The sequence below is a fragment of the Haliotis cracherodii genome, unplaced genomic scaffold, assembly GCF_022045235.1.
Source record: "Haliotis cracherodii isolate W230 unplaced genomic scaffold, xgHalCrac1.p SCAF_12, whole genome shotgun sequence".
Lineage (NCBI taxonomy): Eukaryota > Metazoa > Mollusca > Gastropoda > Lepetellida > Haliotidae > Haliotis > Haliotis cracherodii.
Window position 1 is genome coordinate 22,235,263 of NW_027266267.1, and position 131,847 is coordinate 22,367,109.

Sequence of the window (131,847 nt, forward strand, 5' to 3'; positions counted from 1 at the left end):
TAAGTTATTTGTTGAGGTCCAGCTGAGTGTCCCTCGATGTGCCTGAAATTGCCCGTAATACATTCAGGTCTTTTTAACATCTATATATTTGCACCAAGTGAGGTGTTGAGCAAGGATCACCCAAAGAAATATTTGATTTGTTTGCCTTTTATGGAAACACGGGGTGTCACAGCATCTTCCCCCCCCCCCCCCCCCCCCCCCGCGTTTGAATAGAACCCCCACAGTGTTTTCACTGGAAAGGGTAAACCCCCATTTATTGCACCATTAATCTACTCCGTCCAGGGATTTGTGAAATATCTCTGTGCTTTACCCATATTGCTCCGTCATCAGCTAACTCAGAAATTTGGGTAGGAAAGTTGACATGATCAAAAAGATCATTGATCATGATGTTAAAACAGAGTTGGGCTTATAATGCTGCCTTGTGGCGTTCCATTGTCCAGTGACATAGGATCAGATTGATTTGAATATAAACAACAGGATTATGGCTGATTGGGTCTTCACATACCCCCGGCATACCATCAACTCATCAAAGACCCCAATCAGCCATAACCCTATTGTTTATATTACTGGCTTCGCCGTTAATTGTCTTTACTACTCTTTTGTGTACGTAACTTGCTCCTTCACTCAGTATAACCACATCTGATATCTACTCTAATGTAATAAATATTGCCTCCTACCTGTATATATGCTTGTCAACCATACTCTGTACATCACTTGCTTGATAACGGCGTAGAACCTAAACCGAAACGTCGCTCTTAATTGTAATAAAGTTGTTCATCCATAAATCATATCCTTACTTACTACTAGACCCGTGAAGATCCGGGGTAGAATAGGTCTTCAGCAACCCATGCTTGCCGGAAAAGGCGACTATGCTTGTCGCAAGAGCCGACTAACGGGACGGTTGGTCAGGCTCGCTGACTTGGTTGATGCACGTCATCATATCCCAATTGCGTGGATCGATGCTCATGATACTAATCATTGGAATGTCTGGTCCAGAATCGATTATTTACATGTAGCTGGAATATTGCTGAGTGCGGCGTTAAACAACAAACAAACCAAACTTACTACTACAGGTAATATACTTTTCTATTCCTAAGATGGGCTTACACTGTTTATGTAAAATATATATGATGATTCTCTTAATTCTGTATACCACAGTAGTAGTTAAGTACTTCGGTCTAGAACCACTCAGGATTCTGGAACCACTCAGGATTCTGGAACCAAGATGGCGGCACATCCGTTTCCGGTCACGTGACCTGCGCAGTGCATGATGGGACTCTGCGCGTGCGCATCCAAGATGGCGTCGCTTCCGTTTCCGGTGGCGTGCGCCTCCAAGAGGGCGTCGCTTCCGTGTCCGGTGGCGTGCGCCTCCAAGAGGGCGTCGCTTCCGTGTCCGGAGGCGCGCGCCTCCAAGAGGGTGGCGCTTCCGTGTCCGGTGGCGCGCGCCTCCAGGGGTGGCGGTGGTGGAGGGAGGGAGGGAGGGTGGTGGTGGTGAAGGGAGGGAGGGAGGGAGGAAAGGAGGAGGAGACGGGTTCATGGTGTGGGTGGGTGGGTGGGAGGGTCGTCAAAGCAAAGGAGGAAAGTTGTCTTTCGGGAGAGATGGGTGGCCCTGAAAAGGGCCGTTTTGATGTTTACATGCATGTGCACGCCAACGTGCAAAGGCACGGGTGGACTTTCATTTGACGTCTGACAGGACACCTACTGGTGTGCGTTAACCGACGCACGTAGGTGTCCTTCAGCACAGTGCCGCAGTACACACATTCGAAAGTCCCATCCCGTGCCCTTGTGCCAAGGGCGTACACAGGCAGGCCCCCTTGGCATCTGTCGCATTGCCATGCTGGAGACCATGGTGGTGGTGGTGATGCTTCTTTCCACCCGGGCAAAGGTTGTTTCACTGTGGCGATTTCTAAATCCCAGTTTTCAGACTTGATGTTGTTGCTGTTGCTGTTGCTGCTGCTCATCATGATGAATCAATTTTACAAGTGACACTGACCCACTCGAATCCACTCTTGTTTTATAGGAGAGGTACTGACACCCACCCTCCTGGTTGGTTCGCCAGGCCGCAGCTCCGATTGGTTCGTTCCGGGGCCTATTCAGCACCTCGGTTTTCCAAAACGGACCGACCCCTGTGTTTCTTTTCCACAGGAAATGGATTTTACCATGGGAGAGAAAGCACAACCCCGGTTCGGCCAATCAGAGCCCGCCATGGCCCGAGCGCGGCTTCTGATTGGTCGATAACCCAGGCTTCGGATTGGTCCGATTTCGATCCGGTTTTTTTTCTTCTTGGGTAGCCTTGGTATTTTTTTTGAGATAGACGGTCGTCTGAATGCTAAAGGAAGGTGGACCTTCATAGGTAGACATGAACGTGGGAATGCCTACGTGATGTACGTGTGTGTCACTCCCATGCCAATCGGAATGTCAATCGGAATGTCATGTGGGTTCTTTGTTTTGGATTGTTGTTTGGGTTGGTAAAGCAAAGGAGGAAAGTTGTCTTTTGGGTGAGATGGGTGGCCCTGAAAAGGGCCGTATTAACAGGAACTTGAACGGGAACTTGAACGGGAACGCAGGACACGCGAAACGTCCTTCTAGGCAGTCGGCTCTGCTACGTCATTCGTGTACCTCTGTTTCTCTTCGCAGAGATAGTGTAGTTGTAGTTGCTTCTGGTGTTTCACCAGCCCGGTTAGCTTGAGGTAATCGCAGTCTGGGGACCACTTGTGATGTGCCGCCCAAGGATTGTCGTGGGGTGCCCATTGTCTCAGCCGCACACCACATTGGAAACAGCACACACCATCGGCACCCTGAGTGTAGACAAAGCCCGCATGAGCCATCTCTTCAGCAGTCTGATACATTTGCGTGGGCCACGTCTCAAACGAAGCGAGCCTTCTTTCAAAGCGCAGATAATAGTGCGATGGCGTTTGACTGAGCAGTGACACCGCCTCCTCGGCATGACTCTTACTCCAACATCCACGAGTATCTGTACCATCCATTCCCACATCTTCGCCACGCGTCGTCGTCGTCGTACCACTCTTCTTTGTTTCAGCCATTCTTGATTTTATCACATCAATTTTACAAGTGACACTGACCCATTCGAATCCACTCTTGTTTTATGGGGGAAGAACCGGATCGAAATGGGCTGCTTCCTGGTTGGTCCAAAACGCAACGCACCGATTGGTTCGTTTCGGGGCCTGGCCTGCACCTCGGTTTTCCAAAACGACACGACCCCTGTGTTTCTTTTCCATAGGAAATGGATTTTACCATGGGAGAGAAAGCACAACTCGGGTCGGGTGCTGTGTTCTGATTGGTCGAGGCTGTCTTCTGATTGGTCGACGATTTCCAGGCTTCGGATTGGTCCGATTTCGATCCTGTTTTGGGGAAGGGTTGTCCATCCATCAGACGTTCAGACCCTCTTAGAGTACAGGCGTTCATCAGACACACATCGCTATCATGACGAGCAACCAAAGTACGCCCTATCGTTTGGAGAGGAAAGATACCACCCGCTCCAGACGGTTAAGAACTGCTAATCATACCTATCGTTTGACTTTCAACCCAGACTACTTGGACACCGTACCACCGGAACGCGTCCCCCTGGAACTGCCAGCTTTATTTGACAGGGTGATCGATGACTTTTATGAACAGATGTCAGGTCAGAAGGGAGATCGTATTGGTCTAGGTATCGATCATCCCGCTTTGAACACCCCCATACGGATTCCCTTTCGACGTTTTGAAGATCTCCATGGGCCAGATATTTTGCAGGCCGTGGAAAAAGTCCAACAGTCCAACAAAGACCTGAACATCGATGCCACCATGGATGTGACTTTAGTACACGTCGCAGATCCCGACAGGTTAGGATCGGGCAGTGGTGCTCCCCGGCTGAAAAACGTGATTGGACTCGAAGCTTTTTTAACACGCAAAAAGTGCATCGTACGGATCAAGAACGAAGATCAATCCTGTTTGGCACGGGCCCTGGTGGTGGCACAGCATTATGCCCACAAACCCCATCCTCTGACCCCAGCATGGAAAGCCCAGTTAGTGAGACTGACGAGAACGAATCGCGTCGACGTTCAAGGCCTACGGGCACGGGCCTTGTTTCGACGCCTTGGCCTGCCTGAAGGTCCCTGTCGGGGGCTGGACGACCTCGCACGCGTGGGACGGGCCTTGGCCCTCCTGCATTATCAACTGAAAGTCTACAGTCAAGAGGTGGGTCAGAGACTGTTGTACAAGTGTGATGAGGCTCCACCTCACGCCACGGTGCTGCATCTATACCATCATGATCAGCACTACGATGTCATCACTTCCATGTCCGCTTTTTACGGGTCTGTCCATTACTGCGAACGCTGCGACAAACGTTACGACCATCCCGAAACCCATCCCTGCACCAAGGAATACCGCTGTCACCGCTGCTTCTACTCTAGCTATTGCGGACCCCAGGAAGAGCTTGGGATCCCTTGCTTGACATGTCAAGGTTGGTTCCCCAATCCAACGTGTTACACCCGACATCTCCAGTCACCGTCAGAGGGAAAACCCAGCGCCTGTCAATCGAATCACAGGTGCCCGAACTGTTTTCAGCTGGTCCGCGTCTTGGAGACCCCCATGGTTCACCACAAGTGCTTCGACGAAGAACATCCCTGCTTGGTGTGCCGAGAACCCATGACCCCAGACCATCGCTGTTACATGACGCCTCTCCGTGAAGAAAACGAGGTGGAGGAGGAGGAGGGGGAGGGGGAGGGGGGAGAGGAAACGGAGAAGGAGGGGGAAGAGGAACAACATCACGTACGAGACGACGTCCAATACGTCTTCTACGATTTTGAATGCATGCAAGACACGGGGGAACACATTCCAAATTTGTGCGTGGTGCAACTAGGATGTGGACGATGCATCAGTGAAGTGAGCAAGAACTTGTGCGAACACTGCCCATGGAGAGAAGAAGGGTATGGTCCCAGCCGTGAGATCGTGTTTCGAGGGCCCACCACGCGACATGATGTGTGTGTGTGGTTGACCACGTTGTGTGAAATACCCAAGAAGAAGCCCAACCCGGAGGAAGAGGAGGTCAGCACACGCAAGGGGACAACAGCCCCCCTGGGGAAAAAAAGAAAACGGGATGGCACCCCCTCAAGAAAGGACGCTACCAAACGTCAACGGCATGCATCACCCCAGCAGGAGGCGGAGGAGACGGAAGAGGTGGAGGAGGTGGAAGAGGTCATGGAAGTGGAGAAAACAAAGAAGCCAAAGAACAAGAACACCTCCTGCCATACAGTCCCGAAGGAGGATCGCATTTATGTGATGGCCCACAATGCATGATCCTATGATTTACACTTAATCCTGAAGGGCCTGTCCCCCCTCCTGGTGACACTCCCCACCAAGATTCGACATGGCCAACAAATTTTGCAGATGACCCTGGGACGGCTGTGTTTCGAAGACAGCTTAAATTTCATCCCTTACCCCCTGAAAGCCTTTCCCAAGAGCTTTGGGCTGAAAGAAATGAAGAAAGGGTACTTTCCACACTTTTTCAATACGAGAGTCAATCAGACCTACAGAGGTCCCTATCCACCAGCCGTCACGTACGATCCCGATGGCATGTCTCCCGCGGAACGCTCAGCCTTCCTCCAGTGGCATACCCAAAAAGTGCAAGAAGGAGCCTTGTTCGACTTACAAGAAGAACTTTTAGCTTACTGCCAGAGCGATGTGGACATTTTGAGACGGGGATGCGCCGACTTCCGACAGAACGCCATCCACTCGGTGGGCATGGATCCCTTTGTGGAAGTGATGACAGCTGCTGCGTTCACCATGAAATCCTTCCGAAAACACGACCTGAAACCCAATACCATCGCCATTCTTCCACCTCAAGGCTACCAACCCAAGAGAAACTATTCCCAGGCCTGTATGCACTGGCTCCACTCTCTGATGGAAAGGGACCCCCATCTGCACCTCCAGCACGCCAGGAATGGCGGTGAAAAAGAGTTCACCTGTGGAGAGGGCCAACATCGGTACAGCGTGGATGGGTACGATCCAGCGACAGGCACCGTCTACGAATTCCTGGGCTGTTTCTGGCATGGGTGCAAGACCTGTCACAAGACCCGACGTGGAGAACCGCATCCCGTCCTGGGCACGTCGTTGGGAGCCCGTTACACCGACACCCACTACCGCTTGAGTCTCTTGAGTCAACACCCTGAGGTGAAATGGGTCGTCGCCCTGTGGGAGCACGAATTTACGAAAATGCAACGGGAGGACTCCGCTCTACGTGCTTTCTTGCAGGGACCCCACTGTCGTCACGTCCCCGGGCCGCTCAACCCTCGCGACGCCTTCTATGGAGGACGTACCAATGCCACGCGATTATGCTACGAAGCCCAAGAAGGTGAAACCATCAAGTACATCGATATTTGTTCCCTTTATCCCTACATTTGTAAGACCGGAGCGTTTCCCACGGGACACCCGACCCTTCTCCATCAACCCCCTGTGGACACGTTGTTTGAACTGAAAGGCCTGATCCAATGCCGTGTCCTACCCCCGAAACGACTCTACCATCCGCTACTGCCTTACAGATCGGGTGGCAAACTGCTCTGTCCTTTGTGCCGTACGTGTGCCGATACCCGGTCAGACTCCCCCTGCGAGCACACGGACGAAGAGAGGTCATGGGTGGGGACGTACGCCACCGTAGAACTCCAGGAAGCCGTGAAGAAGTATGACTACCGGGTGCTTCAGATCTACGACGTTTGGCATTTTGACACCTTTGCACAGCATGACCCCGACACCCAGCAAGTGGGACTCTTTGACACTTACATCGATCGACATTTCAAGGAGAAGCTCGAAGCCAGCGGATACCCCGAAGGATGTACGGATCACGACGCTTACATCCAGGAGATCTACGACAAAGAAGGCATTCGGTTGGACAAGGACCGCATCGAAAAAAATCCAGGACGCCGCACGATTGCCAAGATGCAACTGAATTCGCTCTGGGGCAAGTTTGGGCAACGGGTAGACTACAGTCAGAACGTCTATATGAACGATCCTGCACAGTACTTTGCCTTGTGGAGGGATGACCGCAATACCATCGAGGATGTGACCGTTGTCAACGAACACATGGTGGAAGTGACCTATACCCAGCAGAAAGAATTCCAAACCCCTCATTCTCATTTCAATGTCGCCATCGCTGCTTGGGTCACCGCCCAAGCACGTCTCAAGCTGTACGAGACCCTTGCCCTGGTGGGCCGCAGGGTCTTGTACTTTGACACGGACAGCGTCATTTACATTCATCGACCCCACGACGCGAATCCAGAGCTGGGTCATTCGTTGGGTGAGTTTACGGATGAACTGGACGGAAACACCATCAAGACGTTTGTGTCAGGAGGTCCCAAAAACTATGGCTATGAGTTAATGAACCCCAGACCCGATGGAACGCGCACGACCTGCAAAGTGCGAGGGTTCACTTTGAATTACCGAAACCAACGCCATCTCAACTTTGACACCATGAAAGGACTGATACTGGGACAACGGTCTGGGAAAGAGGAGGAAGAGAAAATCAGTTTGGATTACCCTCATCAGATCATTCGAAAAGGACCTCGGCACGAAAACGCACTCGTGACCCGTCCCACCCGAAAAGACTAACGTACCGTGTACGACAAGCGACGTGTCGTCTACGACGAAACCACAGGCCTACCTGTAGACACGCTCCCCTTTGGGTACAGAGACGACTTTCTATAATTTTTTGCATGACAAGGGGATCGAAACTGAATCGACATGAACCCCTTACAGAAAAAAAAAACGGATCGAAATCGGACCAATCCGAAGCCTGGGTTGTCGACCAATCAGAGACCGTGCTCGAGCCATGGTGGGCTCTGATTGGTCGAACCGAGGTTGTGCTTTCTCTCTCACGCTACAAGCCTAACCCTATGGAAAAGAAACACAAGGGTCGGTCCAGTTTGGAAAAATGGAGACTCAGACCAGACACCGGAACGGACCAATCAGAAAGCAGGACCTCCGTGGCTTTTAATATGCCCGATGCTCTCCGGTCATCACTTTTCACTGAACGGACCAAGCAACCACATCGACCCCCTCTGATTGATGTTCCTCACGTTGTGTTGGTTGTTGGCGTTTTATCTGGAAGAAACACGTGTTTGGAGAGAGTACCATCAAGTGTTGACACACCTCCGTGAAGACTTGGAAAGAAACAACAACGAACAGAACATCCGGACAACATCATGTCGAAACGATTGAATGACAAGACACGAAGCGACATGAGTGGCCAAGGAAGCAGTGGAGATGGGAACGGTGACATGACTGCTGAACTGTGGGGTGAAGTGTACGACTTGCTGTGTTTAAAGATGAAGACCGACGACGCGTACGCCAAGTTACGTGCGAAGGGCGACAACCTGATGTGCGAACAGATACGTTCAAAGATGAGGAAGCTGACTGAACCCGAGAAAGGCACATCGAAGAAGACGATAAAGAAGATCCAGAAGAAAAAGACAAGCAAGCCCACAGTCGTTGTGATCCCCACAGCAGCAGCAACACCCACCACCACCACCACCACAGCAGCAACAGCAACAACGGCTGCAGCGACCACAGACATCGAAACGATGGGGACATCCTTTTTGAAACCTGCAACGCCTGCAAAAAGACGATCACGGAAGAAATTATCTCTGAAGATCTCTCCTCAAGAACAGCTGTAAGTACCCTTGCTCTTCTTTGTCTCAGTCATTCTTGATGTGATTCATATTCATGACCTATTCCTATGATAAATGGACTCTGTCCTATGATTGACAGGACCCCTGATGTCAGTTCAGCCCAGGGCGTGCTAGAACAGTGGTGGGAACAAACCCCTCGGGAGCCCACCTATTCACCGAATGCCCCTGCTGTGACGATGGCGACGGGTGACCGTGAGGATCATGAAGCGCTCAAGCTGGCCACTCTCCCTTCCATGGATCTGGACACGCTCCCCCTGCTTGAGGCTTCTTGGTCACCAACATCCCCGGAAGATGTTCATGTCTACTCCTCAGGTACGCCCCTGGTTTGCGACGATAATGAAGATGATGATGATGTTGATGACAACGACGTTGACCTGGATCCTTATGGAGAAGCTCAACTCACTCCCCTACAACGCGGATGTCATATTTGCTGACACAACAACATGTTAAGATACATCAGTTGCAACAGCGGGCAAGTGATGTGTCATACCTGTGGTCTGGAGCTCATAGACTGTACTTGTAGTATGTTGACCTATGACCGCATAATGACACATGATGACATGCCTATCACATCTGCTGAGGATCACATCTTATGGTGATCCTCCTCTTCACTCGAAGAACTTGTCAACACGTAAGCTGCAACCGTGATCAAGTGATGTGTCATGTCTGTTTCAGGGAGACCATAGACTGTACGTGTTGAACGGATGGACCTCTCACAGGGTTGAGGGAGGACCACCTCTTATGGGCTTGAAGATGGAAGAGGAAAACGTTGTCGCGTTATTGTTGTTGTTGTTGTTGTGGTTGTTGTAGGGACATGCAAAGCACTCCCTCCTCCATTGACTTTTCGTATTTCCATTGTATCTGGTTGTGATTGGTTTTTTTCATGATTAAACAGTGATTGATTGAACTGACTCTTTGTGTCTTGATTGATCTCAACTCCAATAGAGTGCCGAACCGAGGGTAGAGGTTGAGTTGAGATGTCGTTGACGTTGTCTGTCCGTCTGTCTGTGCATCTGTCATGTCAGTGCACACCCAAGTGTAAAATTAAAATAAAAAATAGATAAAAGAGAAAGGCCATGCTTGAAAGATCAGCTGCCTGGTGTCGGTCATTCCAGTACGCATCGATCCCCACACCCCCTCCCCGTGTACCATGTCATGTCATGGATCGTGTCACGAATCATGCCATGTGTCCGTCAACCCAAACACAGGATGACGTCACGTGATGAGGTGGAGGAGGTGGAAGCTAAGGTCATGACCTTCCGTGGAAGGGAGTAGGGTGGAGAGTTTCATAAAAGCAGGCGAACCCTCAGACCTTCTTTCAGTGAAGTCACCGTCATCATGGAGCAAAGACGTTCTATGAATGCCATGTCATCCTCCCGAGATGTCGTCACCGATTCCGAGTGGGTGTCTGAAAAGGCGAGAGAACAAGAAGCGAGAAAACGTTCCCTCTTTAGGGACGACACGTGGCGACTCAGTGACATTCTGGAGGGACCTTTTCCTTCTTACACCCTGTGTCATCCTTCTCATCCTCACTATGATTCATTTCAAGAACGTCTGAGATCTTTTAAAACGTGGCCTCAACAGATGACCCAGACCCCGTATGACATGGCCATGGCTGGCTATTTCTATCCAGGACAAGGTGACTGTGTGACCTGTTATTGCTGCGGTGTGGCACTCCGCCAATGGGAAGCCACAGACCAACCCTGGAAAGAACATCTGAAGCACGCCAAAGTGCCCTGCGAATACTTGTGTGTGTTTTGTCCTGATGGAGAAGTGAACGAAAAATACAGACGTTTGGTGTCCCAAGAAGCACGGAAGAGAAGAGTCGAGTGTCTTGTTCACCCCAAGTGACAACGTTTCTTTTTTCAAAGTGTACAGACGTTCATACCCCCAGTGTTCACAAAAGTCACAGGGACGGCCCCCTCATCCTGTGACTTTTTGTTTTGTGGTGTTGGTTCATGTGAGCGAGGGGATTAAATTTTTTTTAAAAACTCATAGTCGTGTTCTGTGGTCTGTAGGATGAAGAAAAACAAAACAGGATCGAAATGCACACCCCGATAAAAAAAAAAAAACCGGATCGAAATCGGACCAATCCGAAGCCTGGGTTGTCGACCAATCAGAGACCGTGCTCGGGTCATGCGGGACTCTGAATGGTCGAACCGGGGTTGTGCTTTCTCTCCCATGGTAAAATCCATTTCCTATGGAAAAGAAACACAGGGGTCGGTCCGTTTTGGAAAACCGAGGTGCAGACCAGGCCCCGAAACGAACCAATCGGGGGCGCGGCCTGGGGACCCAATCAGGAGGGTGGGTGTCAGTGACTCTCCTATAAAAAACAAAACAAGAGCGAAGCCACTCACACACACACACACACTGCATTCTATGAAATCCATCATGCCAGCTCGATACAGTTGTATGAAGTGCCAGACCGACAGTCACAGTTACCTGTACTGCCCTGAAGTGACATGCCTCGAGTGTGGCACTCAAGGTCACCGTCACTATGTCTGTCCGAAGATGAACAGTCAAGAGAAGCAGGAGAATCGGAACCTGGGTCCCTGTTACAACTGTGAAGCCATGGGTCATTTCGCTGCAGATTGCCCAGAACCCAGTCGAAAGAAGACTTCCCATCGCCTGGACCACTGTTACAACTGTCAAGCCCTGGGTCATTTCGCTGCAGATTGCCCAGAACCCAGTCGAAAGAAAACGTCAGCAACACCGTCCACGTCGACACCCGTGACACCCGTGGCACCCGTGACACCCGTGACACAAGTGGTTCATCTCATCGAAGACGTGCACGTCGATGTCCTCGACCTAAAAGAATGCCTCGCACAACTCCGGGCGGACATCACACCTCTTGTAGAGAAAAGAAAACGGGTCAGAAGCCTCTCAAGAAAGCACGCTTCAAAGCGCCGACGACACCTTCAGTCCGAGGATGAGATGGAAGTAGAGGATGAAGAAGAGAGATCATCTGAACAAAGTGACTAACGCATGGGGCCATGCTACCCCACTGTTTTTTACCAGTGTCCCATCGTTTGCAGTTTTTCCAGTGTTCCAGTGTTCCAGTGTTCCTGACGTTTCCTGTCGTTTCCAGTTTCCAGTTTGTTTTCCAACGGCCCTTTTCAGGGCCACCCATCTCTCCCGAAAGACAACTTTCCTCCTTTGCTTTGACGACCCTCCCACCCACCCACCCACACCATGAACCCGTCTCCTCCTCCTTTCCTCCCTCCCTTCACCACCACCACCCTCCCTCCCTCCCTCCACCACCGCCACCCCTGGAGGCGCGCGCCACCGGACACGGAAGCGCCACCCTCTTGGAGGCGCGCGCCTCCGGACACGGAAGCGACGCCCTCTTGGAGGCGCGCGCCTCCGGACACGGAAGCGACGCCCTCTTGGAGGCGCACGCCACCGGACACGGAAGCGACGCCCTCTTGGAGGCGCACGCCACCGGAAACGGAAGCGACGCCATCTTGGATGCGCACGCGCAGAGTCCCATCATGCACTGCGCAGGTCACGTGACCGGAAACGGATGTGCCGCCATCTTGGTTCCAGAATCCTGAGTGGTTCCAGAATCCTGAGTGGTTCTAGACCGAAGTACTTAACTACTCACAGTGTTATATTATTATCGTTTAGACGCTGCCTTAGTACTTTACAAACGTAGAATGGGGCTATTGTAGTGGCAATACATTATCTAATTACAGTAAACTACGTTTATAACGAACACGCTTATAACGAACTGACTGATATAACGAATTTTTTTGGTCCCGGCCATTTGCTGTATGTATCCTGTATATATGCATATGGCGAACTGTGGTTATAACAAACTAAAATTAGTGGTCCCTTTGAGATCGTTATAACCGTAGTTTACTGTAACAAGGGGCGGCCGGGTAGCCTAGTGGTTAAAGCGTTCGCTCGTCACGCCGAAGACCCGGGTTCGATTCCCGACATGGGTACAATGTGTGAAGCCCATTTCTGGTGTCCTCCCGCTGTGATATTGCTGGAATATTGCAAGAGGCGGAAAATCAAAAACTCACTCATGTACATTTTCAAGATCTCGTGTATACATTCCTAAAATGCTGACATGTAATTTGTGAATTCTGGTGGGGCGATACATTAAAATCCAATTTAGTAAACATTATAAATCTAGCCATCCCCACGCAGACAAACAAGCATGGAATTCTCCGATCGTTTTTCGTAATTGTATTTGAAATAGTGTGTGTGTGTGTGTGTGTGTGGTGTGGTGTGGTGTGGTGTGGTGTGGTGTGGTGTGGTGTGTGTGTGTGTGTGTGTGTGTGTGCTGGTACTAGTCCGGACTGATGCCGATTTATAGTGCTAGCTCACTGAGATACCATGCCGCAGTTTAACATGAATACCCCACACAGACACAGTATACTTTCTATGTCGACAAAAGGCTTTATAGATCATAACTATCAGTTTAAACTATTATATGATCGCTTCGCATAGCATCGGTGTTTTGATTGCATAGTGTTACTTTGATTTATACTGTATTCTTCTTAGCATAATAGATCGAAATTTTTTTTAAAACTTGAAGCAAGTTTTGTGCCTTGTGAAACTGTTTGGCATGTAGATAAGGAAATATAAAACGAAATTTTGTAGTTACAGAAGTAAAAATACCAATACAATCGTCACACTTCAGACGTACAAACCACGCCAAGCTCAGCACAAACCATTTTCTACACTTTCAAGTGATTATAATGGAGGTGGCACGCCAGTCTGCTACACCCTAAGCACAATAGACCATAATATGATTAATATCTACTCACAAACCATGCAAAGCGCCAGGAAATATACCAGACGCCTCAGTCACTTGTCAACATTGCAAGAGTACGTAATCCGCTAATTCAAGTCAAGTTTATTCTCAAGAAAAAAACCCAGAGTGGAGTACAAATTGAAACTCAGCAAATTCCAGTAGTGTCACACTCCACTATAGCAGTCTTATTTGTCACTTGCTAATATCATTGCTCGACTCCACAAGTATCTCCCTTTACAAATACACGTAAAGAAAAAACGATTTTTGGATATCTAATCTATACAATATTGTTTAGGCTTTGGATATCTTATCTATACAAAATTGTTTGCTCATCTATACAATAAATATACAAGATTGTACAGCTAGATCTTTTTCCAGTGTTTTAACCATAAGCCACAACTACCGTGACAAACCATTCCTTGTAAGAGACGACTAAATGGAAAATGTAAGATCGGTGACATGATTGATATCGTGTCAACGTGTGGCGTGGATCAATCACTGGCTTGTCTGGTCCGGATCTGATTATCATTAAGGGCTGCCGTCTATACACGCGGCGTTAAACAGAGAGAAAACACCAAACAAAAGAAATGTTTATTTCGAGTAGCTTGATGCAATTACGGCAACACGATTTGGAATTTTCAAAGTTTGTTGTTCACGTTAATGACAAGAATGGCAACTCGACATCACGCACCCGACATTCGTAAATTATGAATTCAAATACACCGTGCACTCCAGACAATGTGAGGTAATTTGATCAAATAGATCAGTATATGCTTGTCAGATTCGTGTCGTGCTTGAAAACACAACATGGAAAATTACAGTGTGGTATTTTCGTCTACTGTTCATGACCGATGCTTGCACTTTTTTACGTTTTGTTTTGTTTGGTAGTTGTTTGACGCCGCACTCGGCAATATATCAGCTATATGGCGGCGATATGTGAATAATGGAGTCTGGACCTGACAATCCAGTGATTGACATCATGAGCATCGATCGTTGTTTGTTTTTTGTTTAACGCCGCATTCAAAATGTCAAAATGGACAGCAATCTTCAATGAAATTACATAAATGTGTTTTCTCGTTGCTTAACGCCGCACTCGGCAATATTCCAGTGATATGGCGGCGGTCTGTAAATAATCGAGTATGGACCAGACAATCCAGTGATTGACATCATGAGCATTGATTCATGCAATTGAGATACGATGACATGCACCAACCAAGTCAGCGAGTCTGACCACCGGATCCCGTTAGTCGCCTCTTACAACAAGCATAGTCGCCTTTTACGGCAAGCATGGGTTGCTGAAGACCTATTCTACCCCAGATCTTCACGGGTGCGGTCTGAAATGAATCTCGACCAGACAATCCAGTGACTGATATTGTGAGCAACGATTGTACCGTCGGGGTACAATGACAATCAACTAAGTCATTGAGGCTGACCACCCGATCCATCCGGTTTCAAGATACAAAGTTGAAATTTCAAGATGATTATCTTGAAATTTCAAGTTAGTATGTGTCTTGAAATTTCAAGTTAGTATCGTGAAATTTCACGATAATAGGTTTAAATTTCAAGATACTTAGTATAAATTTCAAGATGATAAGTTGATATTTCAAGTTGTCGTCTTGAAATTTCGAGATGATTATCTTGAAATTTCAACTTATAATCGTGAAATTTCAACATATAACATCTTGAAATTTCATGTTAGTGTCTTGAAATTTCAATAAATTAAAAAAACAACCCAAACAAATGGCCCTAAAAGGCTTCCGTAATTATGGCAATATGTGATCGTTTAAAACATCGTGAAAAATCTATATTCTCATTTCGACATTACAAAGTACATCGCTTTCAGGGTTGAGTTGTGTTAATTGTAGTAATTAATACAGATAGCGCACAGAAACTCGTATTTGGTCCGTAGATAAAAATTTATACCTCTTTACTTACATGTTGGGATATATTTTTATTTACTGACGAGTAATGTAACGAGTTCCTGTGAGACAGCGCCATGCACAGGGAGACATTCAAATTCACACTCGTACGTTAGTTTACATAACATGACACTTATCTTCCTATAGATTTCTTTTCTCTGACGAGCTATTTGGCTTTCCAAATTTAATTCAGTTTGTTGTCTATCTTTATTGTAATAGCAACGAGTTTCAAAACAATAAACTTTCATATATAACTAATGAACTTCAATATTAAATATCGTGCTAATACCTAATTAAAGACAATGAAACAACGAAGCCTGACGTTTCTCAGGTCACACATATTTTATTCATATTAATCTTTCACAAGGGATGTGTCAGCCAGGTTAGAATAAATCTTCAGACACCCGTACTGGTAAGAGGCGACTAACGGGATCGATACAATGTGTGTGTGCTCATAAACTATTGACTACCTTGCCCTTTAGCTGAGACTGATATTAAAACGAATGAGTCAAATAACCATCCATTGATATATATTTAATTTCTTCGCAGCATGTGACATACGTGAAGGTCCGGGAAGGAGCAGGTCTTCAGCAACACGTGCTTGCCGTAAATGGCGACTGTGCTTGCCGTAAAAGGCGACTATGCTTGTCGTAAGAGGCGATTAACGGGATTTGGTGGTCAGGATCGCTGACTTGGTTGATGCATGTTATCATATCCCAATTGCGTGGATCGATGCTCATGATATTAATCATTGGACTGTCTGGTCCAGACTCGATTATTTACAGGCGACCGTCATATAGCTGGAATATTGCTGAGTGCGACGTTAAACAACAAACAAATAAACAAACAAACATAGTTCAGCTTTGATCTACTGGACCTCGTTCCACAACGCAATCCTGGAGCTACGACTGTCCCAGCACAGGAACTCGTTATTGGTCAGTAAATAAAAATATATACCCCCTATTTGTAAGTAGAGAAAAGGAGCGTCACTCGCCATCTTGCCGGTTTGTTTACATTCGATATCCAAGGCGATTTGTTTATTATACGCTCATTGACAAGCGCATTTCTGGCCGTAGATTGATCGATATCACATTTCTACACATGTACAAGTCATCGACATTCGATCAATGTCCCTTACTTACCGAAATATCGACAGTTTATTGCGCCAGCTTGGAAAATGTTACCAACCCCGAGCGGAAGTAGATGTCAAACGCGGGCAGATTCGAGCGAGCCACCTGATTGGCTGACCTAGCTACTTACGTCAAGTCAGCGTGAAAACAACAGCACATGGGCAACCCACGTGGGTTTGACAGAAGAACAAGTGTTCGCATGGAATTTGATCAAAGATTGACACAACACTCTTATCATTGGCCAGGCTGGTTCTCATCAAGGAAATTACGGAGAGATTGGGGAGAAATGGAAAACTGGTGTCTGTTACTGCTATAGCACTGGTATGGCTTCTAAACAGCTTGAGGGGAGAACTCTTCATGATGGGGCTGGGCTGAGTCGTGGAAGACACAGATATCCTGACTTATATAAGATAGTTCTTAGTGATGAAAAGAAGAATGTCTACAGGAGGAGTAAGGAGACTGATGTGCTGATCGTTGATGAGATAAGCATGATCAGTAGAAACATAGTTGAAAGGTAAATATGACATGTATTATATGTATATACTCCAAACTTAACCATCTTCACAGTTCCATCTCAAATCATAATATTAATAGAGTTAAAATCTAGACATGTAATCCTCAACATACCATAACAAGGGTATTTTTTAACTTTTCTTTAACTGGACATGTAATCCTTAACCATGTTAACATACCATAACACGGGCATATTTTTAACATGTTAATATGTAGGAATCATTCTCATGAATATGGCAAGTCACAATATTAATATACTTATTATAGTAGCTAAGACAATGTTTTTTTCAAGTGTGTCATTACACTTTAAATACTGTTACTTATTTTTACTTATCTCCTCAAGACCCATGCCCAAATAGTTATATTCTTTTGGAATATTCAATACATGCCTATTCCCACGGTTCCTATTATTTTCTTACATATGCTCACAGGAACTCGTTATTGGTCAGTAAATAAAAATATATACCCCTTATAAGTAACTTGTAAGTAGAGAAAAGGAGCGTTACTCGCCATCTTGCCGGTTTGATTACATTCGATATCCAAGGCGATTCTTTTATTCTACGCTCATTGACAAGCGCATTTCTGGCCGTAGATTGATCGATAACACATTAAATTTTCTACACATGTACAAGTCATCGACATTCGATCAATGTCACTTCCTTACCGAAATATCGACAGTTTATTGCGCTAGCTTGGAAAATGTTACCAACCCCGAGCGGAAGTAGATGTCAAACGCGGGCAGAATCGATGCCGGGTAACAACAAGTACAATCTTTTAGCGTCTTTAGGTATGACGCGGCAGGGAATCGAACCCCGGACCTTCCGCTCTACCACTAGACCACAGGAGCGGTCTCCATAGCCCGTGGGAACTACCGCCACACAATCTCGGCCATCTGTTAGAAATTCCAGAATATCGTTTTCAAATCCTAGTCTGGAATAGAAGTCTCCCGCCGTGATATTGCTGGAATATTGCTAAAAGCTGCGTAAAACCATACTCACTCACTCACTGTTGGTTTGGGACAGGGAGTCTGCTATAACATTGGAGACGTCTGGGATGTTGCGGTCGTAGACATGGATGTTGAGAGAGTCGGATTTTGTTGAGTCGGATGAGTTGGAACTCGACAGCGATCGAGAGGTGCGACATCGACTTCGTGGATCCCATTCGGTTTATGTACCACACTACTGCAGTGTTGTCCGACTGTATCATGTGGTGAGAGGAGTGTAGGAACTCTGGCCAATATTCTCTAGGTTCAAACGATATGTCCACACACAGCGGCAATTAGAAAGAGAATGAGTTGGTAGAGAGACGCATGGAAGGTTACTGTGCACGAGAGCACGTAATTGACCTAGTTGTTGGTCTGCTGCCAGTGTCTCATAAATTTATGATGAATTGTTGTTAAACATAATAGGAGCATGTGCACATAATCTTGAAGTACCCACAGTTTGATGACGTCAAATTTAAGAAAGCATGACAAATTCAAATTATACACAGGTGAGTGTGTTCAAAGATGGATTTTATGTGGACAAATAAGGGTTTGTAAGGTTGGTTGGTTGTTTAACTCCGCACTCAGCAATATTCCAGCTATACGACAACAGCGGTCTGTAAAATAATCAAGGGCAGGACCAGACAATCCAGTGATTGACATCATGAGCATCGATCCGAGCAATTGGGATCGATGACACCTATCAACCAAGTCAGCGAGCCTGACCACCCGATGCCTTAGTCACCTTTTACGACAAGCATAGTCGCCTTTTACGGCAAGTATGGGTTGCTGAAGACCTATTATACCCCGGAATCTTCACGGGTCGGTTTGTAAGGTGATCGGATACAGTGAGTGAGTGAGTGAGTGCGTGAATATGGTTTTAAGCCGCTTTTAGCAATATTCCTGCAATATCACGGCGGGGGACACCAGAAATGTTCTTCACACATTGTACCCATGTCGGGAATCGAACCCAGGTCTTCGGCGTGACGAGCGAACGCTTTAACCACTAGGCTACCCGACCGCCCCTAATCGGATACAGGTTTGTAAGGTACTTGGTGCATGAAGACATAAATATTAGGTTAAATTTTTCAATAAATGGTTGCACTTGTGCATGTTTTATACAGCTAAATTGAGCCCCGGTAAATTGTTAACTGTCAGGATTACATCTGAACTAAAACATACCTGAGGTTATATAAGACATTGTTACTAATCAATGTTTAGGGTGGAGAGATTTATTTTCCTATGAAGAACAATGAACAAAGAGTCTATTTCTCAATTATATTGAAATACAACAACTATCAATAGATATACAAATCTCAACAGGAAACCCCAAGCCTCAAGCTCATTACGCTCACAATTAAATATAATATTCAGGAGTCTAAATTCAATATGAAATGGCTAGTTCATTCTCTGGAGTCTTGAGACAAACAAAATCCAGTTCAGATCTTGAGTCCTCCCCTTCAGGTCAAGGGAGGTAAGTCTGGTGTGAATTAGCCAAGGGAGGTAACTCATGTCTACCTCTGCACCTGCAGCTGGACCAGTCTTGTGACCATGACCTTCCATCTGTCCTGCCAATCCTTGTACGTGTTATTATCAACCTTCGCCCAAGGGACACAACTCTGCGCTGGCTGATCCCACCTGCAGGGGAAAGAAGCAAATAGGTCTTTGGAAGGCATTGAAAGATAGTGATACACATAAGGAAGAGAACATATGGATGTCAATTTCTTTATTATGAGGAACAAAATGTTTCGGAGTATATGCTTACTCCTTCACCTGAAAGGAGTTAGCATATACTCCAAAACGTTGTGATCCTCATAATAAAGAAGTTGACATCCATATATTCTCTTCCTTAAGAAACAAATAGATAATCTCAACAAATCCTACAGTTGTCGAGTGTCTTGAGTGAAAAGATTACAGCTAAACAGCTTCAGTGGCAGAGGGACTAGTGGTGTCATTCAATTGCAAAACAATTTCCTTGATGCAAAATCTCCTTGAGATTGCTTGAACTCACTCAAGTAATTTATGTCCTGTGTCGCCTGAAAATATCACTCGGGGGCAGTACTGGATTTTAAGCTGAATGGACCTGTACACAAGACCCAAGTAAATAAAGACTTCATATGCTCAAGAATTAATTTCAGGTGAAATAGATGTGTGTGACAAAAAGATCTGTCTTGCAAATCGGACTCTCTGTTTGGAAAAAAATATAACACTGTTATATCTGTACATGCTGGACGGACAACTTGTATTTCTTAAAACTAATTGTTGCCGGTCATACAGATAGGTGGATTCTTCAATAAATAATGGGGCGGTCGGGGAGCCTAGTGGTTAAAGCGTTCGCTCGTCACGCCAAAGACCCGGGTTCGATTCCCGATATGGGTACAATGTGTGAAGCCCATTTCTTGTGTCCCCGGACGTGATATTGCTGGAATATTGCTAAAAGCGGCGTAAAACCATACTCACTCACTCACTCACTCACTCAAAAAATAATGACAAAGTACACACCAGTCTTGTAGAGCCGCGTGTGCCTCGACAGAGTCTCCGAGTCCGTTCCCGGCAAGGGCCAGCCTCTTGTTGAGAACAGGAAGTAAACGCTCCACCTGCTTCCTGTCCTGCTCAGTGACAGCTGATCTCAGCTCTGGAAGAGGAAAGGGTACAGTGAGTCAGTTTAGTTTAACGATGCTTCGAAGAGGATATCAGTTATGGTGTGCGAGTGGGTGTGGGTGTGGGTGTGGGTGTGGGTGTGTACACACTAGTCCTGACAAACTTTGAAACATGATTGGTGTGACTGGGCGTGTGGGTACACACTACAGTCCGTTTGACTCCAAATGCGAATGATGAATTGCAAAATAACTCGAAATCCAGAAAAGTTTATGATACATCAATACGGTACTTGACCATGAATACCCTGTACCCAACAAAATCTGAATTTTGTTCATTTTAAGACCCATGACGGACGAAGTTCTTTAAGAAACTATCATGTAATTTTGTATAGAAATGTGTACATGACACGTAGGGGGGATAACATTTGGTTCACTCACAAAAGATTCAGTTTAGTAGAGAAGAGTGAGTGAGTGAGTTGGGTTTAACGCCACTTTTAACAGTATTCCAGTTATATCACGGCATGTCAGCTTAATGTCGGAGGAAAGCCCGGAGTGATGCAGGTCTCAGACGTTTACCACCTTGGTGAATCCCACGAGCACGGGTATGCTGCTGACAAACCTAGAAACATAATCGGGGCGAACCCAATCTCATTAAAATCAGACCTTAGTTCTCGCTACCACTAAACAAAGATCTGAGGACATCCCATTAGGAGTCACATCAGAACGACCTTTCATCCGACCAATCCGAGCATTGCTTACCAGATCATGAAAGTGGCAGTCAGAATGTGATTTCTAATCATGCAACCTCGATAACTTTAAAACGGGGTATTCCAAACGATAGTTAAGGGCTTAACGACTAAATCTATACAATCTAGACCATATATTAGCCATTCGAGAAAGTTTTTTTTGTTCAGGTTTCAATTTTTTAAGCGAGAATTTGTCAAAATATGTTTCGAAGCGTAGTCGCCAGTTTGAAATTAGTACCGTAAAGAACGAGAAAGCTGCCTTCTGATTGGCTAATGTTGACTTCTTGTCAGTAATTCTATTGGTCGGTCAGAGTTTGTGAAAGGTCGATCTGAAGTGACCCGTAATGGGATGTCCTCAGATCTTAGTTTAGCGGCAACGAGAACTTGGATCTGACTTTAATGAGATTGGGGCGAACAGTGATTCGAACCCACGGTCATAGGTTTCTGTCGTGCCCAAGGTTTCTCTGCACAGTGAATCACGGCGCCTTAGACGACCCGTGCCCCCTCAGTTCAGAAGAACAGAATGCTCAGCCAAAGAAGGGAAACGCCTCAGTGCACCAAATTATACAACAAGAATGTATTAGTCACTCAAATATTAGTGCAGAGCTCACACAACAGAGCAGAACCCATCACAACAGTGCAGAGTGTTGGGTGTAACATAATGATCAGTGATTGGATCATTGTCTCATAACAATGACATACTATTGGCCAAAAGTGCTTGCTGCATGCATGGCCCAAGGTCAGAATCCTAAACCACACCCAACAAAATGTAAAAACAAACAAAAACACTTCAGCACTTAATTCTTAAAAAGACGAAGACTGGCTTCACTCTCTCTTACTATTTTCTCCAGGTACTAAGAATTGTGAGTGTGTGAGTGAGTATGGTTTTACGCCGCTTTTAGCAATATTCCAGCAGTATCACCGCGGGGGACACCAGGAATGGGCTTCACACATTGCACCCATGTCGGGAATCGAACCTGGGTCTTCGGCGTGACGAGCGAACGCTTTAACCACTAGGCTACCAGACCGCCCCTCAAGTACTAAGAAGCAATGAATGAACCTAAATAAGAAATTAGAACAGTTGAAAACTTGAGAAAAAGGGCAAGACCGTTTGAGTTTGATTATGGAAAATAGTGGCATATTGTCTTTAAATATGTCAGGGGGTTAAAAGTTCAATATATACTTTACATATTCAAACCTCAAGGAACCCGGGGTCCCTTATAATTATTAAAACTGCTATGCAATTTCACTGAAGACGATCATTTTCTTATTACAAATACAGGTGTGGTTATCAGAAGAAGGGTTAATGCAGTGCAAACAAAAGTTAAACTTTCAAACAGCAGATACAAAAAAATTACCATTAACTTTGGGTAGAATTATAGCTGAAAACACATAACAGCTGAAATCACTGGTTGATCTGCCTGGTGCCAGACATCAGGACAAAGCATGCCACTAATAATACACAATCTACAAGGATTTGTTTGTTTGTTTGTTGTTGGACCAGACAATCCAGTGATTCACATCCTGAGTATCAATCCACATAATAGGTATACGATGACATGCATCAACCAAGTCAGTTTGCCTGACCACGTGATCCCGTTAGTCGCCTCTTACGACAAGCACAGTCGCCTCTTACGGCAAGCATGGGTTGCTCAAGACCTATTCTACCCCGGATCTCCACAAGTCTGTGACAATGCATTTGTATATCATATTGCTATTATCTTCTTTGCAAACTATGAAACCAACTGAACCATTTGTTGCAACTAGACAATCAGCATGAATAAACTGTTACACTGCTTTGAGAAAATTATTGGAAGTATTGATCTATATCGTTACCTAAGCACCTTCCCAGCATGTGACACCTTTGTTACGCTCCTGATATCATCTCTGTCACCTTAAGCACCTTCCCAGCACGTGACACCTTTGTTACCCTCCTGATATCATCTCTGTCACCTCAAGCACCATCTCAGGATGTGACACCTTCGTTACCTTCCTGCTATCACCACAAGCAGCTTCACAGGATGTGACACCTTCGTTACCCTCCTGATATCATCTCTGTCACCTCAAGCACCATCTCAGGATGTGACACCTTCGTTACCTTCCTGCTATCATCTCTGTCACCTCAAGCAACTTCACAGGATGTGACACCTTCGTTACCCTCCTGATATCATCTCTGTCACCTCAAGCACCATCTCAGGATGTGACACCTTCGTTACCCTCCTGATATCATCTCTGTCACCTCAAGCACCTTCCCAGGATGTGACACCTTTGTTACTCTCCTGATATCATCTCTGTCACCTCAAGCACAATCTCAGGATGTGACACCTTTGTTACCCTTCTGATATCATCTCTGTCACCTTAAGCACCTTCCCAGCACGTGACACCTTTGTTACCCTCCTGATATCATCTCTGTCACCTCAAGCACCATCTCAGGATGTGACACCTTCGTTACCTTCCTGCTATCACCACAAGCAGCTTCACAGGATGTGACACCTTCGTTACCCTCCTGATATCATCTCTGTCACCTCAAGCACCATCTCAGGATGTGACACCTTCGTTACCTTCCTGCTATCATCTCTGTCACCTCAAGCAACTTCACAGGATGTGACACCTTCGTTACCCTCCTGATATCATCTCTGTCACCTCAAGCACCATCTCAGGATGTGACACCTTCGTTACCCTCCTGATATCATCTCTGTCACCTCAAGCACCTTCCCAGGATGTGACACCTTTGTTACTCTCCTGATATCATCTCTGTCACCTCAAGCACAATCTCAGGATGTGACACCTTCGTTACCCTTCTGATATCATCTCTGTCACCTCAAGCACCATCTCAGGATGTGACACCTTCGTTACACTCCTGATATCATCTCTGTCACCTCAAGCACCTTCCCAGCATGTGACACCTTCGTCACCCTCCTGATATCATCTCTGTCACCTCAAGCACAATCTCAGGATGTGACACCTTCGTTACACTCCTGATATCATCTCTGTCACCTCAAGCACCTTCCCAGCATGTGACACCTTCGTTACCCTCCTGATATCATCTCTGTCACCTCAAGCACCATCCCAGCATGTGACACCTTCGTTACCCTCCTGATATCATCTCTGTCACCTCAAGCACCTTCCCAGCATGTGACACCTTCGTCACCCTCCTGATATCATCTCTGTCACCTCAAGCACAATCTCAGGATGTGACACCTTCGTTACACTCCTGATATCATCTCTGTCACCTCAAGCACCTTCCCAGCATGTGACACCTTCGTTACCCTCCTGATATCATCTCTGTCACCTCAAGCACCATCCCAGCATGTGACACCTTCGTTACCCTTCTGATATCATCTCTGTCACCTCAAGCACAATCTCAGGATGTGACACCTTGGTTACCCTCCTGATATCATCTCTGTCATCACAAGCAACTTCACAGGGTGTGACACCTTCGTTACTCTCCTGCTATCATCTCTGTCACCTCAAGCACCATCTCAGGATGTGACACCTTCGTTACCCTCCTGATATCATCTCTGTCATCACAAGCAACTTCACAGGGTGTGACACCTTCGTTACTCTCCTGCTATCATCTCTGTCATCACAAGCACCTTCCCAGTGTGTGAGACCTTTGTTACCCTCCCCATATAATCACTATCACCACAAGCACTTTCCCAGAGTGCACATGGCGATAACAAGAATCTTGAAAAACAACAATTTTCCAATATCCATATATTTACCTGCAATATCCTCGAGTACGTTGTCGTGATTGTGCCTGGACTTCCGGTCAGCCTGCTCCAGAGACTGGGTGATCTGCTCACTCAGCTTCATCTCTTGCATCACCTCCATACACCACGGCAATACACACTCAGGGGCCTGAACACAAACACAGAATACACACTCCGGGGCCTGAACACAAACACAGAATACACACTACAGGGCCTGAACACAAACACAGAATACACACTACAGGGCCTGAACACAAACACAGAATACACACTCCGGGGCCTGAACACAAACACAGAATACACACTACAGGGCCTGAACACAAACACCACGGCAATACACACTCCGGGGCCTGAACACAAACACAGAATACACACTCCGGGGCCTGAACACAAACACCACGGCAATACACACTCCGGGGCCTGAACACAAACGCAGAATACACACTACGGGGCCTCAACACAAACACAGGATACACACTCCAGGGCCTGAACACAAACACAGAATACACACTCCAGGGCCTGAACACAAACACAGAATACACACTACAGGGCCTGAACAACAAACACCACGGCAATACACACTCCGGGGCCTGAACACAAACACAGAATACACACTACAGGGCCTGAACACAAACACAGAATACACACTACAGGGCCTGAACAACAAACATCATGGCAATACACACTCCAGGGCCTGAACACAAACACAGAATACACACTACAGGGCCTGAACAACAAACACAACGGCAATACACACTCCGGGGCCTGAACACAAACACAGAATACACACTCCGGGGCCTGAACACAAACACAGAATACACACTCCGGGGCCTGAACAGAAACACAGAATACACACTACAGGGCCTGAACACAAACACAGAATACACACTACAGGGCCTGAACAACAAACATCATGGCAATACACACTCCGGGGCCTGAACACCAACACAGAATACACACTACAGGGCCTGAACACAAACACAGAATACACACTCCAGGGCCTGAACACAAACACAGAATACACACTACAGGGCCTGAACAACAAACACAACGGCAATACACACTCCGGGGCCTGAACACAAACACAGAATACACACTCCGGGGCCTGAACACAAACACAGAATACACACTACAGGGCCTGAACACAAACACAGAATACACACTACAGGGCCTGAACAACAAACATCATGGCAATACACACTCCGGGGCCTGAACACCAACACAGAATACACACTCCGGGGCCTGAACACAAACACCACGGCAATACACACTCCGGGGCCTGAACACAAACACAGAATACACACTCCGGGGCCTGAACACAAACACCACGGCAATACACACTCCGGGGCCTGAACACAAACACAGAATACACACTCCGGGGCCTGAACACAAACACAGGATACACACTCCGGGGCCTGAACACAAACACAGAATACACACTCCGGGGCCTGAACACAAACACAGAATACACACTACAGGGCCTGAACAACAAACATCATGGCAATACACACTCCGGGGCCTGAACACAAACACAGAATACAAACTCCGGGGCCTGAACACAAACACAGAATACACACTACAGGGCCTGAACAACAAACATCATGGCAATACACACTCCAGGGCCTGAACACAAACACAGAATACACACTCCGGGGCCTGAACACAAACACAGAATACACACTCCGGGGCCTGAACACAAACACAGAATACACACTACAGGGCCTGAACAACAAACATCATGGCAATACACACTCCGGGGCCTGAACACAAACACAGAATACACACTCCGGGGCCTGAACACAAACACAGAATACACACTCCGGGGCCTGAACACAAACACAGAATACACACTACAGGGCCTGAACACAAACACAGAATACACACTACAGGGCCTGAACAACAAACATCATGGCAATACACACTCCGGGGCCTGAACACCAACACAGAATACACACTACAGGGCCTGAACACAAACACAGAATACACACTCCAGGGCCTGAACACAAACACAGAATACACACTACAGGGCCTGAACAACAAACACCACGGCAATACACACTCCGGGGCCTGAACACAAACACAGAATACACACTCCAGGGCCTGAACACAAACACCATGGCGATACACACTCTGGGGCCTGAACACAAACACAAAATACACACTCCGGGGCCTGAACAACAAACATCATGGCAATACACACTCCGGGGCCTGAACACAAACACAGAATACACACTACAGGGCCTGAACACAAACACAGAATACACACTACAGGGCCTGAACAACAAACACCACGGCAATACACACTCCGGGGTCTGAACACAAACACAGAATACACACTACAGGGCCTGAACAACAAACACCATGGCAATACACACTCCAGGGCCTGAACACAAACACAGAATACACACTCCAGGGCCTGAACACAAAAACCATGGCGATACACACTCTGGGGCCTGAACACAAACACAAAATACACACTCTGGGGCCTGAACAACAAACATCATGGCAATACACACTCCAGGGCCTGAACACAAACACAGAATACACACTACAGGGCCTGAACACAAACACAGAATACACACTACAGGGCCTGAACAACAAACACCATGGCAATACACACTCTGGGGCCTGAACACAAACACAGAATACACACTACAGGGCCTGAACAACAAACACCACGGCAATACACACTCCGGGGCCTGAACACAAACACAGAATACACACTACAGGGCCTGAACAACAAACACCATGGCAATACACACTACGGGGCCTGAACACAAACACAGAATACACACTACGGGGCCTCAAGACAAACGCAGAATACACACTCCGGGGCCTGAACACAAACACAGAATACACACTACGGGGCCTCAAGACAAACGCAGAATACACACTACAGGGCCTGAACAACAAACACCATGGCAATACACACTCTGGGGCCTGAACACAAACACAGAATACACACTACAGGGCCTGAACACAAACACAGAATACACACTCCGGGGCCTGAACACAAACACAGAATACACACTTGGGGGCTTGAACACAAACACAGAATACATACTCCGGGGCTGAACACAAATGCAGAATACACACTCTAGGGCCTGAACAAAAACACAGGATACACACTCCGAGGCCTGAACACAAACACAGAATACACACTCTGGGGCCTGAACAAAAACACAGGATACACACTCCGGGGCCTGAACACAAACACAGGATACACACTCCGGGGCCTCAACACAAACACAGAATACACACTCCGGGGCCTGAACACAAACACAGAATACACACTCGGGGGCCTGAACACAAACACAGAATACACACTCCAGGGCCTGAACACAAACACCATGGCGATACACACTCCGGGGCCTGAACACAAACACAGAATACACACTCCGGGGCCTGAACACAAACACAGAATACACACTCGGGGACCTGAACACAAACACAGAATACACACTCCGGGGCCTGAACAAAAACACAGGATACACACTCCGGGGCCTGAACACAAACACAGAATACACACTCCGGGGCCTGAACACAAACACAGAATACACACTCGGGGGCCTGAACACAAACACAGAATACACACTCCGGGGCCTGAACACAAACACAGAATACACACTACAGGGCCTGAACACAAACACCACGGCAATACACACTCCGGGGCCTGAACACAAACACAGAATACACACTCCGGGGCCTGAACACAAACACCACGGCAATACACACTCCGGGGCCTGAACACAAACGCAGAATACACACTACGGGGCCTCAACACAAACACAGGATATACACTCCAGGGCCTGAACACAAACACAGAATACACACTCCAGGGCCTGAACACAAACACAGAATACACACTACAGGGCCTGAACAACAAACACCACGGCAATACACACTCCGGGGCCTGAACACAAACACAGGATACACACTCCGGGGCCTGAACACAAACACAGAATACACACTCCGGGGCCTGAACACAAACACAGAATACACACTACAGGGCCTGAACAACAAACATCATGGCAATACACACTCCGGGGCCTGAACACAAACACAGAATACAAACTCCGGGGCCTGAACACAAACACAGAATACACACTACAGGGCCTGAACAACAAACATCATGGCAATACACACTCCAGGGCCTGAACACAAACACAGAATACACACTCCGGGGCCTGAACACAAACACAGAATACACACTCCGGGGCCTGAACACAAACACAGAATACACACTACAGGGCCTGAACAACAAACATCATGGCAATACACACTCCGGGGCCTGAACACAAACACAGAATACACACTCCGGGGCCTGAACACAAACACAGAATACACACTCCGGGGCCTGAACACAAACACAGAATACACACTACAGGGCCTGAACACAAACACAGAATACACACTACAGGGCCTGAACAACAAACATCATGGCAATACACACTCCGGGGCCTGAACACCAACACAGAATACACACTACAGGGCCTGAACACAAACACAGAATACACACTCCAGGGCCTGAACACAAACACAGAATACACACTACAGGGCCTGAACAACAAACACCACGGCAATACACACTCCGGGGCCTGAACACAAACACAGAATACACACTCCAGGGCCTGAACACAAACACCATGGCGATACACACTCTGGGGCCTGAACACAAACACAAAATACACACTCCGGGGCCTGAACAACAAACATCATGGCAATACACACTCCGGGGCCTGAACACAAACACAGAATACACACTACAGGGCCTGAACACAAACACAGAATACACACTACAGGGCCTGAACAACAAACACCACGGCAATACACACTCCGGGGTCTGAACACAAACACAGAATACACACTACAGGGCCTGAACAACAAACACCATGGCAATACACACTCCAGGGCCTGAACACAAACACAGAATACACACTCCAGGGCCTGAACACAAAAACCATGGCGATACACACTCTGGGGCCTGAACACAAACACAAAATACACACTCTGGGGCCTGAACAACAAACATCATGGCAATACACACTCCAGGGCCTGAACACAAACACAGAATACACACTACAGGGCCTGAACACAAACACAGAATACACACTACAGGGCCTGAACAACAAACACCATGGCAATACACACTCTGGGGCCTGAACACAAACACAGAATACACACTACAGGGCCTGAACAACAAACACCACGGCAATACACACTCCGGGGCCTGAACACAAACACAGAATACACACTACAGGGCCTGAACAACAAACACCATGGCAATACACACTACGGGGCCTGAACACAAACACAGAATACACACTACGGGGCCTCAAGACAAACGCAGAATACACACTCCGGGGCCTGAACACAAACACAGAATACACACTACGGGGCCTCAAGACAAACGCAGAATACACACTACAGGGCCTGAACAACAAACACCATGGCAATACACACTCTGGGGCCTGAACACAAACACAGAATACACACTACAGGGCCTGAACACAAACACAGAATACACACTCCGGGGCCTGAACACAAACACAGAATACACACTTGGGGGCTTGAACACAAACACAGAATACATACTCCGGGGCTGAACACAAATGCAGAATACACACTCTAGGGCCTGAACAAAAACACAGGATACACACTCCGAGGCCTGAACACAAACACAGAATACACACTCTGGGGCCTGAACAAAAACACAGGATACACACTCCGGGGCCTGAACACAAACACAGGATACACACTCCGGGGCCTCAACACAAACACAGAATACACACTCCGGGGCCTGAACACAAACACAGAATACACACTCGGGGGCCTGAACACAAACACAGAATACACACTCCAGGGCCTGAACACAAACACCATGGCGATACACACTCCGGGGCCTGAACACAAACACAGAATACACACTCCGGGGCCTGAACACAAACACAGAATACACACTCGGGGACCTGAACACAAACACAGAATACACACTCCGGGGCCTGAACAAAAACACAGGATACACACTCCGGGGCCTGAACACAAACACAGAATACACACTCCGGGGCCTGAACACAAACACAGAATACACACTCGGGGGCCTGAACACAAACACAGAATACACACTCCGGGGCCTGAACACAAACGCAGAATACACACTACGGGGCCTGAACACAAACACAGGATACACACTCCGGGGCCTCAACACAAACACAGAATACACACTCCGGGCCCTGAACACAAACACAGAATACACACTCCGGGTCCTGAACACAAACACAGAATACATACTCTGGGGCCTGAACACAAACACAGAATACACATTCCGGGGCCTGAACACAAACACAGAATACACACTCCGGGGCCTGAACAACAAACAAAGAATACACACTCCGGGGCCTGAACACAAACACAGAATACACACTCCTGGGCCTGAAGACAAACACAGAATACACATTCAGGGGCCTGAGCACAAACACAGAATACACATTCCGGGGCCTCAACACAAACGCAGAATACACACTACGGGGCCTCAACACAAACGCAGAATACACACTCCGGGGCCTCAACACAAACACAGAATACACACTCCGGGGCCTCAACACAAACACAGAATACACGCTCCTGGGCCTGAACACAAACACAGAATACACACTCCGGGGCCTGAACACAAACACAGAATACACACTCCGGGGCCTCAACACAAACAGGGCAATAAGTCAAGATAAAAGCCTGTGAAGTCCCAACTTTTAACATGGTCACATCACCATTGATCATAACCTTTTAACTGTCAGAAAAGAGTGACCAACCTTGTAGCTAGGGAAGTGTATGGCATCCAGCGTCTTGTGGAGGGCAGGTCGGACCGATGCAACTGATGGGTGGTTCGTCTGATGAACCGACAGGTTGAGGAGACCAACCTTGGTAGCCCTGAAACATGGAGAACAGCAATCGAGTGAGTGAGTGAACTTGTGAATTTGTGAGTGAATGAACTTAACATTGCTCTTGGTGTTTCTCTTTCTTATAATTGAGCTTGGAGATGGTTGGTTGTTTTGTTGTTTATTAGCAATATTCCAGACGGTGGTCTGTAAATAATCGAGTCGGGACCAGACAATCAAGTGATTGATATCATGAGCATCAATCCACACAATTGGGGTCGATGACATGCATCAACCAAGTCAGCGAGCCTGACCACTCGATCCCGTTAGTCGCCTTTTACGACAAGCATAGTTGCCTTTGATGGCAAGCATGGGTTGCTGAAGAGACTTCATTGCCAGCACAAATCAAACAGAACAGTCTAAGGTCGGATCATCAGCAAGAGCTGTAGATAAGCTGTGTATTTGCTTAAAATATGCTTTAAATAAACTGAATAAACGCATACAAATCAAATTCATAGCGTATAAAATATGCAATAAAAAGTATAAAAACACTATTGAAATAAAACTAATGCATAGATAAACTGTTAGATAAAACGGGTGAGTATCAGCTGATTGCGAAATTCATTTACCGACAGTTACAAATGTAAAGAAACACTTGGGTAAAAAAAATTGAATACCCACAAATAATTGTGGATACCCAATAAAATAAAAAAAAAACATAGGTCAAATATCAAAAGTTTATCTAGAGCTCTGATCAGCTAAAATGTTGTATTATTACGAGATCTATACCAGCGACGTTATCTTTCAACGTTGAATTCAGATAATTTAGATTAAGTGAGTAATAAATAAATAACTAAACTTGTCCCAGTTATCATGGTTATGTACAGTTTTTACGACAAGTTTCACTTGTTAGATATGTTTTAAAATACATCAACACGTTTCCTGTCCACATCACAATGCCATACATATTACATGCTTCCATTTCTATATTCCCAACCCCAAATTAGACAAGTCACCATGGCAACTGATCCATGCCCAATCTTACCCATCCAGGTACACATGTAACAGGTAGGGGAGTGACAGCATGCTGAATCTGTCCATCTCTGAGGCCACGCCTCCTTCCAGCTGATTGGTCAGTGCCCTGGTGTCGGCCAGATGAGTGGACAAGGACTTCTGTATGTACTGTTGAATCTGGGGGGACAAATACTGAGTGAGTGAGTGAGAGTGTGAAGTGTGAGTGAGTGAGTGAGTGAGTGAGAGAGTGAAGTGAGTGAGTGAGTAAAGAGTGAAGTGAGTGAGTGAGTAAAGAGTGAAGTGAGTAAAGAGTGAAGTGAGTGAGTAAAGATTGAAGTGAGTAAAGAGTGAAGTGAGGGAGTAAAGAGTGAAGTGAGTAAAGAGTGAAGTGAGTGAGTAAAGAGTGAAGTGAGTGTGTAAAGAGTGAAGTGAGTGAGTAAAGAGTGAAGTGAGAGTGAAGTGAGTGAGTAAAGAGTGAAGTGAGTAAAGAGTGAAGTGAGTGAGTAAAGAGTGAAGTGAGTGTGTAAAGAGTGAAGTTAGAGTGAAGTGAGTGAGTAAAGAGTGAAGTGAGTAAAGAGTGAAGTGAGTAAAGAGTGAAGTGAGTGAGTAAAGAGTGAAGTGAGTGTGTAAAGAGTGAAGTGAGTGAGTAAAGAGTGAAGTGAGTAAAGAGTGAAGTGAGTGAGTAAAGAGTGAAGTGAGTGTGTAAAGAGTGAAGTGAGTGAGTAAAGAGTGAAGTGAGAGTGAAGTGAGTGAGTAAAGAGTGAAGTGAGTAAAGAGTGAAGTGAGTGAGTAAAGAGTGAAGTGAGTGTGTAAAGAGTGAAGTTAGAGTGAAGTGAGTGAGTAAAGAGTGAAGTGAGTAAAGAGTGAAGTGAGTAAAGAGTGAAGTGAGTGAGTAAAGAGTGAAGTGAGTGAGTAAAGAGTGAAGTGAGTGAGTAAAGAGTGAAGTGAGTAAAGAGTGAAGTGAGTGAGTAAAGATTGAAGTGAGTGAGTGAGTAAAGAGTGAAGTGAGTAAAGAGTGAAGTGAGTGAGTAAAGATTGAAGTGAGTAAAGAGTGAAGTGAGGGAGTAAAGAGTGAAGTGAGTAAAGAGTGAAGTGAGTGAGTAAAGAGTGAAGTGAGTGTGTAAAGAGTGAAGTGAGTGAGTAAAGAGTGAAGTGAGAGTGAAGTGAGTGAGTAAAGAGTGAAGTGAGTAAAGAGTGAAGTGAGTGAGTAAAGAGTGAAGTGAGTGTGTAAAGAGTGAAGTTAGAGTGAAGTGAGTGAGTAAAGAGTGAAGTGAGTAAAGAGTGAAGTGAGTAAAGAGTGAAGTGAGTGAGTAAAGAGTGAAGTGAGTGAGTAAAGAGTGAAGTGAGTGAGTAAAGAGTGAAGTGAGTAAAGAGTGAAGTGAGTGAGTAAAGAGTGAAGTGAGTGTGTAAAGAGTGAAGTGAGTAAAGAGAGAAGTGAGTGAGTAAAGAGTGAAGTGAGTGAGTAAAGAGTGAAGTGAGTAAAGAGAGAAGTGAGTGAGTAAAGAGTGAAGTGAGTGTGTAAAGAGTGAAGTGAGAGTGAAGTGAGTGAGTAAAGAGTGAAGTGAGTAAAGAGTGAAGTGAGTGAGTAAAGAGTGAAGTGAGAGTGAAGTGAGTGAGTAAAGAGTGAAGTGAGTGAGTAAAGTGTGAAGTGAGTGAGTAAAGAGTGAAGTGAGTGAGTAAAGAGTGAAGTGAGAGTGAAATGAGTGAGTAAAGAGTGAAGTGAGTGAGTGAGTAAGAGTTAGTGAGCGAGCAAGCTAGCGATCAATTAAGAGAGTGAGTGAGTGAGTAAAGAGTGAAGTGAGTGAGTGAGTAAGAGTTAGTGAGCGAGCAAGCTAGTGATCAATTAAGAGAGTGAGTGAGTGAGTAAGAGAGTGAAGTGAGTGAGTGAGTAAGAGTTAGTGAGCGAGCAAGCTAGCGATCAATTAAGAGAGTGAGTGAGTGAGTAAGAGAGTGAAGTGAGTGAGTGAGTAAGAGTTAGTGAGCAAGCAAGCTAGCGATCAATTAAGAGAGTGAGTGAGTGAGTAAGAGAGTGAAGTGAGTGAGTGAGTAAGAGTTAGTGAGCGAGCAAGCTAGCGATCAATTAAGAGAGTGAGTGAGTGAGTAAAGAGTGAAGTGAGTGAGTGAGTAAGAGTTAGTGAGCGAGCAAGCTAGCGATCAATTAAGAGAGTGAGTGAGTAAGAGAGTGAAGTGAGTGAGTGAGTAAGAGTTAGTGAGCAAGCAAGCTAGCGATCAATTAAGAGAGTGAGTGAGTGAGTAAGAGAGTGAAGTGAGTGAGTGAGTAAGAGTTAGTGAGCAAGCAAGCTAGCGATCAATTAAGAGAGTGAGTGAGTGAGTAAGAGAGTGAAGTGAGTGAGTGAGTAAGAGTTAGTGAGCAAGCAAGCTAGCGATCAATTAAGAGAGTGAGTGAGTGAGTAAGAGAGTGAAGTGAGTGAGTGAGTAAGAGTTAGTGAGCAAGCAAGCTAGCGATCAATTAAGAGAGTGAGTGAGTGAGTAAGAGAGTGAAGTGAGTGAGTGAGTAAGAGTTAGTGAGCAAGCAAGCTAGCGATCAATTAAGAGAGTGAGTGAGTGAGTAAGAGAGTGAAGTGAGTGAGTGAGTAAGAGTTAGTGAGCAAGCAAGCTAGCGATCAATTAAGAGAGTGAGTGAGTGAGTAAGAGAGTGAAGTGAGTGAGTGAGAGAAACAACCAATTCACAAAGTCTGACGACTGATGTGAACAGCTGGAGGAAGTAAAGGGAAGTTGATGGAAGTTAAAGTCGGTAGGGATAAGATAGTGTTGGCATGTGATGATGACTGCGTACCTCAGCCTGCTGAGCAGTCAGTCGAGACTGAGCGTTGAGGTTCTGCTTGCTCAAAACTCTAATCAGGTTCTGCTTGGAGTCCTGGAATAGATATATTCAGAGTGAGAAATCTTTGACTGATGTCAATGAATGTAGTTTTATGCCACAGTTTTCCAATTTTATCATGAAAACTTAGATCATGCAAAACAGTGACTAATATTGTCAAATCTGTTTGACAACAGTGGTGTCTTTGACAAGCAAGAGAAATAAAACAAGGAAGTTTTCAAAGCAAAATTTTCTAAACATTTTTCAAATTTGCTGTACAGTGAAGCATATAATCACCATATCCTCACATTAAACCTAGCCTACCTAGATATCTCCATGGGGAGACAAGCATAGCTTAAATGGGAGTCGGTCCTGCCCCTGTCCTGGGCCTCTGGTCACCCAGCAGTGAGTGGGTACTTGGTAGAATAAGATGGTAATGTGTAGGGCTGGGATGCGTAACTCGGGTACTTGGGTACTGGGGTACTCGGGTCAGGTGGGTCCTGAGTAGGACTCGTGTACCCACAGGACTACCCGGACCCGTGGTTAGTCACGTGATATATTGTTTAATGACAAAAATTATCTAAAACTAAAACAAATATTCCCATTTCTTTCTGACAATGCATCCATTCCTTCTGACTTTTATATGTTTGAATAAAAATAAAACATGCAGTGGCCTTCAGTGTATGCATGACCAGATTGATTTCAAAATCGGACAGTTTGTCTCTATCTCTAAATATCTACAAAGGGTACCAGGTAGGGTCGGGTAATAGGGTGGTGGGTACCCAGGTAGGGTCGGGTAATAGGGTGGTGGGTACCCAGGTAGGGTCGGGTAACAGGGTGGTGGGTACCCAGGTAGGGTCGGGTAATAGGGTGGTGGGTACCCAGGTAGGGTCGGGTAATAGGGTGGTGGGTACCCAGGTAGGGTCGGGTAATAGGGTGGTGGGTACCCAGGTAGGGTCGGGTAACAGGGTGGTGGGTACCCAGGTAGGGTCGGGTAACAGGGTGGTGGGTACCCAGGTAGGGTCGGGTAACAGGGTGGTGGGTACCCAGGTAGTAAATTTGGACTCGTCCCAGCCCTAGTAATGTGGCTGTTGACCGACTAGAGCCTGAGGCACGTTGAGAGGCTGATGCATTGACCAAGGTAATATTGCAGTGCTTTGAGCACCCTTTAGGGAATGGATTTGGTGCATAATAAATATGATGATGATTATTATTGTTATCCATTCAAGAATGTGATACTTGGATCTATTCTGCCCCTGAATCTCCAAGGGGAGACAATCACAGGGTACTGGAAACCATTCGGCAACAGTGAGTGAGTGAGTGAGTTTGGTTTTACACCGCTTTTAGCAATATTCCAGCAATATCACGGCGGAGGACACCAGAAATGGGCTTCACACATTGTACCCATGTCGGGATTCGAACCCGGGTCTTCGGCGTGACGAGCGAACGCTTTAACCACTAGGCTACCCGACCGCCCCCATTCGGCAACAGCTCGGTTCTACTCACTGCTATCTGCTGGAAGTCGTGTATTTTCTTGTACGCCAGGTGCATCTTCTGCCTGGCTTTCTGTGAAGATTCCATGTTCTCCTGGAGTCTGTCCTTGACGTCCAGCAGGGAGTACAGGGTGGCTCGGGCACGCATCACTTCCAGCTCACCGTCGATCACCTTCCTGGAACAACACACTAGCATTTAACTCACAGTCAGTCTCACAGCTCTCTGTACATCGATGCATCTGTGACAAGTGCTTCAGCATGTGCAGTGTCCTGAGCCGGTCTTCAACCAAATTGTGGCTCCAGCTCCCCGCCCTGCATCTTCCTGAGGCAAGGGAATTACTGTAAAACGTGAAATTAATGCATCTTCAAAAGAATGCGACCGCTGGCCCCCAGCCAAAAATGCGACACCCCCTCCTCTCAAGCATCAGTGGATTGATATCTAAACAAAATGTCCTCTGTCAGGTTTAGAATCCTCACCTTAATCCAACCTTACATTAATCCAATCACACACCAAATAGCACCACTTATTAACGCTGAGTAGAGTACTTCAGCTTAAACAATACGTGCGCGCTGGCTTGTGTTGGACTTCGATGCAGTCGCAAAGAGCAAAGACACCATGTTGGGTGGCGTCTGTCTGGACTTGCAGGTGTGATCAGTGATGACATGAGTGAGTAGAACGCTTGTCTTGACCCCAGCAGTGACAATTCACAGGATGTAATAAGTGTTTGAATGACATTGTTTATATACTTGTTACAAGTGCTGCTCAATAAACAGTGATTTGTTGTTTGTTTTCAGCGTATGTCTAAGTTGGTATTCTGCTATCCAAAATGTCTTATTGTTGATATAAATGCGATGTTTAATAATGCGAGCAAAGACCACTCGCATTTTTCGCATTTAATTCACGCTCGCGTTAATATCAGGATTTACAGTAACTGAAAGTCCAGTTTCCACCCTTGCCGAACTTGGCTGGAATTTCTGTGATCGATCGTGGCGCTACCAGTGGCTATGACGAGTTATGTCCTGTCTATGTCCCTCCTATTGAGAAATCACATTCCACTTCTCATGTCACTTGCATTTGCTTCAAACAAAATGGTGGCACCCAGTCAAGATGATCGGATTGATAATCAAGAGCTAAGTTGTAATAATGTGCATCAAATGATGTGAGCACCTTCATTTAAAAACATCTGTTGACGCCGAGCTGGCCGTACAGATGCTTTGCAAATCCTGCAATCGACCGAAACCTGCACAGCAGTTTACGAACCGGATGTCGGGATTTTGATTGGACTATGGATAGACTTGTTAGTCGAGCCTAACTATAACTCCAAAATTCCAGCCTAGTTCAGCGAGGTGGAAACTGGACTTACATAGTCAGTTAACTCCCTTTCCTCGGGAAGATGTCCGTCCTGTGAAAGCATCCTCAGTAATCCAGGGTACATTATGCCCACGATAATTGAAGACATAAACAACGAGAGGGAGTTGAAGGATAAACAATGAGAAGCGCTTATATTTTATATGAGATGTCAACAGTATTTACAGCCTCCTTAAGAATGTTGATAAAATCGACCAGCTTTAATAATATTTACCCGTATCGAAAAATGGTGACTTGGCAATGTTGGACAAGTTCATTTATGAACAGGGGGTTAAGTTTGGTATTTCTTGAATATTCTCACAAACACCAAACCAATTGACAGCCATTATCTGTACATTTTCTCCCATTACAGATTGACAATTCTCACCCACTTTTGGATGCGATCATTTAGCCACTGTGTTCATCTGAGTTGCCCAGCTACATCTAAGGGGAGTAACAATTCACTACCCTCTCGAAAATAGTGCCGTCCAATTTACGCAGTCATCAAATTGCAAGCGTATGTTTGAATCTCCAGAAATGATATCATGACTTTTTATCGTTAAATAAACCATGCCTCACTCGTCATTGTTATTAGCGCTTTTTGGTGTAGCTGACTAAATTTATAAATATATATATATATATATTCGACGTAATAAGCGCCCCACTCTAATAAGCGCCCATGGATTTGCTAATATATTGTCTAGTGAACAATCCCAATAAGCACCCCTTCCGTTTGATTAATGTACACAAGACTTATTTATTTGTGTAAAATATGCAGCTGTGTGCTATATGCACCCTTAATTATGGGCAATTAATTTCTGGAAAAATATATCTGTCGAATATAAACATTTCAGGCTGTCAGCATAAACCACGAAATTTACAATCTTATTCCACCAAAATAATATTCTAACAAGAGCCCCCATTTCAAATTTTGAGAGCGCCCTGGGCGCTTATTACATCAAATACGCTATATACTATCGATAAAAACCCAGAATGGATTAAAACAATTCTTCTGAACGAGAGTTCATTTGATCTGTTTTCATTTTGACGTTTCGCATGAGCATGCCATTAATACATTTCATCCAATCAGAAAACTAATATCAGTGATCTTTGAGCAAGACAACCTCTTCATGAATATTGGTAAAAAACAAGTTGAGCCAAGTACAGTAAGTTGATAGGGTGGCTATTTCTAACATTGTGTCCCAGGAATCACCATGAAACTGTGTTGGTGAGTGGAGCCAGGTTACTGTATTCGAAGTAATAAGCGCCCCGCTCTTATAAGCGCCCATGATATTTGCTAATATATTGGCTAGTATACAATCCCAATTAGCACTTCTTCCGATTGATCAATGTACATAAGACTTATTTATGCGTGTATAATACGCTCTCGTGTGTTATATGCAACCTTAATTATGGGCAATTGAATTCTGGAAAAATATATCTGTCGTGTATAATACACACAGACTTTTCTTTTGTATCATTTCGGGTAATTTTTAATTTATACCAAAATTATATTCTAATAAGAGCCCCAAATTTCTAATTTTGAGAGCGCCCTGGGCGCTCATTACGTCAAATACAGTATTTATTATTATCCAAACAGAGCAGATGCCATACTGACTGTGCTAGCTGCAGCTCCCCGGCGCGGTCGGTGAACGTCCGCGTCAGCAGTTTCCTCAGCTTTTCCTGGAGGTTGCTATATTCTTGCTGTAGTTTGAAGGTCTGGTTGAGAGACTTCTCCGTCATCATGTAGTCATGGAAGTGACTCAGCTGACTCTCCTGGGACACAGACAATGATTGATTGATTGATTGGTTGATTGATTGATTGATTGGTTGATTGGTTGGTTGGTTGGTTGGTTGGTTGATTGATTGATTGATTGATTGATTGATTGATTGATTGATTGATTGATTGATTGGGGTGAGTGAGTGGAGACCAGACCAGACCAGACCATCCAGTGATTGAAAACAACAAATCAACTGTCAACACTACTGTTTGTTTGTTGTTTAATGCTGCACTCAGCAATATTCCAGCCATATGACATGCATCAACCAAGTCAGCGAGCCTGACCACCCGATCCCGTTTGTCGCCTCTTACGACAAGCATAGCTGCCTTTCAAAGCAAGCATGGGTTGCTGAAGACCTATACTAACTTGGATCTTCACGGGTCTCCACAATATCGGGGTACAATGACACGCTTTCAACCAAGTCATCAAATCTGACAACCCGATCCATTAAGTTGCCTCTAACAACAAGCACCATTCTAAGGCCAGGCGTTTTATATTTTTCGGATTATCTTTGAGAAAATGTTAAAATATATATATCAGATTTCCATTTTTTTTCCCCCGCTGATAGCCGCATAGTCAGTTATTTTATTTGTTATCATCACCTTTTAATAAAAAAAAATAGGAATTTATCGTCGTAAACCAGTGAAGAGATGCATTATCAATCTTTGTTGATTATGAAGCCGAACATGAATAGCCTCCCTTGACAATTGTCCGTGTTGTAAGTGGTAGAATTTGTATTGTTACAAGTGGCTTTATTGTCACAAATGGTGGTCTTTTGAGAACAGAATATGTTCACAAAGTATGCCAGAGGCATTCTGCATTAAAAATAAATTCCCTCCTCCAACCCTGGACTTTGGGCTGAAAAATCCGTAATCCTAAAATAAACAAGTGCAAAAGTGAGCGTGGCTCACTAATACCCCCGACCCGCCTAGTGTGTCAGTAGTTACAAATTAAATACCTAGGATAGGGTTAGGGTTTGAAAAATTCATAAAAAAATGGAAAACTAATTAAAACAACTTTTATCTTTTGACTTCACCCCTCCATATGACACAGATTATATGTACTAAGTTTGAGATGAATCCACTCAATAGTTTAAAAGAAATCGCGGGGACAAAGTTTTCGGACAGACAGACGGACGGAACCTTGGTATAACTATATATGTCGGGGGTATAAAGGAATCACTGTATTGTGGCATGCAACCTGTTTGAAGGAAACACAATAATTGAACAATACAGGACCACTCTACTGAGATCCACAAATGTGGGTGTTGACAAACCAAGATTTTGGTTGGTTTGTTGTTTAACGCCGCACTCAGCAATATTCCAGCTTTATGACAATGGTCTGTAAATAATAGAGTCTGGACCAGACAATCCAGTGATTAATATCATGAGCATCGATCCACGCAACTGGGATCGAAGACATTCAACCAAGTCAGCTAGCCTGACCACCCGATCCCATTAGTCGCCTCTTACGACAAGCACAGTCACCTTTTACGGCAAGCATGCGTTGCAGAAGACCAGTTCTACCCCGGATTCAAGAATATAATCAGGGTGAACCTGGAATATGAATGATCACAGCATCCTGGTACGTGCAAAGGACATAACTCTGTTCCCTATGTGTTTTAAGCTTGGTTTAATATCGAGAACTACGCACATACCTCCAACAGCTGGTGGACAGACATCAGCAGTGGTTGCGAAGAGGACATGTCTTTCAGCTGACCTACTTTCTCAAACTTGAACCTGAATCAAACACATTGACATTTACAAGGTTAAACGGTTTTCAAGTTCACCACAACAACTGAAGGTGGTGCAAATTAAACAAGAGCTCGTAGAATTTCATGCATTTTACATGTATAAACAATGATAAAGGAGGTCCTAACATGTTATGATTCGATAGGGATTCACATCTTACTAATACTTATTTACATACCAAATTTAATCATATTTTGTACCAAAATGGTGAGTGAGTTGGGTTTAACGCCACTTTTAACTGTATTCTAGTTATATCACGGCGTACAAGCCTAATGTGGGAGGAAAGCCCGAAGTGATGCAGGTCTCAGATGTTTACCACTTCGGTGAAACCCACGAGCACGGGTATGGTGCTGACAAACCTAGAAACATAATCGGGGCGAACCGGGATTCGAACCCACAATCATAGGTTTCAGGCGTGCCCAAGGGACGCAACTCTGCGAATCGTGGCACCTTAGACGACTGGGCCACCCGTGCCCCCTTATTAAAAAGATATCAGACCGACTGTAAAATCCTGTTTTCTGGTTAGTGAAAGTGTTCGGTTAAGTTGCTTCAACCACTGATCCCTGTCATTCAGTCCCCAGCAAATCTCAGAAATATGGGAAACATTTGGCCAGAACTCACAACATCAACTGCAGTAAAACTTGTCTGGTCTATAATCATATCCAGAATTGACTCTTGTAACCATGGTAACTGCCTCTTTGTGAATGGAACCAAAGAGGTAAGGTGAAATTGGGTCTAGCGTGGTCTAGATTATTGCACTTGTATTCTGACGTGCATGCACTATGTGTGTGTGTGTGTGTGGCTGCTTGTACTATTCCGGCTAATGCCGATTTTATAGAGCTAGCCCACAGAGATACCATGCCGCAGTTTAACACGAATACCCCTTGTTTTAGCTCCTTAATGTCGAGTGCCAGGGAGGGTAACAACAAGTCTTTTGCTATGATGCGCCCCAGGTTCAAACCCCCAGCCTTCCGCTTTCCAGTCAGACGTTCTACCGCTAGACCACGGAGGCGGTCATGTAATCAAAGAGCAGATTAACAGACTTATGGCCATCATGATCGGAGGACATCCAATTAGGGGTCACGTCAGAACGACCTTTCATTGGACCAATCAGAATGTCACATTCCAGTTCATGAAAGTGACAGTCAGAATGTGATTTCTCACCATGCAACCTCAAAAACTTTAACACAGGGTATTCCGAACGATAGCTAGGGGCTTAACGACTGAATCCATACAATCTAGACCATCTATTAGCCATTCTAGAATGTTCTTTTGTTCAGGTTTCAACTTTGTAATCGAGAATTTGTCAAAATATGTTTCAAAGCGTAGTTGCCAATTTGAAATTAGTGCTGATTGGCTAATGTCGACTTCTTGTGGTCATTCCATTGGTCGGTCAAATTTCGCGCAAGGTCGGTCCGACGTGACCCATAATGGGGTGTCCTCAGATCTTTGTTTAGCGGTACACAGAACTAAGATCTTATTTTAAGGAGATTGTCATGATTGCAGCTGCTTGGATAATATTCAGATCTTCCAAGTCTGATCAAGTCTCTCAACGTCTGATGGAGCTCCATTGGCTGCCACTTGCTGCGCGAGTCTTCTGGAAGATTCTCATCAATGCCTACAAGCGTTACAACAACCTTGCACCTGCCTACCTTAGTGAGCTCTAAAAACAACAACAACAACAACTACAACAACAACAACAACAACAATAACATCTCTTCACGGTCGCCATGTTAAAATTATTCTTTCGGAAAAATAACATCCTCGCTGCAGCATCTCTGTGGAACAATCTGCCGGATAATATGAAATCTGCTGCCACTATTTTCACTTTCAAATATCAGTTTAAGACATTTCTGTTTCCACACTACTTACAGTTGCCAAAGCTCACAGAGCATATTTATTTTGTGAATTGCTGTGCTCTATAAATGCATGCATTATTATTATTATTATTTACAGATCAAAATAAATGCAGCAAAGAGGGTTTGGGTGATCCTGGTACAGACAGGCTGGTTAGGCCCGTCATCAGCTACACGCAGCCCAGACAGCGAATGGGACTTCTCCCAGGAAGCAGTGCCTAATCAACCCACCCAGAACCTTTCGGAAAATGTGTATTATTATTATTATTATTATTATCATTATTATTATTATTCAGACAGGCTGGTTAGGCTCATCATCAGCTCAGGGACCTTGCCCCCTCTACAAGCAGCCCAGACGGCGAATGGGAATTCTCCCAGGAAGTGATTCCTAGTCAAACCCACCCAGAACTTTTCGGAAAATGTGTCATCATCATCATCATCATCATCATCATCATCATTCAGCAGCAGCTGCAACCCACCTGAGTTTCTCTGCATCCTGCTTGATGTTGATGGCAAGCGTCTTCTCTCGGAGGGCCAGGGCAGACAGGTTGGTGTTGGTCACCAGACTGCTGACCAGCTGGCCGACGGTCAAGTCCGACAGAGTTGTCTCCACCTGGGTCCACAGCCCTTGCTTTTTCTCATTACTGAAAATCAAGACAAAAATCAAAACACTGCAGACAGAACATAACATGTTTAGCCTGATCAACCCTGACTACAAGTACATCCAATGAGTGAGTGAGTTGGGTTTAACGCCACTTTTAACAGTATTACAATTATATCACGGCGTGTCAGCTTAATGTGGGAGGGAAGCCCGAAGTGATGCAGGTCTCAGACGTTTACCACTTTGGTGAAACCCACTAGCATGGGTATGGTGCTGACAAACCTAGAAACATAAACGGGACGAACCGGGATTCGAACCCACAATCATAGGTTTCTGGCGTGCCCAAGGGACGCAACTCTGCACAGCGAACATTCGATGAAGATGGTGTACACTTACAAGGCTCTCTTGTCCCCAGCAAAGCTGCCCTGGAGAGTCTCATGAAGAAAGGCGCCGATGTTGCCGCAGGTCTCTCGTACTTGCCGCTGCAGTAGTATCACAAATAGGTGAGGTGAAATTGGGTTTAACTTCGTGTCAAGGATTATTACACTTATAAAGAGACGTACATACATGTGTGGCTGCTTGTACTAGTCCGAACTGATGCCGATTTATAGTACTAGCTCACTGAGATACCATGCTGCAGTTTAACATGAATACCCTACTCAGACACAGCATACGGACTCCGAACCGACCAGTTTTACCCCCTTAATGCAGAGTGCCAGACAGGGTAACAACAAGTACCATCTTTTAACGCGGCCAGCAGAGCTACAGATAAGCTGCGTATTTGCATAATATACCCCCCAAAACTATTCAAAACCCAATTACTTTCAATTAACTTGCGTACAACAACACTTGTAATTAATTGGAAAATTCAATTGTTTCAAAACAGCATGTGTAAATACCCAGTGAAGCTTTTTCAGCACGCGTACAACGGAACTAATTTCCAAAACACAATTACATGCTAATTTACTTTCCGAATCAAGCCTATATTTGGACCCGTTATATTACATCTAAAACATTATTTCATTTTTGTAAAATCTTAAAATGCTTACTCATTTTGGGAAAAACTAAATGGAGTGATGAATACGAATAGTGATGAAAATATTGGTTACCCAATGAAAAATGTTTTAACCCAATTTAAAATTTAATTGCTCAAAAAGTAATCTCGAGCTCTGAGCCAGGGATTAGACCTGGGACCTTCCGTTCTCCAGGCGGATGCTCTACCACTAGACCATGGAGGTGGTCAGTCACACAAACACAGAGATGGGAACTACTGGCACACATTTTCCACAAGTCACGTAACCTCAAGGACCAAGAATATGGCATTAGGCTAAATGCATCTATCAGTAGAATAAGGCATGTATCTGTCTGTAGAATATGGCATGTATCTGTCCGTAGAATATGGTATGTATCTGTCCGTAGAATATGGCATGTATCTGTCAGTAGAATATGGTATGTATCTGTCCGTAGAATATGGCATGCATCTGTCAGTAGAATATGGTATGTATCTGTCAGTAGAATATGGCATGTATCTGTCAGTAGAATATGGCATGTATCTGTCAGTAGAATATGGCATGTATCTGTCAGTAGAATATGGCATGTATCTGTCAGTAGAATATGGCATGCATCTGTCAGTAGAATATGGCATGTATCTGTCAGTAGAATATGGCATGTATCTGTCAGTAGAATATGGCATGTATCTGTCAGTAGAATATGGCATGCATCTGTCAGTAGAATATGGCATGCATCTGTCAGTAGAATATGGCATGTATCTGTCAGTAGAATATGGCATGTATCTGTCAGTAGAATATGGCATGTATCTGTCAGTAGAATATGGCATGCATCTGTCAGTAGAATATGGAATGTATCTGTCAGTAGAATATGGCATGTATCTGTCAATAGAATATGGCATGTATCTGTCAGTAGAATATGGCATGTATCTGTCAGTAGAATATGGCATGTATCTGTCAGTAGAATATGGAATGTATCTGTCAGTAGAATATGGCATGCATCTGTCAGTAGAATATGGCATGCATCTGTCAGTAGAATATGGCATGCATCTGTCAGTAGAATATGGCATGTATATGTCAGTAGAATATAGCTTGTAGTATCAATAAGTAGATCATCTCACACAGCTGACAGCCTCAAGTCCACTGTCTCCACCATTGCTGCCTCCAGCCAGGAACACTCCGGATTCACTGAAAAGGGGAAATAACAAGGTCATGTGTCAGTACACAATGTAGGGAATAACAAGGTCATGTGTCTGTAAGGCTGTAGGGAATAACAAGGTCATGTGTCAGTACAGACTGTAGGGAATAACAAGGTCATGTGTCTGTAAGGCTGTAGGGAATAACAAGGTCATGTGTCTGTACAGACTGTAGGGAATAACAAGGTCATGTGTCTGTAAGGCTGTAGGGAATAACAAGGTCATGTGTCAGTACAGACTGTAGGGAATTACAAGGTCATGTGTCTGTAAGGCTGTAGGGAATAACAAGGTCATGTGTCTGTAAGGCTGTAGGGAATAACAAGGTCATGTGTCAGTACAGACTGTAGGGAATAACAAGGTCATGTGTCAGTACAGGCTGTAGGGAATAACAAGGTCATGCGTCAGTACAGACTGTAGGGAATAACAAGGTCATGTGTCAGACTGTAGGGAATAACAAGGTCATGTGTCTGTAAGGCTGTAGGGAATAACAAGGTCATGTGTCAGTACAGACTGTAGGGAATAACAAGGTCATGTGTCAGTACAGACTGTAGGGAATAACAAGTTCATGTGTCAATACAGACTGTAGGGAATAACAAGGTCATGTGTAAGTACACAATGTAGGTAATAACAAGGTCATGTGTCTGTACAGATTGTAGGTAATAACAAGGTCATGTGTCTGTTAGGCTGTAGGGAATAACAAGGTCATGTGTCTGTAAGGCTGTAGGGAATTACAAGGTCATGTGTCAGGCTGTAGGGAATAACAAGGTCATGTGTCTGTAAGGCTGTAGGGAATTACAAGGTCATGTGTCAGGCTGTAGGGAATAACAAGGTCATGTGTCATTACAGACTGTAGGGAATAACAAGGTCATGTGTCAGTACAGACTGTAGGGAATAACAAGGTCATCTGTCAGTACAGACTGTAGGGAATAACAAGGTCATGTGTCAGTACACAATGTAGGGAATAACAAGGTCATGTGTCAGTACAGACTGTTGGGAATAACAAGGTCATGTGTCAGTACACAATGTAGGGAATAACAAGGTCATGTGTCAGTACACAATGTAGGGAATAACAAGGTCATGTGTCAGTACACAATTTAGGGAATAACAAGGTCATCTGTCAGAACACAATGTAGGGAATAACAAGGTCATGTGTCAGTACACAATGTAGGGAATAACAAGGTCATGTGTCAGTACACAATGTAGGGAATAACAAGGTCATGTGTCAGTACACAATGTAGGGAATAACAAGGTCATGTGTCAGTACACAATGTAGGGAATAACAAGGTCATGTGTCTGTAAGGCTGTAGGGAATAACAAGGTCATGTGTCAGTACACAATGTAGGGAATAACAAGGTCATGTGTCAGTACAGACTGTAGGGAATACCAAGGTCATGTGTCTGTACAGGCTGTAGGGAATAACAAGGTCATGTGTCAGTACACAATGTAGGGAATAACAAAGTCATGTGTCTGTAAGGCTGTAGGGAATAACAAGGTCATGGGTCAGTACAGACTGTGCTTAAACTCCCAGTACTCTATTATCTATCAACTACACCCACCTGGACTTGTTCACCAGAGACTGCACCCGGGCCTCCAGTCTGTGTTTGAACTCCTGATACTCTGCTACACCCACCTAGACTTGTTCACCAGAGACTGCACCCGGGCCTCCAGTCTGTGTTTGAACTCCTGATACTCTGCTACACCCACCTAGACTTGTTCACCAGAGACTGCATCCGGGCCTCCAGTCTGTGTTTGAACTCCTGATACTCTGCTACACCCACCTAGACTTGTTCACCAGAGACTGCATCCGGGCCTCCAGTCTGTGTTTAAACTCCTGATACTCTGCTACACCCACCTAGACTTGTTCACCAGAGACTGCACCCGGGCCTCCAGTCTGTGTTTGAACTCCTGATACTCTGCTACACCCACCTAGACTTGTTCACCAGAGACTGCACCCGGGCCTCCAGTCTGTGTTTGAACTCCTGATACTCTGCTACACCCACCTAGACTTGTTCACCTGAGACTGCACACGGGCCTCCAGTCTGTGTTTGAACTCCTGATACTCTGCGACACCCACCTAGACTTGTTCACCAGAGACTGCACCCGGGCCTCCAGTCTGTGTTTGAACTCCTGATACTCTGCTACACCCACCTAGACTTGTTCACCAGAGACTGCACCCGGGCCTCCAGTCTGTGTTTGAACTCCCAGTACTCTATCAGTTACACCCACCTAGACTTGTTCACCAGAGACTGCACCCGGGCCTCCAGTCTGTGTTTGAACTCCTGATACTCAGTTACACCCACCTGGACTTGTTCACCAGAGACTGCACCCGGGCCTCCAGTCTGTGTTTGAACTCCCAGTACTCTATCAGTTACACCCACCTAGACTTGTTCACCGGAGACTGCACCCGGGCCTCCAGTCTGTGTTTGAACTCCTGATACTCTGCTACACCCACCTAGACTTGTTCACCAGAGACTGCACCCGGGCCTCCAGTCTGTGTTTAAACTCCTGATACTCTGCTACACACACCTAGACTTGTTCACCAGAGACTGCACCCGGGCCTCCAGTCTGTGTTTGAACTCCTGATACTCTGCTACACCCACCTAGACTTGTTCACCAGAGACTGCACCCGGGCCTCCAGTCTGTGTTTGAACTCCTGATACTCTGCGACATTCTCCTTCTTGTGTTTGCTGTACACATGGAGCAGCCCAGTCCGCCTCTGCTTGTTCCTCAGGTCTTCACATCCACTGCGGTAGTTCCTTTCTGTTCAACACATCGGGGCTGGACGTTCAGGTGAGGTGAGGTGAAGTGGGGTTTAACGTCGCGTCCAAGATAATTGCACTTATATAGCGACGTGCATGCATGTGTATGTGTATGTGGGTGTGTGTGTGTGTGTGTGTGTGTGTGTGTGTGTGTGTGGCTGCTTGTACTAGTCCGAAAGTGATGCTGATTTATAGTGCTAGCCCACTGAGATACCATGCCGCAGTTTAACATGCATACCCAACTCAGACACAGTATACTGACTCAGAGCCGACCAGTCCTTGATTTAGCCCCTTAATGCCGAGCGCCAGACAGGGTAACAACAAGTACCATCTTTTAACGTCTTTTGGTATGACGCGGTCGGGGATCGAACCCGGACCTTCTGCTCTCCGGGTGGACGCTCTACCACTAGACCACGGAGGGTGTCCTTGACATTCAGGTATGTCAATATGTACAGCATGAAACAGTATCTTTGTTTTGTTTTGTTTGTTTGTTTGTTTGTTGTTTAACGCCGTACACAGCAATATTCCAGCTATATGACGGCAGTCTGTAAATAATCGAGTCTGGACCAGACAATCCAGTGATTGACATCATGAGCATCGATCTACGCAATTGGGATCTACTTATCAAACAAGCAACATTAGCCCAGTGGAGTCATCAAGATAAATGATATGCAGGCAATGGCATTGTTCAAAGTGAATATATATCATGTCCAGATATTATTCACAGAAGGCAAGTCAAAAGAAATCAATTATTTATTTACAGTTAACAGTTGTCACTCATGACTGGTCAACTATTTCTTTCAGTCCTTAATTAAACAAATGGTTGGCTAGTATTGAGTCATGAAGCTGATTACTGTGAACCATACATCCCCAGGGTAACAGGTCTCCTGCACACGAGGTCCCCAGCATAAAAGGTCTCCTGCACACGAGGTCTCCAGCGTAACAGGTCTCCTTCACACAAGGTCTCCAGCATAACAGGTCTCCTGCACACAAGGTCTCCAGTGTAACAGGTCTCCTGCACACGAGGTCCCCAGCATAAGAGGTCTCTTGCACACGAAGTCTCCATGGTAACAGGTCTCCTGCACACGAGGTCCCCAGCACGCATAGCTTACGCCAAAATCGTTAAGATTGGCATCTCTATAATTCCATTGTAGGACATCCACTAGTGTAAAACATCTTGGTCATATTCACAACAGCCTCAACGGTGACATTGACCTTTGACATAATAAATACAATTGAATATTGATGTGGTAGTATTTTTTAAGAAACATGAAAACATAAATTTCAATGCCTGCAGAGAAAAATGTGCCTCAAACACTGACACTAACCATCACACAATTAACCCAGACTCTGACACTAACCATCACACAATTAACCCAGACTCTGACACTAACCATCACACAATTAACATAGACACTGACACTAACCATCACACAATTAACCTCAGACACTGACACTAACCATCACACAATTAACCTCAGACACTGACACTAACCATCACACAATTAACCTCAGACACTGACACTAACCATCACACAATTAACCTCAGACTCTGACACTAACCATCACACAATTAACCTCAGACTCTGACACTAACCATCACACAATTAACCTCAGACTCTGACACTAACCATCACACAATTAACCTCAGACTCTGACACTAACCATCACACATTTAACCTCAGACACTGACACTAACCATCACACAATTAACACAGACACTGACACTAACCATCACACAATTAACCTCAGACACTGACACTAACCATCACACAATTAACCTCAGACTCTGACACTAACCATCACACAATTAACCTCAGACACTGACACTAACCATCACACAATTAACACAGACACTGACACTAACCATCACACAATTAACCTCAGACTCTGACACTAACCATCACACAATTAACCCAGACACTGACACTAACCATCACACAATTAACCCAGACTCTGACACTAACCATCACACAATTAACCTCAGACATTGACACTAACCATCACACAATTAACCTCAGACTCTGACACTAACCATCACACAATTAACCTCAGACACTGACACTAACCATCACACAATTAACACAGACACTGACACTAACCATCACACAATTAACCTCAGACACTGACACTAACCATCACACAATTAACCTCAGACACTGACACTAACCATCACACAATTAACCTCAGACACTGACACTAACCATCACACAATTAACACAGACACTGACACTAACCATCACACAATTAACCTCAGACACTGACACTAACCATCACACAATTAACCTCAGACACTGACACTAACCATCACACAATTAACCTCAGACACTGACACTAACCATCACACAATTAACCTCAGACTCTGACACTAACCATCACACATTTAACCTCAGACACTGACACTAACCATCACACAATTAACACAGACACTGACACTAACCATCACACAATTAACCTCAGACACTGACACTAACCATCACACAATTAACCTCAGACACTGACACTAACCATCACACAATTAACCTCAGACACTGACACTAACCATCACACAATTAACACAGACACTGACACTAACCATCACACAATTAACCTCAGACACTGACACTAACCATCACACAATCAACCTCAGCCACTGACACTAACCATCACACAATTAACCTCAGACTCTGACACTAACCATCACACAATTAACCCAGACACTGACACTAACCATCACACAATTAACCTCAGACACTGACACTAACCATCACACAATTAACCCAGACTCTGACACTAACCATCACACAATTAACCTCAGACACTGACACTAACCATCACACAATTAACCTCAGACTCTGACACTAACCATCACACAATTAACCTCAGACACTGACACTAACCATCACACAATTAACACAGACACTGACATTAACCATCACACAATTAACCTCAGACACTGACACTAACCATCACACAATTAACCTCAGACACTGACACTAACCATCACACAATTAACCTCAGACTCTGACACTAACCATCACACAATTAACCTCAGACACTGACACTAACCATCACACAATTAACACAGACACTGACACTAACCATCACACAATTAACCTCAAACACTGACACTAACCATCACACAATTAACCCAGACTCTGACCTTTGACAAAACTATTCTTAAGGCAAGTTCCCATCCAAGAGAAGTTACTTACCAAGTTTTATGCAAATAACCTTGCAGAATGTGTAACCCCAGATTTTTCTATCTCATGACCCTGACCTTTGAACCTTTCATGGCTTGTGCCAAAAGAACTCCCCAGGGTCATATAAAAGAGGCCAATGGAGTGAGTGAGTGAGTGAGTGAGTGAGTGAGTGAGTGTGGTTTTATGCCGCTTTTGGCAATATTCCAGCAATATCACGATGGAAGACACCAGAAATGGGCTTCACACATTGTATCCATGTCGGGAATTGAACCCGGGTCTTCGGCGTGACGAACGCTTTAACCACTAGGCTACCCGACCACCCCTAGAAGCCAATGGAAAAGTAAGACCTAATGTAAATTATCTTTAAATAATCCTTATAACAATCACAAGCATGGGTCATACTACAACAAAGAAGTCCCCCTTTCACAGGGCTGCTAATCATGCTGATGCCAATTTAACCCTAAATCTATTTTCATTTCATTGACTAAATGTAAGTCAACTATACCCCGTGAATCATGCTTCACACAGACCTGTTTGTGTCGTCTCTCTTTCAAGTCTCTTCAGATCCTTCTCTATATGACTGATGTCGGAGAGACACTGGGTTACCTCCCTTGTCAGCTGAACTCGTCGCTCTGCTAGGGCCTCCTGCTCATCACTGTGTGAAGTTCGGCTGTCCGAGGAGTTCTTCTGGTTGCGACTGAGTGCATGGTTAAGGTGGCAACAAGTGATGACGGACATCACAAACTAAGAGTGATGTTTAAGGTGAGGTGAGGTGAAATTGGGTTTAACGTCGCGTCCAAGATTATTGCACTTATATAGCGACGTTCATGTACGTGTGTGTGTGTGTGTGTGTGTGTGTGTGTGTGTGTGTGTGTGTGTGGCTGCTTGTACTAGTCCGGACTGATGCCGATTTATAGTGTTAGCTCACTGAGATACCATGCCGCAGTTTAACATGAATATCCCACTTAGACACAGTATACTGACTCCGAGCCGACCAGTCCTTGTTGCCCCTTAATGCCGAGCGCCAGACAGGGTAACAACAAGTACCATCTTTTAACGCTCTCCAGGCGGACGCTGTACCACTAGACCATGGAGGTGGTCAAGAGTGATGTTTAAGTCATAGCGGTTAAAATATTCCTAAAATGTTTACTAGACCCAGGGCATGTGTACCATTAAAGTTTTTCTCTCTCTCAAGTACGAGTAATAAGAGTGAGTGAGTGAGTTGGGTTTAATGCCGCTTTTAACAGTAACAGCCCCTGATTGAAAGTAATTCTGTTAAAATATCTCTGTGTGTGAAGATCTGAACACCCATCTATAGGACAAGATGGCTTTAAATAACTTTGAGTTGCGTGTGGTCATCTTTTCGATGCAGTTTGGCGACTGTGTTAAGCAGCATGATGACCACATAAAATATTGGCTGCATTTGATCTGATTGAAACTCTGACAGAGCTATTGTGGACTCTTGTCATTACCTGGCTGACAGTCTGCAGTTTTTACCAGACTTACTTCATGGACGAACAACTGCATTAGGATACAGAGCCAGATTTCCTTTCACTTTCTTCACTGTCCTGTAACCAAGAAACAACCTGTTGAGGATTGGATGCCATAGCAGTTTGAATGTGTGTGTGTGTGTGAGTGAGTGAGAGGGTGAGTGGGTGAGTGAGAGTGTGTGTGTGTGTGTGAGAATGTGTGTGTGAGTGAGTGAGTGTGTGTGTGTGTGAGTGTAAGTGTATGTGAGTGAATGTGTGTGTGTGTGTTAGTGAGGGAGTGTGTGTGTGTGTGTGTGTGTGAGTGAGTGAGTGAATGGGTGAGAGGGGGTGGGGTATGTGTGTGTTTTGCGTGTTTTTGTGTGAGTGTGTTTTTTTTGTGTGTGTCTGTTTTTGTGTGGGTGTGTGTGTGTATGTGAGTGAGAGCGTGTGATTGTGTGTGTGTGTGTGTGAGTGAGTGTGTGAGTGAGTGAGTGGGTGAATGGGGGTGGGTTATGTGAGTGTGTGTTTGTGTGTGAATGTGGGGTGATCATGGTGAGTGTAAGCATGGCTGGGGTATGTGAGTGTGGGTGGATGTGTGTGAATGTGTGTGTGAGAGGGGGGGGGGGGGGTGTGAGTGGAGAAGTATATGGGTATGGGTTAGTGAGTGCGCGTGGAGTGAGGTGAAATGCCAATTGCAACAGTATTTCAGTAACATCACTGAGTTTGGGAGAAGATCATGTGCAAAGCCAGTAACACAGGATCCAGTACGGGTAAGGTACACAACTCTCCAGTGTGAGATAATTGAAGGACTTACTGCACTGAGTGGACACGGCTGAGGATGAACTTCCACACATCCACTGTCGACCCCCGACAGATCCTGAAAAATATTATCAACCTATCAGTTAGGACAGGGTTATTTGAAAATCTGTTCCCCAACAGTTTGAGGGGATTCCTATTGGAACCTAGGTCGCCAACCTATGCTTGTGGTGTCAGTAAGAGGTGACGAAATCATGTACAGTCGTGCCTCGTTTATTAGGACACTTGCGTCATTTCAAAATTCGTCCGTATAAACGAATTTCCGTATAACTGAAACCAGCTTCTTACTGGAAGAGTAACTTCCCTTCAATTATGCAACTCATGACAGATGACAGAGCAAACAGATACACTCAATCTTTATTCAAGACGTACACGTTTCAAAAAGTCTGTCATGGAAGTTTGAACTTTACCACATTTTGAGGTTTGAATTTCAAATAATGATTCCAAATTGTCCAGATCGCCTGTGTTTTTGTAATATGTAATCAAGGTCTCTATACAAGCACAAGCTTCCTTGTGTGACAGGCCATACTCACAGTTTGAAGTCACAACTTTGACCTCTGACCTCCACAGACGCCATATTTATCAAATGGGATTACATGTACAATAAACAAGCTTGTCTCAAACGCAACTCAGTGTCACTTGGTTAATTGACTTCTCACGAATCAAAGGATTACCACCAGCGGAAGTGTATTGTCCGGGTAAGTGAGACAATTTTGTGTGCATTTCAGTGTTTGTGTATGAAAATGACCATCCGGTTCCGGAAACCGAATTTCAATATATACGGGTAAATTTATTTAGTAATTATTTCATTTTGAATGAAAATCGTCCGGGAACCGAGGTTTCTGGATATCAGAAGTCCGTATGGGGCATGACTAAATGCTTCTGGGTAGAATATAGGTCCCCAGCAACCTATGTTTGAGGTATCAGGCCTCAAGGTGGCGGCTAAAATGGTCGCCAATGCGACCTAAATTTCAATTTGTCTACTGTCTAAAATTCAGAGGAAGACGAATGACTACCTTGAAAAATATCTTGTGGCGACTAACTTGTATTGCTACACATCTGTAGACACAAAAATAAACACGTCTGCTACTACTTGCACCCGCAAATAATTCCTCCAAAACCCAACAATGAACCGAAATACATCAATATTAATGTAATTAGTATTTTACATTAGTTAATAGTTTTTTTGATAAGCAAGGATATACCTATATAATCTAGTAACATAAATTGCATCATTGTTCGAGTCACAAATAACAAAACTCAAGTACAGTTTCCACTAATATACAATTCCAAGAGTAGTGCTATGACTTGTACATATAATAGTTATTTGATCAAAGATAATTTCAAATCTTTTTGGCTACCTACACTATTGGTTTGACTTCTTGATTGACCACTATGGCTACTTGGTAAAAATTTAAACTTTGAGGCCTGCGTATTGGAACAGGTGGTTATTGATAAATGTTCGTTCACAAAATTAGTGAGTGAATGAGTATGGCTTTTCGCCGCTTTTAGCAATATTCCAGCAATGTCACGGCGGGGGACACCAGAAATGGGTTTCACACATTGTACCCATGGTGGGAATCGAACATGGGTCTTCGGCGTGACGAGTGAACGCTTTAACCACAAGGCTACCAGACCGACCCTTTCACAAAAGTAATAAATGTACACACTTAACAAATGCCTAATGCAAAGTATGAATCATTAAAATATATAAACAGGCATGCAAACTGTTTGGCATAAAACATTGGAGTGAAGTTTGTGTTTGTTTGTTGTTAACGCTGCACTCAGTAATATTCCAGCTAAACAACAGCAGCCTGGAAATAATCGATTCAACCAAGTAACCGAAACTGACCACCTGATCCATTTGACACCCCTTGTGACGAGCATGGGTTGCTATGGAGCTGTTCTAACCTGGAATCCCTACAGGTCTGTTAGTAATTGAGTGTGGACCAGACAATCCAGTGATTGACATCATGAGCATCTATCACGCAATCAGGATACGATGACATGCTTCTACCAAGTCAGCGAGCCAGACCACTCGATCCCGTGAGTTGCCTCTTAGTCTTATGACAAGCATAGTCGCCACTTACGACAAGCATAATCCCCTCTTATGACAACCAGCGAGCCTGACCACCTAATCCCGTGAGTTGCCTCTTAGTCTTCTGACAAGCATAGTTGCCTCTTATGACAAGCATAGTTGCCTGTTATGACAAGCATAGTCCCCTCTTAGGACAAGCACAGTTGCCAGTTATGACAAGCATAGCTGCCTCTTATGAAAAGAATAGGCAGTGATCCCGTTAAATGGTAATTACCAGTTTTTCATAGGTAAATTTAGGTTTGTACCGGTAATTCATGTCAGTCCCTGTGGACCAGCAAATAAAGTACATTATAAATTTTTAATGTTGAACAAAACAATGGCGATATTCATATACCGTATTCGACATAAGCGCCCAGGGCATTCTCAAAATTAGAAATCGGGGGCTCTTATTGGAATAGTATTTGAGTGAAAAAAACTGAGTTGGAAGATAAATTTCGTGGTTTATGCTGACAGCCTAAAATGTTTATGTACGACAGATATATTTTTCCAGAATCCAATAGCCCATAATGAAGGGTGCATATAACACATGATTGCGTATTATACACGAAATAAATAAGCCTTCTGTACATTGATCAATCGGAAGGGGTGCTAATTGGGATTGTTCACTGGCCAATATATTAGCAAATATCGCCATAGGCCCTTATTGGAGCGGGGCGCTTATTACGTTGAATACGGTAAGCATATATTTCAAACAGAGTCAGCTTGTCTGTAACCATCTAGGTTTCCCCTTGTCAGTTTTTGGTGCACGGAAAAAACATTTTGCTTTGCTTTGAGGTAAAAAGTATATTTGTTGCGACTTTGTTTTGAAATATTAAAAAAAAGGGAGACAATTGAGTCTGTGAGCAGCTGGTATAATCTGAGGTATGGAGAGTTATGTACCCTTTGATTTCATCCGGTGAAGGTAGATTAGTTCCCGGGGGTGGGGCGAAGTGCATCTCCTGTGTCAGCCATGTGTGTAGCTTGTGAGGGATATCCTTGTCTGACATCTTACACACACCTGCAACATATTAAATCATTCATAACAAAAGACAGAGCTAAATAGGGTTCATTTTCGTTTTGAGAGCACCCAGGGCGCTTATTACGTCGAATACGGTAGTTCCTGTTCTGTTTATAGCACATTGCGATCTCACACACTTCCGATTGAAGTATTGTGCACCTAAGTATCGATGACATTGTAGGTATTGGTGAATCGTTACAGCCCTAATGAATAAATAAGAAGTCTGTGCAGTTATTATTGGTCCGAAATGTATATATACAAACGTGCCAAATGCACGGTTAAATTTGTTTGTTTCTTGTTTAATGCACACTCAGCAATGTTCTAGCTCTATGATGTGTTCTGTAAATAAGTCTGGACCAGACAATCCAGTGCATCGATCCACGCAATTGGGATACAATGACATTCATCAACCAAGTCAGCGAGCCTGACCACCCAATCCTGTTAGTCGCCTCTTACAACAAGCAAAGTCGCCTTTTTCAGCAAGCATGGGTTGCTGAAGACTGACTCTGCCTCGGATCTTCATGGGTGGCACGGATAAAATGATGATGGGATGGCTATAACAAACTCCAAGTGCCCTCACTGCTCGCTGCCAATTTCAAACATACATATATGTTTATAATAATCACAACTATAATTCTGGGTTTTTTTCAGGGTTTACAGAACAGGTAATTAGATAGTCATATGGAAAATGAGTCAGCTTGTCAACAACAGTCACAATAAAAGTTAATGCTGCAGGTTTTCTATATTGGTCAGGCCTTGAAAAATCCACTCATCTGCTCGTATTGACAAGTGGCAGCGTGAGCAGGGCAAGAAAGCAGTGAAGAAATTATTATAATTACCAATTACTACTACTAGTACAGTTTTTTTCCCTAAAAAAATAATCTTAAGATTCCAAAAGTTCTGCATAGATGTTTTGCGGATTATGTTTTCTTCTTTGCATGCTACTAACTATCGGTTCTCCATAACTCAAAATGTAAAGATATCTAGAAAAGTGATTGATTCACCTACATCTGTGTCCCATCACGTAATGTATCTATCTTGTGGCCCACTAGCAGACATTCAAAGTGACAACAGAGCCAATGAAGGGTATTTCTTAGACTAAGTGACAACTCATTCATTCTATCCTAGGGGTGGAGGCTTGGGTGATTGGAAAGTATGAGGGATATTTTTCCATTAGGCCAGTGCTTTTTGCTAGTTGCAGATCGCAAGAAAACTGTCACATGAAATATCATTGCAGATTTTTATGTTCTCTAAAAATAACAAACACTTCTCTGAATATGTTGCCATGTGTGGGATGTTCCAATTAAACTTCTTAAGTGACTCATAAAGATCTCAGTTAGCAATCCATGCTTGTCCAAAGACGCCACCATAAGGATCGGGGGGTCAGGCACGCTGACTTGGTTGATGCATGTCATCATATCCAAATTGTGTGGATCGATGCTCATCAGATGATTTTGTACGGTGAGGACCCCTGTCATCTAGAAGCAAATTTTTCCATGGATGTGTTGATGATAAGAATATTGACAATTGCAGGAAGCTTTGAGACTAGAAACTGTGTATTTGATATTTTGATAACAATCAAATAACAATCTATTTTTGATGCTGTCACAGGCTGTTAACAATCAAAAAGCAAATCTAATTTGTTGTCAGTAACACTAAGTGTGTGCATCATGATGCCTTATGCCACAAAACGTGTTGTATCGACTGATCGTGTATCAATAAAACGCTAAATATTAATGGCTTGAAAACACATTGTAATCTAGTAATATTAGATTCTATTTTCTGTCTGCTTGTGACTAATGTAGAATGTAGAAAAGTTAATTTGACTATCCCCTTCCTTAATAACAGGTCTTCTTGTCATGTTTTAATTCCACCAAATCCATTTCGTTGGACAACTATTCATTAGCTTTGAGAATGTTTCCATAACGTGTTTCGACAACTCCTGCAGCGCTTTGAACACATGATTGTTACCGACAGTGTCGCATATTGTCGGCGAACCTGGTGTAAAATACACCAATCTGTAGAACATTTCTGTCTTTCGGTACATCCCTGACTATATACAGAAACAATGCATAAAACAAATAACCGGATCAATTTACCATGCACCGCGAATTCACAAATATACTACGTCGCTGTCGCTGTCTACGTGAATTTCAGAATTGCCGCCATCTTTTTCGAAACCTATTTCCGGTTGTTCGGAATTTATTTCACTCCCACGAATTTACCGGACGGAACCAGAACGTTTATTTCTCCTGTGTGGTGAACGGTACGTTTATGAAATGTTCTCACTGTGCAGTTTATTTGTGCCACACATGATCAAATCATTCCAATTCCAAATCATTCTTATTTCTTATATGTAATAAAAATAACTTACCGATTATCCAGCTTACGCTGTCAGTGTCTCCTCGCATGATCTCCCATGACACCAACAACAAAGTTATAAAGCTGTACTTTTATTTTACTTATTATGTAGCGTCAATAAATACCGTTGCTGATTTCGAAATAGGTGCATGACGAATGATATCTTGCATTTACCAAGAAAATAGTCCGCAGCGGCTCGATTTTTCACCAACACTAGTTTATAAGAGCATTATTATTATTAAATCTAATACCCGTTCACAGCACAACATTTACTGACGTAAGTAATGTTTCACATGTGTAACTATAAATACATGCGTTTATGTAAATTTACTATGCGTTCACATGAAAATCAGCTTAGGTGTGTAAATAAAGTATGTAAATTAAATGAGGCACACATATTCGTCAGTCTGTTTACGGCTTTCAACACAAAACAGGTTGTTTTCCAATCAAAGTTGAATGAGTAGAGAGTTACTTCACCGAAAATCTTCGCGTGAAGCAACATGTGTTTGATTTAATTTGTTCACAAAATTTTGACTCCTTGAAACCTAAAGAAAACACCTTCCGCTCAACTCTGTATATACGCATACAAGTTGGCAACTGTTGACAATTTGTTTGTTGTTGGCAAAAGAACAGATATTAACCAGATCATCCCCTGACATTGACATAAACGTTCACGTTACAACATACATAGATCTTTAGCAACCCATGCTTGCCGTAAAAGGCGACTATGCTTGTCGTAAAAGGCGACTAACGGGATCGGGTGGTCAGGCTCGCCGACTTGGTTGATGCATGGCATCGTATCCCAATTGCGTTGATCGATGCTCATGATGTCAAGCACTGGATTGTCTAGTCCAGACTCGATTATTTACTGTCCGCCGTCATATAGCTGGACTATTGCTGAGGGCGGCGTTAAACAACAAACAAACCTAACCTATTTGCGGAATGGCTCAATGACCACGGAGAGCTGTAAACAATGTGCACTCGATGACCCCCAGCAATCACGGTGATTTTGCTAACGTTTGAAACAACAGTTCTCAAATCACACCATTGCGTATTCTGACATTGTGACACAGAATGTGAAATATCGAGTTAATTTTATGACACACAAGTTCCGAAATATGAAACGCTATTAGTAATACTGCAGAGCTACAGATAAACAGCGTATTTGCGTAGCGAGAACGTTTACTAAGATCAGATTTTAACGAGATTGGTCGAAATTTTGAAATGATGATAAAAGCAAAAAACACCTGTTATACAAAATATGTATAAAGTTTTCCCCAATCAGTCGATCGAGCACAATCAAACTCAAGGACATACAATTTCGATTTAAAAAGAAATTGCAATGGAATATGTCAGTAAAAATTCAATGTACAGTTATTTTGCCGTCATATCGATCTGTGCTTTCCGAATGCGTTGAAAACCTGTTTTTTTTCAGTGTTTGTTTATTTTACTAGCTGTTGGACATTTCTGAGTATATTTTGATATATCATTAACCGATGCAATATACACAAGAACAGACCTTTTAATAATCAACATAATGTCGGCTACCCAGAATTTTATAAAAGCAACAAAAGTAAGAATAAAACAGCGCCATGACAGCGATACAAACTTTTAGTTTACTCGTCCCTATAATGATAACACAGAGCAAACCCCTTAAAAATGGCAAATTTCTACTGGTCCTTTTGGACAGTTTGGCAAGAGCTACAGGACTAGTGCTAATTTCTAATGATGCATGACTGCTTAAATCATCCTTAATCAAACTACGATATATAATGAAATCATGATCAAGTAAATATATGTTTTATTATTTTAAATTATATTTTTTTTGTCGTATGTGAAGTCATTATACAAACAATCTCTCGAATCAGAATGAATGGAACTACAGTATACATAAAAAAGAATGTTTGAATCTGATCTGGATATGTCATAATCATAATCATCTCACTTTACGCAATGATGCATTGAATATTAATACAATAATATACATCTACAAAAACATAAGAAATACAATTAGCAGAGTGAGCAAATTAGCTGTCTCCGAACTCCAAACATGATGTGTTAGCGATTCTACATTGTAAAGAGCCTAGCGTATCCCTCTAATCTCCTCACAGTGTTATCGCGTTCCCGACTCATACGAATAATGCAAAGCGCTACGTTGCAAGCAATGCAATGGAGCTTACTTCCGATAATAACAAACATGGTTGGTCATGTGACGTTGTCTCCCCTAGCAACGCGACGCGATTGTCAGCTGAGAAGCACGCGACAGTGTCAATCACTCGCGAATTGTAAACAAGCCAGGAGCTCTCACAATATTTTATTGACTCCAGCAAGTGAATAACTCGCCAGATATCAGAATGGAGTGGGCAGAAATCAACCCGCCATTTCGTAGCATGGTCCGAGCGAGCGGACTCGGTGAGACCTGGACCCATTCGACCGACCAGGTTAAGTTTAACCAGTTTGGGTGGAGATGTACCACGAAAGAAAACTCGTTTGCGAATGGGACTTTGATAGGAAACTGGAACGAAGACAAGTTTGATATCAGGAAAGAGCGCCAGGCGAAGAGTTTACCGTCGCAGGTGAGGTAGTTCAAATTTAACCTCGCAGCGGCAATACATGTACCATAAATCGATGACAGATCAGACATTACAAAATAATATTATAACACCCACGTCCAGTGAACCAAAGACGTACATCTATATACGTGTTTGAGTAAACATAAAACAGTCTTGATAGATAACAGTAAAACATACATATAGATAACTATATGAACTCCAAATAACCATGTTGTTTATTATAATTCATGTTTATTCCCAGTTTATTTTACAGACAATTTATTTAGATCGTGTAAGCCGACATGTTATCATTCGCCTGTTATCCCTCTCCACGCATAATGTGTTTACATTTGGGATAACAGTTTCTTAGTAAAGTACAGATACTTAGTAAAGTACGGGATTCGAGCCCACACTGCCAGAGTCAGCCACCTAACCGCCAGCACACAAAGTCAGCGATCTAACCCACTCAGCCACCGAGGTTTCCATTAAATGGAAGTCCGACACAACCTGTCCGGTCCCGTGAAGATTCCGGTGTAGAACAGGTCTTCAGCAACCCATACTTGCCGTAAAAGGCGACTCTGCTTGTCGTAAAAGGCGACTAACGGGATCGGGTGGTCAGGCTCACTGACTTGGTTGATACATGTCATCAATCCCAATTACGTGGATCGATGCTCATGATGTCAATCACTGGATTGTCTGGTCCAGACTCGATTATGTTACAGACCGCCGTCATATTGCTGGAATATTGCTGAGTGTGGCGTTAAACAACAAACAAACAAACAAACAAACAAACAAACACAACCTGTCCGAACTCCGAAGTCAACCAAAACAGCGAGCCCGGCCACCCGATCCCGTTAGTCGTCTCATGATAAACACACATGGGCTGCTGAAGACCAGCAATACATTTTTAAAACAAATATGAGAGCAGCATTAGACAATTTGATTATTTAATATATCCAAGGGACCCGTGAAGAAACGAGGTAGAATGGGTCTTCAGCATCCCATATGCTTGCCTTAAAAGACGACTACGCTGGTCTGTCTGATAAAATAATAGTTACGTGTATGTGACATGGGTGCATAATAAAAAAATTCCTTCATTCGCATGAAGTTCAACATGGCAGAAAAAGATCGAGAAGCGCGGTAAACACATTACTAATCTCGCCATATTTCGCAATCCGTAACACTGCATAAAATATGAGTTACACGATATTAACGCTGAGGTGATTAGGGCGATGATGGCTATAATTTCATTCAATGAGCGTCATAAATGTAATGGAAATATACTCTGTCGTTTTCTCATGTGTACCGACCATTCCGCCATTACCGATAGTCGATAAAAATATACAAAACGTGTAAATAAACTTGTTCGTAAAGGAGTGAACAGAATTACATTTACGTGAATAAATATACAGTTGTGAGAAACGTCTTTCGGACCACTCAGGTCATATTTTTTCTTATGAACAAGGATTTTGTCTGAAAATATTAACGTGTATGTAACATGGGTGCATAATCAAAATTCGCCGTCATTCGCTTGGTGTTCAAACATGGCAGAGAAAGGCCGAGAAGCGCGGTAGCCACTTTACTAATCTCTCCATATTTCGTAATCCGTAGCATTGTATAAAGTATGAATTGCACGATGTTAAAGCTAAGATGATTGGGGTGATGATGGTTATAATTTTGACTTTGTGCACTCAGTGTTTGATATCTAAATTCACGGTTTAAAAAGGGCATTTTCTCGGGACCATATATGGTCCCTTGGCACTATGCGGGTGTGAAAAGTGAGGGACCATATATGGTCCCGTGGCACCAAGAGGGTTAAACAACAAACCAATAAGTCCAAGGTTGGACCTGTTCGATTAATAAACTTTAATGGTTTGTGTTACATGACGTGTAAAATAATATTGGAAAATCGCACTCCCCACATCCTCAATAGTAAAATAAATTAGATATAATGTACGATTATCTATCTTCATAGTGAGGTTTAGATATGCATCGATTTCATTAATTAGAATAAACGGCAATTTGTTACTTTTCCGATCAATCGGTAGTTATATAAGCTGAAAGGTTAACATTTTTCCAGTTCAATATATGAAGCACCGACAATTTAATATCCGGGTTTTTTTGTTTTTTTTATTCTGGAGGGGGCTGGGGTGTTTTTTTAGATAGAATATTTTGTTTAGTCCAAAAAACGCTTCAAGACATACAGTTATATTCGTATCCCCAACAGCTGTTACTTCTTACAATCGCGTTGTCATTTGTCACCGTGACCTAACTGATTGCACGGACTGGTGCTCAGTGTGTCAGTCACGGGTTTGCCCGGACCGGGTTTGATGATGCACGGACCGCCGTGAGTGTCAGGGTATGACCTGTAGAGAATATAGGAAAGGCTACGGTACAGGGACCACATTGTCGATTACCGAAATGTAAAGTGTATGTAAAAATATGCATGATTTTTAAAAAATGCTATATGAGTGAAAAAATACATAATTGTTACGTAGGGACAGTGATAATTATGACATTAGTCCATTAAAGCCTTGAAATGAAATTATTTAGAGGTATCATACAGGTACCACATAGTCGGACGGAAGGGCAGCACATAGTGCAGCATAAAGTGTAGCATAAAGTGCAGCATGAAGTGTAGCGTAAAGTGCAGCATAAAGTGCAGCATAAAGTGTAGCATAAAGTGTAGCATAAAGTGCAGCATAAAGTGCAGCATAAAGTGCAGCGTAAAGTGCAGCGTAAAGTGTAGCATAAAGTGCAGCATAAAGTGCAGCATGAAGTGTAGCATAAAGTGCAGCATAAAGTGCCGCATAAAGTGCAGGATAAAGTGCAGCATAAAGTGCAGCATAAAGTGTAGCATAAAGTGCAGGATAAAGTGTAGCATAAAGTGTAGCATAAAGTTCAGCATAAAGTGCAGCATAAAGTGCAGCATAAAGTGTAGCATAAAGTGCAGGATAAAGTGCAGCATAAAGTGCAGCATAAAGTGCAGCATAAAGTGTAGCATAAAGTGCAGCATAAAGTGTAGCATAAAGTGTAGCATAAAGTGCAGCATAAAGTGTAGCATAAAGTGCAGCATAAAGTGCAGCATACAGTGCAGCATAAAGTGTAGCATAAAGTACAGCATAAAGTGTAGCATAAAGTGCAGCATAAAGTGTAGCATAAAGTGCAGCACAAAGTGTAGCACAAAGTGCAGCATAAAGTGCAGCATAAAGTGTAGCATAAAGTGTTGCATAAAGTGCAGCATAAAGTGCAGCATGAAGTGAGCACAGAGACGCCGCAGAACACACATGGAAATAAATATTTTACGTTCGCTTCATCGGTCACCTTTCATCATTGTGTAACAGCGATCGCGATCTGTTTCCTACTAACCAAGCTTCCGGTGGAGGATCACGGGACTCAACATTTGAACACGAATAATACATGATGTTGACGGCAATGCGACTGAAAAACAGTATTTTTGTGTTTGTTTTTTTAAGAAAGGGAATGTATGCCATCTCAGTTATTGTCCAAAATAATGAGTTATGTTTTTTATGATAATCGTTCAGCTATATCGCGAGCTTATTACAACTAACTAGTTTCTTTAAATGAAAGATGTATTTTGTCTCCGGCATCCTTGTCTATATGACCCGTGAAGATTCCGGGGTAGAATAGGTCTTCAGCAACCCATACTTGCCGTAAAAGGCGACTATGCTTGTCGTAAAAGCCGACTAACGGGATCGGGTGGTCACCTAAGAGATCGCCCGTTTAATAAACATACAGCTGTATTACACATTGTGTAATACCAAAGCGCGTGTTGATGTACTGCGGGAACAAGTTTCACGAACAAATATTGAAAACTCTCAACATCCCTGGGCTTATTCAACAACATTACGTATAGAGATGATAGATCACTGAAAGGAGCTTATACACACTCGATGACCCCAGCAACCCTGTTGCTAAGCTGACGTCACATGGCATTGTTTCGCCGGTGGATCTTGCAACAACACTTCACAAATTATGTCGTAGGGTATTGTGACGTGATTCTAAACTTTGTGGTGCAGGAACCCGTTCCACAAGGCGATCGTAGCGCCACGATACTTGTACGTCTAGGTTTATGGGATAACAGATAACAGTATTCAGATGTACACACAGCGACAAAACGAAACAATGTAACAATTCAAACATATTTCGGCCAAATCCAACTATTTTAATTTGTTAAGGTTTCAAGCCGCATAGGTCTACAAGCACAGATATGACTACTGATCCCGCTTGGCTAGGCCTCGTGCCCTCGCAAAATTGTTTCGAATTTTATATCTCCAAAGTTGCCAATGCCTTAGCTACGTCACAGTTAGTCCCTGATTTTCAGTATATGAGACTGTTCTTTTAATAATGATAGCAATTATCCCTGTAGTTTATCTAGATTTCCGATGGTTAATTCTGACTCGATCACCGAATGACGAGGGCGACGCCATATTTGTTTTTAAACAGTGAAAGTAGTCCCTACTTGACCTCTGAAATTTGCATCTCTATCCGCATATGACCCCAACGGATATCGGTTTTATCCGCTGGCTTTATCCTGCCGAGAAACCTACTTATTATATGATAAATACAGATGAGCACACGGTAACTTCTTTACAAATATTGTTTTATGGTAAAAAGAAAACACGCGACACGCACACGTTTTCTCACACAAACGGATTTCTCAAATTGTCACCATACCATTCTTTGACAAGGCACTATATATATATACGGTCAGTTTTAAAACGATTCAGTTCATTTATTTTTCATTTTGGAGGGATGACATTGGAGATTATGAATCCACTCTCAACTCAGTACCGACCACGTGGTCCCTTTACCGGCACCCTTCCCCATATTATGTCTGTTTGTTTGTTTTTTAACGTCGCACTCAACAATATTCCAGCTGTATGTATGAGTTGACCCTTTTGACAATATTTTAGTGAACACTCATGTTATGAAGCTTTTGCATAAGTGAGGCTGTATCGTATTGAAAGAGGATGAAAAATCGACGAAATTTTTACATACGAATTACAGCTATCTATGAATACACAATGCCATTTAGAAAGTGGTCAAATGTAACTAATGTTATATTTGGGATAACACTTTCTTAGTAAAGTACAGATTCTAGTACTTTTTTGGGTTGAGTCCCGTCCGGGATTCGAACCCACACCTGCCAGGGTGAGGCACCTAATCTCCAGCACACTAAGTCAGCGATCTAACCCACTCAGCCACCGAGGCTTCCACAAAAATGGAAGTCCGACAACTGGTAGTCTAGATCACGTACTTTGAGTACCCCCCTGACAAGCGTAAAGTGTGGGTTCGAATCTCGGACGGGACTCAACCAAAAAAAGTACTAGAATCTGTACTTTACTAAGAAAGTGTTATCCCAAATATAACATTAGTTACAGCTATGTAGATGGTTATAGGTTATATGCGGGAGAGTCTGTGTTGCGGCCCTTGCTCCTCTGTTGGGCCAGGGGGTACGGGTGGCCCAGTCGTCTAAGGCGCCGCGATTCGACGTGCATTTAAATAATTTTGAAGCAATTTTATAAACATATTTACGTATAAGTAAGGGTGAACATGTCATGCACAGTTGATACGTAAACGCTCCGGTTATACTTGCGACTCTGAAATAAACAGTATAATCGTAGGTGAGACTGATCGTGACTACATGGCGGGTACGTGTTGCTCCATAACGTATGAACCCGTGAAGATCCGGGGTAGAAGAGCGGGTCTTCAGCAACCCATGCTTGCCGTGAAAGGCGACCATGCTTGTCGTAAGAGGCGCCTAACGGGATCGGGTTGTCAGGCTCGCTGACTTGGTTGATGCATATCATCGTATCCTAATTGCGTGGATCGATACTCATGATGTCAATCACTGGATCGTCTGGTCCAGACTCGATTATTTACAGACAGCCGTCATATAGCTGGAATATTGCTGAGTGCGGCGTAATACAACAAACAAATTTCTGAGGTGTTGTTTCTTTGTGATAGTATTATTGGTATATAATTATAAATATGGGACACCTAGACTCACTGTAAAATATATGTAGTTAAAAAGACATGGCAAAACTGTATTTTATTATATAAAGTAGTCCTGAGATCTTTTCATTTCCAGACCCGAAACTGAAGACTAGCTATACTATTATAGACTTGCATGCGACTTTGTAATATTGTTTATGTTCCAGTAGTGTTAATATAAAATTCTGTCAAATTTGTACACTTACACATTGTTATATTCTGCTTGGCAGTACAATCACTACTTCGAGTCGACCCACGACTCCAGCTACAATGCACAGCCGCACGAGGTTCCACGAGATCTCAAACATCTTAAAGGTAAGTATGACAGATTGTCGACACAAATGTGTTAGTGTGTGTTTGTTTGTTGTTTAACGCCGCACTCAGCAATATTCAAGCTATATGACGGTGGTCAGTAAATAATCAAGTCTGGATCAGTCAATCCAGTGATTGACACCATGAGCATCGATCCACGCAATTAGGATGCGATGGCATACATAAACCAATTCAGCGAGCCTGACCACCCGATCCCATTAGTCGCCTCTTACCATAAGCAAAAGGCGACTTACGGGATTGGTAGGTCAGGCTCGCTGACTTGGTTTATGCATGTCATCGTATCAAAATTGCGTCATTTCATATTGCGTCATTATGACTCCACATGTGACAATGACGCCACATGTGACAGTGACTCCACCACGTGACATTATGACTCCACCACGTGACATTATGACTCCACATGTGACAATGACTCCACCATGTGACATTATGAGGCCACATGTGACAATATGACTCCACATGTGACAATATGACTCCACCACGTGACAATGACTCCACGTGACATTATGGTGCCACATGTGACAATATGACCCCACCATGTGACATTGTGGCGCCACATGTGACAATATGACTCCACATGTGACAATATGACCCCACCACGTGACAATGACTCCACTACGTGACATTATGGTGCCACATGTGACAATATGATTACACCATGTGACATTATGACTCCACCATGTGACATTATGACTCCACATATGACAATGACCCCACCACGTGACATTATGACTCCACCATGTGACAATGACCCCACCACGTGACATTATGACTCCACCATGTGACAATGACCCCACCACGTGACATTATGACTCCACATGTGACATTATGACTCCAAATGTGACAATAACTCCACCACGTGACATTATGACCCCGATGTGACAATGACGCCACATGTAACATAAAGACGACACATGTGACAATGACTCCACCACGTGACATTATGACTCCATATGTGACCGTTTGACTTGTTCCTGCAGCCCGACACCCACATGCCTTCCCGGGACACCAGCCTGAACTTGACCTACCCAATCTCAAGGCCACCTACAACAGCTGGGAAACAACAACACGTGCTTCCTATGTACACCCGAGCATCCGGGAACAGCCTTTGACGGGACCGGAAACACCAACTGCGCAAACTCAGACATAATGTGTACATCTGATTGTATTGTTTCTTATTTACGTTCTGATTGATATTGATTGTTAACCTGTTGATGCTGATGGAAAAACATAAAAATAACCAACCTTGAGTAAAGAATTTAGAATTAATTGATATGATGTATACTTGCTTTGCAATAAGGTGATATTGCTGTCGCATATCAATCCCTAGAATAATGATATTTTGTGCTGATTAAGAGACAATCACTCATAAATCAAATTACACGGTCAGTGTACAAATACCGCCTCATTGAATACCGTCAGGCCACACATTTTTTATCTTTCGTTTCACGGGTCCGCCATCCCTACGGAAAAGAAGAAGAAATAAATTAAACATTAAAATATATATTTTTATAATGTCTCCCGATAGTATTATAGACACTCGTATACATTATAAAATGTTATAAATAAACATACTAGTATTCCATGTCTTCATCACTATCAGTGATTCAAGAAGCCAGCTGAAGTTTTAACGTTTTTATTTTTCATGTAAATAAATAAATGATGGACATAGCTATTTATTTCTATATTTATTTTGATTGACCTTGTTTGGCAAAGCTGGAATAAATCCGTGAAACATAAAATTAAGAAAGCTTGGCCTCACCATAATCAGACGATGCAGATGTGATATGTATATATGATGTTCAAGACGCTACTATGCTAACCTGCTCAAAGTCACAGTCAGTATTATTGGATAACGTAGATGTGATATATATGATGACACGTATATATATGATGCGTTGTGTATTACAATGTTATCCTGCGCACAGTCAGTATTATTAGAAACCCAGTGTACACAGTGTGATATAGTATCCCATCATCTCCGGTGCATATTGCGATATTTTACCTCGAGTAATTTACCGTATTCAACGTAATAAGCGTCCCGCTCTTATAAGCGCCCACGGCCATATTTGCTGATATATTGGCTAGTGAACAATCCCAATTAGCACCCCATCCGATTGATCAATGTACACAAGACTTATTTATTCGTGTATAATACGCACTTGTGTGTTATATACACCCTTAATTAAGGGCAATAAAATGCTGGAAAATATAACTGTCGTATATAACACGCACAGACTTGTCTTTTGTATCATTTCAGGCTGTCGGCATAAAGCACGACATTTACGATATTTCAACTCTCTTTCTAACAAGAGCCCCCTATTTCTAATTTTGAGAGCGCCCTGGGCGCTTATTACGTCAAATACGGTATGTTAAAAAACTCTCGTGTAAATTAAACCAGCTTTTGACCTCACTGCAGCTATTGACACATACAGAACCAATTATTTAATATTAATATAACCTTTTTAGCTTCTGATGATGTTTGAGGTGTTGGGATAATATTATATAAGGCATATATTTATTTATTTTCATCAAAGCCATATGTAAGTAGACATGCTAATTATGATGACTTATTGCTGTAATATTAACACAATTTAGACCCAAGTTATCCCTGATATTCCTTAATGCCTCAACTTGGGTTAATTATCTCTGCGCCTGTGCAACAATAGACGTCTCTAGTCCATCACGATACGGGGGCACGGGTGGCCCAATCGTCTAAGGCGCCGCGATTCGCTGTGCAGAGTTGCGTCCCCTGGGCACGACAGAAACCTATGATTGTGGGTTCGAATCCCGGTTCGCCCCGATTATGCTTCTAGGTTTGTGCTCGTGAGGTTTGTGAAGTGGTAAACGTCTAAGACCTTCATCACTTCGGGCTTTTCTCCCACATTGAGCTGACACACCGTGATGTGACTGGAATAATGGTAAAAAGTGGCGTTAAACCCAACTCACTCACTCACTCCTAGTTTGTGATGTCCATCATCACTTGTTGCCATCTTAACCATGCACTCAGTCGCGACCAGAGGCACCTGAAGAACTCCTTGGACGTGATATGACTGGAATTCTGTTAAAAGCGACGTTAAACATAACTCACTCCCCATCGCGATACTGTGAACTCATTTGGCTTAATACATGACGAGTCATGGCTGCATATAATTTAACGCTCCAGGAAATATTGGCCGGCTGTCTTGGTTTCCCGGTTTAACCAGTGACTACAACTTTTGTTTATTTGTTTATCTGTTTTTACTACCTGTCCAGTATTATTTTCATATCTATGTAATATCTCATTGTTTTGAGTTATATATGAATACACACTTCCACTGCTTTAATATACTTGTGTTGTTTGTCAAAACCTCAACGGTTCAGTGATGACTTAGTCTTATACATGGATATAACGAACTACAAGGGACCGGAGAGATCAGTTCGTTATATCCGTTGTTCGTTATAGACGTTTTCGCTCTGAAACGTCCGCCATCTTGGATAAAACCAAACACAATGCTCGTAACTGCAGCATTGACTTGTATTAGCAGTGATCACTTCATAGCATTCAATTGATAACATGTCATAACGTTCATTTATGTATAACAAGGTTGACCCGTCACCGCTGATTGCGTACGGCCAATTGTCAGTGACACTTGACACTGAGTGAGATTTCTCAGTTCGCTATACACATCGGTAATTAGTGATAGATGATGGGTTTGTCGGTGATCAGATATGAGTTCGCTGTATCCGTTAGTTTGCCAAAGAGAGTTTGTTATATACGTAAATTTTATATGTATAAATCGGGGATTTTCGAACAGTTCGTTGTATCCGTTTGTTCGCGCTATCCGTGTTCGTTATAACCGTGTTCTATTGTAATACTAGGCTGACCCAAGATGGGGAGTGTCGTGACAGATCTAGAAATAAGCTGGGCGCTCGTCTTTCATATCACAATATGTGGCGCATTGCGACCCGGGAACCAGCTTACTCCAGAAACACATTGAATATGGCGTCATTCAATTATGACGTCAGACTTGCGATGACGTCATCAGACCGACAATAATATAATCACCCTTTTATGGAGGTGTAAACGTAAAACACGCAGCGTTAGAACAAAACTGAAAAGCTTTACTAGCCCGGGTAAAGATAAAATGCTCTTCTAATGTTAAAACAATGGGGAAATTGGGAAATTTGTACTAGCCCGCAGGAATTAACAATAGCCCCGGGCTAGCGGGCTAGTGTTAATTTCTAACCCTGACACGCTGTGCCATTTGTGACCAACTCGTGTTATTCCGGGACAAGCCGAATAGCGACTCGTGTCCCTCTCGTGGCCATTTTTGCGACCGGGTTCCGTCTTAGCGCAAACGGGTATACCTAAAACAATTGTCAACTCGTTGCGTAATGGTTCACATTTCCCCATATATTATATATATTTCAGATGCCATTTAAAGCACATATGGAAGTGCGGAATTATACAGTATGATTGAACACATTTAACTGTATCTTTGGTATATTTTTAGACATATCCAAATCAAAAAATATTTTTGAGGGAATCTTTGACGAAGAACTTGAAATCATACGCGCATTCTGATTGGTTTGTCATATTTTCGCACATAACATTCATCGATAGGGGGACGAGTCTTCTTGCAGGTTACGGAAAGGGGCGAGTGGTGACGAATGACACTGTGCATATCTGCATAGCGAATTTTTTTCACTTAGCACCTAAATGCCTGAGGTAATATTTTTTATTATTTCCATAGACAGCCTCCATGGTCTAGTGGTAAAGCGTCCGTCCGGGGTGCGGAAGGTCGGGGGTTCGATCCCCGGCCGCGTCATACCAAAAGACGGTAAAATATGGTACTTGTTGTTACCCTGTCTGGCGCCCGGCATTTAAGGGCTAAAACAAGGACTGGTCGACTCGGAGTCAGTACACTGTGTCTGAGTTGGGTATTCATGTTAAACTGCGGCATGGTATCTCAGTGAGCTAGCACTATAAATCGACATCACAGTCCGGACTTGTACAAGCAGCCACACAAACACACACACACACACACACACACACACACACACACACACATACACGTGCATGCACGTCGCTATATAAGTGCAATAATCTTGGACGCGACGTTAATCCTCATTACGCCTCACCTCACCTTTAATTTCCATAACTTATGAAGTTCATCAGGCTGACTTTTTGTTTTGATGTAGCTTGTCGGTACAAAGAGGTTGAACCACTAACCACAAAGGATTCAACTGACCAATAACTGAACTAATATATTAACAAAACACAATGTAACAATCAGAGGCGCACAGCCAAGCTATTGTTGAAAGATTTAACCGAACATAAGCAGAATCTTTGTTTGGATATCAGTATGGGATTGAAACGAAATTGAGTCTATTACAGATATGTCAGTGGTTGAAGGACCGACGCAGATCACGTGCCTATTGTCTGTCACTTCAAAGATCTTACTTCTTGTTCTTTTCAACAAAATAATAATGTCAACGCTGCATCTGCCTCATTGAGCTCTGAACCAAAATATAGACTTCCTCCTGATCCAGTTGTTTCCTACCACCTCCATCTCGGTAATACGTTAAGTGGAGAAATGTTTAATGAGTTTGCAGTTATTTTGAAGGACAACCCTATCGCAGCAGTTCCTAAGCTGACTGACATTGTGATATGTTGTGCTGCAAGTACTGGCGCTGTTTGTTCTTGGTCCAGTAAATGTCGTGTATCTCAGCCAGCCTGGTTTGACAGTGAGTGTCAGACTATGAAATCGAGAAAGTATTTATGTCACAACAACTTCAGAAATCATAGGTGTGAATCGAATCTGCACAGAAATATAATTGCAAAATCAGAATTTAAAAAGATTTGTGAACGTAAGATAAAACTGTATGACATAACATTGAATGAAGAAATTAAGTTAGCAGCGCATCATGGAGATTGTAAAACGTTTTGGAAAATACTTAAGAAGTCGTTACGTAAAACCCAGACAGTTCTATGACTCCTAATGTATGGCTTTCCTATTTTCAGAATTTATTGAATCCGATGTGCATGAGGGCCAAACCAGAATTTGATCTATTAATATCTGAATTTTTTATGTGTGATGAATGTACTGATCTTCCATTCACGGAAGAATTGTTATCTGGTGAGATCACAGAACAAAAAGTGAGGGAAGCATTAAAAAATCTTTAAAATAGTAAAGCATCAGGCGTTGATGGAATTCCATCAGAATTTTACAAAATATCAGGAGATTTTCTAATACCATATTTGTTGCTTTTATTCAATAACATCCTTGATACAGGTATTTTCTCCGATGCGTGGAATATTGGAATGATAATGTCTTTATACAAATCAGGAAATGTCAGTCAACCAAACAATTGCAGAGGTATATCTGTTTTGAATGTCATAGGAAAACTATTAGCATTTATTGTTGAATAACGACTTAGAATTTGGCTTGAAGTAAATGATATCTCAAGCTCAAACAGGGTTTCGCTCTGAGTATTCTGAAGATGACAATCTCTTTGTTCTACAGTCACTTTGCTCCAAATATTTATGTAAACCTGGAGGTCGTTTTTATTGCGCCTTTGTTGATTTCCGCAAAGCTTTTGATTACCTGGATAGAAAAAAACTGCTGTACCTTTTGGTCACAAAAGGATGTCGTCGTCAACTGTCAATAGTTCTTAAGAATATGTATTTCTCAGTCAATGCATGTATTAGAACTGACTCGGGTATAACTCCTTATTTTACTATCTCCAGTGGTGTTCGTCAAGGTTGCATCTTAAGCCCAGTCTTATTCATCTTTTTTTATAAACAAACTGGTTTCTGAAATTTACAAAGAATGTCATCATGGTGTGTTTGTGACGCAAAACATTATAGATATTATGCTATTGCTGTTCACGGATGATGCTGCTCTTGTGCCCTAGTATGTCGCTTGCAGAAACAGCTTAATGTATTGCAGTCCTTTTGTATTAGTGAGTGAGTATGGTTTTACGCCGCTTTTAGCAATATTCCAGCAATATCACGGCGGGGGACACCAGAAATGGGCTTCACGCATTGTACCCATGTCGGGATTCGAGCCCGTGTCTTCGGCGTGACGAGCGAATTCTTTAACCACTAGGCTACCCGACCCCCCCCCCCCCCCCCCCCCTCCCCCCTTTGTATTTAGTAGGGTTTAGATGTAAACCTTGTGAAAACCAATGTTATTGTTTTTAGAAACGGAGGAATTGTATCGAAGCAGGAAAATTGGTTTTGGTGATAAACATTTAAAAATTGGAAGTTATTATGAGTATTTAGGACTATTACTGCCCTCAAGAATAAATTGGTCTAAGGCTTCTAAGACCTTAGCGCTTCAGGCATCTGAGGCAGTGTTTCCTGTTTATATTTTTTTCAAGGAAAACAAATATATCTCATTTTCAACAGCAAATTCAATATTTGATGGTAAAATTCTACCCATTTTGTTCTACGGCTCGGAAATATGGGGCATTAAATATATTTGAATCCATTGAGAAATGTCACACTTTGTATTTTAAGCAATTTTTATGCATTGGTAAATATGCTTCAAATAAGGCAGTGCTTGGTGAAACTGGCCGCTGTAGTATATATGTTCATAGCCAGCTGCGTGTTGTTAAATACTGGATAATAGATATTAAAAATGGAAGCTGACAGGTCCCCATTTCAATGTTACAAAATGCTAAAGCAAGATGGTGAAGGGAAAACGAATTGGTGTCTGGTGTAAGGAGCATATTATTTAATACTGGATTTTCCTTTGAATGGATCTCACAAGACACTCGTAATGAAAAACTATTTTCAAACAAAGATTGTTAGATATATTTCAGCAAAACTGGCACCAACAAGTTTCCTCTTCACACTTTCTCAAGCATCATGCTAGTATCAAATCATTATTACAACCAGAAAAATATTTAAGCATATTATAAGATAAAACTCTATTGAGAGCTCTTTGTAAATTAAGAATATCTCTCCATAACTTCCTTGTCAATAAACATCGTAGACCCAAGGATAGTGATTCTGTAGATTGAAGATGCTCTTACTGTACCAACCAGACGAGTTTCATGTTCTTTTTATATGTGAAAAATATAAAACGTTGAGATTAATATTTCTATCTAATTTAGATATTACACACAAAGACAATCAATTAATGATCAATTTGTTGAATTCGACAAATGAAGATGTTATCAAATCTTTCGGAATATATTTGAAACATGTATTTAGAATATATTATGCTATGCTCAAGATCGCGTTGATTTTTATGTGTCTGTTAAAACTGAACTGTACTATGGGCCATATGGCCTTGCATGCTGACTAAACTGTCTGCCTGTCTGTCTGTCTGTCTGTCTGTCTGAATACGTGGCACATCCTTATGGATAACAACTTATTATAATCTTTGTAACGACGTTTCAGGGCTACTTCTTGCCCCATCATCAGGTAAACAATGAGTAGGCATATAGAGTTATACAATAAATACATACATATATACGTGTGTAATAACAAAATCTGACCATGGTAACATTAACAATAAGGAACTATAGTAGCATTAATACATCGTAAATAAACTAATCGCAGATACAGATAGGTGTTCAGGTGACGTGATGACATCAGTACCCATATTCACATGGACGACTGGTCCCTGGAGGTGGTGTTTTGATAGACGGGTTCTGTGAGGGAGAAAAGATTTGAGTCAATGATGAGAATGTTTGATGTTGACAATGTTTTCATCATCATAGTTGCATACCACAGGAACGGTGGGTTAGCTGACCGTCTAAAGTGTTCGCTTGTATTGGTGCAATGCTGCTGGCGTAAAACCCAACTCTTTTAACAAAAAAACGTTATTATACAAAGAGATTATGTCATTAAGATGTCCGTCGTACTGATGTGACCGCCTCCGGGGTCTAGTGGTAGAGCATCCGCCCGGAGAGCGGGAGGTCCGGGATTCGATCCCCGGCCGCGTCATACAGAAAGACGTTAAAAGATTGTACTTGTTGTTACCCTGTCTGACGCTCGGCATTAAGGGGCTAAAACAAGGACTGGTCGGCTCGGAGTCAGTATACTGTGTCTGAGTGGGGTATTCATGTTAAACTGCGACATGGTATCTCAGTGAGCTAGCACTATAAATCGGCATCAGTCCGGACTAGTACAAGCAGCCACACACACACATACACGTGCATGCACGTCGCTATATAAGTGCAATATTCTTGGACGCGACGTTAAACCCCATTTCACCTCACCTCACCTTGTATTTTTCTTCCTCTTCAGAGGAAATTTTTCAAACATTCTGACACACAAAAATGTAGCCATTGCTACATAAGGCACACTTTATTATGTCTCTATAGCAACGAAATAGTGACTTCAACTGTATTGTCAATAACGTTCTTTGCATTCCGTCACCCAATTTTGTTGTGTGTGTGTGAAGCAAGCATTACACATGAGCAATGACTGGATTTGTCTTAATTCGCTTGCTTTTAATATGGATAATATATGTATACATATTATATGAATAATAACTGATGGTACGAACTGGTTCCCAACAAAGCATACGGGTCCCAAATAGATGGGATGGTCAGACTGGGTGACTCAATTGATTGATACGGTGTCATCGTACACCGACAGCATGGAGCGTTGCTCACCATATCAAATGCTGAATTTTCTGGTCCAGACTCAATTACTAGTACAGTAAAGTACGGTTATAACGAACTCAAAGGGACTACTAAATTTAGTTCGTTATAACCGTAGTTCGTTATAAGCATATACACAGCATAACTAAAGCAAATAGTCGGGACCAAAAAGTAAGTTCGTTATATCCGTCAGTTCGTTATAAGCGTAGTTTACTGTATTTACTGGCCACCGTCATATAGCTAGAATATTGCAAATGTGCGACTTAAACAACAAACTAACACATTGTATTATTAGCAGTTGTGATGCTATTAAAGTACAAATTGCAATGTGTGGTTTAAATAACAAATTGAAATATCGTATTGTGTTCCATTATGATGCTATTAAAATACAAACCGAAAGTGTGTGTGTTTCACCTACCATCATTGTACGCTTGTCCTTTGGGTGATTTCACCTTCCTCTCCTTTCCTGGTGGGAAACACAAGAAAACAGATGATGTGTAGGAAATGTTACTATAAGATTGAGATATAGGACAATGCAATATAATTAGTTCTGTGCGCTGTATTACGAATTGAAACACTTTCAAACAAACAGTTTCTTCTCCTGCTGCAATTAATCCAAACGGTCATTGGTATAGAGTATGTGGCTATTGAACAATCGATCAAGGTATTTCAGTTCAATCAGGGTGCGACCCGTGAAGATTCCGGGGTAGAATAGGTCTTCAGCAACCCATGCTTGTTGTAAAAGGTGACGATGCTTGTCGTAAAAGGCGACTAACGGGATCGGGTGGTCAGGCTCGCTGACTTGGTTGATGCATGTCATCGATCCCAATTGCGTGGATGATATTATGATGCTCATGATATTAATCACTGGATTGTCTGGTCCCGACTCGATTATTTACAGACCGCCGTCATATAACAAACCAACAACAACAAATCAATCAGGGTACAACAGCTGAATGTGTGCGGACAGCCCAACATTAGGGTGGACTTCTTTGTAAAACCCACGATCCCTGACACGGGACAGCCTCCCCGGTCTAGTTGTAGAGCGTCCACCTGGAGTGCGGAAGGTCGTGGGTCCGGTACCCGGCCGCGTTTTACCAAAAGACGTTAAACGACGGTACTTTTTGTTACTCTGCCCAGCACTCGGCACTAAAGGGGCTAAAACAAGGACTGGGCGGCGCGGCGTCAGTATACTGTGTCCGAGTGGGATAGTCACGTAACCTGCGTCATAGTATCTCAGTGGGCTAGCACTATTAAATCGGCATTAGTCCTGACAAGTACAAGCCGCCACACACAAACACACGTTTAATTGCAATGATCTTCACCTCACCTCTAACACGGTGTTGAGATGCCAAGGATGATAGCAATGGATCAGGATATTTCAGTTCACTCAGGGTGAAACAGCTGAATGTGTGAGGGAAGCCCCTCATAAGTGTGGACGTGGACTGCTTTATAACACCTACGATCCCTGATACGGTGTTGAGATGCCAAGGATAATAAGTGGGGCATGTGTGGAACTCGAATCGACGGGCCGAGGACTGTCTGCCGAGTAACTTACAATGGTATACAGTACTGTGTTTTACAAAAATGGACCAACGGACATAACATGGACAAAGTTTACCTCACGACCCGAGGCAGCTGAGGGCGTTGCAATTTGTTTGACAAATGGGGCACCGTGTCTCACCATTGATTTCTTGAGATATGCATCAGATCAGGCGATACATTACGATGTGATATCAGTCCGCCTGGACAGAGTAGGATGATCAGTAAAAGTATGTATAAACTGAATGCATATGAACCATGCAAGGCCAGTCCGAATGTGGTTGCACAAATCAAACGGGTAGTTTGTCAAGCAGCGTCGACGTACCTTTTTTTTGGCGTATGTTTTCGCTCATTTCAAGCTGGATGTTGCTGTAGTTTGTGCCCGAAGCAGTTCCTAGCAACACAGAGAGTTTTCAATTTATACTATTCTACCTCGTCAACACTAGCTATTTTAAGGTACTGGCAGAATATGAATCCTTATTGTCACTAGGGTCTTAAACAGGCACTCTGCTTGTCTCGAACTACGGATTAATCGATACACATGTCCTTTATAACTTCGAATACTAATTTAAACTGGTTCTTTCATCAGCTTGTTATCTACCTTGAGTATTTCATCAGCACGGTCCTGTGGAGGAAGGGATGTACACACAAAATCAAATGCTTGTGAAATTTCATCTGGATTACCTATGAATACAAGCGACAAATCCTTTCTCTATTCATAAGAAATCTCTGCTAAAATAGTTCGTTGTACGATCCCGATTATAGCATGAGCAAGTGTTTATGAATCCGAAAGCCTGATGAACGAGGGCCATGCTTAACTTTCATTATCTGATTCCTTATGCTTTAAACCGGTGACAAAGTACCTTTTTTTTCGTTTTGACGTATGTTTTCTTCATCTTCAAATCCACTGTTGCCATAGATGTGGGCAGGATTCCCATCTGGAACATTGTGTTATTTCAGAAGAGTGGGTATGTATTTCACATATATCATGGCTCGTGTTTTGTTTGTTTGTTTGTTTAACGCCGCACGCAGCAATATTCCAGCTTTATGACGGTGGTCTGTAAATAATCGAGTCGGGACCAGACAATCCAGTGATTAATATCATGAGCATCGATCTACGCAATTGGGATCGATGACATGTATCAACCAAGTCAGCGAGCCTGACCACCCGATCCCGTGAGTCGCCTCTTACGACAAGCATAGCCGTCTTTTAAGGCAAGCATGGGTTGCTGAAGACCCATTCTTCCCCGGATCTTCACGGGTGTTCTGAGCTTGATTTTGCAGTAAAGCCATGCATACTTTGTGAAATCCGCGAAGACGGGCGAGGGGCTCACAAACATAATTACGCTTCGTTTGATTTTGTTTAACGCCGTACTCAGCAATATTCCAGCTATATGACGGCGGTCTGTAAATAATCGAGTCCGGACAAGACAATCATGTGATTGACACCATGAGCATCGACCCACACAAATGGGATTGCATCAAGGAGTAACTTACGATTCGAACCCACGATCTAGTTAAGCTTCTGGTACACCTTGGGGACACAACTATGAACAGAGAAGCGCAGCACCTTAGACGACTTGCCATTCAGTCCCGAAGAAAGAGACCCGTGAAGATTCCGGGGTAGAATAGGTCTTCAGCAACCCATGCTTGCCGTAAAAGGTGACTATGCTTGTCGTAAAAGGCGACTAACGGGATCGGGTGGTCAGGCTCGCTGTCTTGGTTGATGCATGTCATCGATCCCAGTTGCGTGGATCGATGCTCATGATGTCAATCATTGGATTGTCTGGTCCCGACTCGATTATTTACAGACCGCCGTCATATAGATGGAATATTGCTGCGTGCGGCGTTAAACAAACAAACAAACAAAACACAAGCCATGATATATGATATTAATCACTGGATTGTCTGGTCCCGACTCGATTATCTACAGACCGCCGTCATATAGCTGGAATATTGCTGAGTGCGGCGTTAAACAACAAACAAACCAACCAACCAACCGAAGAAAGAAGTTTTTTAATGTTTTATCTCTGTGTAAATAAAAGAAACGTCTACGCTCGAGAATAAACAATATCAATTAACGGTCGAAACAAATTCTATTGGGTGCAAAGAGATAATTACATGAATGGATTAATGAAAATCAGTTATGCCACCAGGTGTTCGTGAAAAGGGTAAGCATGTCCTGCTCTACCGGCAGCACCCGCCACTTACAATTTACAACAAATAGTAAGTATTTGTTTCCTGACGCATATAAGAATGACACCCATTATTGCAAAGACACAGGTCTTGCTGTTGCTGAGGGTACTTGAAAGGCCTTGTTACCATGGTCATTTATTGCATTGAAGTTGACTGTTTACGCCATATCTTTACATATAATTTATAAACTCATTGAACAATATGATGACTTCATACTTATCATATTTTTATCATTACCTATGGCACTGTACTCTTTCGTTTCTCCAATGAAATGTTATGGTATATTTATCAACAGCATCACATAAAGAATTCGTGTATATGTGGTGTACTATTTTCTGTATTCATGCTCGATGGCTAAGCATTTGCCTGTTACCTGTTGTTTGTGACAAGGCAATCTCGCAATAGGCATCCTCAGCACCTGGAACATAAATCACACTGTTCTTATTTTTCTGAGGGCAAGACAGAGTAGTCATAGACAAAATACCGGACTAAATGCATTAATTCCCAACTTTCGGAACTTCCCAGGCTTTACATCTGTTCTGTCTAAAAACTAGTACCATCTTACCGATGTTTGGTTGCGGTGGTAGCACCCGCCACTCACACAATGTGCATAAAAAAGTAAGTGTTGCCTAACGCCGCACAGCTGTACTCCTGTTTCTCGAGAGCGGCCTACAGACACACTATTTTTGACCGTACAGTCATAATGACCAGAAAATCCACTGATACGATAGTGCTTATTTAATTGAAACTAAAACTCGTTTCAAAGTAGTTTCAATGCATATACTCGCCTTCACATAAGTGCCCTCCAATTCGAAATTACGGCCGTGTTCTGTTTCCTTTGTATAGCCATTGTAACAGCTCACATTACAGCTAAGGTGTTAATATCATTCAGTATATAATGTATATAATATTGGTGTTTGTACCTCCACTAGGCCGCTCCAGCGTCTCGTAATTGCAGCATCTTGCAGGTATTTCATCTGCCCTTGACGTCTGTTCAGATCTAACATAAATACACAATTATGAAATAAATATTCGAGGATGTTTGCCCCATGGGGCACTGTAATCATGTCCTCTTCAGCATATTTTAGGAGCTCAAATCGCAGAGCTCTTCGAATGTACTCTGACAAATTAACGTGCAGTGAGGTTCATAACTGTGCTTCAGACAAAAAGTTATAGTGAGTGAGTGAGTTGGGTTTAACGCCGCTTTTAACAGTATATATATCACGGCGTGTCAGCTTAATATGGGAGGAAAGCCCGAAGTGATGCAGGTCTCCGACGTTTCCCACGTCGGTGAAACCCACTAGGACGGGTATGGTGCTGACAAACCTAGAAACATAATCGGGGCGGACCGGGATTCGAACCTCACAATCATAGGTTTCTGGCGTGAATTATAAATAAAGAACAAAAATGTAATTGTGGTTCATGTACATGTAGATGTCGTCTTTCAGGAGGAAATTACACATTAAACATGTTTTGTTTATTACATTAAAAAAACAACAACTTTTGAGGGTCAGAAAACCAGTGAGGCTAATTTTTCCGCACTTGATGTTCGTATTAAAAACAAAATCATGGGGAATCCTTGATAACCATCACACGTTATAGAATTGGAGTTTCCTCTTTCCAAAAATTGCTAATTTTGGTTTAATGACACCGCCAAGTGCATACAGTTAGATGTGATGAGAACATAGAGAAGGTTATTTAGAATTCTAGGACGTTGTCTTCAATTTTGACTTTGATCCCAACTAAATGTCTGATAGAGGCGAGAGGTGAAGGGAGTGAAGCATGTTGGTGAAATCTCATTTTCTCGTTAAAATGCCTCATACACCTGAGCTATCGGTTATTATTTTATACTATTAAAGCTTGAAACCTTCGTCAAAAAGGCAAGCCTTCTGGTATTTAATCACATGATCGATTCCATTAGATTTCTTTATAACTTTGAAACCTGATGATTTATTCGCCTAAAATGGTCTTTGTAACATCTTATACTTAAGAATTTACATTAAATCACGACATATTATTTTCAAAGCAAGCAACAATCACTGGTCAAAATGATATAGATAATATATACTATCTCAGGCAGAATCGGTCGAACCTTGGAATGTTTTGTGTATCATATATCTTGAAAAAGGATGCTAAATGACTTTTCCATATTATAAGTTGAATCATGCAGGAACACCAAAGATTGGTTAACATGTTGTGATGATAATGTGAGAAAATTGCGATGTAATTCTCACCATAACTGTAATACTAGAAGACCAACCTGTAGGTCCCGTGACCAAATCATGGAAACAAAGGTTTGAAAGTGTTTTTGAGTTTCCTGATGTATACTGAAGACACAGGGGTCAAAATTCAAAATTGTGTCGATATGCATATCAAATTACTCGTCCAGTCATAAGTAACCTAGAAATATATAGTTTGTTATACTTCCGACCTTAAATGGGGTAGCTATGGCCAAAAACGTTGAAAGGTCAACGTACTTTTGGCAGTCGGTGATTTCACAAACACAGTTAACGTTGTCCGATAGTCATGATTTTAGGGTCTAATAATATGTTTTCTGACATGACAAATTCAACCAAGCAACTTTTAAAAGTAAAAAGGGTTACCTTGGCCTTGAAATTCGAAAATGGTTGCCATGCTTCAGCAAAGTCATTGGAAACAGGATCCTTGGCTAATAACTTGATATGCATATCGACACAATTTTGAATTTTGACCCCTGTTTGACCTTTGTTGACCCTTCCCCAAAATGCCCGGGATTTTCAACCGGGCAGCCCAAGTCAAAATTGTTCAGTATACATCAGGAAACTCAAAAACACTTTCAAACCTTTGTTTCCATGATTTGGTCACGGGACCTACAGGTTGGTCTTGACTATAAGTAGATTTCCAGGACCGTGTTACTAATTTTACAGGCTGTTAAGTCTCTGTAAAAATAACCTGAACAAATTTGAGGCAGTAACACAACACACTTACCTCTTTGGCTCATGCTCAGCTAGAAATGAAATAAAAATAACAAGCAAATCAGGTGTCAAGGAATGTTGTTTTCAGAACATGACTTGTTTAATACTTTTTTCATTCAACTGCAGTTACCATAACTTTTGATATGTGCATAGAATTGTTAAGATAAATGGTAACTGGTGAAACGATTGTGTACTTGATTGTGTGTGCATATCAATTGTCATTGGTGCTGTCAAGTTATACCACAAATGCACGTACGTTTTGCAGCATGCAGTCTCCTCCTCAGGTGTATAATGATGATGATGAGGATGATAATGGTAACTAGGCCAACAGATCCTGTTACTATGGCGATCAGTTTATTCTGGCTTATAGTGTCATCACTTCCGATAAACGAGGAAACTTGCACTGTGATAGAACAGATTATCTAAATGAAGGCATGAAATTGCACTAACAAATACACAAATACATATATCTTGGATAGAGATGATATGGAAATTATACTGTACCTGGTTTTGCTAACCATCAAGTAAAACATTCCTGAAATGTGTGTTCCACAACGTTCAGGCTGACAAAAGGATTACTTACAGACCTTGATCCTTGTTTGTACTGTAGATGTTCCCTGTTCATTCGTAGCAGAGCACGATAGGTTTCCCGCATCATCAGAAGAAACATGCTTCATAAACGTCTGTCCATGACTGATATTGTTGTTGTGACACCACGTGTACGAAGTGACAGCAGGCTTGGCGTCGTCGACGACACATTCGACTTCAACGGCATCTCCAGCCATGACACTGATGACATCTTGCCTTGGTGACAGGTGGATCTCTGGTGGATCTTATGTCAGATATAATGTTTTAAAAATCATAAATCACATAATTCTGAGAGAACAAATCGTTTTTAGTTTAAAAAAAATCATTTTTCAACAGCATAACTTACTTTAAAATATTTCTTTTAACTCGACAATATAAAATAACATAGCACATAAACACATCATTGTAGCAAGTTATAAGAATGCATGTAATAGGTTTTTGACATTACTTACATCTAACGTTTACAGTTGCAACTGCCCGTCCAGATGTCATCATGTGTCCATTATCAGCAGTACAGGTCAGTTGCCCTTGATCAGACTTGGTTATGTTACGTTTGAGGAATGTCGATCCATGGCCAGTAACTGTTTTTCCGTTGTGAGACCATCGGACTGTGTGGACACTTGGGTTACCATCATCCACAACACACCGTACACTGAGGTCCTCGCCTACACCGACATTCAGGGTGTCATTTCGTGGTTCCAGATGTACCACTGGGGGGTCTGAAGACATTAAGAATTAATCCAGGGATTAGTGCTATCATTCTGAGCAATACAACATAGCGACAAAACGCCATTGCATAAGGTGTAATCAAAAGATTATGGTTTGGGTTACATAAACTGAACATGTGCAGTGAGACGGTTCTTGTATCCTCATCCAATTTGCAAGTGGTAAGTTTCATTTTCCCGGCACTTTATAATACAGCTGGAGAACTACAAAAAGGCAGGCATCTAAACATTCCGCACTACCACAATCTCATCCTATCCGAAGTACACTCGGACGAACTGATAGCTATGTGTATCCTCCCGCATCAACCAAAGGGTTTGTTACATATCCAAACACAATTTGTATTATCTTCAACTTAATAAAAAACACTTTAACCCGATGTCACGATCCTTACGTTTATCCTAGAAGCGTACCCACTCATGGCTTTCTTAATTCTTAAAATGGGCCATGTAGGTATTTTCTTTTTGTTACCATAATTAACACCATATTTGTACCCTTTTAACATTATAATATTTTTCATATAAATCACTTACACCACACGTTGATTCGAGTGGAGGCGAGGACATTCCCTACACTGCATGTTAAACTGCCAGAGTCGGACTTGGATGCTACTGTTTTACTGAAGGTTTGTCCACTGTAGGGATGTCCATTGTGTGTCCAGCGGAACGAAGTGACCGTGGAGTTGGAGTAGTCGACCACACAAACGACACTGATCACCTGACCAAGGAGGACGTTGAGGACACTTCCTGGCGGTTCCAGGTGGATTACAGTTCCAGAGACTGAGACAACCAAAGGAACAGATTAATGAGCGTAATTACAGCATATGAGATTCTTATCACACAAATTAGGGAAGGCAATACTGGGTCTTACATGTTACATGTATTGTAGTAGCTGCCCTTCCAGGTGTCATCATGTGTCCATTATCAGCAGTACAGGTCAGTTCTCCTTGGTCAGACTTGGATATGTTACGTTTGAGGGATGTCGACCAAGTACTCGTTTGTCTATTGTGAGACCACTGGAATGTCTGGGCACTAGGGTTGGCGTTATCCACCACACACCGTACACGGAGGTCTTCAAACCAACCTCCACGGCATACAACCCCACAACACTAATGTTGTCAAACTAACCTCCACGATATCCCCCGGCCTCCAGTACAGTGTCAACCGCCTAGGTGGTCTCGTGGTAGAGCGTCCGCCCGGAGAGCGGAAAGTACTCACCCCACCTCACCTCACCGCACCTCACCGCACCGCACCGCACCGCACCGCACCGCACCGCACCGCACCGCACCGCACCGCACCGCACCGCACCGTGGCGCACTTCAACGTAACTCACCTCATTACAGTGTCAAACCATCCTCTGATACATACCAGCCCAGTTTCTTACTGTCTTATACCCAACCCCACAACACAACACGCGAACAATACTACGTATCTGACCCAACTCCACGACACAACACAATAACATTACTACGTCTCTGACCCACCCTCACGACATAACAGGCTAACATTGCTACTTCTCTGACTCACCTCCACGACATAACACTCCAACATTGCTACGTCTCTGACCCACCCTCACGACATAACACGCTAACATTGCTACGTCTCTGACCCACCCCCACGACATAACACGCTAACATTACAACGTCTCTGATCACCTCCACGACATAACACTCCAAAATTGCTACGTCTCTGACCCACCCTCACGACATAACAGGCTAACATTACAACGTCTCTCACTCACATCCACGACATAACACTCCAAAATTGCTACGTCTCTGACCCACCCTCATGACATAACACACTAACATTACAACGTCTCTGACTCACCTCCACGACATAACACTCCAACATTGCTACGTCTACGACCCACCCTCACGACATAACACGCTAACATTACAACGTCTCTGACTCACCTCCACGACATAACACACTAACATTACAACGTCTCTGACTCACCTCCATGACATAAAACGCTAACATTACAACGTCACTGACCCACCCCCACGACATAACATGCTAACATTGCTACGTCTCTGACCCAACCTCAAGACATAACACGCTAACATTACAACGTGTCTGACTCACCTCCACGACATAACACTCCAACATTGCTACGTCTCTGACCCACCCCCACGACATAACACTCCAACATTGCTACGCCTCTGACCCACCCCCACGACCTAACACGCTAACATTACAACGTCTCTGACTCACCTCCACGACATAACACTCCAACATTGCTACGTCTCTGACCTACCCTCACGACATAACACACTAACATTACAACGTCTCTGACTCACCCTCACGACATAACACTCCAACATTGCTACGTCTTTGACCCACCCCCACGACATAACACGCTAACATTACAACGTCTCTGACCCAACCTCAAGACATAACACGCTAACATTACTACGTCTCTGACCCACCTCCACGACATAACACGCTAACATTACAACGTCTCTGACTCACTTCCACGACATAACACGCTAACATTACAACGTCTCTGACTCACTTCCACGACATAACACGCTAACATTACAACGTCTCTGACTCACTTCCACGACATAACACGCTAACATTACAACGTCTCTGACTCACTTCCACGACATAACACGCTAACATTACAACGTCTCTGACCAACCTCCACAACATAACACTCCAACATTGCTACGTCTCTGACCCACCTTCAGGACATAACACGCTAACATTACAACGTCTCTGACTCAACTCCACGACATAACACTCCAACATTGCTACGTCTCTGACCCACCCTCACGACATAACACGCTAACATTGCTACGTCTCTGACCCAACCTCAAGACATAACACGCTAACATTACAACTTCACTGACTCACCTCCACGACATAACACACTAACATTACAACGTCTCTGACCCACCCCCACGACATAACACTCCAACATTGTTACGTCTCTGACCCACCCTCACGACATAACACGCTAACATTACAACGTCTCTGACTCAACTCCACGACATAACACTCCAACATTGCTACGTCTCTGACCTACCCTCACGACATTACACGCTAACATCACAACGTCTCCGACTCACCTCCAAAACTTAACACGCTAACATTACTACGTCTCTGACCCACCTCCACGACATGACACGCTAACATTACTACGTCTGTTACCCACCTCCACGACACACCACGCCCACATCACTGCTGTGAGAACAGCTTGTTGCTGTTCCCCAACCAGAGTGGGAACACTGATCCAAGGAGGTCTCGGTTCCCGTGCAGTCGACGTTACTCAGCCCAATAATTCCTTCACCTGGTCCATAAGATGTCGTCACATAGGCGGCCGTCCTAGACACAGAATACCATAGAGATGACTTCCTCGCTAATTCGTCACTTTCATTTTACTAATGCTGCCAACGATATAAGGATCTTTACTAAAACGTCACTGTGAAAGTATATTAAAGAAGTAGTTATCAAAAGGTTGAGTCTAGTTTTACATCCGTCAACTTCCAAGAAATACCTGTCAAACAATTCACATGTTCAACGTATTTATAATGCAGGAAGGGTCTCCTAAATTCAATCGTTAACTATCACATGCAAGAACCTTATTTCGTTACTTTCCAACATACACTAGTTTCTGAAATAACAAGGGAATAGAAATTAAAGTGACTGTGACACATGGCAAGTGTCGATTTGTCATACAAAGTTTGTGTAGCTGAAAAGCGCTTTTAGCAGCAAACTCCATCAAGCCAAATTGAATTCATAACTCTAGGAGTATGAATAAGTAAACTTTATGTACCCATGTTCTGAATATACCTGAGGTTTCCAAATGTTCCAGATAACAATACTAATATGAGTCTACCCATAAACGAAGGTGAATAGTCGTGCGAAGATGTACTTACCAGGGCAGATTTGCCATTTTACACACAACTTGTGCCTCCTGTGAGGAAAACGACGACCCTCTACAAACTGTCCCCCAGACATTGTTGTGAAGTACTTCTACCCGACCCCGTCCACGAGTTGTCGAATTCAAGCGTATTTGAATATCAGCTGGAACAAAGAATGCCACAGAAGGTAAAACAGTCATTTTTTTTCCATCACATTATTTCTAGTTTTGACACATTATTTCTACAATGTCGACACATTATTTCGACAGTTCTGACACATTATTTCGACAGTTTTGACACATTATTTGACACATTATTTCGACAGTTTTGACACAAAATACAACTTACCAGAGGGACACTGTATTCGGACTAGTATTGAGGAACAGGTAACACTGCCCCATGGATAGTGAAGACATTCATTGAGAGAGAGTTCTGTGCCAAGACACTTGACTTTATCTAGGATGACGTGCCGTGATGAACTGAGGAAGTTAAAATGTAAGCTGGCGAGGGCCCCAATACTGAATAATAAGAAGAATGTGTCAAATAGTTTCAAAAACAATAGTCATTGAAAAAATGGTCAAATGTGTGTCAAATGTGTATCTAGTTATTTGCAATAGAAGTGAGTGAGTGAGTTTGGTTTTATGCCGCTTTTAGCAATATTCCGGCAATATCACGGCGGGGGACACCAGAAATGGGAATCGAACCCGAGTCTTAGGCAAGACGAGCGAACGCTTTAACCACTAGGATATCCGACCGCCCCTGCCTTATAACATAAGATGTGTAGATTGACTTTCCACACAAAAAGAAATATTCAGCTGTACTTGTTGAAACACGATCTCATTAAATATTTTTACGTGCTGTGTCCCAACATTCTACAGACAACTGTTGCCTCTTCCACTCCGAACCCAATATAGCAGACTCTTCCCCATTGTCCACCATGGTACAGCTCCAGCACTCCCTCCCCTGGCGTATTGGTGGTGGATACAAGTCTTGCCACTGTAGAATCTGATGAAGACATCATGCTGACTTTATTTGGATAAATATGTAGCTGTCAGCTGTTGGCCTGCATACATGTCCATTCCAAAGAATTGTAACACAGACGTATCTGGTTCTGATTTTTATTTTTATGGAAAGAGTTTTGTCAACATAGAACTAGTTCAAAGACAAAATCCTTTCCATAATCCAAAGAAAGCCCTGCTAAAAGCAAACAAGACACAAGACTCCGTCACAAGACACTTGATAATGAAAGACTGGTGCCAAAACATGTTATATCAAATGTCTCGGTTTTACGAGGCAACGAAGAAACCATATGGAACCCGTGGGTACTTCCAATTAGAATATAATTCAAAACGTCAACGCCAGAGAGTAATCAGTCTCGATTAAAACCGATTCCATGGGGTGGAAAAGCGAAATAGTGTTGACAATTACATGAATGCATTACAGAAAATCAGGGATGACACCAGGTGTTCGTGAATATGGTCTACTGGTAGCACCTGCCACCATTTTCATGAAGCAAAAGGTGTTTGTTTCTTGCCTGTGTTTGTCCCCATCCAGCAATAATGCTTTAAGCAATTGAGTCCTGACCAGACAATCGAGTGATCAGTATCACGAGCAATAAATGATCCAAAGCATACCTTCAGGAAATGAAAAACACTGGACACCGACAGCTTTAGAGTTGCTACAGTCATCACTCCCCCATGGTCTGTGCTTGCAGTCTTTCAGATCTGTATTCCGCATCGTGCACTGCACGTCATTTAACCACATTGTTATTGAACTGTTATTATCGATTGCCTTTCCCCCTCTGAAAATAAAGAGAGAAAAGACACCTTTGCAAAAAATAAACATTGTTATATCAGCTATATGTTATGGTGGGTGAGTGAGTTTGGCCTAATGCCGCTTTGGACATTAATTCAGTTATACCACAACTTGTCAGGCTGACGTGGAAAGGAGTCCAAAGTGATGCAGACCTTAGACGTTTAACACTTTGGTGAAATAACAAGCATGAGTCTGGTGCTGACAAACCTAGAAAATCGGGATTCGAACCTACCATCATATGTTTCTGCCTAAGTGAAGCATCTGTACACAGCAACTTACGACATGTTAAACCACTGGGATACCCAGGAATTAAGAACAACTGAAGGCAGTTGTCTTTAATTGGGTTACAGAAGTTCCTCGTAGATTTGATACCAAGTTGCGTTCAATTCAAATGTCACATTCCAACTCTTTGTGATGCTTCAGTTGTGATACGTAGTTTTCCCTGTTAGAGTGAGTGAGCAGGGGTTTACGCCGCAATTACAACTTTTCCAGCAATATCACGGCGGTGGACACTGAGAAATGGGCATCACACATTGTACACATGTGTGGCATCGAACCCGGGTTTTCGGCGTGACGAGCAAACGCTTTAACCACTAAGCTACCGCACCGCCCGAACGTAAACCTTTTGAAGAAGCAAGTATTTTTTGTTTAAGTGTTTGCCCTATTCCATTGTTAATAATCCTAGGTTGATGTGTTTAAATGATAGATAAGCTTTTATTTAAATATTTCGGTACATAAAAAGACGTTGAACTACAACTTACTGGTATCCCAGAGCCTTGCACACAACTGAAGCTTCTACTTGGCCGAAATGGTCACGACACACTGTACCCCATCTACCGGAGTGGTACACCTGTAGGAGTCCTTGGTGGTAGCTCGGTGTCAGCTTCATCGTTATGTCACCTAGTAAAACAATTTAACGTAAACTGTTCTCTTTTTGTGATGAAAACCAATATCGTACACATATGTAATGTATAATGGTAAAGATACTTGTCACTATATTTACCATTTTGACCAATTTAACCATACGTACATCTGTCAATCGACTGAGTCGAAAGATTTATTGTGAGTTAGTATGGGCCGAGGAAAATATAAAAAAATATGTATGTTTCATACCTGTGGAGAGGGCAGGTGGCTTGTACATTATCAGAACCAGCGGTCGTAGGGGACGTATCTCTGCATAGAAAATTGCAGCGCCCTCTCTTGTTGAGTATTGAGCACGTGTTGGGACAAATGTTGTGGTTACCTTTTTCTGATCACGACCGTGTATAAACAGTGACGATATATGGATTGCATTACCTGAATGATAAACAATGCTTCTGATATTCAAGTAAATATAAGTTCAGGTAATAACTCACTTGGATCACATATGATGCCAACATCTTCACGGTGATAACAATCGTTGTCGCCCCATGTGTTGTGTGAACAGCTGGCCAAAGATGACTCGGTACCGGAGCAACTCACGCCATCCAACCAAATCTTTCCTCCTCCAAACCCAAAAGTTTCAATTGCCCTTGGTGTAAGTCCGCTGTTACTAAACGCACAAAAAAGTTTCATTTAATTATAGCAGCACAACATTATGATAACAATGAATCATCGCAAACGGGGAATAATGGACCTCACCTGCCTCACTACACCCAATAGATAGTGTCATAGCATGATGCCCAACTACTGTCCCGTTTACATCACCAACACATCCTACAAGTACTATTGTAGTGTGTGGAGATGTTACTGATAGTTATTGTCTTGCCCTAGGTACTTCGTGTAAGTAATATTTTAACGTGTCCTGGTATCGTGGTATCTACCAAACCTACCTCAGTACATCATACAACTACGATTATGACACGGTGTCCTACTATTGTCATATCTACCATACCTACCCAGTACATCATACAACTACGATTATGACATGGTGTCCTACTATTGTCACATCTATCAAACCTACCTCAGTACATGATACAACTACGATTATGACACGGTGTCCTGCTATTGTCACATCTATCAAACCTACCTCAGTATATCACACAGCTACGATTATGACAAGGTGTCCTACTATTGTCACATCTACCAAACCTAACTCAGTACATCATACAACTACGATTATGACATGGTGTCCTTCTATTGTCATATCTACCAAACCTACCTCAGTACAACATACAACTACGATTATGACATGGTGTCCTTCTATTGTCATATCTACCAAACCTACCTCAGTACAACATACAACTACGATTATGACATGGTGTCCTACTACTGTCATATCTACCAAACCTAACTCAGTACATCATACAACTACGATTATGGCGTGGTGTCCTACTATTGTCATAGTTGTCAACCTACCCAGTACATCATACAACTACGATTATGACATGGTGTCCTACTATTGTCACATCTACCAAACCTAACTCAGTACATCATACAACTACGATTATGACATGGTGTCCTACTATTGTCACATCTACCAAACCTAACTCTGTACATCATACAACTGCGATTATGACATGGTGTCCTACTATTGTCACATCTACCAAACCTACCTCAGTACATCATACAACTACGATTATGAGATGGTGTCCTACTATTGTCACATCTACCAAACCTAACTCAGTACATCATACAACTGCGATTATGACATGGTGTCCTACTATCGTCACATCTACCAAACCTAACTCAGTACATGATACAACTACGATTATGACAGGGTGTCCTACTATTGTCATAGTTATCAACCTACCCAGTACATCATACAACTACTATTATGACATGGTGTCCTACTATTGTCACATCTACCAAACCTAACTCAGTACATCATACAACTGCGATTATGACATGGTGTCCTACTATTGTCACATCTACCAAACCTAACTCAGTACATCATACAACTACGATTATGACATGGTGTCCTTCTATTGTCATATCTACCAAACCTAACTCAGTACATCATACAACTACGATTATGACACGGTGTCCTACTATTGTCATATCTACCATACCTACCCAGTACATCATACAACTAAGATTATGACATGGTGTCCTACTATTGTCACATCTATCAAACCAACCTCAGCACATGATACAACTACCATTAGGCACATGGTGTCCTACAATTGTCATATCTATCAAACCTACCCAGTACATCATACAACTACGATTATGACAGGGTGTCCTACTATTGTCATATCTACCAAACCTAACTCAGTACATCATACAACTACGATTATGACATGGTGTCCTACTATTGTCACATCTACCAAACCTACCTCAGTACACCATACAACTACGATTATGACATGGTGTCCTACAATTGTCATATCTATCAAACCTACCTCAGTACATCATACAACTACGATTATGACACGGTGTCCTACTATTGTCACATCTACCAAACCTTCCTCTGTACATCATACAACTACGATTATGACATGGTGTCCTACTATTGTCATATCTACCAAACCTACCTCAGTACATCATACAACTACGATTATGACATGGTGTCCTACTATTGTCATATCTACCAAACCTACCTCAGTATATAATACAACTACGATTATGACATGGTGTCCTACTATTGTCACATCTACCAAACCTACCTCAGCATATCATACAACTACGATTATGACATGGTGTCCTACTATTGTCACATCTACCAAACCTACCCCAGTACATCATACATCTACGATTATGACATGACAAGGTGTCCTACTATTGTCACATCTACCAAACCTACCCCAGTACATCATACATCTACGATTATGACATGACAAGGTGTCCTACTATTGTCATAGTTATCAACCTACCCAGTACATCATACAACTACGATTATGACATGGTGTCCTACTATTGTTATATCTACCAAACCTACCTCAGCATATCATACAACTACGATTATGACATGGTGTCCTACTATTGTCACATCTGCACAAACCTACCTCAGTAAATCATACAACTGAGATTATGACACGGTGTCCTACTATTGTCATATCTACCAAACCTACCTCAGTACATCATACAACTACGATTATGACATGGTGTCCTACTATTGTCACATCTACCAAACCTACCCCAGTACATCATACATCTACGATTATGACATGACAAGGTGTCCTACTATTGTCATATCTATCAAACCTACCTCAGTACATCATGGAAGTAGTTTTATATGTTAGGGCGGTTTACGTTTGCCCTGGTACCCTCGCAAACATCGTATTAGTACCTTCACAATAATGTGCAAACATAAGCAAACGTTTGTTATTTCGCCATTGCTTTAACTTTACGAAATCAGCAATATATCCCCATAAGTTTGGTTTGTTTCGTTTAGTACTTGTTTAACATCAATATTCCAGGTATGCGAGGGCGTCCTGTAAATATGCCAGGTCTGCTATTCACAGGGTGTCTTACTATCGTCCCAGTTGTCTGCAGGCCACCTTGGCTTCATCTGCCCCAAAGCCATCGTCACAAACGGTGCCCCATATACCGTTATAGAACACCTCAATTCTCCCAACACCGTTGTTCAGAGGGGACACCAGTCGGATTGTCTGGCCAGACACTGAAACTTTAAGATGATTTGGCAATATTAAACAAAATCGTCCTGGTATTTAACATCTTGGACACATGTGTCAGCAACAAACGCCATAACAATATATTATGTGAAATATTCAAGCTGTAAAGAAAGATATCTAACTTTGGCGTTCAACCAGCCACTGAAAGAAATACATGCCAGAAAATATTATATCAGCTCTTATCCATTTTGCCATATTGAACACAAAGTAACACACATTCGTGGACGGTTGACACTGAAACTTTAAAATGATTTGGCAATATTAAACAAAATCGTCCTGGTATTTCACATGTTGGACACATGTTTCCAGCTACAAACGCCAGAACAATATATTTGTTTATTATTAAGTAAATATGTGAAATATTCAAGCTGTAAATATATCTAACTTTGGCGTTCAACCGACCACTGAGAGAAATACATGCTAGGAGTAGTATATGAGCTGTTATCCACTTCGCCATATCGAATACAAAGTAGTACAGATTCGTGGCTGGTTATGGGCGACGGTATACGCCTTACAACACCCACTGATACACAAGGAATGGCCCTCGCTGCAAGGTCGGACGGCTAACGGCGTGATCAATTTCTCGTTTTTTTCTCTGTGAAGCTTCCTGGTAGATAGCGGGATATGCCTAACACCACAACAATGTAAATAGAGCGTAATGAGTACCGTTTCTCATGCTTGTCTGCATTCGTGATTGAGTGTGTCAATACTTGAGCTGATAAACGTGTTATTGTGAATTAGTATATCCCTGTCGCGACATACATAACCTCACCATGATGCTAGGTAGGATAAAAAATGATACTAACTCTCTCAACTCCAGAAAGAACAAAAACGAATCAATAGACGCTTTCTCGTTGTTGTTTTTTTGTCGCCTGGCGTTGTGCTTGTTCGTGTCGTTATAAGACCAAGCAATGCACACATATACATGAAACGGCATTTGGAGGCCATTCATTCAAAGAAACCAATGTTGTCCTTGTCCAATGTTTTGTTGTCCTTACATGTACATATATACGCTCTCTGCCTCATATCAATCATTCACGTGATGGAGGAGCAAGCATATACTTCAAAATGTTCCTCATGATGAGGAAGTTGACATCCATAAATTCTCTTCCTCATGTGGGGCACGGGTGGCCCAGTCGTCTAAGGCGCCGCGATTCGCTGTTCAGAGATGCGTCCCTTGGGCACGCCAGACACCTATGATTGTGGGTTCGAATCCCGGTTCGGCCCAATTTTGTTTCTAGGTTTGTCAGCACCATACCCGTGCTCGTGGGTTTCACCGAAGTGGTAAACGTCTGAGACCTGCATCACTTCGGGCTTTCCTACCACATTAAGCTGACACGCCGCGATATAACTTGAATACTGTTAAAAGCGGCGTTAAACCCAACTCACTCACTCACTCACTCTTCCTCATGTGTATCACTTCTAAATTCCTTTCAAAGACTTGCTTTGGCAGTATGTTCATATGTGTTTTGTTGAATAGCTATGGTCCCCACTGTGTTGCAAACCGAACATGTTTTTTAAGTGTTTCTCTTTACTTGTAAGCAACATGATCTCTGCCCGTGTAGGCAGCGGAAGTAACTCAAAAATAACTTAGTTTCGGAAAAAGCAGTAAATGCGCCTTTGTGTCTCTTGATTTTAAGGTCACCATCACCAGATTGTCTGGTTTATTAACATGCCGCTGTCTCATGACACTAATACTGCTGTTCGGCGTCAGTCAACAAACAAGCACTTACTTTTTAATGCAAATAGGTGTGAGTGGTAGGTGCTACCAGCTGGGCAGTACATGCTGACCCTATTCGTGAACACCTGACATAATAATACACTCACTGACTCACGTTGAAAATGACACGTTTATCACAGGTAGACTAAACTATGGAAACAGTGGGACTAAACAGTGGACCCGTGAAGATGCGGGGTAGAATATGTCTTCAGAACCCATGCTTGCTTTAATAGGCAGCTATGCTTGTCGTAAGAGGCGACTAACGGGATCGGGTGGTCAGGCTCGCTGACTTGGTTGATGCATGTCATCGTATCCCAATTGCGTGGATCGATGCTCATGATGTCAGTCACTGGATTGTCTGTCCCAGACTCGATTATTCACAGACAGCCGTCATATAGCTGGAATATTACTGAGTGCGGCGTCATACAAAACCAACAAAAAACAAAACAAAACATGTCATGTGAGGGGTATTAGCAAGACACTTACCACTGACAATCAACGCAACTAGAAACACCAAGTGAGTCCCGATCCTCTTCTCCATGATGAACGTGGTGTGACACAAGGGAGCACTAGGTCTCACACTACGTTGTACATATGGCTTATATTATCCTGACATGCCCTATCCAGAACTCCGAGTATATTCGAACCTGTTCGCCAACCAGGGACTCTTTATCTCTACTGGAGTATTTAATTTCCGGGTCGACCGCATGCAGCTTACATAACGGGGTGGCCAGTGATTCATGCAGAGGACGTTTCAACCAGGAGGTTTATAATCCCACTAATTCGTCTTTCGTTAAGCTCTATATATGCGTGCACAGTACACGTGACAAGATGATAATTATATATATGTCTCATGAGGCTACGTGTTTTCACAGACGCGGTTGGTATTGGACATTAATAACTTTGTGGATTGAAATTGTTTTATTCATTGCAAACTGATTCATGACATAAGGATCCCTGAGACACCAAGATGAAAACATGTAACGTGTTGTTGTTTTATATGAATTTATTTTTATTTATTTTTTTTGTTTGTTTTTGTTTACACAACTAATTTGTTTTCAAATGAAAACGGCTCAGTTACCACATTATTACTTGTAATATTTGTTTTATTGGCGTTTTGTGATTGTAACTTTTAGTTCACCATGATCCAAGGGAACATTTCGCATTTTGCAATTGTCCGTCCGTCTTCCGCGGTCGCTTATCCGACGTACATCTGAAGAGGTTAAAGGGATGGAGAGAGATCTATGGGACTTGCCTATTGTAACTCTGATGTCTAAATGTTTCTTATGGTTTGTTCATTGTTTGCAATACTGTACAGTAAACTACGGTTATAACGAACTCAAAGGGACTACTGTTTTTAGTTCGTTATAACCGTAGTTCGTTATGTGCATATATCACAGCACATATACAGCAAATGGACGGGATGAAAACACATTTCGTTATATCCGTCAGTTCGTGATAAGCGTGTTCGTTATAAACGTAGCTTTCTGTAGTATGTTTTAATGAAACACAAACCAGATCATGAATATTTTTAATAGGATGATGCGTAAGATGCAGGGTTGAAGACACATGTAAAATAATTCCTAAATATTACAAACTATGTTCACACATAAATTGTAGATGTTATAATTAAAATATGGCGTATTTTTAAAAAAAAAGCATTTATGATCACAATCACACATTATGCAGATTTGTTCTGGAAGATCAAGCACTGTTTGATCTATTCATTCTTATTCACTAATTTTTATGTTGGAATGGGGATATCTACGTGCATACTGCATGTCACTCTAAAATAGTTTCAGAGTGGCCAAGTAGAGTGAGTGAGTGAGTGAGTATGGTTTTACGCCGCTTTTAGCAATATTCCAGCAATATCACGACGGGGGACACCAGAAATGGGCTTCACACATGTGGTCAACTAGATGAGCAGCTTGCTATCTTTAGTACCGTGTTGTCCGTGTAAGAGTGAGTGAGCGAGTGAGTTGGGTTTAACGCCGCTTTGAACAGTGTTCCAGTTATATTAGGGCATGTCAGCTTTACGTGAGAGGAAAGCCTGAATTGACGCAGCTCTCAGATGTGTACCACTTCTGTGAAACTCACGAGAACGAGTATGGTGCTGACACAACTATGCACAGCGAATTGGCCACTCGCGAATAGATATATACCAGTTACGAATTTGTGATCCCCTAAATACATGCAACACGTACATTCCCATATACTTTTCTGTTCCAGTAAGCTCCAAAATATATAAACAGCGGCAACGTTAAAGAGATCGTTCAACCAACTACTACAACGTCTGAATTAAATTTAAAAAGAATAAAAACCTTCTGCCCCGAAATCCACTCACGAGGAAACAACTAAGCACGACCTCGTCAGGACGGTTTTGAAAGAAGATTTATTTGAACAGTAAAATCGATACATGCAACATGCCATTGTAACTGAGGTGCACTGCATATAATATTGGGATAAGCCAGGCTGCAGATTGCACGCCTGTAGTCTTGTTTCAGTCATATCAGCCTGTGTCAACTTGCTCCCAGTGCATTACAGTTATATATTGATTTATTAGTTGTATTTAACATTTATCTTTACCTGGGCCGAGTTGGGGACAAATAACGAACGTAGCTTATTGTTGGGGGTGTAACAAATGTGTTCAGACAACATAAACCTAAGTAGGGGGATGATGGGTTTAGGTGTGAAGGCTCTAAGATGATACAAGTATCATGGTTTAGACCTCGATAAAACACACCAAATGTGTATTCCGTTTAGGATTTAAACACATCTTAGATCTAAATATATCTTGGAAGTAACTAATGTTATATTTGGGATAACACTTTCTCAGTAAAGTACAGATTCTAATACTTTTTTTGGGTTGAGTCTCGTCCGGGATTCGAACCCACACCTGCCAGGGTGAGGCACCTAATCGCCAGCACACTAAGTCAGCGATCTAACCCACTCAGCCACCGAGGCTTCCACAAAAATGGAAGTCCGACAACTGGTAGTCTAGATCACGTACTTTGAGAATCAACCCAAAAAAGTACTAGAATCTGTACTTTACTAAGAAAGTGTTATCCCAAATATAACATTAGTTACATTTGACCATTTTCTAAATGGCATTGTGTATTCATATCTTGGAAGTGTTTGCCTTCTAAACACATTTTTTTTTACTTTGCGGTTGCCTCCCGTAGCCGTGCCAGGATCTGCATGGATTGGAATCTAAACCAACGGATTCCTGGGCCGTACTTGTGTCATTCTCCGATTTAATCTGATAAACACTGACGTAACTGAAATCATGTTTAGCTTATTTATACCACAGCTCTCCAATTACAGTTTGGCGAACCCTAACGGTTTCACATGACACTTCCAGTCGTCCAACATTATATTCTGACAAAAGATCATGTTTATCTCCTTCCTGATTGGCCTCAATATTGCATTTGTGAATGAGTAAGTTTTTGTTTTGTTTGTTTCTTGTTTAACGTCGCACTTAGCAATATTCCAGCTATATGACGGCGGTATGTAAATTATCGAGTCGGGACCAGACAATCCAGTGATTAATATCATGAGCATCGATCCATGCAATTGGGATCGATGATATGCATCAACCAAGTCAGCGAGCCTGACCACCCGATCCCGTTTGTCGCCTTTTACGACAAGCATAGTTGCCATTTACGGCAAGCATGGGTTGCTGAAGACCACAGATCTTCTCGGGTCGATTGGTAGAGTACTATGATGTTTAGTTAACATGTGAGAGCCGACTTGAGTTTATCCCATTTGACCAAATCGTGGATTGGTAGCAGTTGAATGGAAGACAAACGGGGCTGCCCAATTGCAACTACGTTCTTTCGATGTAGTTGCCTCTGTACTCTCTCTCTCTCCACCTTGATCTTGGACGTACACAGACACCTGAGACCATAGCGCGTGTAGGTTCCTTGGAACTATCTGTTACCTGTCTGTCAGAACACCTCCATCTTCATTGAAGACCCTTCCTAAAACAATTAGTGACGAGACCCTGTGGCACAGTTAAGATAAATTTCTATAGTACTCACGTCTTTCAGAATCCCCGGAATGTACCATGATGCTATGAAACAGTAGTTTGGTTCACCAGACTCATCAATGGTATTAAACTAACGCGCAGTTTCAAAATATTTTGTTACATTTTGCACCTCTTGTTGGTAAAACTACCTTGACAGAAAGTTCATCACAGAAAGATTTCAATGTGTCATCCAGGATAACGTGTCGTCGTCCTCGCACTGCAATTTTTAGCAGATTTAGTTGTGTTCCTTACTGAACGTTAGAACATGCCAAAACAAAAACGGACACTAAGTTTTATTTTATATTCAATGCTCAATTGGTACACTGTGGTGACTTAATCAATCGAGTTTGTAAATACCCCAGTTGAGCAACGTATTTCTTTAAGTAATACTGCAACAGTTGCGTCTTTAGCTGTGCAATCACGAGGTCACTTCACTGATATATAACGAGTTTCACCACTGTCACTGAAGGCCTTGTTAACAACCATGAAGACCCGCGTTAAAATTGGTTTTCAGCAACCCATTCATGTTGTAAGAGGCGACCAACATTACCAGGTGGGCATTCCAAATCATTTGGTTGATGCATGTCATCGTTTACCAGTTACGTAGATCGATGCTAATGAAGACTTGATTATTCACAGACCGCTGTTTTATAGGGGGTACACTGGAATGCAACGATAAACAACAAGAAAACTAAATAAAATGTTGTATAAAAGCGTTACAGGTGTGGGTGGTGACAACATTATTACACATACAACATAAACATTGTTCTACGCTACAATCGTAACCGGGTTTTCTTGGCTTTATCCATTATAAATCTACAGACGGCACCAAGACAGCTATAGGTTGTGAGGCTTATGTTTATTTGTGTATAATCACGATAGTCACCCTGTAATAAGAAACATCAGATAATAAAGTATATGCATATTAAAACATAATATATATCTTATGATCATCAAAGCAATCATTTACGTTACATTACTTACTACTAAGTATTATTAAATGATATGATAGAAATGGCTCATAATACATATTAAGTTAAATGGTAACACATACCCTATGTATGGAACAAGGACGTGAAACGTGACACCCTTCAAATGTCACCGTTCATGATATGTCCTGCAGAAGAAAGAGCAGGAATAAATGCTTAGAGTGACTAAATACAATGAGATGAATGACAAAATTCATAGTTTGTGCAATTCCATTAATGTAAATATAACTTAGCATGTATACAAGATAATATTAAAATACACTATTGCTTAGGTTAAAGTTCAGCTTCTAAAACATCCATTCAAAACATCAACATTAATAGAAATATATGATTTTATGTAAATATGATAATTACTTACAAATGTTTATTTATAATGCCTGATCTTTGATTACTATTTAATCCTATTTGGAAGTCAAGACAAATTATAAACTAATCTTTTGTGGTGATCTACCAATACTCCCAATGCAGTGCATAGTGAAGGTGGCAATATGGAGTTAGTCAGAGCAAGAAGGTTAAGTTTGAATTTGGCCAGTCACAGGATCGCTTGGGATGTGATTGATCAGTAGAGGGCTGGACAAAGAATGTAGTATAGCTTGGGATGTGATTGATCACTGAGTGCTGGACTTAGAATGATAGGATACAAATACACCTCTGTCGAATATAGTTCAACAGAAACAAAACTTGAAATAGATTTATTTACAAAAAAACTAAAATACAAATATATACACCTCCTACACACTTCCCCCCGGCATGAGAATGATGTCCTCATCATTTGCCTAAAACAAGGGAGAGAAATGCATGCTGTACATTAGTACTGTCGTTAGCGAGCACTCCAGCGTTGATAAGACAACCGTGATACTCAGCTCTGTTCCTCCAGTCGGGTTGCGGAACTGCAGACATGACATACTCACCGCTAGACATCCACCGTGGCTGTGTCCGAGTCCTCCCTGATCTTCTGTGTTGCTGTGCCGGCACATCTTCAGCTGACTCCGGATCATCTTCCACATCGGCAGGTTCTTCTAGGGCTGCATCAGGATCTGCGTCAGTGGTCTCCACATCTGATGTCTCCTCTGCAGCAGGATCAACCTTAGCTGAAGCATCTTCAGGCTGGTCTGGATGGCTCCCATCTGCGTCTCCAACTAAATTGTCTTCGTCCAATATAGAGTCTTCAACTTCTGCTCTAGCCTCAGTTGGCCTATCAGGTGTATCCGCAGCTGACATTGACGGCTCAGACAAAGGGAAATATATGTCTGATTCGTCATCCACTGGTTCCTCTCCTGGAATGGCAAGTCTCTTTGATCTTCTTGGTCTAGGGACAGGTCTTGGTGGTTCTGGTGCTGGTGGATCCTGTACAGGGAGTGCACCCATGGGAAGTAGAAGATTCCGGTGTAACACTCTCTTCCTACCATCACCATCTCCTTTCCGACCACATAGACAGGGATGGAGGGGTTCGGCTGATGAAGAACTGTGTATATGTCTCCTTCCCACCTGTCTGCTAGTTTGTGTCTTCCTTCAAAGGCAGAACTCGGTCACCAGCCTCTATAACTGTTGCTTTTGCCTTCATATCAAAGTAGGTCTTCTGATCCTGCTGCGCTTCCTCGCAGATAAATCCAGCAAAATATCTTCAATCATTTACTCTATTGTATATAAAATCCATAATACAGGTGTTTACAACTATGACTGGATTTCATGTATTCAAAATGTTCTAAACAATATTGGTTTAAGTTATGTATGGTTGTCACAGTCTCCTGTTTCATCTTCCTGGCTCAAAGCAACAGCTCACTCTATTTTAACTGATCATGCTAAACAAACCTGGAGCTCTGAGGTGGAAAATTCAAAAAAAAGTGTAGTCTATTCTCTCTTGAAACCACAATTTGAATTAGAAAATTATCTGACGTCCCTACCCCTAAATAAAGCTATCCCTCTACTTTTATTTCGTACTTCATGCCACCACTTACCAATTGAAAAAGGAAGATGGAATGGGATACCTATTTGTGAAAGAAAATGTAAACTGTGTTTTATTGATGATATTGGAGATGAATTTCACTATATTTTTAAATGTCCATATTTTACTAAAGAAAGAATTTTGTATATCCCACCAACATATTCTAAAAGACCTAATATGATTAAATTTCAAAGACTTTTCACTTGTAAAGGGATATCTGTATTAAAAACCTTAGTAAATTCTGTAAATATGTAATGCAAATTGTAAAATCTTCCGGCTAACCACATATCCGCTATTATAATGTGTATTTTGCTGTCATTTAGTACCTCATATGCCGAGGATCTCGGCCTGAGCGTAATAAAGTTCTGTTCTGTTCTGTGAAGCTAGATGGTATGCCTCTTGGAGTCGATCTCTTAATGATTTTGTGTACTGCTGCAGTGACTTGGGCTTGCTTGGCTGGATGTCAAGTCCAAATGCTAGATCCACTGGAAGTCTTGGGTGACGCCCAAACATAAGAAAGAAGGGGGAATGTCTGGTAGACTCATGTCGAATGCAATTGTATGCATGGACTAAGGGTCCAACATGAACCTTCCATTCCCTCTTGGCGTCTGGTTCCAGAATCCCCAACATATCACATAGAGTCCAGTTGAATCGTTCACACATCCCATTACCCATGGGATGGGAGGGTGTTGTGGACGACTTATATGTAACGTGATAAAATGTTGGTAAAATTTTATCCAATTTCCCATTGTTGATTATATGTATAGCTTTTTTAAGTATCAGTTTAGTTAGATGTAACGACCATGTATCAATGTAGTAGGAGTGTAACGAATATTTCTAACACACCTGTGGGTGAGAAACCCATTTGAGATAACTGGTATCAAACATATGTGTAAGATCGAATTCCAGGCCCATGATGGCTACTCCATGGTGATGACCTGGGGTCAGATGATGACGGTCTACTTTTATTATTAACCTACCTCAGTACACCATACAACTATGCTGATGACACAGTGTCCTGCTATTGTCATATCTACCAAACATACCTCAGTACATCATACAACTACGATTATGACAGGGTGTCCTGCTATTGTCATATCTACCAAACCTACCTCAGTACATCATACAACTACGATTATGACAGGGTGTCCTGCTATTGTCATATCTACCAAACCCATCTCAGTACATCATACTACCACGATTATGACACGGTGTCCTGCTATTGTCATATCTACCAAACCTACCTCAGTACATCATACAACTACGATTATGACATGGTGTCCTACTATTGTCACATCTACCAAACCAACCTCAGTACATCATACATCTACAATTAGGACAGGATGTCCTACTATTGTCACATGTACCAAACCAACCCCAGTACAAAATACAACCACGATTATGACACGGTGTCCTACTATTGTCATATCTACCAAACCTACCTCAGTACATCATACAACTACGATTATGACATGGTGTCCTGCTACTGTCATATCTACCAAACCTACCTCAGTATATCATACAACTACGATTATGACAAGGTGTCCTGCTATTGTCATATCTACCAAACCTACCTCAGTACATCATACAACTACGATTATGACGTGGTGTCCTGCTACTGTCATATCTACCAAACCTACCTCAGTACATCATACAACTACGATTATGACATGGTGTCCTGCTATTGTCATATCTACCAAACATACCTCAGTACATCATACAACTACGATTATGACAGGGTGTCCTGCTATTGTCATATCTACCAAACCAACCTCAGTACATCATACATCTACAATTAGGACAGGATGTCCTACTATTGTCACATGTACCAAACCAACCCCAGTACAACATACAACCACGATTATGACACGGTGTCCTACTATTGTCATATCTACCAAACCTACCTCAGTACATCATACAACTACGATTATGACGTGGTGTCCTGCTACTGTCATATCTACCAAACCTACCTCAGTATATCATACAACTACGATTATGACAGGGTGTCCTGCTATTGTCATATCTACCAAACCTACCTCAGTACATCATACAACTACGATTATGACATGGTGTCCTGCTATTGTCATATCTACCAAACATACCTCAGTACATCATAAAACTACGATTATGACAGGGTGTCCTACTATTGTCATATCTACCAAACCAACCTCAGTACATCATACATCTACAATTAGGACAGGATGTCCTACTATTGTCACATGTACCAAACCAACCCCAGTACAACATACAACCACGATTATGACACGGTGTCCTACTATTGTCATATCTACCAAACCTACCTCAGTACATCATACAACTACGATTATGACGTGGTGTCCTGCTACTGTCATATCTACCAAACCTACCTCAGTACATCATACAACTACGATTATGACATGGTGTCCTGCTATTGTCATATCTACCAAACATACCTCAGTACATCATACAACTACGATTATGACATGGTGTCCTGCTATTGTCATATCTACCAAACATACCTCAGTACATCATACAACTACGATTATGACAGGGTGTCCTGCTATTGTCATATCTACCAAACCAACCCCAGTACAACATACAACTACGATTATGACATGGTGTACTGCTATTGTCATATCTACCAAACCAAACCCCAGTACATCATTGAACTAGTTTTGTATGTTAGGGCGGTTTACGTAAGCCCTGGTGGTACCCTCCCATATCTCGTCATCGTATTAGTACCTTCACAATAATGTGCAAACATGAGCCAGCTTTTGTTATTTCGACATAGCTTTTACTTTACGAAGCCAGCAGCAATATATATATATATGTCATATATATATAGTGAGACAAGAGCGTGTTTACGTATCTCTCACACATTTTCATCGTTTTTGGAACCTGCTTTCATGTGAAGATCGCTCATCATTCCTGATTCCCTTCCTAGCCCGTGACGGAAGCTTGACCACTGTTGCCACTGAGTGAATATAAATTATTATCACTGACTTTTGATATCACAGCTGTATTTTTGTATTGAGTACTGACCACTGCCATCAAATTATTTATAGCCATTGAATATTGTACAAGCACTCTATTGTTTACTGCCATTGTAGTTGCTGTGCAGTTAGTTTTAATGATTTGTAGACTTAGTGAAAGTTGTAATACATTTGTTGATTTTATACCACTTGTAAGTTGGTTCTTTATGTACAGATTTCTGGAATAACATATTGTTTCAATTTGGGAATCGACTTGAGTTATGATGCTACGGTGCTATATCAACATATATCGACATGTATAAAATTAACACAGTACACATATTTAAGCTATAATGTTGTATTTATATATAACGCCAGGTATTTAGTGAGAGAGTGAATGAGTATGGATTTACACGGCTTTCAGCTACATGTGAGGGGACATTGCAGACATATTTCAGCTATGATGCTCTATTTAGATATAACGCTGTGATAAAGTTAACATAATGGATATATTCTAGCTATGATTCTGTGTTCATTACGCAAGGTATTAGGTGAACATACAGGACATATTCAAGCTATGATGTAGTATTTGTATATAGCGCCAGTAATCTGAGGACGGACCTGTTGGAGCTTAACAACTCAGGAATTCAACAGTCTCTTATTGATTTTTGTTTGAGGCCTGATAAATATATCGCCTTACCTGTTCTCACTGTAACGAAAACGTCTGAGACCTGCATGACTTCGGGCTTACCTCCCACATTAAGCTGACACGCCGCGATATAACTGGAATACTGTTAAAAGCGGAGTTAAACCCAACTCACTCACTCACTCACTCACTGTAACGATGTATGCATGGAGGCATGTGCAGTTACGTCTTTGCATTCATAGCTAGTGGCCACGTGTCGAGATTGATTCTTGTAGAGATAAGCAGTGAATAAGTGAATTTCATTTAACGCGGCCGCTTTTAACAGTATGTCTGTTATATCACGGCGTGACAGCTTGATGTTGGAGGAAAGCCCAAACAGGGGTATACGATGGAGGAAAGCCCAAACAGGGGTATACGAGCAGGGGGAGGGTGCCGACAAACCAAGAAACATAATCATAGTGAATTTGGAATTCGGACCAATAAACAGCGGTCTAGGGACTTATCGACGCAGTTCTTCACAATGAAGAAAGCGTCTTCGTTTACTGGGCTATCCATCGTCGCAAGCACCGGCGTTTACACGATTTAACTTGTACGGTTCAAAGCGATCATACCCCGGTAAACCAACAGAAAATGAAATTCATTTCTTAAATAGGTATATCCGCACGCACGCAAGCACGCATGCACGCACGCACGCACGCACGCACGCACGCAGAGATAAGTATCGGTCTTGGTAAGCAAGCATGGTTCAACAAGCATGTGCTGGTGTTTGGACAACTGTCTGGTGACCTATGCATACCACACACACATTTTCGTAAATCTATAATTCACCAAATGGAAAGTGAAACTGTAACAAGCGTTTAAGCTATCTAAACTCCTGTTGATATACTCGTCTAAAGAATTAGACATACATTAGAGCCACAAGGCGCCGTAGCTCTTTTGCACTATGACGAAATAATGGCGGCCATGTTTGAAAATGGATTGGACTTCTCTGTTTCGACAAAAGAGACAATGGCTTGAATCATCCACACATAATTCTCGTTGTTCCAGAAATGAGTGAGTGAGTATGGTTTTATGCCGCTTTTAGCAATATTCCAGAAATATCACGGCGGGGGACACCAGAAATGGGCTTCACACATTGTACCCATGTCGGGAATCGAACCCGGGTCTTCGGCGTGACGAGCGAACGCTTTAACCACTAGGCTACCCGACCGCCCCGTTCCAGAAATGAATCACTGAAAAAATGCTCTGACGCTAGAAACACTTGGGTACGTAAATATCAAAGCCCAAAGCTTGATAAATATATGTGCCAAAACTCATATAAAGTTATTTCGTTATAGTGAGTGAGTGAGTTAAGATTTAACGTCACATCGGCAGTATTACAGCCATATTGTGACGAGAAGTACATTAATAATACATAGATTTAGACTAAGTAAAAAGCTGTCAACGAAGGACAGTACAATAACTAGAATATCACAGATTCGATTTAAAACTAGTTGAGAATATATAAAAGCCATAAGTATCAGTGAACAACACAATATAAAAATGGGCTAGAGATCGTCAGTCACTGAAGGGTGGTCACCATACTAGGGACTATGGGGACTTATATATTTCGTTAGAACATACCGGCTACATGTAGAGGATATTTCATGTGTCAAGTGAAATATCATGTTTCTCTCAACGAGTGACAGGGGAAAGGGAGAAAATGGTATGATATTTCACGAGACACATGGATTATCCTATTTATCAAATACTGTTTGTGTACTTGTCTCCCGGGAAATTAAATAATTTCCTTACAAATGTCAAACCTTGGGACATAAATTCTCCCTACCTAACATACAGGGACTAAAAAAGGTGTCATGTTTGTAAAATCTGAAAACAAAATATAAACAAAAGTAACAAAAAATAGTTAAGGTCACTAACATTCTCTATCAACATATAGATACGATTATACACTAAATCACCTTAAAAATATACTTGAAAACTACAGAACTGCTGCAAGAAGCGAAAGAATACACGCTGGTCAAATAACAAAAATGGCGCTTTGTAGTTTGACGAGTTAAGTGAGAAATGATTGGTGCGCGTGTAGGTTCCTTGGAACTATCTGTTACCTGTCTGTCAGAACACCTCCGTCTTCATGGGAGACTCTTCCTTAAACAATTAGTGACGAGACCCTGTGGCACAGTTAATATAAATTTCTATAGTGCTCACGTCTTTCAGAATCACCGGAAGGTACAATAATGCTATGAATCAGTAGTTTGGTTCACCAGTCTCATCAATGGTATTAAACTAAAGCCTAGTTTCAAAATATTTCGTTACATTTTGCACCTCTTGTTGGTAAAACTACCTTGACAGAAAGTTCATCACAGAAAGATTTCAATGTGTCATCTAGGATAACGTGTCGTCGTCCTCGCACTGCCACTTTTAGCAGATTTAGTTGTGTTCCTTACTGAACGTTAGAACATGCCAAAACAAAAAAGGACACTAAGTTTTATTTTATATTCAATGCTTAATTGGTACACTGTGGTGAATTTATCAATCGTGTTTTTAAATAAACCAGTTGAGCAACGTGTTTCTTTAAGTAATACTGCAACAGTTGCGTCTTTAGCTGTGCAATCACGAGGTCACTTCACTGATATATAACGAGTTTCACCACTGTCACTGAAGGCCTTGTTGACAACCATGAAGATCCGCGTTAAAATTGGTTTTCAGCAACCCATTCATGTAAGAGGCGACCAAAATTACCAGGTGGGCATGCCAAATCATTTGGTTGATGCATGTCATCGTTTACCAGTTACGTAGATCGATTCTAATGAAGATTTGATTATTCACAGACCGCTTTCATAGAGGGGGAACACTGGAATGCAACGATAAACAACGAGAAAAATAAATAAAATGTTGTATAAAAGCGTTACAGGTGTGGGTGATGTAAACATTATCACACACACAACATAAACATTGTTCTACACTACAATTGTAACCGGGTTTCTTGGCTTTATCCATTATAAATATACAGACGACACCAACACGGCTACGGGGTGTGAGGCTTATGTTTATTTGTGTATAATCACGATAGACACCCTCTAATAAGAAACATCAGATAATATAGTATATGCATATTAAAACATAATATATATCATATGATCATCAAGGCAATCATTTATGTTACATTACTTACTACTAAGTTTTATTAGATGATATGATAGAAATGGCTCATAATACATATTATTAAATGGTTACCCATACCCTATGTGTGGCACAAGGGTGTGAAACGTGAGATCCTTCAAATGTCACCGTTCATGATATGTTCTGCAGAAGAAAGAGCAGGAATAAATACTTAGAGTGACTAAATACAATGAAATGAATAACAAAATGCATAGTTTGTGCAATTCCATTAATGTAAATATAACTTAGCATGCATACAAGATAATATTAAAATACACTATTGCTTAGGTTAAAGTTCAGCTTCTAAAACATTCATTCAAATCATCAACATTAATAGAAATATATGATTCAATGTAAATATGATAATTACTTACAAATGCTTATTTATAATGCCTAATCTTTGATTACTATTTAATCCTATTTGGAAGTCAAGACAAATTATAAACTAACCTTTTGTGGTGATCTACCAATACTCCCAATGCAGTGCATAGTGAAGGTGGCAATATGGAGTTAGTCAGAGCAAGAAGGTTAAGTTTGAATTTGGCCAGTCACAGGATCGCTTGGGATGTGATTGATCAGTAGAGGGCTGGACAAAGAATGTAGTATAGCTTGGTGTGCCGGCACATCTTCAGCTGACTCAGGATCATCTTCCACATCGGCAGGTTCTTCTAGGGCTGCACCAGGATCTGCATCAGTGGTCTCCACATCTGATGTCTCCTCTGCAGCAGGATCAACCTTAGTTGAATCATCTTCAGGCTCCCAATGCAGTGCATAGTGAAGGTGGCAATATGGAGTTAGTCAGAGCAAGAAGGTTAAGTTTGAATTTGGCCAGTCACAGGATCGCTTGGGATGTGATTGATCAGTAGAGGGCTGGACAAAGAATGTAGTATAGCTTGGGATGTGATTGATCACTGAGTGCTGGACTTAGAATGATAGGATACAAATACACCTCTGTCGAATATAGTTCAACAGAAACAAAACTTGAAATAGATTTATTTACAAAAAAAAATAAAATACAAATATATACACCTCCTACACACTTCCCCCCGGCATGAAAATGATGTCCTCATCATTTACCTAAAACAAGGGAGAGAAATGCATGCTGTACATTAGTACTGTCGTTAGCGAGCACTCCAGCGTTGATAAGAGAACTGAGATACTCAGCTCTGTTCCTCCAGTCGGGATGCGGAACTGCAGACATGACATACTCACCGCTAGACATCCAACGTGGCTGTGTCCGAGTCCTCCCTGATCTTCCGTGTTGCTGTGCCGACACATCTTCAGCTGACTCAGGATCATCTTCCACATCGGCAGGTTCTTCTGGGGCTGCACCAGGATCTGCGTCAGTGGTCTCCACATCTGACGTCTCCTCTGCAGCAGGATCAACCTTAGCTGAAGCATCTTCAGGCTGGTCTGGATGGCTCCCATCTGCGTCTCCAACTAAATTGTCTTCGTCAAATATAGAGTCTTCAACTTCTGCTCTAGCCTCAGTTGGCCTATCAGGTGTATCCGCAGCTGACACTGACGGCTCAGACAAAGGGAAATATATGTCTGATTCGTCATCCACTGGTTCCTCTCCTGGAATGGCAAGTCTCTTTGATCTTCTTGGTCTAGGGACAGGTCTCGGTGGTTCTGGTGCTGGTGGATCCGGTACAGGGAGTGCACCCATGGGAAGTAGAAGATTCCGGTGTAACACTCTCTTCCTACCATCACCATTCTCCTTTCCGACCACATAGACAGGGATGGAGGGGTTCGGCTGACGAAGAACTGTGTATATGTCTCCTTCCCACCTGTCTGCTAGTCTGTGTCTTCCTTCAAAGGCGACGGTTTTAACCAGAACTCGGTCACCAGCCTCTATAACTGCTGCTCCTGCCTTCCTATCAAAGTAGGTCTTCTGATCCTGCTGTGCTTCCTCGCTGTTCTGTGAAGCTAGATGGTATGCCTCTTGGAGTCGATCTCTTAATGAGTTTGTGTACTGCTGCAGTGACTTGGGCTTACTTGGCTGGATGTCAAGTCCAAATGCTAGATCCACTGGAAGTCTTGGGTGACGCCCAAACATAAGGAAGAAGGGGGAATGTCTGGTAGACTCATGTCGAATGCAATTGTATGCATGGACTAAGGGTCCAACATGAACCTTCCATTCCCTCTTGGCGTCTGGTTCCAGAGTCCCCAACATATCACATAGAGTCCAGTTGAATCGTTCATACATCCCATTACCCATGGGATGGGAGTGTGTTGTGGACGACTTATATGTAACGTGATAAAATGTTGGTAAAATTTTATCCAATTTCCCATTGTTAATTATATGTATAGCTTTTAAGTATCAGTTTAGTTAGATGTAACGACCATGTATCAATGTAGTAGGAGTGTAACGAATATTTCTAACACACCTGAGGGTGAGAAACCCATTTGAGATAACTGGTATCAAACATGTGTGTAAGATCGAATTCCAGGCCCATGATGGCTACTCCATGGTGATGACCTGGGGTCAGATGATGACGGACTACTTTTATTGTTAACCTACCTCAGTACATCATACAACTATGCTGATGACACGGTGTCCTGCTATTGTCATATCTACCAAACCTACCTCAGTACATCATACAACTACGATTATGACAGGGTGTCCTACTATTGACACATCTACCAAACCTACCTCAGTACATCATACAACTACGATTATGACAGGGTGTCCTGCTATTGTCATATCTACCAAACCTACCTCAGTACATCATACAACTACGATTATGACAGGGTGTCCTGCTATTGTCATATCTACCAAACCTACCTCAGTACATCATACAACTACGATTATGACAGGGTGTCCTGCTATTGTCATATCTACCAAACCTACCTCAGTACATCATACAACTATGCTGATGACAGGGTGTCCTGCTATTGTCATATCTACCAAACCTACCTCAGTACATCATACAACTACGATTATGACAGGGTGTAGTGCTATTGTCATATCTACCAAACCTACCTCAGTACATCATACAACTACGAGTATGACAGGGAGTAGTGCTATTGTCATATCTACCCAACCTACCCCAGTATATTGAACTAGTTTTATATGTTAGGGAGGTTTACGTTTGCCCTGGTTCCCTCGCATATCTCGTCATCGTATTAGTACCTTCACAGTAATGTGCAAACATGAGCCAGCTTATTAAACATATAATATATAGTGGGACGAGAGCGTGTTTACGTATCTCTCACACATTTTCATCGTTTTTGGAACCTGCTTTCATGTGAGGATCGCTCATCATTCCTGATTCCCTTCCTAGCCCGTGACGGAAGCTTGACCACTGTTGCCGCTGAGTGATTATATATTATTATCACTGACTTTTGATATCACAACTGTATTCTTGTATTGAGTACTGACCACTGCCATCAAATTATTTATAGCCATTGAATATTGTACAAGCACTCTATTGTTTACTGCCATTGTAGTTGCTGTGCAGTTAGTTTTAATGAATTGTAGACTTAGTGAAAGTTGTAATACAATTGTTGATTTTATACCACTTGTAATTTGGTTCTTTATGTACAGATTTCTGGAATAACATATTGTTTCAATTTGGGAATCGACTTGAGCTATGATGCTACGATGCTATATTAACATATATCGACATGTATAAAATTAACACAGTACACATATTTAAGCTATAATGTTGTATTCATATATAACGCCAGGTATTTAGTGAGAGAGTGAATGAGTATGGTTTTACACGGCTTTCAGCTACATGTGAGGGGACATTGCAGACATATTTCAGCTATGATGCTCTATTTAGATATAACGCTGTGATAAAGTTAACATAATGGACATATTCTAGCTATGATTCTGTGTTCATTACGCAAGGTATTAGGTGAACATACAGTACATATTCAAGCTATGATGTAGTATTTGTATGTAGCGCCAGTAATCTGAGGACGGACCTGTTCGAGCTTAACAACTCAGGAATTCAACAGTCTCTTATTGATTTTTGTTTGAGGCCTGATAAATATATCGCCTTACCTGTTCTCACTGTAACGAAAACGTCTGAGACCTGCATGACTTCGGGCTTTCCTCCAAAATTAAGCTGACACGCCGCGATATAACTGGAATACTGTTAAAAGCGGAGTTAAACCCAACTCACTCACTCACTCACTCACTCACTCACTCACTCACTCACTCACTCACTCACTCACTCACTGTAACGATGTATGCATGGAGGCATGTGCAGTTACGTCTTTGCATTCATAGCTAGTGGCCACGTGTCGAGATTGATTCTTGTAGAGATAAGCAGTGAATAAGTGAATTTCATTTAACGCGGCCGCTTCTACTAGTATGTTGGTTATATCACGGCGTGACAGCTTAACGTTGGGGGAAAGCCCAAACAGGGGTATACGAGCAGGGGGAGGGTGCCGACAAACCAAGAAACATAATCATAGTGAATTTGGAATTCGGACCAATAAACAGCGGACTAGGGACTTATCGACGCAGTTCTTCACAATGAAGAAAGCGTCTTCGTTTACTGGGCTACCCATCGTCGCAAGCTCCGGCGTTTAGACGATTTAACTTGTACGGTTCAAAACGATCATACCCCGGTAAACCAACAGAAAATGAAATTCATTTCTTAAATAGGTATATCCGCACGCAGGCACGCACGGATGCATGCACGCATGCATGCATGCACGCACGCACGCACGCACGCAGAGATAAGTATCGGTCTTGGTAAGCAAGCATGGTTCAACAAGCATGTGCTGGTGTTTGGACAACTGTCTGGTGACCTATGCATACCACACACACATTTTCGTAAATCTATAATTCACCAAATGGAAAGTGAAACTGTAACAAGCGTTTAAGCTTGTTCAAGCGTCTAAAATCCTGTTGATATACTCGTCTAAAGAATTAGACATACATTAGAACCACAAGGCGCCGTAGCTCTTTTGCACTATGACGAAATAATGGCGGCCATGTTAAAAAATGGATTGGACTTCTTTGTTTCGACATCCACACATAATTCTCCACAGGCCACGTTGTTCCAGAAATGTAGTGAGTGACTGACTGAGTGAGTGAGTGAGTATGGTTTTACGCCGCTTTTAGCAATATTCCAGAAATATCACGGCGGGGGACACCAGAAATGGGCTTCACACATTGTACCCATGTCGGGAATCGAACCCGGGTCTTCGGCGTGACGAGCGAACGCTTTAACCACTAGGATTCCCGAACGCCCCGTTCCAGAAATGAATCACTGACAAAATGCACTGACGCTAGAAAAACTGGGGTACGTAAATATCAAAGCCCAAAGCTTGATAAATATATGTGCCAAAACTCATATAAAGTTATTTCGTTATAGTGAGTGAGTGAGTTAAGATTTAACGTCACATCGGCAGTATTACAGTCATATCGTGACGAGAAGTACATTAATAATACGTAGATTTAGACTAAGTAAAAAGCTGTCAACGAAGGACAGTACAATAACTAGAAAAATCTTAGATTCGATTTTAAACTAGTTGAGAAATATATGAAAGCCATAAGTATCAGTGAACAACACAATATAAAAATGGGCTAGAGATCGTCAGTCACTGAAGGGAGATCACCATACTAAGGACCATGGGGACTTATATATTTCGTTATAACATACCGGCTACATGTAGAGGATATTTCATGTGTCAAGTGAAATATCATGTTTCTCTCAACGAGTGACAGGGGAAAGGGAGAAAACGGTATGATATTTCACGAGACACATGGATTATCCTATTTATTAAATACTGTTTGTGTACTTGTCTCCCGGAAATTAAATAATTTCCTTACAAATGTCAAACCTTGGAACGTAAATTCTCCCCACCTAACATACTGGGACTAAAAAAAGGTGTCGTGTTTGTAAAATCTGAAAACAAAATGTAAACAAAAGTAACAAAAAATACTTAAGGTCACTAACAATCTCTATCAACATATAGATATGATTATACACTTAATCACCTTAAAAATATACTTGAAAACTACGGAACTGCTGCAAGAAGCGAAAGAATACACGCTGGTCAAATAACAAAAATGGCGCTTTGTAGTTTGACGAGTTAAGTGAGAAATGATTAAAAGCCAAGTTTGACTGGTGTGGTGACAAGAGAATGTTGGATGATGGGGGTTATGATTAAAAGCCAAGTTTGACTGGTGTGGTGGCAAGAGAATGTTGGATGATGGGGACACGGGTTATAATCAAAAGCCAAGTTTGACTGGTGTGGTGGCAAGAGAATGTTGGGTGATGGTTTATGATCAAAAGCCAAGTTTGAGTGGTGTGGCGCCATGAGAATGTTAGGTGATCGGGGCACGGCTTATGATTAAAAGCCTAGTTATCTGGTGTAGTGGCATGAGAATGTTAGGTCTTCATGGGCTATGACTGATAGAAAACGTCTATGCTGGAGAATAACTAGTGTCGAATGTCCAACGAAACATATTTCTTTGGCCGTAAAATGCAAAATACTGGTGAAATGATACGAATAGGTTGACAGCAGGCAATTGTTTTTAGAAGTGATTATTAACTTTCGATGATTGCGGCCGCTAAAACGAAACTGTCTTGAAATCATCTGTCACCGAGCATTGAGTCCCGTTATTGTATTTCAAGTTATATATATTCGTCACATAAACAATTACAACCTTAATTGGTAGCCATTATAATCATATCCAATTACGCATTAATCTACGACTGGGTATGTAATCATAAACGCTGCCTGTCAGTGTATGGTTTGTAGGTAAATGTCAGACTGTCAATGTATAGATCACATGGATAAAGTCAGTCTGTCAGTCTGTCGTTTACACGGGTAATGTCAGACAGTCAGTGTATTGTTTACACAGGTAGTGTCAGTCTGTCGGTGTATTGTTTACACAGGTAGTGTCAGTCTGTCAGTCTGTCGTTTACACAGGTAGTGTCAGTCTGTCAGTGTATTGTTTACACAGGTAGTGTCAGTCTGTCAGTGTATGGTTTACACAGGTAGTGTCAGTCTGTCAGTGTATGGTTTACACAGGTAGTGTCAGTCTGTCAGTGTATGGTTTACACAGGTAGTGTCAGTCTGTCAGTGTCTGGTTTACACAGGTAGTGTCAGTCTGTCAGTGTATGGTTTACACAGGTAGTGTCAGTCTGTCAGTGTCTGGTTTACACAGGTAGTGTCAGTCTGTCAGTGTCTGGTTTACACAGGTAGTGTCAGTCTGTCAGTGTATGGTTTACACAGGTAGTGTCAGTCTGTCAGTGTATGGTTTACACAGGTAATGTCAGTCTGTCAGTGTATGGTTTACACAGGTAGTGTCAGTCTGTCAGTGTATGGTTTACACAGGTAGTGTCAGTCTGTCAGTGTCTGGTTTACACAGGTTATGTCTGATGGTCAGTGTCAGGTTTACACAGGTAATGTCTGATGGTCAGTGTCTGGTTTACACAGGTAATGTCTGACGGTCAGTGTCTGGTTTACACAGGTAATGTGTGACGGCCAGTGTATGGTTTACACAGGTAATGTCTGACGGTCAGTGTCTGGTTTACACAGGTAATTTCTGACGGCCAGTGTATGGTTTACACAGGTAATGTCTGATGGTCAGTGTCAGGTTTACAAAGGTAATGTGTGATGGTCAGTGTCTGGTTTACACAGGTAATGTCTGACGGCCAGTGTCTGGTTTTACACAGGTAATGTCTGACGGTCAGTGTATGGTTTACACAGGTAGTGTCAGTCTGTCAGTGTATGGTTTACACAGGTAATGTCTGATGGTCAGTGTATGGTTTACACAGGTAATGTCTGACGGCCAGTGTATGGTTTACACAGGTAATGTCTGATGGTCATTGTCTGGTTTACACATGTAATGTCTGACGGCCAGTGTCTGGTTTACGCAGGTAATGTCTGACGGCCAGTGTTTGGTTTACACAGGTAATGTCTGACGGCCAGTATTTGGTTTACACAGGTAATGTCTGACGGCCAGTGTTTGGTTTACACAGGTAATGTCTGACGGCCAGTATTTGGTTTACACAGGTAATGTCTGATGGTCATTGTCTGGTTTACACAGGTAATGTCTGACGGCCAGTGTATGGTTTACGCAGGTAATGTCTGACGGCCAGTGTATGGTTTACACAGGTAATGTCTGATGGTCATTGTCTGGTTTACACATGTAATGTCTGACGGCCAGTGTCTGGTTTACGCAGGTAATGTCTGACGGCCAGTGTATGGTTTACACAGGTAATGTCTGACGGCCAGTATTTGGTTTACACAGGTAATGTCTGATGGTCATTGTCTGGTTTACACATGTAATGTCTGACGGCCAGTGTCTGGTTTACACAGGTAATGTCTGACGGCCAGTGTCTGGTTTACACATGTAATGTCTGACGGCCAGTGTCTGGTTTACACATGTAATGTCTGATGGTCATTGTCTGGTTTACACAGGTAATGTCTGACGGCCAGTGTCTGGTTTACACATGTAATGTCTGACGGCCAGTGTCTGGTTTACACAGGTAATGTCTGACGGCCAGTGTCTGGTTTACACATGTAATGTCTGACGGCCAGTGTATGGTTTACACAGGTAATGTCTGACGGCCAGTGTATGGTTTACACAGGTAATGTCTGACGGCCAGTGTCTGGTTTACACAGGTAATGTCTGACGGCCAGTGTATGGTTTACACAGGTAATGTCTGACGGCCAGTGTCTGGTTTACACAGGTAATGTCTGACGGCCAGTGTCTGGTTTACACAGGTAATGTCTGACGGCCAGTGTATGGTTTACACAGGTAATGTCTGACGGCCAGTGTCTGGTTTACACAGGTAATGTCTGACGGCCAGTGTCTGGTTTACACAGGTAATGTCTGACGGCCAGTGTATGGTTTACACATGTAATGTCTGACGGCCAGTGTCTGGTTTACACAGGTAATGTCTGACGGCCAGTGTCTGGTTTACACAGGTAATGTCTGACGGCCAGTGTATGGTTTACACAGGTAATGTCTGACGGCCAGTGTCTGGTTTACACAGGTAATGTCTGACGGCCAGTGTCTGGTTTACACAGGTAATGTCTGACGGCCAGTGTCTGGTTTACACAGGTAATGTCTGACGGCCAGTGTCTGGTTTACACAGGTAATGTCTGACGGCCAGTGTCTGGTTTACACAGGTAATGTCTGACGGCCAGTGTATGGTTTACACAGGTAATGTCTGACGGCCAGTGTATGGTTTACACATGTAATGTCTGACGGCCAGTGTCTGGTTTACACATGTAATGTCTGACGGCCAGTGTATGGTTTACACAGGTAATGTCTGACGGCCAGTGTATGGTTTACACAGGTAATGTCTGACGGCCAGTGTATGGTTTACACAGGTAATGTCTGACGGCCAGTGTATGGTTTACACAGGTAATGTCTGACGGCCAGTGTCTGGTTTACGCAGGTAATGTCTGATGGTCAGTGTCTGGTTTACACATGTAATGTCTGACGGCCAGTGTCTGGTTTACACATGTAATGTCTGACGGCCAGTGTATGGTTTACACATGTAATGTCTGATGGTCAGTGTCTGGTTTACACAGGTAATGTCTGACGGCCAGTGTCTGGTTTACGCAGGTAATGTCTGATGGTCAGTGTCTGGTTTACACATGTAATGTCTGACGGCCAGTGTCTGGTTTACACATGTAATGTCTGACGGCCAGTGTATGGTTTACACATGTAATGTCTGATGGTCAGTGTCTGGTTTACACAGGTAATGTCTGACGGCCAGTGTCTGGTTTACACATGTAATGTCTGACGGCCAGTGTATGGTTTACACAGGTAATGTCTGACGGCCAGTGTCTGGTTTACACAGGTAATGTCTGACGGCCAGTGTCTGGTTTACGCAGGTAATGTCTGATGGTCAGTGTCTGGTTTACACATGTAATGTCTGACGGCCAGTGTCTGGTTTACACATGTAATGTCTGACGGCCAGTGTATGGTTTACACATGTAATGTCTGACGGTCATTGTCTGGTTTACACAGGTAATGTCTGACGGCCAGTGTCTGGTTTACACAGGTAATGTCTGACGGCCAGTGTCTGGTTTACACATGTAATGTCTGACGGCCAGTGTCTGGTTTACACATGTAATGTCTGACGGCCAGTGTATGGTTTACACAGGTAATGTCTGACGGCCAGTGTCTGGTTTACACATGTAATGTCTGACGGCCAGTGTCTGGTTTACACATGTAATGTCTGACGGCCAGTGTCTGGTTTACACATGTAATGTCTGACGGCCAGTGTCTGGTTTACACATGTAATGTCTGACGGCCAGTGTCTGGTTTACACATGTAATGTCTGACGGCCAGTGTATGGTTTACACATGTAATGTCTGACGGCCAGTGTATGGTTTACACAGGTAATGTCTGACGGCCAGTGTCTGGTTTACACAGGTAATGTCTGACGGCCAGTGTATGGTTTACACAGGTAATGTCTGACGGCCAGTGTCTGGTTTACACATGTAATGTCTGACGGCCAGTGTATGGTTTACACATGTAATGTCTGACGGCCAGTGTCTGGTTTACACAGGTAATGTCTGACGGCCAGTGTCTGGTTTACACAGGTAATGTCTGACGGCCAGTGTCTGGTTTACACATGTAATGTCTGACGGCCAGTGTCTGGTTTACACATGTAATGTCTGACGGCCAGTGTCTGGTTTACACAGGTAATGTCTGACGGCCAGTGTCTGGTTTACACATGTAATGTCTGACGGCCAGTGTATGGTTTACACAGGTAATGTCTGACGGCCAGTGTCTGGTTTACACAGGTAATGTCTGACGGCCAGTGTATGGTTTACACAGGTAATGTCTGACGGCCAGTGTAAGGTTTACACATGTAATGTCTGACGGCCAGTGTCTGGTTTACACATGTAATGTCTGACGGCCAGTGTATGGTTTACACAGGTAATGTCTGACGGCCAGTGTCTGGTTTACACAGGTAATGTCTGACGGCCAGTGTATGGTTTACACAGGTAATGTCTGACGGCCAGTGTCTGGTTTACACAGGTAATGTCTGACGGCCAGTGTCTGGTTTACACAGGTAATGTCTGACGGCCAGTGTCTGGTTTACGCAGGTAATGTCTGACGGCCAGTGTCTGGTTTACACAGGTAATGTCTGACGGCCAGTGTCTGGTTTACACAGGTAATGTCTGACGGCCAGTGTAAGGGGGCTAAATCAAGGTGGCAAGGTTCCATTCAGGTAAGAACTGATTTATGTAGCTGTCTAAATAACGATTACTATGTATTTTCAGACGTGTTCGCCAATACGTCCAAGAGCCAAACCCAAGATGCTATGTAAAAGTGCTACGAGAATACATGGAATCCATCCCCCTAGGAGGAACGTTCTATCGTCGACCTTTGTCGGCATGTGACGGAGAAAACGTGAGGTATTTTCCCAGAAGGTTGGCGTGCACACGTTTGAGAAGCTGTTTAAGAAAATATGCGACAAAGCTCGTTTAACAGTACATCACAATGGTCATTCTGGGTAGGTAAATATTATTACATTGACATCTCATTTAACCGTTATACTGCTGAAATAATCGTTAGTGTGACGTAAAACTCCTCCCCCACTCCTTCGTTGAATACATTTTACTCTGAATTTAATAAGAGTAAATCTGCCTTCAGCATGACAAGGACTAAAAATGTATTTGAATGATCGTATTATATAGCGCCATAGATGCGTATATGTCCATTTTTCACAATTAATCTTAGTGTTTCAGGTAACAACAGCAACTCGCCTGTTCCACAACAAAGTGGACGAACAGCTGGTTCAGGAAAGGACGTGCCACAGAAATCTAGCTGTGAGAGCGTACAAGCGCACGAGCGAAACACAGCAGAAAGAAATATCGGATCTCCTCCAGCCGCCAAAGCCCAAGGAATCAAAGATTGAACCGAAGACATCGCCTCCCAAGTCTCCAGTTGCAACATGCACTTTGCCCGACAAGTCGGATGCAAAGCGTGTTACCATTAAATGTACGAAACGGAACGGTGACAGTTTTGAAATTATGTTCTAATTTTGGGAAAATGCTTATAAAAACCTTGATGACCTTTTCTGTTGTTGTTTTTACACAAAACGGGAATGGTCAAAAGTGGAGTGATATCGCTGATATCACTCAACTTTTGGAAAAACAATGTGGAGTGATATCGCTGATATCACTGCATTTTTGGGAATGTATTGGGAAACGAACCTACAGTTTTAACAAAAGAAACCATGTCAACGAGACCGGAAGTGGGGTATAACGAATGATATCTGCACGAAGCACATCCAAAATTGAATGATATCTACACTAAGCACATCCAACAATGAATGATATCTACACTAAGCACATCCAACAATGAATGATATCTACACTAAGCACATCCAACAGTGAATGATATCTACACTAAGCACATCCAACAATGAATGATATCTACACTAAGCACATCCAACAATGAATGACATCTACACTGAGCACATCCAACAATGAATGATATCTACACTAAGCACATCAAACAATGAATGACATCTACACTGAGCACATCCAACAATGAATGATATCTACACTAAGCACATCCAACAATGAATGATATCTACACTGAGCACATCCAACAAGTCGGGTTTATAAACAACCCAGAATGCCAACACGAATCACTTAAAGGCATGTTCCTTTAAATCATTAATAAGCTGCCTTAACACACAACAATCTAATATTATTTATTTTAGTTTTACTTTTCATGATCCCCTGTATTCTTTGAAAAGCACACACATACACACACAAACACCACACACACACACACACACATACATGTACGTACACCCTGTCAATGAGACAGAAATAATATACCGTCAAACAATTATGCAGATATCTATTTATCATAAAATGGATTTATAGACATATATCCACAAACATCTTATAAAAGCCGACACTTGATATTGGTAGATACCTGCCGTTTGAAATACTGCATTGTTTGTGATAGATGTGCTGTTTAAAAAAGGATAAATTATTATATGCGATGATATGACTGAAATATTACCCCATACCATCAATTGAAGGACGTTATTTTCTTACATCCATGTACAAGGGCTAATTAGTGTCCTCAACCCAAGATGTAGTATTGATGTCATGGGAGCATCACACACAACTTCATTTGAGACTTCAGACAGAATGTTGATTGTCTTGGAGGTTGGGACTGAAGGCATTATCCGACAATGACGCTGTTACGTCTGTGGCTTCTACTTCTTTGTGCACAAGCAAGAGGGCATGTAGTGATTCACAAAATTGGCATCAAGATGTGTCATATGAAATGTATCCAAAACCAGTTCTGTAGGAGCATACTGTACGACATTCACTCCCTGAAATGTCGTCTCTCAAATAATGATTTGCAACATGGAAATGCAGAAAGTGGATACATCCTTGGTCGACAAGACAAATCGAATGTAAGTTTATATTACTTAAATTATCTTAAATATAGAGCAAGTGTTTAATATCACCATATTTGTGTTTCATACATGTGAGTGTTTCATACACTCGAGGGCACACGTGGGCAAAGTGTTGCATCCCTAAGGCTTCCAAATATCTATGACCATGGGTTCGATTCCCTGTATGCTCCATTATGTTTTTAGGTTTGACAGCATATTACCCATGCTGATGGGTTTCAACAGAGTGGTACATCTAAGACCTGCATCACATCGAGCTTTCCGCCCCCATCAAACTGACACGCCATGATATAACCGTTCAAATCATTGTTGAACAAAACGACCTCACTCACTCACGTACAAATTTGTATTTAGTATATCTAACAGTCAAATAAATATTATATCAGCCTTTGTCTTAGTTTCTAGCAAATGCCTGTTCACTGTTGACCTGCCGTCCAAATGACAAGTGCTTGATAAATCATCAGGGAAGGACCGCCTGTGCTGGAGGTAATGCGTTTGTGTGCGATGCCATTATCTGGTATGAGGAGCGAATTATTATGTTTTCGTTTCTCACAAACAGGAAATTCTAAATACGATATTTTCAAATGTTTATTAGTTTGTTGATCTTCAGTTTTACAACCAGGTTTGTTTATCTTTAGCTTTACAACTTGCTTTATTTGCCTTTAGTTTTGCAACTTGGTTTGTTTATCTTTAGTTTTACAACCAGGTTTGTTTATCTTTAGTTTCACAACTTAGTTTGTTTATCTTTAGTTTTGCAACTTGGTTTGTTTATCTTTAGTTTTACAACCAGGTTTGTTTATCTTTAGTTTTACAACTTGGTTTGTTTATCTTTAGTTTCACAACTTGGTTTGTTTATCTTTAGTTTCACAACTTGGTTTGTTTATCTTTAATTTCACAACTTGGGTTGTTTATCTTTAGTTTTACAACCAGGTTTGTTTATGTTTAGTTTTACAACCTGGTTTGTTTATCTTTAGTTTCACAACTTGGTTTGTTTATCTTTAGTTTTACAACTTGGTTTGTTTATCTTTAGTTTCACAACTTGGTTTGTTTATCTTTAGTTTTACAACTTGGTTTGTTTATCTTTAGTTTCACAACTTGGTTTGTTTATCTTTAATTTCACAACTTGGGTTGTTTATCTTTAGTTTTACAACCAGGTTTGTTTATGTTTAGTTTTACAACCTGGTTTGTTTATGTTTAGTTTTATAACTTGGTTTGATGAGCTTTAGTTTTACTTAGGGTACTTGTTATTGTAATATTTCATTGTGTTGTGTTCACCATGTAAATATATACAGGAAACACAATTCCCAGCATCCTGGGCATGAGGTGCAAGGTGCAAGGTTAGAAGTGTTCATTTTAATTCATGCTTGAATCAATTTCATAATTTATGGTATGCATTTCTTTAAATGATGACAAAATGTACTGCTAGTGACACTGTAAAGCAAATAATACATGCACGGGTACAAGTCGTATAGAAGTATTAAATCCATTAGTAGTAATCGATGTCAACCCTGTATTCATTTATCTGTTTCCCTATTTGACGATGTTTTCGCAATTTGGCATTATGTTTTATTCTTGTATAATATACAGGAAACACAATTCCCAGCATCCTGGGTATGAGGTGCAAGGTAAACACGGACTGTCCAGTCAGGAACTTTGTGTGCTTCGTGGGACAATGCAAGTGTACTCCAGGTTTTAGTTTCAACCCTGACAACAACACCTGTGTCAGATGTAAGTCATTCCTTAGACCAAGATCCACTTAAGAAGATCAAGTTGCTTTTTTACTTTATTCAAAAAATGCCGTGTACGATATATGTAAACGTATATCGATGCTCTCATTCCAGGAAAGGTCATGTACGTCAATGTAAACGTATATCAATGCTCTCAGTCCAGGAAAGGTCTCGTATGATTTATGTAAACGTATATCGATGCTCTTATTCCAGGAAAGGTCGGGTATGATATATGTAAAGGTATATCGATGCTCTCACTCCAGAAAAGGTCATGTACGATATATGTAAATGTAGATCGATGCTCTCAGTCCGGGAAAGGTCGTGTATGATATATGTAAACGTATATCGATGCTCTCAGTCCAGGAAAGGTCTCGCATGATATATGTAAACGTATATCGATACTCTCAGTACGGGAAAGGTCGTGTATGATTTATGTAAACGTATATCGATGCTCTCAGTCCGGGAAAGGTCGTGTATGATATATGTAAACGTATATCGATGCTCTCAGTCCAGGAAAGGTCGTGTATGATATATATAAACGTATATCGATACTCTCAGTCCGGGAAAGGTCTCGTATGATTTATGTAAACGTATATCGATACTCTCAGTCCGGGAAAGGTCGTGTACGATATATGTAAACGTATATCGATACTCTCAGTCCGGGAAAGGTCGTGTACGATATATGTAAACGTATATCGATGCTCTCAGTCCAGGAAAGGTCGTGTATGATAAATGTAAACGTATATCGATACTCTCAGTCCGGGAAAGGTCGCGTATGATATATATAACCGTATATCGATACTCTCAGTCCGGGAAAGGTCGTGTATGATTTATGTAAACGTATTTCGATGCTCTCAGTCCGGGAAAGGTCGTGAACGATATATGTTAACGTATATCGATGCTCTCGGTCCGGGAAAGGTCGTGAACGATATATGTTAACGTATATCGATGCTCTCAGTCCGGGAAAGGTCGGGTATGATATATGTAAACGTATATCGATACTCTCAGTCCGGGAAAGGTCGTGTATGATTTATGTAAACGTATTTCGATGCTCTCAGTCCAGGAAAGGTCGTGTATGTATGTAACCGTATATCGATGCTCTCACTCCAGGAAAGGTCGGGTATGATATATGTAAATGTAGATCGATGCTCTCAGTCCGGGAAAGGTCATGTATGATATATATAACCGTATATCGATGCTCTCAGTCCGTTAAGGTCGTGTATGATATATGTAAACGTATATCGATGCTCCCAGTCCGGGAAAGGTCATGTATAATATATATAACCGTATATCGATGCTCTCAGTCCGTTAAGGTCGTGTATGATATATGTAAACGTATATCGATGCTCTCAGTCCGGGAAAGGTCGTGAACGATATATGTTAACGTATATCGATGCTCTCAGTCCGGGAAAGGTCGGGTATGATATATATAACCGTATATCGATGCTCTCAGTCCGTTAAGGTCGGGTATGATATATGTAAACGTATATCGATGCTCCCAGTCCGGGAAAGGTCATGTATGATATATATAACCGTATATCGATGCTCTCAGTCCGTTAAGGTCGTGTATGATATATGTAAACGTATATCGATGCTCCCAGTCCGGGAAAGGTCATGTATAATATATATAACCGTATATCGATGCTCTCAGTCCGTTAAGGTCGTGTATGATATATGTAAACGTATATCGATGCTCTCAGTCCGGGAAAGGTCGTGAACGATATATGTTAACGTATATCGATGCTCTCACTCCATAAAAGGTCGTGACATATATGCAAACATATTTTAATTCTCGCAGTCAAGAAAATATCGTTGTGTACGGTATATGTAAATGTATTGCTATGCTCTCGGTCCAGAAAATATAGTTGTGTGCATTATTTTCAAACGTATTACTATAATCTCAATTTGGAAAATGTCATATGAAGTAAGTCTAGAAAATGTCGTGGCGTACTTTATGTGCAAACATATTTCTATGCTCTTTGTCAAGAAAATGTCGAATGTCGTTGTGTACTGTAAAGATATTTCTATGGCCTCAGTCTTCAAAATGCCGTCATGTATTATCTCTATTATCTCAGTCTAGAAAATGTTGTGTACTTTGTATTTCTATCTCAAGGGTGTGAGGCGTATGGAGATGAATCGACGATTTACGGAGGACTTTCAATCGTCAGCCATAACGATCGACAATTTTCTGTTCGCAATATGAAGAATTGTTCTGCTTACTGTGTTAAAGAGACTAAATTTACTTGCATCAGCTACGAATACTTGTTGTTTCCTACAACCTGTACGCTCTCTCGGTACGGCTATCTAGATGTCCCACCAGAACAGCGTGACAAGGAGATGCCGTTGTGGTACCTTGGCACCAGACACTGTGCTTAGGAGACTCAGCGAAAGTCTTGTTTGTATCTCGTGTACTGCCGCACTCAGATTTAGTCCACCAATATGGCGGCGGTCTGTACTAATCCAGTGTTTGACATCATGAGCATCGATCCGTACAAATGGAATACAGTGACACGCAATCAACCAAATCGTCGATCCTGATCACGAAGTTCAGTTAATCGCCTCATCCAACACGCAGCGGACTAACGGGATCGGGTGGCCAGGCTCTCTGACTTGGTTGATGCCTGTAACCGTATCCCAGTTGCGAACATCGATGCTCATGATGTCAGTCACTGGATTATCGGGTCCAGATTTGATTATTTCCGGACCGCTGTCATATATCGTGGCGTTTAACAACAAACAACAAACAAAGGAACTGGTATGTTGTGAAGTAAGGCCCAGACAGTGAATATCAGGTTATGATTGGATGGTATGCTAGAAGAGCACTTCCCAATTTCTTCATTACCCTTTGATCGATTTACAAATGTATTAGCATAAGGTTTCGACGTTTTTATGAATTAGTGAACCTATCGTCCAAAGTTATTTTTCATGTCATGTTCTTTAAGTGTGTACGGATTCCCCATCAAACTATAAGCTTATTAGCCCTGTGTGGCGAAAGTTTGTTGTGACATTCGCGTATTTCCCTACGTACATGCTTATTCTTATTTTCTTCTGAGAGGAATAAGGCTTGTGTTGTACCTCTTGACACTATTCAGATCGTTGTATACACTACTGTTATCACGGTGTCTTCGCATGGAGGGGGTGGTCGGGTAGCCTAGTGGTTAAAGCGTTCGCTCGTCACGCCGAAGACCCGGGTTCGATTCCCGACATGGAAGCCCATTTCTGGTGTCCCCCGCCGTGATATTGCTGGAATATTGCTAAAAGCGGCGTAAAACCATATTCACTCACTCACTTACTCACTCTTCGCATGGAGGCTTCCTTTTAGTTTGAGTATTCGCAGGAAGGCAAACTGCGGTGCACTTTGAAGTTTCTTGTTGTATTACATGTGTTTATTTAATGGATAATGATTGAGGGGTAGTGTGAAAAATTGACCTGCGCTCAATTTGATATTCGAAGGTGTGTGCGATGGGGAGGGTCTGGGATTTCGTGTCGACATAAAATAAAAAAAATGAAACTATGAGCCTATTTTTTAAAGATAAATACCTTGCAACAATGTAATATTTGTGGCGGGCAATATTTATTTTTAACGGTCTGAAGAATATTTTTTTAAGTTAAAATAAAAAAAAAAAAAAAAATAATAATACCAACATAATATGATTTGTCGGTTCCTCAGCCGCGTGTCCAACGCCTGAACCATTTACATAAAAATACTGGCCTTTGTTTACCTTACAAGATAGTAAATTGAATGTGGTTAAAGTTATAGTTATTTTGCTATAATTTGTTGACGATAAGTGCATACCATTGGAGATGGCAAACGCAGACCCAGCTAGATTTCAAATGTATTCCCATGTGCCGAGGTGGCAGATACTTGTTCTTTGGTCGAGCGTCAAGTTTTCAAATTTGGGATTGGTATTATTTGCATCTAGTGTAGTACATCTTCATTGTAACACATTATGTATTTATGTATAGAGTGAATAAAAAACGGAACTAATACTCATTTGTATAACGTGAATGGATAACACGACATCATCGTAAAATGACCCTTCCGATGTGGACTGACAACC

At 42.5% G+C, this 131,847-nt stretch overlaps 4 protein-coding genes across 5 annotated transcripts; 2 read left to right on the forward strand and 2 right to left on the reverse strand.

Annotated features, from left to right (window-relative positions):
• The first annotated feature begins 8,089 nt into the window (after window positions 1-8,089).
• LOC139458262 (uncharacterized) lies at window positions 8,090-9,467 on the forward strand. 2 transcript variants are annotated; one of them, XM_071239637.1, is made up of 3 exons: window positions 8,090-8,662; window positions 8,761-8,993; window positions 9,357-9,467. In XM_071239637.1, exons 1-3 carry the CDS (start codon window positions 8,196-8,198, stop codon window positions 9,365-9,367), a joined length of 711 nt encoding a protein of 236 aa, XP_071095738.1. In that variant the 5' UTR covers window positions 8,090-8,195; the 3' UTR covers window positions 9,368-9,467. The 2 variants fall into 2 exon arrangements, with proteins under 2 accessions (XP_071095738.1, XP_071095737.1); XM_071239636.1 differs by lacking the exon at window positions 9,357-9,467 and having other exon boundaries at window positions 8,761-9,115.
• A 9,856-nt stretch (window positions 9,468-19,323) lies between these two features.
• On the reverse strand, window positions 19,324-60,288 carry LOC139458264 (uncharacterized). Its single transcript, XM_071239639.1, has 18 exons — window positions 60,213-60,288; window positions 57,996-58,113; window positions 55,017-55,079; window positions 54,269-54,301; window positions 53,264-53,430; window positions 49,393-49,552; window positions 46,718-46,784; window positions 44,986-45,071; window positions 44,468-44,632; window positions 42,039-42,120; window positions 40,219-40,376; window positions 37,266-37,428; window positions 35,736-35,816; window positions 32,970-33,115; window positions 31,859-31,976; window positions 25,062-25,197; window positions 20,493-20,625; window positions 19,324-19,628 (listed from the first exon to the last, which is right to left on the reverse strand). Exons 2-18 carry the CDS (start codon window positions 58,100-58,102, stop codon window positions 19,505-19,507), a joined length of 1,989 nt encoding a protein of 662 aa, XP_071095740.1. The 5' UTR covers window positions 58,103-58,113; window positions 60,213-60,288; the 3' UTR covers window positions 19,324-19,504.
• A 2,459-nt stretch (window positions 60,289-62,747) lies between these two features.
• LOC139458263 (cilia- and flagella-associated protein 68-like) lies at window positions 62,748-70,899 on the forward strand. Its single transcript, XM_071239638.1, has 3 exons — window positions 62,748-63,050; window positions 69,275-69,359; window positions 70,358-70,899. Exons 1-3 carry the CDS (start codon window positions 62,829-62,831, stop codon window positions 70,525-70,527), a joined length of 477 nt encoding a protein of 158 aa, XP_071095739.1. The 5' UTR covers window positions 62,748-62,828; the 3' UTR covers window positions 70,528-70,899.
• A 7,080-nt stretch (window positions 70,900-77,979) lies between these two features.
• LOC139458256 (scavenger receptor cysteine-rich type 1 protein M130-like) lies at window positions 77,980-99,486 on the reverse strand. Its single transcript, XM_071239626.1, has 20 exons — window positions 99,432-99,486; window positions 97,065-97,218; window positions 94,025-94,200; window positions 93,431-93,569; window positions 92,489-92,655; window positions 91,709-91,859; window positions 91,203-91,372; window positions 90,870-91,017; window positions 90,146-90,315; window positions 87,520-87,765; window positions 86,716-86,982; window positions 86,259-86,507; window positions 85,932-86,078; window positions 85,689-85,707; window positions 83,645-83,721; window positions 83,095-83,139; window positions 81,389-81,463; window positions 80,851-80,919; window positions 79,402-79,449; window positions 77,980-78,026 (listed from the first exon to the last, which is right to left on the reverse strand). The coding sequence occupies exons 1-20, from the start codon at window positions 99,484-99,486 to the stop codon at window positions 77,980-77,982; spliced, it is 2,619 nt and encodes an 872-aa protein (XP_071095727.1).
• Window positions 99,487-131,847: the final 32,361 nt, after the last annotated feature.

Coding starts and splice junctions, on each gene's coding strand:
- LOC139458262 (XM_071239636.1), top strand. CDS start 8,196: ATGTCGAAACGATTGAATGACAAGACACGAAGCGACATGAGTGGCCAA. Junction 8,663..8,760: donor ATCTCTCCTCAAGAACAGCT/GTAAGTACCCTT, acceptor TATGATTGACAG/GACCCCTGATGTCAGTTCAG.
- LOC139458264 (XM_071239639.1), bottom strand. CDS start 58,102: ATGTCAGACAAGGATATCCCTCACAAGCTACACACATGGCTGACACAG. Junction 54,302..55,016: donor AGCCGTGTCCACTCAGTGCA/GTAAGTCCTTCA, acceptor TCTTGGTTACAG/GACAGTGAAGAAAGTGAAAG. Junction 19,629..20,492: donor CACGCGGCTCTACAAGACTG/GTGTGTACTTTG, acceptor TTTCCCCTGCAG/GTGGGATCAGCCAGCGCAGA.
- LOC139458263 (XM_071239638.1), top strand. CDS start 62,829: ATGGAGTGGGCAGAAATCAACCCGCCATTTCGTAGCATGGTCCGAGCG. Junction 63,051..69,274: donor CGAAGAGTTTACCGTCGCAG/GTGAGGTAGTTC, acceptor TCTGCTTGGCAG/TACAATCACTACTTCGAGTC. Junction 69,360..70,357: donor AGATCTCAAACATCTTAAAG/GTAAGTATGACA, acceptor TTGTTCCTGCAG/CCCGACACCCACATGCCTTC.
- LOC139458256 (XM_071239626.1), bottom strand. CDS start 99,486: ATGGAGAAGAGGATCGGGACTCACTTGGTGTTTCTAGTTGCGTTGATT. Junction 86,983..87,519: donor CACTCGAATCAACGTGTGGT/GTAAGTGATTTA, acceptor TAATGTCTTCAG/ACCCCCCAGTGGTACATCTG. Junction 86,079..86,258: donor ACAAACAAGGATCAAGGTCT/GTAAGTAATCCT, acceptor GTTCTATCACAG/TGCAAGTTTCCTCGTTTATC.